The sequence below is a fragment of the Sorex araneus genome, chromosome X, assembly GCF_027595985.1.
Source record: "Sorex araneus isolate mSorAra2 chromosome X, mSorAra2.pri, whole genome shotgun sequence".
NCBI lineage: Eukaryota > Metazoa > Chordata > Mammalia > Eulipotyphla > Soricidae > Sorex > Sorex araneus.
In genome coordinates this window covers 312431688-312575866 of record NC_073313.1, presented here as the reverse complement: position 1 = coordinate 312575866, position 144179 = coordinate 312431688, and the positions used below count along the sequence as shown (strand labels likewise).

Sequence of the window (144179 nt, the reverse complement as noted above, 5' to 3'; positions counted from 1 at the left end):
CCCAGAGGAATCATATTCTCGAATGGATAATACAAACTTCCAAAATAGCAAGTTGAAGAGGTAACATGCTTGCATAATGCACTTCCCTGGAGCCAGTGGATCGATAAGAATTAATTTAACATTCACAACTATAGTTAGCATACACATTAAGGATTAGAATTTATTACCTGCTCTTTGGAAACTTCCCACTACTTAAAAAGACAATGTTACCCATCAGATAAACATAGTCATAGCGGTGATTACAAATCGTAGTCATGTTTTCTGCATGCAAAATAATTCAAGGAAGAAAATCTTGAGAAATAAAGAGAAAGAGGTTTATATTCTCCATCTCAGAACTCACTAATAAACAGTTAAGCATAGAGCTCTTAGTGTGTTTTTCTATTAGTTTTTTCCAAATTCTATAGAAACTAAAAACTAAAACACTTCTTAACCTACTTGTCACACCAGAGTAATATGTTTTTAAATTTGATCTTACTCTCTTGTTAAGTGAAATCTGTTCTCACACTCTCAGATACGTCATCAGGTGGATAAGGGATAAACTGCCATGAGAGATTAACGGGTCCTTGACCCTATTATCTCTTTCCCTCTGCCCACTTTCACCAAAGACCCTGAAAATGAACCTCAGACACCAGCAGGAAATAAGATACGCAACTAAGAATTCACTCCTACACCTGATAGCATGTACAACCCAGACTGACCCTGCTGAGTTAACATTGCATTGTCCCTTCATTGGCCCCTCACTGATCCTCCATGCTCGGGATTGCTATCTGGATGGGGAGGTCTCTGCTTACGTGTGGCCCTCAGTCTTATTCAGTGCCCCCAATAGTTGGTAGCTCTCATTGAGAGAAACAGTCTGTCCCACAGCCAGCACTGGCTCTCTGGAAGCTCAGTCTCAGCCCCCCTCAATTTTCTTTAAATAATGGATTTGTATGCAATCAGTGGAGTAGGAATGATCCTGAGTTTATGTTCTGTCACCTCTTCAACAATGTTGCCAAGATTTGATTTTTTAAATTTTTTAAAATTTTTAGTTTTTAATGAATCACCATGAGGTACAGTTACCGACTTACAAATTTTGGTGCTTACATTTCAGTCATACAATGATCAAGTACCCATCCCTCCACCAGTGCCCATTCTCCACCACTAATGTTCCCAGTATCCCTCCCACCACCCCCACCCCATCCCCTCACCCAAGATCCGATTTTTTGATCTAACGTTTGCTCACACCTCTCATGACAGTTTTTCTAAGTCACGTGGGAAGATGCCATGGAGAGTCAAAAGTGCTCCCGACATCCTAGATTCACTCTCCTTCTGATTAGACAGAAGAAACAGTAGTACAAAATCTCTAATTTTGTGTTTTCCTCTGATTCCTCCTATAGACACTGTGGGGAGGCTGCCTGTCAGATGTGCCTTACTCAGGTATTTGGCTCTCACCTCTCCCCTAATGCTGACCGTAACTCACCGTTGCTCACAGCATCAAATATTGTTCAGAGGACAGCAGCAGGTTGTGTTGACTTAGAAAGACAGGAAGGAAATGGCTGTTCTCTTTTACAAAATCTAGACCCTGGGCTGGAGCGATAGCACAGTGGGTAGGGTGTTTGCCTTGCATGCATGCAGTCAACCCAGGTTCGGTTCCCAGCATCTCATATGGTCTCCCAAGCACCGTCAGGACTAATTCCTGAGTGCATGAGCCAGGAATAATCTCTGTGCATCACCGGGTGTGACCCAAAAAGAAAAAAAAAACCATCTAGACCCTATCTGTTGGTCCAAGGAAGCAGGATTTCTATTGAAAATCAAGGAAACAGTCTCTACTAAGAACAAAATTCGGCATGCAAAGCTTTCAATATCCAGGAGCGAATGTTTATTTTATTGTAGAAGACTTGAGACTAGAAATGTTTAAGGTTGTTTGTGTAGGTTTGCTCAAGGGTCATATTGAAATAGATTAGCATTAATTTAGCTGTAATATATGTTAGAAGGCACATGCAAGAATGCATCAGTTTGAAAATATTTAGGGAATAGAGAGAAAGCTTGAAAGGCAGGGGTGCATGCTTTATGTTTCAAAGGCCACATAATCTCCAAGCACTGTATATACTGTGTATAGCAGATAGGGTACTTTCCTTGAATGTACCTGACTCCTATTTGATTCCCAGTACCCGATATAGTCCCATGAGCCCTGCCAGGAGTGATCCTTAAGTGCAGAGCCAGGAGTAAGTCATGAGAACTGCAGGATGTGACCAGCATGCAAAGCAAGCTACCTACCGACTGTACTATCACTCTGACCCTTGGGATAATTTCTTTAATCTATAAAACAATTATTTTTGGCAAGAACTATGATCAGTTCTATTTAAAATAGGAGGAAGTCTTGACTCCAAGAATGAGGGCTACCTCATTTTCATTCTAGTCTGTTTCCCTGAGCTAATTTACATGTTACATGCATAATTTTGACATCATTACATTCAGCTGTGTATCATTCCGTTTCCATCTCTGAATATTCACTATATCTCCATTTCAAATTTTTATATGTCTCCTGAAATTTTCACACAGGTTCATGCATTACATTTTTTTGTTCTGCTTCTTGTTGTTATGTTGTTTTATGGGCCACACCCAATGATAGTGAAGGGTTACCCGGGGCTCTGAACTCAGGAACTATTCCCAGTGGCTCTCAGGGTACCACACGGAATGCTGGCAATCGAACCTGGGTTGACCACTTGCAAGGCAGGCACCCTACCCTCTGTGCTATCGCTCCAGCCCCACGAGCTTCAAATTTAATGTATATAAGTCAATGGGTCACAAAATCACTATTTGTACAATGCTAATGTCTGCTATTTTTATTTGGGGGAATGGAGGAGGGTTACACCCAGCAGTACTCAGACACTATACCTAGCTCCCTGGTGCTTAGAGGTATCTCCCAGATGTGCTCAAGGGATGGTCTTTTTTAAAAAAATTTACTTATTTATTGAATCACCATGAGAACAGTTACAGGGCTTTCAGGAATAAGTCTCAGTCATACAATGATCAAACACCCATCCGTCCACCAGTGCACATGTTCCACCACCAAGAACCCCAGCATAACCCCCCTTTTGCTTCCCCCCTGCCTGTGTGGCAGATGATTTTCGTTTTACTCTCTTCTTACTTTGATTACATTCAATTTTCGACAGAAAACCCACTACTATTATTTGGAGTCCCCCCCCCCAACAATCAGACCTGTCAAAATGGCATCGTTGGATCTTATGTTTTTTATTGCTGATAATGAAGAGCATATGATGTTGCATGGCCGCAAAAGTGGCCACGCAGTTTTGGAATTCTGGTATTTTAGTAATAAAGTCCAGAGGTATTTCTGCCAGCAGCCGCTGCATTCCTAGATTGGTTTGTGTGCCTCTGGGATCATGGCTGTTCAGGAGCGGAGGAGCTGTTCGTGGGAAGCCGCTCAGGGTCTCATTTGGGCGGGGAGAAGGGCCGATTTGGCCCCCCCCCCCACATTGAGAGATTCACAGGGGATGGTCTTGTGCTAGAGATTGACTGCAGGCCTCCTGTATCAAAGTAACATTACAATTCCTTTGTTCTCCCCACCCCTGTTCCATTGTGTTTAGCTTTTATTTCTTTTGTAGTTGAGGTGTTATTTACTCTTATTTTTTAGAGTTAGTATCTTAGGGAAATTATAGATAAAAGTAGAGGCTGCTGATATGAGAGAAGGAACTCATTTTTTCTCATAAATAAAATAGATTACAATAAAATAACAGAATAAAATTAAGTTGGTATGTCTTACCCCTTTGGTAACTCCTATAGTTTCTTTTTAAATTTGATGTCTTGCTGTTTCTCTGATAGGAGTGCCTTGATACAAACTTTAACTTATAGGCACCTGTTTTTACATAAGAACACATTACATTTTCAGTTTTGAAAAACGGTGAAACACTAGTTCTTCATACACTCTCTTGCCCATTTCTCTCTATTCCCTTTTTGTATAACTCTCAGAGTCATAGGTCAGATCTTCTGATTGTTCATTACATGTTATATTTTCTAATTCATATTTGCTATACTCTTGTATTATATTTTTATATTCTCATCTCTAGATCTCATTGAACTAAAATCAATGTGCACTGGTGGCCCAATTCAGTCAGCTTAATCAATGGCTGAACAAATACCAGTACTCCTACATTTTTTTTGCTTTTTTGGGAATCAATGAGCTTTTAAAAATTATATCAGGCTGGAGGGAAAGTACAACGGGTTTGCCTTATAAGCAGCTGACCCAGGTTCAACCCCTGGCATCCCATATGGTTCCCCAAGCACCACCAGGAGTAATTCCTAAGTGCTGAGCCAAGAGTAACCCCTGAACACCGCTGAGTATGACCCAAAAAAACAAAAAATATTGAAATTTATATCTTCAAGATTTTTTTATTTATAAAATATTTATACTGGGAAAGGGATCAATCAGCACCATTTGTTGATAAAAATCCTAATTTAAAAAAATCCTAATCTTGTTTTCTGTTTCATTTTAACTTATATATTCCATTTCTGCCTAGGCTTCTCAGTAACAATTTTTTGTAATTCTTTCAGGGGAATTTCTCCTTTTTCATCCCAATCATGCAACTCTGTGTGTGTGTGTGTGTGTGTGTGTGTGTGTGTGTGTGTGGTGGGGGGTGGGGGGTGCAGGAGGGGACATTCAACATTATTGTCCTTGGGTTATATTTTGAATATAGAATTGGCATGTATCTCAAGCCAATCCAATCATAATTATTAATCCTGTTGGCCACAATAGTTTGTTCAGAGACAGATTCATGAAGAAAGCTTGGTCAATTCTTGGCTTTTCTAAAAGGAGCCACAGGTTAATGTTTCTATTATTTTTGAACAGGATTTGGCAAAGATTTTTATTTTTTAAAAAATTAGATAGCAGTGTTCTTCATTCTGGGTCTTCCTGTGTCCTGTGTCCAAGGTCAGGGTGAATAATTTTTCTTCACTTATTTTTTTTTTCTGTTTTTGTCTGGTGGGCACACCTGTTTATGTTCATGACTTACTCCTGGCTCTGCACTCAGTCAAGAATCACTCCTTGCAGGGATCAGGGAACCATATGAGGGATCAAACATAGGTCAGTCAAATGCAAGACTCTGTGCAATGCCTAACTCACTGACTGTACTATCTATCTAGCCCGAACATAATTTCTCTTCTTTATAGGACTCTTCTATCTCTTCTCTGTCTCTGTCTCTACACAATCTCTCTCTCTCTCTTTCTCTCTTGCTAAGATTTTTAAAACACTGTAGTATGAACTGGAAAATATCTTCTGCAAATATGTGAGTACTAGAGATATTTCATATTTTAACTTTTAACAGTATGAGAAATGTCTGAAGCAGCTCTGTGAAATAGAAACACTGCTGTGAGCACTCGGTCTGGTAATGTCACCCTCTGTGCTGTTCATTTAGCACAGGCATGGTGCCATTGCATATCAATACAATGCTTGAATTGTGCTGCTTTTTTTTCCTTTTTGGGTCACACCCAGCGATGCACAGGAGTTACTCCTGGCTCATGCACTCAGGAATTACTCCCGGTGGAGCTCATGGCTGACCCAGGTTTGATTCCTCCGTCCCTCTCCGAAAGCCCGGCAAACTACCGAGAGTATTCCACCCGCATGGCAGAGCCTGGCAAGCTACCCATGGCATATTTGATAATACAAAAAAACAGTAACAACAAGCCTCACAATGGTGCCTGCTTGAGCAAATCGATGATGAACAATGGTTCTCCGGGGACCATATGGGATGCTGGGAATGGAACCCAGGTCGATCATGTGCAAGGCAAAGCCCTACCTACTGTGCTATTGCTCCAGCCCCTGAATTGTGCTTCTTTTATCCAATAAAATATGTACTGTACTGGGGCACGTACTTCATAATCCACTCTTGCCTTTTCATGCTTTTTTCTTATTTTGATAACAGTGAATATGCACTCATAACAAAAAAGTCACATGTGAGTGATTTGAGCTGTGTCACTGCTGGGGAACAATGGAAAGTAGTAAAAGTATCATATGTGATGATCTCATTTTGGACTGTTCAACTCTGTCTCCAGAGCAGCAGAAGAATTAATGCATTTGTGTTCCAGTAAGACTCATGAATAACTATCATATCCCACAAAATAACATTTTAAAAAATATATGTTAAGCTATTTCAAATATCCCAGTAGGCCATGCAAATGCAAGAAGTAATCTGACTGTAGCTCCTTCACTTTGTACTTGGGACCATGTTCCAGGCTTCTGGGGGGATAGTTTTGGGTGACAGTAATAGTTAGGGGGCAGAGTAATTGCGCTAGTTCTAGTTCCTAAATTCCCAATCTGGTGTTTTTTTCCTTTAATTTTATGTGTTATTTCAACCTTTCTTTTGGGTCAGATGCGGCTTGCAAAGAATTTTTTCTTCATTTCTCCATCTAATTTCCTCACTAACAAAGAGAGTTCTCTGCATGCTTCAATGTGACAATTCCTGTTTCTGAAAATTAAAAAATCATGGAGAAAAATATTCAAAAGTTTTAGTGAGTTGACAAATTAGTATATGAGTGATCTTACAGATATTAACCAAAACTGCTCTTTTCTAGTTGTTGATTATTTATTCAATCAGCATTAAATTGTATTGAAAAAGCACTTTGACTTTTTTTTTTAATTTTAAGATTTAGTTAGGGCTGGAGACATATCTTAATGGGTTGAGATCACACTTTGCAGTGTGCAAGAGGCCAGGTCTGATCCCTGGCACTGCATCTAAGATGAGAGTAATCCAGAGCCAGGAATTGCCACTGAGTCCTAACAGATTTGGCCCTCACCCCCAAAAAGAACCAGATATTCTGAGCAAAATAACAATAATAGTAATAACAATAATGATAAAAAATAATGCTGAGTATAGTCCAAATGACATCTGCACTTATATGTTCATCGCAGCACTGTTTACAATAGCCAGAATCTGGAAAAAACCCGAGTGCCCTAGAACAGATGACTGGTTGAAGAAACTCTGGTACATCTATACAATGGAATACTATGCAGCTGTTAGAAAAAATGAGGTCATGACGTTTGCATATAAGTGGATCAGCATGGAAAGTATTATGCTAAGTGAAATGAGTCAGAAAGAGAGAGACAGACATAGGAAGATTGCGCTCATCTGTGGACTATAGAATAATAGACTATAAGACTAACACCCAAGAATAGTATAAATAAGTACCAGGAGGTTGTCTCCATGGCTTGGAGGCTGGTCTCTCATTCTGGGCAACTCAGAGAAGGGAGCACCAAGTAAAATGTGATTGGAGGTCATGTGGGGGAAAGATGATGCGGGCCCAATATAGACTAGAGACTGAACACAATGGTCACTCAACACCTTTATTGCAAACCACAACACCTAATCAGAAAGAGAGAACAAAAGGGAATACCCTGCCATAGTGGCAGTGTGGGGTGGGGGGAGACAGGACTGGGGAGGGGGGGAGGGATGTTGGGTTTACTGGTGGTGGAGAATGGGCACTGGTGAAGGTATGGGTTATCAAACTTTGTAAGGGAGAAACATGAGCACAAAAATGTATAAATCTGTAACTGTACCCTCACGTTGACTCACTAATTAAAAATAAACTATTAAATTAAAAAAATTTAAAAAAATAATGCTGATACTGTTGAGACTAGCTCTTTTTTGAGTTTTTGAGTGCCATTCTGTGACATCCAGTGTATTGTTTTTTCACATTATCTCTAATCCTCAAACCAGCGCTTAAAGTAGCATTCAGTCCATTTTTGGGTGGATGTACAAAGATGTTACATGTCCAAAGTGACATCTACAGTGGCAGGAAAGATAGTACAGTGAGTAGGGCTCTTGCCCTGCACACAGCTGACTCAGGTTCATCCACAGCACCCCATATAGTCCTGGAACACCACCAGGAGTAATTCCTGAGTGCAGAGCCAGAAGAATCGCATGAGCATTACCAGGCATTGGACAAACAACCATCTCCCTCTTTCCTCCCACAAAAAAGAAGCTATGTCTACAGTAGGGCCCGAGTTGGATTCCATAGTCATTTAACACACAGGGTTCTTTTCTTCTTCTCCCAAATGTGTCACTGACTGTTAATTGTCAGGGGAAGCAGAGGTCTCCATCTTTGTTACAGAGTTTTGAAACAGAGTTTAAATTTATTCCTGGGTGGAGGAGAAGAGAAGGTCAGGCCATGTTGCAGTAACTACTCCTGGCTCTGTGCTCAGGAGGAACATCTGGTGGTGCTCAGGAGACCAATTGTGATGCCAGAGATTCAAACCAGAATCACAAGTGCTGTAGTCACATGCAAGGGAAATGTCATTCTTTTTCTCTCATATCTCTCTGACACCCCCCGCCCATGTTAAGTTTCTTAAGAAGGACTAACATTCTTTTTCAACCTAGTATGCATAAATACATCTCTCTTTTCAACAGAAGACTACAAAAGAGTTGGGTATCAGAAAAAAAAACTGGAGTGTTACCAATTGTCATAAAGACTAAATTGGAGTCAGGACAAAAGCATAAATCTCAGTTACTTGTCTTATTTTCTCCTTTTCAAAGTTAGATGACAAATAGGTCTGATGTGTAATCTTTCAAAACAGTGGATAAATGTTAAGTATACATATATGCCTTCACATAATTTGTAGCTTCAGAGCAGTTATAATAAAAATTAGAAATGATCATTTTTATTATAGTAAAACATACATGACATAAAATTTTATTTCGAGGTGGTCAGGACCTCACCTCGCAGTGCTCAGTACTTGCTTCTGTCTTTGTGCTCAAGGCTCACTCCTGGCAGTTCTGCGGAACCATCCGTGATGCCAGAGATGTTGTGGGGTTCAGCCATGAGCAAGTCAAGCACTTTATTGCTGCACTATTTCTGCCCAACCTAGAAGTTTAACAACTTTTTCAGTGTACGTTTGGCAACACAAGCATCTTCATGTTGCTGTGCAGCTTACTCCAGACTGTCCCCTCTTCCCCAAAGGCCCCGCATCCCTGTTCACTCTTCCTCATTCATTGCTACCTCCTCAGCTCCGGGCAACCCCCATTCCATTTCTATCTCTAGAAATTGAACTGCTCCAAGCAACTCTCATCAGTGAAATTATATTATTTTACTGAACTGTGACCTCATAGTTTATTCATCTTGTAGCGCTTTTGAGACTTTCTTTTTTAAGATGGAGTAAAAATTCATTATATAGAAGAACCACATTTTGTTCACCCTTTCACTTGAGATTTGTTGTTAGGTGGTGCTACTGTGTTTTAGTATTATCTAGAAATCTATTAAGAAATTTCACTTTTTATTTATTTATTTTTATTAGTGAATCACCGTGAGATACAGTTACAGACTTACAAACTTTCATGCTTGCATTTCATTCATACAATGATCAAGTACCCATCCCTCAACCAGTGCCCATTTTCCACCACCAATGATCCCAGTATCCCTCCCACCACCCCACTCCAACCCTCCCCCTCAGCCCACCTCTTTGGCAGGGTATTCCCATTTGTTCTCTCTTTCCTTTGGGGTGTTGTAGTTTGCAAGAGGCATTGCCTGGCCATTGTGTTTTATCTATAGTCTACATTTGGAATGAATCTCCCAACCCAAATGGGTCCTCCAAACACCCTTTAGTTGGTGTTCCCTTCTCTATCTGAGCTGCCTTTTCCCCTAGCATTTGAGGCTGGATTCCAAGCCATGAAGTAAACCTCCTGGTCCTTATCTCCATATATTCTTGGGTGTTAGTCTCCCATCTGAAACTTTATATTCCACAGATGAGTGCAACTTTCTCTGTCTGACCCTCTCTTTCTGACTCATTTCACTTAACATGATACTCTCCATGCTGATCCACTTATATGCAAATTTCATGACTTCATCTTTTCTTTTCTTTTTTTTCTTTTTAAATTTTTTAAAAAATTTTCTTAGTGAATCACCATGGGGGTACCGTTACACATTTACAAACTTTTGTGCTTGTGTTTCAGTCATACAATGATCGAGTGCTCATCCTTCCATCAGTGCCCATTTGCTACTACCAATGGTCCCTGCATCCCTCCCACCACCTCCACCCCGTTACCCTACCCCCACACCACCCTGCCTCTGGTGGCAGGGCATTCCCTTTTGTTTGCTCTCTTCTTTTGGGTGTTGTGGTTTGCAGTAGAGGTATTAAGTGGCCATCATGTTCGGTCTATAGTCTACTTTCAGCCCGCCTTCCCATCCTGAGCGGGCCCCCCTAGAACCATTTATTTGGTGGTCCCTTCTCTATCTGAGCTGCCTTTTCCCCCTACATGCGAGGCTGGCTTCTAAGCTGTGGAGTAATCCTCCTGGTACTTATCTCTGCTATTCTTGGGTGTTAGTCTCCCATTCTGTTACTTTGCATTTCACAAATGAGTGCAATCTTTCTATGTCTGTCCCTCTCTTTCTGACTCATTTCCTTTAACATGATACTTTCCATGTTGCTCCACCTATATGCAAATTTCATGAATTCATCTTTTCTGATGGCTGCATAGTATAGCCAAGGTTTCTTTAATTAGTCATCTGTTCTCGGGTACTAGGGTTTTTTCCAGATTCTGGCTATTGTAAACAGTGGTGCAATGAACGTGTAAGTGCAGATGTCATTTCTACTATACTTTTTTTGCATCTCTGGGATATATTCCCAGAAGTCCTATTGCTCACTCCTTTTGGAAAATAGTATGGACGCTTCTCAAAAAATTAGAAATTGAGCTCCTATTTGACTTCATCCTTTCTAAAAGCTGCATAGAATTCCATTGTGTAGATGTACCAGAGTTTCTTTCTTTTTTTTTTATTCTTTTATTGAATCACCATGTGGAAAGTTACAAAGCTTTCAGGTTTAAGTCTCAGTTATACAATGCTCAAACACCCATCCCTTCACCAGTGCACATATTCCACCACCAAGAATCACAGTATACCTTCCCCCTTCACCCCATCTCCCCAGCCCCTCACCCTGCATGTGTAACTGGTAAATTTCACTTTACTTTCACTTTACTTTGATTACATTCAATATTTCAACAAAAAATTCACTAGTCGACCTGCTGAAAAGAAAGCATTTGGTAATTTGTTTTCCATTGCTGAGAATGAAGAGATATGAGGTCAGGAGGCCGCACTAGCAGCCGCACAGTTTTGGATTTCTGTATTTTAGTATTTTAGTAACTAAGTCCAGAGAAATATCTGCCAGAAATCGCAACATTGTAAGCTTGTACCTCTCAGCTACTTTATATTCCACATATGAGTGCAATCTTTCTATGTCTGTCTCTTTCTTTCTGACTCATTTCACTCAGCATGATACTTTCCATGTTGATCCACTTATATGCAAATTTCATGACTTCATGTTTTCTGACAGCTATGTAGTATTCCATTGTGTAGATATACCAGAGTTTCTTTAGCCAATCATTTGTTTTCGGGCACTCTGGTTTTTTCCATATTGTGGCTATTGTAAGCAGAGCGGCAATGAACATGGAAATGCAGATGTCATCTCTACTATACCTTTTTGCCTCTCTGAGATATATTCCCAGGAGTGGTATTGCTGGGTCAAATGGGAGCTCAATTTCTAACTTTTTGAGAATTGTCCATATTGTTTTCCAAAAGGGCTGAACCAGTCGGCATTCCCACCAGCAGTGAAGGAGAGTTCCTTTCTCCCCACATCCAGGCCAACACCAGCTGCTTTTGTTTTTTGGGATGTTGGCCAGTCTCTATGGTGTGAGATGATATCTCATTGTTGTTTTGATCTGCATCTCCCTGATGATTAGTGACGTTGAACATTTTCTCATGTGCCTATCTGAGTTTCTTTAACCAGTCATCTGTTCTTGGGCATTTGGGTTTTTTTCAGATTTTGGCTATTGAAAAACAGTGCAGCAATGAATATACAAGTGCAGATGTCATTTCTACTATACTTTTTTGCCTCTCCAGGATATATTTCCAGAAGTAGTATTGCTGGCTGGCTCAATTTCTAATTTTTTTTTTTTTTTGCTTTTTAGGTCACACCCGGAGATGCACAGAGGTCACTCCTGGCTCTGCACTCAGGAATTACCCCTGGCAGTGGTCAGGTAACCATATGGGATGCTGGGAATCGAACCCGGATTGGTTGCATGCAAGGCAAATGCCCTACCCGCTGTGCTATCGCTCTAGCCCCTCAATTTCTAATTTTTTGAGAATTGTCTATACTGTTTTCCAAAAGGGCTGAACCAGTCAGCATTTCCATCAGCAGTGAAGGAGAGTCCCTTTCTCCCCACATCCATGCCAACACCAGTTGATTTTGTTCTTCTAGATGTGAGCCAGTTTTTGTTGTGTGAGATGATATCTCATTGTTGTTTTGATCTGCATCTCCCTGATGATTAGTGATGAAGAGCATTTTTCCATTCTGATATCTTCTTTGAGAAAGTTTCTGTCCATTTCACCCTCCCCCCCATTTCTGATGGAATTGAATGTCCTCTTTTTGCAGAGTTCAACCAGTGCATGTATATCCTTGATATCAAGCCTTTATCCGATGGGTATTAGGTAAATATCCTTTCCCATTCTGTAGACTGACTTTGTATTTTGGTCACTGTTTCTTTGGAGGTGCAGAAGCTTCTTAGTTTAAGATAGTCCCATTTGTTTATCTGTGTTTCTACTTGCTTGGCCAGTGGCATGTCATTTTTGAAGATACCTTTAGCTTCAATGTCATGGAGGGTTTTGCCAACCTTGTCTTCAATGTATTTTATGGATTGTGGTCTGATGTTGAGGACTTTAATCCATTTTGATCTGATTTTTGTACATGCTGTTATGTAGAGATATGAGCCCTTTTTTTTTTTTGCATATAGCTGTCCATTTTTTTTCCAGCACCATTTGTTAAAGAGGCTTTCCTTGCTCCACTTCATATTTCTTATCATGCTCCCTTATCAAAGATTAGATGATCATATATTTGAGGATGTGTGTCAGGATATCCCACCCTGTTCCATTGGTTTGAAGCTCTGCCTTAGTTCCAGTACCATGATGTTTTAATTATTACTGCTTTGTAGTAGAGTTTGAGGTTGGGGAAGGTGATGCCTCCCATCTTCTTTTTCCCAAGGATTGCTTTAGCTATTCGTGAGGGCTTATTTTTCCATATGAATTTCAGAATTTCTTGATCAGTTTCTTTGAAGAATGTCATGGGTATCCATATAGGATCACATTGAATCTGTACAATGCTTTGGGGAGTATTGTCATTTTGACAATATTAATTCTCCCAGTCCATGAGCAGGGGGTATCTTTCCATTTCCTTGTGTCCTCCTTTCTTTCGTGAAGCAGAGTTTTGTAGTTTTCTTTGTATAGGTGCTTTACTTCTTTAGTAAAGCTGATTCTGAGGAACTTGATTTTCTGAGGTATGATTGTGAAGGGGATTGCTTTTTTCATATCACTTTCTTCTCTCTCACTATTTGCATATAGGAAAGCCGTGGGCTTTTGGGTATTGATTTTATAGCCTGCAACTTTACTGTACAAGTCAATTTTTTAGGAGTTTCTTGGTCGAGGCGTTACAGTTCTCTAAATACAGTATCATATCATCTGTGAATAGTGACAGTTTGATTTCTTCCTTTTCTACTTGAATGCCCTTAATATCTTTTTCTTGCCTAATCGCTATTGCAAGTACTTCCAGTACTATATTGAACAGAAGTGGTGAGAGTGGGCATTTTTGTCTTGTCCCTGGTCTTAGAGGGAAGACTCTTAGTTTTTCCCCATTAAGGATGATGCTTGCCGTAGGCTTGTAGATGGCTATGTGGTAGATGGCTTTGACTATATTGGGAATTTCAGTTTTGAAATGAGACTTTTCCAATGAAAATATGTTTTAAGCAAATCCAGCATTCAGGACTAGCTTATTCTGGTATGTGAATGAAGAAAGGCTTTGGGCTTTCTTGGGATGCTATTTCATCAATATATTGTCTTGAATTTATTTATCAAGCAAAATTTATCTTTAATTTCTAAACTGACAGCACTTTGCAGGAATCTTATGTCCTTTTATTTCTTCCCACCCCCTGTTGTCCCATTAACATTTTAAAAATCCCTTACAGAGGAGAGATAACTAAAAGGGCAGGATTGTGTGTTTTGCATGAGGGAGACACCATGTGTTATCCTGAGCGCTAAAGTGAGCAGTCTCCAGCACTGAGCTGGGATTAGTACTTGAGCACTCTGGGTCTCCCCACCAAATCATCCTTGCTTTATAATGGCAATTTGCCAGTACCACAAGATCTGTTTTCCCGTATTTTGTAACATAAATGCAGACTTAATACTGCATATAAAGTATGACTAAAGGTTTTTCACATGTCTAAATGTATTGCCATTAAAAATAATCAGCTTCACGAAGTATCTGTTGAATTATCTTCAGAGCTGCCTAATCCATTTAATTATTTTCAGTAATAGGATACTTTTATTGCTGATCACCTTCTTTCTTGCCTGACTTAATGTGATTGCATCCTAGCGTCCTCTGCCACAGTTCTTGGTTATGGCTTGGGAGAGCAAAGTGAAAGTCGAAAACATTGTAATGTAACCAAGTTTTTGAAAGTATTCTCATGTGTCAACACTTGCCTGTTTCAAGTGCTTTGGTAAGTAATAATTGGTTGTACACCAGAAAGTATGCCACTATAACAAGTGTAATTTTTATAGTTCTTCTTGCTGTCTCTCTTCTTATGTTTTCACTACATCTTGACATTCCATTGTCATTCCTAGTTATATATACTAGGTTTCGTGTAGGATGTACACTGATGAAAAAGGCACATTATCAAAGAAAATGGATACAGTGCATGTATAAAAGTAGGGTAGACTTGCGAAAAGGTCATATGGCCCAGGAACACTTCTGAAGATCCCCTGCATGTGAGAGCTTATGATACATGTGCACACACACAATATTTTCCTCTTAACTAATCTTTGTGCCAAAAATATGTGATTTTAAGGGTTTTTTTCCTACATCCGAACTGTAAAACAACTTAGTAGTACCTAATGCCTGCTCCACTAACCTAACTATGTTCCTACTGCCATAACAAACAATGTGCAGAGCAAACTCAGCCATGATTTCCAGGCTCCTTTCCAGTCCCTGTTACTTCATTTCGGAGCTCAGGGTTGATCTTAGAGTAGACAAAAAAGAACACAGCCTTATTTGTCTAAGTGGTGTGCAGCGGAGGTGAAGCTGGGCTCCTCAGAGATCTCCTCTAATGGTAATTTTCAGCAAGCACTTAAATTCCTGAGCTGGAAGGCAACTCCAAGATAGAATGTTGATACCAAAAATTACAAGTCCCAGCCCCGTCCTACCGTCTCCAACCAGGCAGGTATTAACATCATTAGAATGTGCTTCATCCTACATCTAGATGCAGGATTTTTTTTCCTTAGTTGGACTTTCAGGCCACTTCCGAATTTCTACTTGAGTAAATTTGCATTTAATACCTCTTTCCCAACTTGAATTTTAGTCCAGCAGTCTCAGTAAAATGGAAATACTTGAAAAAAGACTCTGGCTCACAGCTCGGAAAGGGCAGTCCCTGTGGCATGGCACAGAGAGTTCTGCTTATCCAATCTCTCTCCCCTGGGATCTCTGCAGTCGACAGGAATTTCAACAAGAACTTCTGTGGTTCTATTTGACTGCATCTTCAAATTTATATGCCCTTTCTACAATAGTTGTTACCACTTAAAAATGAAAAGATGGAAAAAAAAATCTGTGAATGCTCAAACGCCTTAAAAAAATTACCCTGACAACAGAGAAGAAGCCGGGCATTCCGATGGAGCCCCGGCAACAATGAGCAGCAACTAACACGGCTCCGGGATGCGGGACTGGGACAGCTCTGGACCGCGGGGGGGGGCACTGGAGTGGGGTGGCACCAGCCCAGCTTCCAGGTTGCCCCGGCCGCCGGAAGTCACGCCCTCGACCCACCCTCGGTGCCATCTTGCCACATTCAAAGAGAAGAAGCCTGGCGTTCCAGTAAGCAACGCGGCCAGAGAATGCTCCAGACCTGAGACCTGGCCGGCAACACCGGGGATCCAGACTGAGGAGGTACAGCCGGCACACCTTCTCCAGATGGAGCCCTGGCTACAATGAGCAGCAACTAACACAGCTCCGGGATGTGGGACTGGGACAGCTCCGAACTGCGCGGCCACTAATGCTAATGCGGCCACGCAACCTTTTCTGAAAAATGAAAACATACAATCTTTTGATGCCATCCAACATGTCTGACTGTTAGAGGAAAACCTCCAAATAATGATAGTGAGATCCCTGTTGAAAATTGAATGTAATCAAAGTAAGGGAAGAGTAAAGTGAAAAATATCTGCCACACAGGCAGAGGGGGAGTGGGAGGGGGGTATGCAGGGGTTTGGTGGTGGATCAAATATGAAAACTTTGTAACTGTATCTCAGTGATTCAATAAAAAATAAAATTAAAAAAATACCCTGAAATATATAACTATCCTACCACATGCAGTCATGTGCCCCATATCAATGTTTTTAGTTAATGACTGACTAAATTGACAGGATGTATAGTGATGGTTATTCTAAACATCCAATTGTCTAGTGATGTCATAATCATTTTACCAACCTAATAGTTTAGTGGCATCTTCGTGTGTGTGTGTGTGTGTGGTTTTGGGGGCACACTTGCAATGCTTAGGGTTACTCCTGGCTCTGCACTCAGGAGTTACTCCTGGTAGTGCTTGGCAGACCGTAGGGGGTGCCAGGGATCTAACCTGGGTTGGCCAAGTGCAAGGCAAATGCCCTACCCATTGTACTACCTATCTAGCCTCTCATATACTCTTTTTCTTGCTGTATTCTAAGATTCTTTATGTGACAGAAGCCCAGACACAGAGGATTAATCTCTCTACACTATAATCAGCAAATCAAAAGAAATGTGAATTGAGAGAAAAGGCTAAACTAAACTATGATACTAATTTGGGTGAACTCTGAATGTTTAAATGATTCACAAATAATTATTAATTACATAATGTGAATTTAAGTGATATGTCTGTGAGTGCTCATAAAAAGACAAAAAAAATGGAAGACTTTAGACTAGCTGATTAGTGAGAAATATACTTGACAGAGAAAAATCTTCAATATAGATGAAGCATCTCTAATCTAGAAGTGAAATGCCTGAAAGAACTTACATTCAGAATTTTATAGAGAACTTTCATTTAAAAACCCAAGTCAATGACAGAATTTAAGCCATTAAGGATGTGGAAACAGTCTTCCTTAGCAGCAATGCAATATGTTATAAATCAAAACTCTTTGCGATCTGGCCAGTGAGACACCTAAGGCCCTCAAGCATATCAATAAGCCACCATTATTAGTATGAGGCAGGAGCAATCAGAAGTCAATAATGGCCCAGCTCCTCTTTCTGGGTGCCCTCCTGAGTTGTTAACAGGAAATGGAAGCACTGTTTAGACAACAGCATGTGTTCTGATATTGTACTAATTCTTCAGAGTTAATGTTTCCACAACTCCTCCTTGGGTAACTTTTACCCAAACAGTAAACTGATGTTTCTCCTAACTGTCCATGTGTCAGTCACCTATCTCTTTGACCTAATCAGTGGATGAAAAACTAGAGCAGTTTCTAAAGGCCACTGGAGGAGGAGGACCTTTTCCCAGACTGTTGCTGCAGACACTGGCAAGAGTCTGCTACAGTCTTCCATTTCTAAAGGATCACAATGTCTTTGACGGCAGCACAAACTTTGGTCTTGGGGTAATGACATCAAAGAAAATATGCAAGACACCTAAAAGAAGATGTTCCAGAGATTTGTCCAGGACTTCAAAGGATTTGCCAAGGTAGAGTCCATGAAAGTCAACACGGCTGTGGTAGAGACGGCAAGCAACTTGCACTGCGTGTGAATAAGGAAAGCGTTGAGCAGATCCTAGATGCAGTTTCTAAGGAACTGACCAGCAAGAACTTGATAAAACTAACAACATGCAACTGAGGAAGAGGCAAGAGAAGAGAAATGTGTAGGCAAAGAAAGCAATGAGAAGAATACCAAAGGACAGTTTCAGGGAATGGGTTAGCTTTGCAGACCTCTGCATGTTCCTTGAAAAGTCTGAAAGCACGCACACTAAAAGTCTGAAAAACATGTACATGAAGACATTTAAAGATTATCAATAATAGAAAAGAATAAACATTGTGCATTGTCTGCCAATGGGCAAGTCTATGGTGAAAAAGTAAGGAAAGAGGCTGGAGAAATAATACAGCAGGCAGGGTCCTTGTGTCGTTGCAAGTGGTCAACTTAGGTTTGAACTCCAGCACCCCACATGGTCCTCTGAGCACTGTCAGAAGTGATCCCTGAGCACAGAGTGAGGAGTAAGCCCTGAAAATCACCAGATGTGGCCCCAAAGCCAAAAGATAGAAAAAAGAAAGCTTTAAGAATGTCTGGGGATGCGGCTCAGCAGTTGAGCACTTGCTTTGCATATGTGAGGTACTGGTTTTCATCCCTGGAATCACCAAAAAAAAAAGAAAAGGAAAAGGAAAAGAGGATGGAAAGAAGGAATGAGGGAAAGAAGGAAGGAGTGAAGGAAGAAAGGAGGGAGGCAGGGAGAAGGAAAGGAAGAAAGAAAGAAGTAAAAATAAACAAAGGAGACATAAGGTGACAATCATATTTTGTAAAAGCCTAAGGTGCTCTAGACGATATTCCAGGAGGAGTTAAATTGCTATAGGCATCACTATCACTAGGAGATGACAGCTGCATGCTAGTTATTTTGCCTGAAGAAATTTCAGAGGCTGAGATGGAAGACAGTGATATTGATGTGTCCACCCCTGACTAATGCGTGTTTGTAACTTAGCTTTTAGCAAAAAGAAGTTTAACATAAGAAAAATCTTAAAAGTGTTTCAGTTAGATAAAAGCTAACAATGTAAGGAGATCAAGAAGTAGTAGTCTTTTGTAAAGCTGGACAACATTTAGAGCTAAGAGGGTTTTTTTTTTGAAAAAAGGAATCAAATTATTTTAAAAATTAACGCTTGGAAAAATTAAATGTTTTAAATTTCTAAAAGCAATTAAGAGATTTAATTTAGAAATTTAAAAAACAATTTAGAAATTTAAATTTAGGGGCTGGAACGATAGTCTTGCATGCACCCAACCTGGGTTCGATTCCCAGCATCCCATATGGTCCCCTGAGCACCATCAGGAGTAATTCCTGAGTGCATGAGCCAGGAATAACCCCTGTGCATTGCAAGATGTGACACAGAAAGCAAAAAAAAAAAAAGAGAGAGAGAGAGAGAGAAAGAAAGAAAGAAAGAAAAAGAAAAAATTTAATTTAATTTAATTTAAAAAACAATTTGGAAATTTAAATTTCGAAATTTGAAAAACAATTTAGAAATTTTTTTTTAAAAAAAGGTTTACATACACACAGGCATTGTGTTACAATCTGCCTTTATTACTTAATACACATACAGATTTGTAACCTGAGAGCAAAAGGTCACACTATATAGCTTAGGTGTGGAGCAGGATATACCGACTTGCATTTGGTATGGTTTATGATGCTGCCAGGACAGCTAACATTATTAAGAATATATCCCTATCCCTTCTCTCTGTCAAGCAATTCAGGACCTCTATTAAATCATCTCTAAATTACTAAACTGCCTGATGCATGGTCTATACTATATGAATAGTAGTTGCACTCTATTTTTGGGGGAATATTGACAAGAGTCTACACATACTTAGTACATGCATAACTATCATAGGCCAAACTGGGCAGTAGATAGTTTCCATCACAGTAGCCTTAATCCGGGGATACAGAGCTGCAGTGTGGAACAGTGTCTTCCCGTGCTCATCCACTTCTTTCCTTCAGGTCTTCTACCCTCCTTGGAACACACCCTACTTCTTACTCCTTAAGCAGCTAATTGAGCTGCAAATCAGGCTCCTGGGCCACCAGAAGCTTCTGGTTTGTAGTAATGACAGTAGCAGCCACTTGAACTGCCCCTGCTGATGGAATAAGCACGCCCTGAATTACTGATGGAACTTCCATGCACTGAATTCAACAGGGCAGAAGAAGTTGGAGACTGCATCAGTAAAAATTTCCAACTAGAAATTCTGGGTTTCAAGCAATTTTATGTAGAAATAGAACATATTTTACCATTTCTAACCCACTTGAATTGATATATACCGACCAACTAAGTCCTGCCTGCACCCCACGTGCTGGAGATCTTGCTGACAGTTTCATTGTGATTTTGCCACTAGAGTGTGTCCACAAAATCTGCTCTCCCTTTACTGATCCTCACCTTTTGTCTCAAAATCATGAGTCTACGAGCTCAGATACTTCTAGAATACTGAATACTTCTCTACAAAACAAAATCATCAATCTATGCCAACCCCAAAAGATAAATGATGAATAGAGTCAGACAAAAAGAGATTCCTTCCCCGCCACTGTGTTCCAGAGGCTCTGTTGCTTTGTGACTCTGTCCTTCAGCCCTGTGGGGTCTCTGTTTCTAAAGGAAGAATCCTCTGATAGCCCCTGTGGTAGTGTTCTGGGGAGACAGGAGATGTGCTTGAAAGGAGGCAGCAATCGAGGGAAGTAGCCATCTATCTCCTTCCAACAGCAGTTCAGCAAGTTTCCTCCCCACTAGATGATTCTCAGTGAGCTAACAGAAGTTGCCTGGAAAGTTGAGTCACAGCAGGTGTGCTGTATAGTTGAAAGAGGTAGCATACTTTTATTTATTGCCAGTTGTAGTGTCTCTTTTTGCCGTGTAGGTTTCTCATAACACTAAAGGAAGGTATTATCTCCAAATTTAGCTTAAAGGGCTAAACTTCTTGGAGGTCAGAGACGCCACTATTTAGCTGGATTTGTCTGGAACTGAAGAATTCCAGTTTGCAGCTCCAGACTTTTCCAGGCTCCTCTTGACATCATCATCATCATCATCATCATCATCATCATCATCATCATCATCATCATCATCATCATCATCATCATCCCATTGATTGTTGATTTTCTCGAGCAGTCTCAGTAATGTCTCCATTCGGCCTAGCCCTGAGATTTTAGAAGCCTCTCTTTACTCGTCCTTCCCAACAGTGCCGTGTTGGAGGCTCTTTCAGGGTCAGGGGAATGAGACCCATCATTGTTACTGGCTTGGCATATGAATACGCCATGGGGAGTTTGTGAGGCTCTCCTATGAGGGCAGGAAACTCTTGGTAGCTTGCCAGGTTCTCCCAGAGGGAGAACTAGGCTATAAAATGTCCAGGAGCTTGGTTTTATAGTCTCTGGATGTTGGCTGTTGATGGGATTACACAGTGCCAGGGGCAGTTTCTGGACGTAACCATCTACTACTGGAAAACATGGGATCTGGGCAGAAGAGGCCCAGTCTCGATCCGAGCAGGCTTGAAGATCTCAGCCCCGGGTCCCACACACATGAGTTCCTCTGCCAGTTCCTTCATGTGTGAGGCTCAACCGAACATGTGGAGAGGGACCTTGAGCATGTCTGTGGCTGGGTTCTGGAGGTCTTCGGCTGCAGGGGCTCTGCTTGGGGTGGGGAGGTAAACTCAACCCACCCCCTCTGAGTGGCCCCGGTGAAGACAGCCAGGTGCCAGGGCAAGAGATTCTTGACATCACATCACAGATTTGTGGGGACTGTCTTTTCTTCTCTATAGAAACAGCGTTCTATGGATCACATAATGACCTTTGCATATGTGTATTCTGTGAAGTCTCTTTGTGCTTGTAGTGGATTTTCAGTAAACACTTATCAAAGAGAGTCAAGCCACACATATGCAACCGGTACACAATTAATACATGAATATACTAAACATATGCATCAGCAATAATACTAAAATAAAAACATAACATGTTTACTGTTTTTCTTCAAGCAGAGATATGGTGGGATTTCATCCTTTGCTTCTGTCTTTAGTTTGAATTGATAGCATTAGCATTACTTTTTAAAGAGCTTTTTAGAATTTAGAAATTTCTCACCGGTGCATTGTTTCCCCCACTCTTTTAAGTTTTATTTTTATTTGAAGCTCCATGATGTACAATACCATTAGTGATATGGTTTCGTGCATACAACTTTCCAACACTGCCTAGTCCACCAGAGGGTCTGTTTTTTTCTTCACCTTTGTCTCCTCTTTCCCTTGATGAGCCCAGTTCTATAAATCAGTTCTTAAGTTCTATTGTTTTAGCATTACTTTAAAAAAAAATCTTGTCTTCCGGAAGAGAGCAACATAGACCATCCAGGCTCCACCTCAGGCTGTCTTCACCTGGGCAACTCAGAGAGGTTAGGGGGCAGGTGAGTTTCCCTCCCCGCCCCAACAGAGCTCTAGCAGCCCCAATCCTCCAGAACTCAACACCCGCCATGCTCATGGCCACTTCCCACAGGCTTGGATGAACCTCACCAATAAGCAAATCTGCTGTAAAATCATTCTAAATTTTATTTATTTATTTATTTTAATTTTTTTATCGAATCACCGTGAGATACAGTTACAAAGCTTTCATGTTTGAGTCTCAGTCATACAATGATTGAATACCCATCCTTCCACCAGTGCACATCTTCCACCACCAATGTCCCAGTATCTCCATCCCAATTCCAACTCTTCCCCCTGTATATATGGCAGACAATTTCCCCCATACTCTCTCTCTATTTGGGGGCATTATGGTTTGCAGTACAGATACTGAGAGGCTATCACGTTTGGTCCTTTCAGCACACATCTCCCATCCCGAACAATCCCTCCAACTGTCACTTACTTAGTATCCCTTCTCTATTCCAGCTGCCTTCTCCCCTAGCTCATGAGATAGGCTTTCAATTATGGAGCAATATTCCTGGCCCTTGTCTCTACTGTCCTTGGGTGTCTGTCCCATATTATGTCATTTTATATTCTACAAATTAGTGCAGTCATTCTGCCTGTCCCTCTCTGATTCATTTCACTTAGCATGATAGTCTCCATGTCTATCCACTTATAAGCAAATTTCATGACTTCATCTTTCCTAACAGCTGCATAGTATTCCATTGTATAGATGTACCAAAGTTTCTTTTCTTTAACCAGCTGTCTGTTCTCAGGCACTCTGGTTGTTTCCAGATTCTGGCTATTGTGAACAGTGCTGCAATGAACATACAGGTGCAGATGTGTTTTTTTTGCACCCTCCGGATATATTCCCCGAGATGGTATTGCTGGGTCATATGGAAGCTCAATTTCTAGCTTTATAAGGAATGCCCATACTGTTTTCCAAAAAGGGAATGATCGGCATTCCCACCAATAATGAAAGAGAGTTCCTTTCTCCCCACATCTGTGCCAGCACTGGTTGTTCTTGTTCTTTTTGATGTGTGCCAGTCTCTGTGGTGTGGCTCCAGGATGAAATACAACAATCTTCACTCATTTTCCTCAAGGAAACTTTATTGGATCACTTTCAGCAGAGTATTCATAATTAGTAATAAAAAATTATTTTGGGTCTGCTTTGGGGGGTGGGGGTGGGGGGAGGCGTGGTTTGGGATTTGGGGTGGAAACATTCAAAATATGGTAGTAGAAAGATGCAGTGGTGGTGGTGGTGTTCGAATGTTAAATGTAATGAATTATTCTGAACCATTTCATAAAAATAAAATCAAGTTAGGAAAATAAAGCTTGTGTTTTGAGTCACACCCTAGAAACACTGGTGCATGTGTTGGGGGAGTGGGCTGCTCCCTGCAGATGGTGGGAGTTGTGCTGGGGAACCGTGTGGTGCAAGGGATGGAATCTGCTTTTTGGGAAACTATGCAATGCTGGGATTAGAACCTGGGCCTCCCATGGGCAAAGCCTGCTCACTAACCCTGTGAACTATCTCCCGGGACTCCAGTAGCTAAGCTTTGAAAGAAAGACATCCCGGCCCTTGAAGGAAGCGGAACATCTTTCACTTTCATTGAAGCTGACGCTGCTGTCACTAGTCATTGTTAACAGAAACCAGGTCCCCTCTAGGGGAAGTGGAGCGCGCCCGCTGGCGCTTGTCGGTGTGTGTTAAAAAAATAAAATCAACAACCTTGGGGCGCGCATGCGCACACCCTCCCGCGCCCTCCCCACCGCATTCTTGGGGAAACGCGGTGCCCGCGCGGGCAGTTGCGCCTCCCGGCCAGGCCGGCAGAAAGGCGGGGCCTCGGCAGAGCGAGGGAGGGGGCGGGGGCGGGGGCGGGGGCGCGCGTGCGCATCGGCGGCGACAGCAGGAAACCGGCGCGCGGGGCGGGGCCTCTCGGGGCCGGGGGCGGGGCTCCCGCGAACGGCTGCAGCGGCCTCCGCGCATTGTGCAGCTGGCGGGCCGCCGCGCTGCAAGGCCCTGGACCCGCGTGGCGCCTGGGGATGGTCAGCAAGGCGCTAGTGCGCCTCGTCTCCGTGGTCAATCGCAGAAGGATGAAGCTGCTGCTGGGCATCGTGCTGCTCGCCTATGTCGCCTGTGAGTGCGTGCCCGGGTCGGCAGGGGAGTCCCATTCATCCCGGGCGCCGCGCCGGGACTGGGGCGGGGTGGGGTGTGTGTGTGTGGGGGGGGGGTGGTGCGGCGGGGGGTGTGCGGCTTCCCCGCAGTCCTGCCGCCCGCCTCCCTCCCCGCCGGGTGGGGAGCTGCGCTTCCTGCCGCGGCCGCCGCGCTCTGGGATGGTGCGCCCTCGCCCTCCCCGCCCTCGTGGGCACCGACCCTCGGCCAGCTAGGCCCTGGCGGTGGCGAGCCGGCGGCGGGCGCAGGGGCCCCAGATGCCGAGCGAGCTGGCCGCGCGGTCGAGGAGTCGCCGTCCTGGGCTGACCCCGCGCGGCGGGGCTCCAGCCACCACCCGGGCCCCGTTGCCCGGCGCGCCGAGCTGCGCCCACGTCTCCCCAGGCGTTTCAGGGATTGCGCCGCGCCGGGACAGTCTGGGAACTCGCGTCGCCGCATCGGTTCCAAAAGGATAAAAATACTGTCGCGGCTGGCGGAGCCCGTCCCGGGTGTTTGCTCCGCAGGAAGATTACTCAGCGTTTGGCTCCGCGGGGTCCCAGGGCGGCAGTGCCTCTGTCCTTGCACGTGGGCGCGGGGTGTTCCAGGCGCTCCTCTCCAGCCTGGCTGTGGTCGCCGCCAGAGGCGGGGCGGGGCTGATGTTTCCCCGCACATGCTGGAGTCTTATCAGCTGCAGAACGGAATCCCAGCAAACCCTTTTTAAGTGAAAACCTTCCTGTAAGAGATCTGTGCAGTTGGGCGCGGTGGAGTGGGGTTGGGGGGGGGGGGTGTGCGTCTGTTGCAATTACTCTTGCTAATACTTGACCGACCCAGTGCCCCCACTAGAACGGCAGGAGCGTTTGTCTCCTGACAACCAGAAATGTAGCCAGCTGCTAACTGTGGGAGTTCCCGAGGTCGTTTTCCTAGGCAAAGGAGAGTGTAGTTGAGCTCTAGAAAGACAGGTGTCATGTCCCAGTGGACAGATACGCTCACGCAGAACTCCCCGTTGCTAGGCAAGGGTTCAGGCCAGGAAAAGGTGTTAAGATGTGGGTGGTTTGCCAGGGTTCAGTTTTGCGTAAAATGCGGAGACCCAAGGGGTCACTTAAACATGCAGTTTTCTCAAGACTATAGTAATCATACAGGCACCCTGCAGAGTGCTTCTCATTCTCGCCTTTTAGTTGTGTCAGTCCTAGGAAATAAAGCACCTAATGACTCCTATTTTAGAAGTGAGTCAATTAAGCTAAAAGAAAATTGGGAAGTGCAGTTGCCCAAGTACAAAAAAAAAATAGTACAGAACAGAAGATAGTACAAGAAGAGATCGTGCTGGGCTTAAGGCGCTTGCCTTGTGTGATGTCCACCTGGGTTTGAATCTGGCACCTCATATGGTCCCCAGGCACAACCCAGGAGTGATCCCTGAGCACTACCCGGCTTGGCCCACAGCACTCTGCACCTCCCAATAGAAGAGGAAGATTGGGAGCATTTATGGATGGGTGGATGTTCACAGAAAAGCCACGAAGAGCAGAGATTTGGGCAGCATGAGAGGAAGGAGTTGGAGCTCCAGACTCAGCCCTCTGCTCCACTCTTATCCTCTGTTGATAAAGCATCCAGCTGCTTTACCAGGGGGTCACGGAACTGAATGTGGGGGTCCTGGTAAAGTTGTTCATAGTAAAGCTTCTGGGTGTGTCAAGACTGAACATTAATTCAAAACCTAATGTGTGATGAACCTAAGGCTGTCTGGCAGCTTGCACAAAAAAGGGCTGGTGAGTGGAGGAAGTTGAGGATGGCCTGGATTTAAAGGGCTTGTAAAGTTATGCTGGGCGGGCCCTTCAGAACAGAATGCTCTGTTCATCAGGGAGTGCAGTTAATTCCCTACCTGGGTTTTACTAGGAAATTCCCACAAGTCACTCCTGGCTGCTGTTTGCTGCCATCTTGGACCCCAGGGCATAGGAGGGTCTGCAAATAGCAGTGCCTTAGGCTGTCCATCTCACGTGGTTAATATACAAAGTGACGTGAAGGGCAGAGATGAGTGAGTTAGAGCAAGCTGGGACTTCTGTTGCTTCAAGAAATTGAGCAAGCTGCATTGCATTGTGTGGCAGGTAACGGAGAAGGAACGTGGACCAGCAGGGACAGCATGGGTGAATTCCTGGGGTCGCCAAGGGTGGGAGTATTTCTGGGATTCAAGAGAAGTGTTGTCCTGGTAGTGACCAAGATGGTGTGGTCTGGAGGCACAGGGAGGAGCAGGGGATTTTCCCTCTGAGGTTTTAAGACCAGGGGTGGAAGCTGTGATGCTGCTGCACAGGAATGAGACACTTTTGGGGGGTGAAATGACAGGTCTTTGGTAGTTCTGAGACAGTGGAGATGTAAATCAACAAGTAAGCCTGTGTTTCTAGTCTTTACGTTTTTTTTTTTTTATTTTGCTTTTTAGGTCACACCCGGCGATGCACAGGGGTTACTCCTGGCTTTGCACTCAGGAATTACTCCTGGTGATGCTCAAGGGATCATATGGGATGCTGGGAATTGAACCCGGGTCGTCCAGGGCAAGGCAAACACCCTCCCCGCTGTACTATCACTCCAGCCCTAGACTTTACTTTTTAATAATCTTGCCCTCCTCCCTCTTGCTTTGAGTAGAGTCTCACCTTTGTTCAAAAAGTGTCTGTATTCCCACATTACACATAGTTTCACTGTGTGTAGACATGATTTCTATGTTCTTTCTTGCTTTGCAAGTTTCTACTTTCTTTCATTTTCTTTTTGTTCTACCTGGTGGATCTGGGCCCTCTCAGGGGCTCCTTAGGAGGGGCAGGGAAGGGGCTGGAGTGATGATAGTATAGCGGGTAGGGTGTTTGCCTTGCATGCAGTGACCCGGGTTCGATTCCCAGCATCCCATATGGTTCCCCAAGCACCTCCATGAGTAATTCCTGAGTGCAGAGCCAGAGTAACCCCTGAGCATTGCCGGGTATGACCCAAAGAAAAGAAATAAAAAAGAGGGGCAAGGAAGCACTGTAGCTCATGCCTTCAGTGTTGTTATGGGTGCATATTGCTTCCAGCTGGGGGATTAAAACTAGGCTCTGGATTATACTATTTTTCCCCATTCTGCCTTTTAATATTTGGTTTCTTTTTTTCTTTGCTCCTTACTGTTTTCAGTCTCTACTTATTAGTCTTGCCCACTTCCCACTGGCAAAGAGTAGTATCTCTTTCTTTTTTACCAGGTAAGTCTGCGCCTTCTCAGGGAACTCAGTGCCAGCTTGCATTGCCCTCGGCTTCTTTCCCGTGGGTGTGTTGTCTTTTTAAGAAAATTCTGCATCTTTCAGGACAAGAATTGTGTCTTCAGGGTTTCAGATTTAAAACACTCAAAGCAGTACAATTAGGAAGAGCTCAAAGGTGTGACTGAGAATCATGCCAGCCTACTAGATAGCTCCCTAGGTGGACTCAGCTCCAATTCTCTGTAGTATTTTTTTTTTTTTAATTGGCAGGTAGGTGTACGTGGGATTTGTTGAACAGAACGTCTTCCCCTGCTCTTTCATCATACCCAGAGGCAAACTCTTACCTTCTTGTTCCTGGGTTTTTTTTTTTTTTTGACAGTTGGTTTTGTGCTGCAGATCATATGCTTCGTGAGTCTTCACTTGTTGATGTTACCCTGATATTTTTCTTTAGAAGATTCCTGTATATCCTCTTTCCTCTTCTCCCTGCACGCACTCACTCTGCTCCACATAGATACAGTAGAGTTTTGAGGACGTCGACATTGGTATTTATGTGTGTGACCAAGTTTCCTAGTGAGCCACAGCAGGCATTCCTGGAACTTATAAATAGTTGTATTACATGTGGTCGCCTGAGCACTGCTCAGGGGCAGGGAGAAGTGCTGGCGCACTGCCAGGTGTGGCCAAAGAACCTTTCTCAGAAGTGATGTAGAATCTCGGGGCCGGGGATGTGGCTTTGTGGCAGAATAGCACCTCCCTTGTTTCATGCGATCTGAGTTCGATTTCCACCACATACTATAGGTTTAGACTTCAGGGTTATGTCGCCAGCTTGACATGATTTCCTTCATTTGTTCTCCGAAGAATTTTCAGTTTTGTAGCACACCAGGAAGGGCGTTTGCCTTGCACGCGGCCAACCCGGGTTTGATTTCTCTGTCCCTCTCGGAGAGCCTGGCAAGCTACTGAGAGTATCCCGCCCGCACGGCAGAGCCTGGTAAGCTACCTGTGGCGTATTCGATATGACAGAAACAGTAACAAGTCTCACAATGGAGATGTTACTGGTGCCCGCTCGAGCAAATCGATGAACAACAAGATAACAGTGCTGCAGTGCTACTTTGCCATTCTATTAGTGAGTCAACTTCAAATGCTTTATTAATGGTTCCCAAAGTTATTTGTTCCTTTTCAGAAAGAAAGAAAAAAAAAAAACCTACTCATATCCCCCTCCTCCCCAGAGTGAACCTTCTAGGCCACACCTGGAGGTGCTCAGGGTTTATACTCCGGCTCTGTGTTCAGGGGTCAGTTCAGGCAGTGCTCAGGAGACCAAAAAGGAGATTAGAACCTGGGTCTAACACATGCAAGCACCTTAGGCCCGCACTGTGTCTTCACCCCAAACATGTTCCTTCTTTATGGGAACAGAACATACCTCCCAGTTTTCACCACCCACCATCATTCTAGTGCTTCCTGGGACACAGTGTTAGCTGGTTGCGTCCTTCCCCATGATGCCGAGAAGCAGCCGGTCCTCTTGGGGCATACTTCTGAGTCTTTAGACTACGACCTGGGCAGGCTCCAGTCTTCCACTGGTGCCTCATCACTCAGCTGTCCATCACCCGTCTTCTGTTCCCAGGCTTCCTCTTAATGTCACTCCTTGGGCTCAGATTCGAAGACTTTCTATGTGTCCTTTCTGACTTCTCACTTACGTGTTAAATTGAAGCATAGAATTCTGGGGACAAGCAAACAAACAAGAACATCCTTCAGAGTTTCCCAGGCTCTGTTTCCTTCCTGTCTGGTATCTTCCTGCTGCGACTGAGGAGGAGGCTTCATCCTCTTGGATGGGGCCTAGTGTTTTCTTTCTGGAAGAGCCAGGCTCCTTCGGGCAGTTGGAAGTATGTGATGCACACACTATTCCAGCTCTGCCTGCCCCAGTCCTTGCTCCTCCCCAAGACTGTTTCTTGTGTCACTAGGATGGATGGGGAGGCTAACTTTTGCATTCAGCATTTAGCTGCACATCACGTTACTTTTCCTTCGGCTTGATAAGTAGGCAGGGTTCAAGATGCTGACGCTCAGCATGCAAGATCCCAACACTCCCTTAGAGTGAAGAAAAGGCACGACACTTCCTTGTTGCCAGAAGCCTTCGAGGGGCCTGGGGTTGCTTGTTAGCGCAGCTGAGAAAAGCTGGGCCCAACATGCCTTGGGTGCATTTGCCTCTTGACTGTTGGGTGCTCGAGTGCCTGCAACTCAGACTCTCTCTTGAGCTCTGGGCATTTTCCTGCATGAGTTATAGATTATTTCCTTTCCTTCCTTTCCCCCTTTTTCTCTTTCCTGGAAATCTGCTATGCTCATGTAGCATGTCCCAGCCTGGTTCTTTTCCTTACTGTATTTCCCCCCTTTTAAAAGTTTGACTTCTAGCTCTTGCCAGTGCCCTCATCATTGTAGTCTAATTCTTTTCAAAACAAATGTAAAAATTTCTCTCGGTTTTCGAGCCACACCTGGTGATGATCAGGGGTTATTCCTGGCTCTGCAGTAGGGATCACTCCTGGCAATGCTCGACTGACCACGTGGGGCACTGAGTATCTACCCCTATTTGGCTGCATGCAAAGCAAGTGCCTACCCCCTATGCTATATCTCCAGCCCCTGCAGTATAATTCTTGTCATCATCATCATCATCATCCCGTTGATCGTCGATTTTTCTCGAGCAGGCTCAGTAATGTCTCCATTCGTCCTAGCCCTGAGATTTCAGAAACCTCTCTTTACTTGTCCTTCCCAACGGTGCCGCATTGGAGGCTCTTTCTGGGTCAGGGGAATGAGACCCATCATTGTTACTGGTTTTGGCATATGAATACACTATGGGGAGCTTGCCAGGCTCTCCTATGTGGTCAGGATACTCTTAGTAGCCTTCTGGTTCTCCGGGAGAACTAGGCTATAAGATGTCGTGTGGCTGCAAAGAATTGTCAGAACAATTCTTGTAATATCTTAAAAAATTAAATTAGTTGCAGTTTTCTGATAAATTTTTTTTTAAATTTATTTATTTTTAATTAGAGAATCACCGTGAGGGTACAGTTACAGATTTATACACTTTTGTGCTTATACTTCTGATAAATTTTTAAATGATTTTTTTCTGAATACTTACAAGACAAAAATAAAAAACACAGTGTGGTCTTTGTTTCATTTCTTATTTTTATTTTCCTGCTAAGGGTTTTATTGTTTCTCATTACTGTCCCTGAAGAATCCGAGCCTCCCTTCCCTGTTTGTCATCCCTTTTCCTGTCTGCTGTGGTGTCTGGAAGACTCAGGAGAGTCCCGAGGCTCTGCACGTCCATTCTGTATTTAACCTTGCTGTGCCACATGACGAGGTCCCTGGGCCCCGTGTACCAGAAGCACCCACCTTCACTTTGGACCACAGTGGGCCCAGAGGTACAGATCTGAGCAGTGCCTGGACCATACCAGGTGGGCAGAGAATCCACAGTCTAGGACCTCCACTGGACCCCATTCCAGAGACACGCCCATCATCTGCAGAAGCAGCAGTGGCACTGCTTTTGGTGTTTTTGGAGGTGGTGGGGGATGGAGCCACACCTGGCAATGACCAGGCATTACTGCTGGCTCGGCACTCAGTAATTAACCCCTTTTGGTGCTCGGGGGACCATATGAAATGCCTGGGGATCGAACTGGGTCAGCTGCATGCAAGGTAAAATGCCTGACCCACTATACTGTCCCTCCGGCTCTGCTCTTCACATAGAGGTGACCATTCTCCTAGTTTGGGCCCTTCTCTTCGGTGCATCAGGCCTGGCCACTCTCAGCCCTTCCTGTGTGTGACCCAGGCCTTTCTGCATTTCCCCTTCAGTTTCTTCTTACTTTTTGGTAATACTTATACTTTCTCTCCGTCTTCCCTGTTCACGCAGTCTCATACTTCGGCTGCGTGAAAGGAGAAATAATTTGTTACCTGAAGATTCAGGGCCTTTACCATTTACTCTGCAGTCCGTACTTGAATTTTCCTCAGTGTATTATAAATCTCATCATAGCCTTTCTGTTTGTGTGGGCCCTTTGTGTGTGTGTTGGGGGGGGTGGGCGGGGGGCGATGCCCAAGGGATCCTGTGGTGTTGAGGAATGAGCCTGGTGCCCAGCATGCAAAGTTTATGCTCTGCCCTATGACCCATCACTCCTATTTTGTATTTCATTGCTTTTTCTTCTTGGTGGTGCCAGGGATTTAATCCAGGGCCCCACACTTACAAGGCAAATGCTGTACTGCTGAACTATTTGCCCTGCCTTTATGGATTGTTGCTATTGGTGTTGTTGTTGTTGTGTGTGTGTGTGTCTTGTCCAGAATCCTGTCAAGGTTTACATATTGCAGTGGACTATTAGAGCGCTAGTGTTTGGGTGAGTGTCTTATGGCATTTTGGCTTCTTAGGACTTTAGCACTTCTTTTAAAAAATGAAGGCCAGTTGTCTTATAAAGTGTTCTGCCTTCTGGATATTTTTGGATTGTTTCCTTTTGATTAAAGTGAGTTAAGCATAATCTTTTAAGTGCTATGGTTTATGTGGTGTCAGGGTTGCTCTACTCTGCTGGCAAGGCTGATGTCTGCAGGGTATAATCATCATCTCACTTGATTTTAAACGTGTATTATTCAAGTCCACACTTCCAGGTTAAGTCTAGGAGAATGTAGACATTGTTCCCTAATTGCTGCATGTAGCACCCATTGACAGTTTTTCCCTTGGTCACTTTTGATACTAGGAATGCTAAATGTCAGTACTCTGTCAGTAAGTAATTGGCACCCTTTTAACCTTTCCTCCCCCCCCCCCGTTTTTTTTTTTTTCTGTTATTCTCTATATTAATTTCCCCTGGCTCTAACCAGTTGTCACCAAAAACTAGAAACCTTTTTCTAAGAAAAGAAATTTATTCTCAAGAAGTCTGAAATTGAGGTGTTGGGCGGAATCATGCTCAGAAGACCAGGTGCTTGGTGTGTGTGTGTGTGTGTGTGTGTGTTTGTGTGTGTGTGTGTCCGCATGGCTGGTTGGCTGGCTTCAGTCACTGCTTCTGTGGCTGGTTCCACTGCTGCCTCCTCAGGTCCCTGGGTACCCTTGACACAGGCACGGTGCCAGGTGTAAGCCTCTGCTGATGCATTGAGGGTAATCTTTTGGTCTCCAGATCTTTACCCCTTTCCCCAGTACCGCAATACTTCTCACATATTCTAGGGATTAGGGTGCGGACCTCTTGGGGTAATTAACACGCAGGCTCATCTTTCCCTCTCCCTACTCCCACTTGGAGCTGCCTCTCCAAGGAGCCCGGAAACCATGGTCTGAGCACCACTTATGTCTGTTGCTATGGAGGCGTGATTGCTTCCAGCCCTTTCAGTGGAGACAGAGACAGACAAAGAGGGGGGAAGAGAGAGTATGTGTGTGCCATGTATATATAGCTAGTTTTCAGCCATAAGTTTATGCCAGTGCCAGTTTAAATTATAACAGGTTTCCTCCACCCCATATTGCTTCCCCCCACGTGGGAATTACTTCATCATTCATGCATTTATTAATTTTAATTTGTGCTATCCTATTTTAAAAGCAAAAATAATACTAGGATGACTGTCACTGTCATCCCGTTGCTCATCGATTTGCTCGAGCGGGCACCAGTAACGTCTTCATTGTGAGACTTGTCGTTACTGTTTTTGGCATATTGAATACACCACGGGTAGCTTGCCAGGCTCTGCTGTGCGGGCGAGATACTCTTGGTAGCTTGCCGGGCTCTCTGAGAGGGGCAGAGGAATCAAACCTGGGTCAGCAGCATACAAGGCGAATGCCCTACCCGCTGCGTTATTGCTCCAGCCCACTAGAATGACTACATCAACATAATTATTAACAAAAAAATTTTAAAATTCATGATTTTGGGGGAGGCTGTTAATAATAATTGAGTCTTTTATTTTCAGAAGTTACTCAAAGCAATTTTTTACCAAGTCTGATACTCTTAGGTTCATGGTCTTTCTCTGTCAGATCGAAGATTTGTTTCAATCTTTGTTTCAAGCATGTAAAACAATTTCCATGGTCCAAAAATGAAACTGTGTCAGATGCCTCTTGCTGCATTTTCTAGCATTTCCACCGTATTCTCAAACTTTCAATTCATTTTACTCCTTTTATGTTTTATGTTTTTTTTTTTTTTTCAAATAAAGGTATTTAACTGTGGGTGCAGGCACATGCTGGAGATAATGTAGGTTTCTTTTTTCAGAACAACAAGGCAAATACAAAGTAGTATGTGTATTTGTAACAAAATAATCACACAAACTGTTTTTGGTCTCTAGGTACATAAAAAAGTTACTTTACATTTCAGGCAATGTAACATAAAAAGTGAACTGGAGCAATAGCACAGTGGGTAGGGCGTTGGCTTTGCACACAGCTGACCCAGGCTCGATTCCTTCCTCCATCTCGCAGAGCCCGGCAAGCTACTGAGAGTATCCCGCCCATACTGCAGAATCTGGCAAGCTCCCTGTGGCGTATTCAACATGCCAAAAATAGTAACAAGTCTCACAACGGAGACGTTACTGGTGCCCTCTCGAACAAATCGATGAACAACGGGACGACCGTGCTAACATAAAAAGTATTGTCACTCTGCCATAGATAATACCAGAAGCCTGGGCAGCCAGGGCCATTGCGCCACCCCACCCCTCCTAGTATGGCTTTGTGGGGCTCTGGTGGTCCCCAGCACCTGACCAGACCGAGCAGTACCACATCATCAGACGTGGTTGGCCAGTGAATGCTGGGCGTGGCTCCTGCCCAAAACATAAACAACCCTTTGGACAAAAAAAATGTTGATCATCATCTGAGTCTTGAGGAAGTTTGAGTCCTTTGTCCGTGGTGAGCTGAGGTGGGTGTAGCTCATGGATCGGGATCAGGGGTCCTCCCTGAGTGGGCGTGGCCACAGAGATTGCTTACATCCAGGGATCAGTGGTACTTGTCTCAGCGGTCTCCTGCTTTCACTGGAACATCGTCGGGTCCTCATGTGGCCTAGTTTGAATGCTCTTAGGTTTTGACGATGAGGATGACGACGATGACAACGAGGAAGTGTGAGAAGAAGAATGGGGTGTGGGGGCGCCGGTCTGTGAACATGTCCCGGTTCCAACACACTCAAGTGCTGTTGCTGAAGTTTGTTGCCTTATCCAGGCCTGGCCTGTGGAACCGTCGTATCCTGACTCACAGGTGACCGGAACTCACAGAATAGCAAGGGGAAGGTTTGAGAGATTGGGAGACTGACCCAGGCTGGCTCCCCAGGCTCAGTGAATGCAGGTTTGGGTGGGGGGGAGGGGGTGGCCCTTGCAGTGCAGACTTCCGGGGTTGGGGCAGCGGTGCCTTAGATTTGCAGGCACAGCCAGTGAGGGGCGTCTGTGCAAACACGCAGCCTTACTGTTTTCCCCGGAGTCCTCAGACTGATGACTTGTTCTTGCTTTTCTTTCCTGAGTGCCTGAGAGTGCTCACACCCACGGCGTTGCGCTCCTGCTGCCTGGGGCTTGGCAGCTTTGCACGCCACCGTTTCCCTCCGTCCCTGAGCTGATTTCAGCTGCTGGCTATTGGAAATCCTGGTGCCTGCTGAGGGCTGCTCTCACCTGGCTGTTCCTCTCCTGTGACAACCCTGCCCCCTTCCTGGGGTGCTTTGTGAACTGTCACCAGTGGGAAGAGGGGTTTTTCCTCTTTGAATGTGCACCCCAGTGATCACGAGTGGTAGTAAAACACCTCTTCAGACAGGCTCAGCAGCAGGTTTTCTACGGCTGCTCATTTTTCTGTTTTTAACCTTATTTTTCTGTTGGGATTTTGATCTTTTTCTTCCCTTCAGAATAGCCTATGAACTCTCTTTTGTGAAGCAAGTTGCCTTGCTGTGGTCTCACACCAAATTCTATGTGGTCTTGGTCTCCAGTTCTTAAAACCCACGGAGTTGCCTATGCAGCCATGCCTGGAAAAGGCAGCAGACGTCACCAGCAGCAGTGAGTGGAGGTGTTCAGTGGTTTGGAAGGCCCCTTTCCATGCAGTTACTTGGCTCTTTTTCATTTTGGCTGGGTGTCCGCCAGGGTGATACTTGACCAGCTGTGTGGGTCTCGTTGTTCCATGCCTGGTGCTGCGAGAGTCACGCACAGAGGTGCTCGGTGGCCCCTGGTACCAGGGGTCATACTTAGGGTCCTGTGCCTGCCAGGCATCCCCAGCCCCAAGAGCCTAACTTTGTTCACTGGAGTTTCTGTCGGAGGCGTGGTTCAGGGCGGGGCCGGGATGGCATGGTGGGGTGAGGGGTGGGGGAGCAGCGTATTGGCTCTAGACCTGTGGGCTTGGACGAGCCCCTGTGTGTGAGTGGGAGTGTTCTGAGAGGGGCACCCTGGGATGCTCCAGTTCTGGACTTGACCCTGTTTTGTCTCTCTGCATTTGCATTTCTTTCAGCCGTTCTGGTCATTCAGCCACCCCAGGGGGGGGGGGTGCTTGTAAGAACCCCAATGTCCATCTTCAGCATGGGTGGGAAGGGCGTGGGAGGGACTGCCCGTTACCTGCTGGACTGATAGTGAATTGCATTGTGGGATGCCCCGAGGTGCCCTGACCAGCGATGACTGGTATGAACAGAACAGACCCTCTTGGCCTCAGGAGTGTTCTGAGGGCAGACATAGATCTTAGGAGCTCAGAAGTCCCCCCGTCCCCCGCCCCCCGAAATGGTTTAGTGTTTCTCAGCCTAGTCCTGAGGAGGGAGAAATGTTGGGTTCCTGAGGGGATTGGGGGTGGTCTCAAGCCTGGACATCTGCAGTTTGACACAGAAGTTTGGGCAGAGGTGCCTTACCTGGAACATGGGCACGAAGGGGCCAGGGCCTAGGAATCCTCTACACCCATAAGGGTAGAACTTAGCATTTAGCATCTGGCCTAGGTTTGACCCGGTCAGTTGGGTGACTGGTGCCTGCAGGAGAATTTGCAGGCTTTTCCCCCTTGCTTACATCTTACCAGTGATCGGGGTCTGAGGCATCTCACAAAACACTGGTTTCACTTGCTCTGGTTCAGCTCATCTACTAAGTAGCTTTGTCCTATTGTCTCACGGACACTGGAAGCCCCGGACTCTCTGCCACCTTGCTGAAATCATCTGAAATGATTGATTTCTAAGAAGTCACTATGGGAAATGGAAGGGAAAACGCTTCGGGGATGTTGAGACTGGACCTCAGAGTAGGCAACAGAAAGCTACACCCCAGTGTGAGCATCCCAAGATAACTCTGGATGGGGGGAGGGGGCCCTCCTAGGTTGGGAGGCACAGGAACAGGGACGGGGGTGGGGGACCCAAAGACTCCTCAGACTTCCCATCAAAATAGCGAAGCGTGCTTTTCTAGTTAAACCACCATTTCTGTTTACTTATTCTCTTTCTGGCTAAGTCTCTTCAAATCATTCCAAATGAAGTAATGTATAAAGTGAAGCAGAAGAAACCTTTGGAAGGACTTTGTAGTTGACATTTGTAGACATTGTCGGAATGTCCTAGAAGATGGAAACAGTTTTGGTCAGGTGAGGGCTCTATTTTGTGTGTGTGTCTTTGAGCATGTTTATAGTATTTCCAGAGATGCAAAACTTCTAAGTTAGAGTTAGAGTTAGAGTTCAGTCAGCACCTAGCACATCGGGCATGTGGTTTTCATTGATTTATTTTTGAAGAGCTGAGCTGTGTCAGTGGGAGGAGATGGGGGTGTGGGGATGAAGTTGGGATCAAGTACAGGAAACACATTGATCTCCCTGTTGAAAGGCCAGGAACAGCTTTCACTGCGAGTAACAAGAGGGCCTCATGGACATTCTCAGCAGGACAGGAAGGCCAAGTCAGGGTCCTGCTTCTCTCTTTTTCTGAGTTTCTTCTAGGGATGTGTTGGGTTTAATTCTAACTCTCAGGTCCTCTCACTCCTGGTGCACCTTAATTATTCAGAAGGATAAGTTCCCGTGTCAGATAATTGTCACCTTAATTCCCCTGCTTCCCACACCTGCCACAATCTGGCCGTGTTTCCAGGTGTGATGTCAGCACAGAGTGTGATGTGAGGCTGGTCCCATCTTCCTTTCAGCTTGTGTGAATCCCAGGGCAATGGAGATGGGCACCTTGGGTGCCCTCTACGGAGAGAGCATCAGACTCAGTGGCTATGTGAGGATTTTGCTGTAGGCCTGGGGGATAGGCCCTGCTCTGGGTGTACCCTGTCCAGCACACGAGAGCCGGTGCGGAGTATATACCCTTAGCAGCATCCAGCTTCATTTGGGCGTCTCCTATGCATGCACACTGGCTCAGTCACCACAATTCATGCTGCAAGAGGGGTCTACAGAGGGGACTAGCAGCGAGCCCCAGTTGCTAGGGATCTTTGTGTTTAGTACATTCTGTTTAGGTTTCATATAGTCGGTCTTGTCAATTATCTTAGTCATCCTCTCCTCTTCCTGCCTAGGTAACAGGTTGGTCTGGCTCCTTCAGTTCTGTTCTAAATCATACCTTATGTTTTATGGTCCATTCGTCTAGGCCCATTTCCCATATATGGGTCACTCAGAGGTCATGCACCCTAGTTACCTGCTTAGCAACCTGTTTATGCCTCTAACCTTCCCACTGCGCTCACAGGGTGGGGATTTAGATCAGCGGTGCATCAGGGTGGAACATTCCCTGAGCAAAAAGTAACATCATTTAGAGAGTACACGAAGATCAAAACTGCAGTTTTCATTTTTCCTGTATCAAGGTGGCATGGGAGATGTTTGCTGGTGGCCTGTGGGTGGGAGGAGGGAACCTGGGTTGGAGCCTGTTGTGGAGGGGAGTGTCCCGTGCGGGGTCCCTTTCACTTTGTTCATTCTGCGTTTTAACACACAGGAGGTATATCCCATGAGAGTTTGAGCAAGGGACCAGCAGAGGTGGACTGTTACTCCTGGGGCTTTGGGTCCCACATGAGCAGCCTACTGCACTCCCTAAAACCTACGCGTAAGCCTCAGCCCTGTGCCTCAACCCTCTGGAAGCCGTGTGCTGGGACTCCAGCACGGCATGCCTGCTGCCCCGGGCCCCACAGTGTGCTAGAGACTCCCGGACAGGCAGCCCTTTGTCCTGACCCCTCCCAAGGCTTCCTGGAGCCAAGAGCTTCGTAGGAGGTCTTTGAAGGTGGGCGGGAGGCTGCCTGGAGTGCCGGGGCCAGTGAGAAGTCTCCAGTGTCAGGCTTTTCCAATGAATTGGCTTGGGGAGACTCAGGTCACTCTGTGCTTCGTGAGCCATGAGGTGACGGGGTCTGAACAGAATGCAGCCATCATCCTGTGGAACAGAACCTCAGAGGGGTCTTTCACTCTGCACTTTCCCTCCTGCCCTTCCCAGGCATCTGCAAATAAATTCACGTGCTTGTAGTTGTTTTAAAGAGCGGAACTTTGATTCCAGTACATGGTCTTAGTTGTTCTCACTTAATGTTGTCCTTTTTATTGGTAAAGATTTTATCTGCCAAGTTCAGATTCTCACTGCTTTTATTTCTCCCTCCCCCCTTTGCTAAAGGAAGGGAACTTCTTGGGATGCCCCATGTTTTTGTTGTTGTTGTTGTTTGTTTGTTTAGCTTTTTGGCAATGCGCAGAGGTTATTCCTGGCTCATGCACTCAGGAGTTACTCCTGGCAGTGCTCGGGGGACCATATGGGATGCTGGGAATTGAACCTGGGTCAGCCAAGTTCGCTGACTTGGCAAGCAAGGCAAATGCCCTACCTGCTGTGCTATCGCTCCAGGCCCGGGATGCCCTGTTTTTCCCGGGGAAAGTATGGATGGGAGTCTGGCTGTGTTAGAGTTCCCCCCGTCCCATCTTTCAGGCTGAGGACGGAGATAGAAAGGACAGTTGTGGCTGCTTGTGGGTCTCTTTCTCCTGCAGTCTGGCCTGGCTGCCCCATGGCAGGGAACTCTGAGAAGCAGAAGCTTTTGCTGGGGCATCTATCCCAGAGCACTCTTTTTGTCCAGTGAGGACACACACGGGGGCCTGGCTTCCTGGGCAGGTTCCAGGTTTGTGGCTGTGCTGCTTGGGGTCGGTGCTCATACTAACTGGCCTCAGTGCCTCTTCCTGTAACGGGGAAGCCAGGGAGCACCCTCACTTATGCACCTCTTCCCCCCACCCCATTTTTTACGGGCAGACTTTAAACCAATTTCTTCTACTTTGAACCTTCTTATCAGTCCAGATATCTTTTCCTTCGGGGGTCGGGGCATGGGGAGGGAGTTTGGGCCATATCTGGTGGTGCTCAGGGCTCTGTGCTCAGGGAATCACTTCTGGCAGGAGTTGGGCTGGACATCGAGCCTGGGTCTTCCATGTGTAAGACAAGCGCCATAACCCCTGTCCCAGCTCCCCAGCCTTCAGACAACTCTTTCAATATCTGTTTTCTACCCTGGATTTGAAATACAAAGGCACATTCCAATTGGGTTACTTCCAGCTTTCTCCAAGGTGAGTCAGACTTTTTCCAAAACTAGAATTATGTCAAGGACGCATGTATCTGTATGCGTTTCATGCTGTGTGCAGCCAAGGGGTGGATGGTAGATTTTTCTTGCCTCCCCACTTTAGCTTTAACCCCGAACTTTTTATTTATTTATTTTTTATTGTATGAGGTAGTTCACAATGTTTGATTACACTTAATATTCAGACACCAATCTCACCACCATTACACCTTCCCACCACCATATTTGGGATGTTTCCATCCCAAGCCCCAAGCCCTGTCCTGAAGCAGAACCGAAATAGTATATTTTATATTGTTTGCTAGGAAAATCCGCTGAAGATGCTACAAAAAAGTATCCACAGAGGAAAGAGTGTGAAGATTTTGGCAGGGGCTTTTAAGACCTTCTTTATGCTATCACTAACATGTTGTTAAATAACCCCGGGCTCTAGACCCAGGCCCTTGGTGTGAGCAGGGTGACTGGGCGCAGGGAGGTGTGCAGTGGGGAAGGATTGAGTGTAGTCCCCTGAGTGAATCAAGGCCTGCTCTGGGGGCAGCAGTAGATGGGGGGAAGGGGTAGGGCTGTCCCAGCAGTGCTCTGCTGCTGGCACATATACAGGCTCTTTCAAGACTTGAGTGCAGAGCCAGCAGGGATCATTTTTCTCACACTCAGAGGCTCTGTGGGTCACTATGGAAACAGGCTTGCTGTTGTGCTGGGGACTTATTTCAGGGGGTGGCTCAGGGACTAGGCTGGAGCACTGAGTCCTGGCAGCTTCTTTTTGGCCAGGACAGCCCCTGGGTAATGCTCCGCCCAGCCAGCAGTGGCGGTGTCTGCAGGTGACCTGCCTAGCTTTGGGGTGGCCCATTCTCACCGGCATCCGCCTGCCCATTCTGCATGCCAGTGTCCCTGGAGACGCAAACACAGTGCCAGTGCCTGGCACGCTCACACAGAAGAGTCGTTCCCCGTTCCCCGCAGGGGAAGATTTGAGGAGGCCCGGGGACACAAACTTCCCTCTTGACTGGAGCCTTTTCAGGCAGCTTCCAGAAGTATCCCTGGGATCTGTGAGGAGGAGCTGGAGCTCAGACACAGGCTTTGCTGGAGCCCCCAGCCAGGCTCAGGGAGCCAGGAAAGAGGCCGTGAACAGTCGCAGTGGAATGCATGCCATGCTTCAGCCCTTGGCATTGCCGGAACTTCTCTGCAAACAGGACTCACTTCTCTGGAGCCCAGGGTGCCCTGACCTTCCCTGGGGTTTCCTCTTTGAAATTCTCCGGCGTGTCCAAGTGTTCTTGGCCAGGGCTTGGCAGGATTATCAGATATGCCATTCACAGATCCTGACACTGGAGAGTCTCTTCCACACTCGGATAGATTCTGTGGCTGTCCCCCCACATGCCTCAGGGTGGCGTCATTACTGGAGACTAGAGAATGGTGACCGCATGACTCGGGTGCAGCCCACACCTCAGTGTGCAGGCCGCCTTGGGTGAGGCACCTCTCCTTAAAGACCTCTCAGTTGCCAGGCTGCTTTCAGGCTTCGCTAAAGGAGTGCTCTCGCCTCTCTAGGAAGAGGCCTGCATGTCTGCAGGGGCTGCTCGCCTCTCTGCTTCTGTTTGCACACAGGCCACGTTCATCCGTGTGAACTCGAAAACCAGGAACTCACTGCGCCACCTTTCTTGAAGGAAGTGGTGCCAGCCAGTCCAGCTGGTGAGGCTTGCTTCCTTGGAGGGCTTCTCCTCTCCCTTGGGCTCAGGTTGCCTCCTTGGAGTGTGAAGTTGGGTGCAGGCACTTGTCTCTGGTGCTTTTCTCTTGCAAAGGAGATGTCCTAGTGGAAGGCACCTAAGGAGACTGAAAGCCTGTGACTTTAAAATGTCATACATATGAATTGGACAGACCACTTGTGAAGATAGAAAGTTCTGCAGGGATGGTGTGCTGAGCAAGCAGCCACAGTGAACTGGAAGACCCCTTCTTCACTAAGATGCCCACATGAGCACCGAGGCCAGAGGGCATTCCTGCGGTTTTAGAAGTGTGCCGAAAGTAGAACTCTAACCTACGACCTGCGCCAACGCAGTCCCCTCCCCCACAGCCTGACTATCCCAAACACATTAGGCCAGCAGTACGCTAGCCTACTCTAATCAAAATACTCCCAAGTTCACCAAAATAATGGTGAACACAAGAATCTGAACAAGCCCAATGTAAAAGAACACACCCCCTGAAACTGCACTAGAGTCCCCCATATAAGTCGCACAGGAGCACCAAAGAGGAAGTTAGTATTCTTGAAGGGGAAAAAGGAGACCAGCATTGACCAAGCTCATCTAGAATCCTCCCTTGCAGCAAGAGAAGGACACTGATTGCAAACCAGAGGGATTCACCTCCACTACCACTACAGCAACATGAAGAAACAGCACAGATCCCCACCATGCGGAATGGCTAAAGAAAAGATCCCAGAAACCTCAACAGAGAGTACTCACATACAGTCTCTCTAATAAGAATTCAGAAATGAAGTGTTGAGGATGTTCAGTGAGCTCAAAGAAATGGTGGAATGGACATCCAGTAAATTAAAGGAAGATATAAAAGAAACATTGAAATGGATAGTCAGTAAAATACAGGAAGAAATGAGAGCAGAAATAAGAAAGCTACAAACAAGTTTCACTAATAAAGAATTCAGTAGATGAAATTTAAAACTCAGTGGGTGCCCTCAACATTAGAATGACAACAGCCAAAGACAGTGAGCTTGAAGATGAGCTGCAGAAAGCATAAAGGCAACAACAAACCATGGAAAAAGACCTCAAAATAGCTCAAGGGCGAATAAGGACTTGGGGGGATGCATTCAGAAGGAACAACAAAAGAATCATCAGAGTACCAGAAGGACAGGGAAGCAACCCCAGTGAAGTAGTAACAGTTAAAGATATCATTGCTGAGAAGTTCCCCAAACTGGGGAATGCAGGCATCCAGATCCAAGAAGCCCGAAGGATACTAGCCAAAGGAGACCCTAATAAAGACTCCAAGACATAATCAGAATGGAGTATACCACAGATAGAGACACAGTACTGCAAGCAGCAAGGTCAAAGAAGGAAGTCATATGCAAAGGAGCATTCCTTAGATTTACAGCAGACTTATCAGAGGAAACCATTTGAGCCTGAAGACAGTGGTGGGATATAGTGATTAAACTCAGTGAAACAGGGACTGGAGCAATAGCACAGCGGGTAGGATGTTTACTTTGCACGCGGCTGACCCGGGTTCAATCCCCAGTATCTCATATGGTCCCCTGAGCACCGCCAGGAGTAATTTCTGAGTGCATGAGCCAGAAGTAACCCCTGTACATCACCGGATGTGACAAAAAGCAACAACAACAACAAAAAACAAAACTCAATGATAATAAATGCCTCACCAAGAATACTTTATCCAGCTAGACTGTCACTCAGACTTGAAGGAACCATACATTATTTCAATAATAGATAAACAGCAGCTCAGAAACTTCATAGACTAAACCCAACCTTAAAAGAAAGAATTAAGGGGCTGTTGTAAAACAAGACAAACCCCTACAAGCACAACAAACCTTTATAGAAAGATAGCACAAAACCCCATGATAATAATCTCTCTCAATGTCACTAAATGCACCAATTAAGAGACACAGAGTGTCAAAATGTATTAAAAAACATGCTGCCTACGGAGAAACACATATAAACAGTCCGAGCAAATACAGACTCAAAGGGTGGAAAACAATCCTTCAAGCAAACAACTCCCTCAGAAAAGCCGGGGTGGCCATATTAGTATCTGACAACATAAATTTCAGGCTGAAAAAGATTAGAAGGGATAATGAAGGCCATTTTTTAATAATCAAGAGATGTTTGCATCAGGAAGAAATTACACTCCTAAACATATACGCACCCAATGAGGGGCCAGCAAAATACATAAAAAAAAACTGCTAATAGACTTCAAGGAGTACATTGGTAGTAGTAGTCAGAGACTCCAACACCGCCTTTATCACCTCTTGCTAGAACAACAAGACTAAAATTCAGCAAGGTAGTACTAGCTCTCTATGAATAAATGGAAGAAAGAGGGCTAATAGTTGTATACAGGGATTTTCATCCCCCCCCCAACCGAATACACATTCTTTTCCAGTGCACATGGAACATTTTCGAGGATTGACCGTATGCTGGGCTACAAAATGTACCTCAAGCAAATCAGTAAGATAGAAATTGTATCAGCTATCTTTTCAGACCATGATGCACTAGAGTTAGAAATTAGTTACACAAACTGAGAAGCAAATCAAACACCTGAAAATTAAATAGCTCAATGTTGAACAACCATTGGATTAAAGAGGAAATCAAGAAAGAAATAAAAAGATTCCTGGAAACAAGTGAGAATGAAAACACGAGCTACTAGAACTTGTGGGCACAAGCAGTTTTAAGGGGAAAGTTATAGCTCTGCAAGCATTTATCAGGAAGAAAGAAAGGGCCAACATAAATAACTTGACTTCACAAATTAAGATCTTAGAAAATGACCAACAAAAGGAACTCAAACCAGGCAGGAGGAAGGAAATAATAAAAATTGGAACAAATCAACAAGCTGGATTCCCAGAAAACAGTCCAAAAGATCAATGAAACCAAGAGCTGGTTCTTTGAAAAAATAAACAAGATTGATAAACCACTAGCAAGACTCACAAAGAAAGAGAAAGAACCCTAATAAACTGAGTCAGAAATGAAAAGGGGGAAATCTAGCAGAAACCAAGGAAATTTAAAAGATACCAGAGATTACTTTGAAAGTCTGTATGTCACATAACAAGAGAACCTAGAAGAAATGAAAAATTCCTGGATTCCTATAAGCTCTCAAGGCTGAATCAAGAAGATTTGGAACATCTAATAGACCTATCACTATCAAGGAAATGGAAACAGTAATCAAAATGTCTTTCCAAAAGTAAAAGCCAAGGTCCAGATGGATTCCTAGTGAATTCTTTCAGGCATATGAAGAGGACCTATTGCCAGTCCTTTTCTAACTTTTTCAGAAAATTGAAGAAACAGAAGCACTACCAAACACTTTTTGTGAGGCATATTACACCCTAATACCAAATGGAGACAGAGACACTACAGAAAGAAAAGAAAGAAAGAACGAAAGAAAGAAAGAAAGAGAGAGAGAAAGAGAGAAAAGAAAAAAGGAAGAAAGAAAGAAAGAAAGAAAGAAAGAAAGAAAGAAAGAAAGAAAGAAAGAAAGGAAAAAAGGAAGAAAGAGAGAAAGGAAGAGAGGAAGAAAGAAAGAGATAAAGAAAAAGGAAGGAAGGAAGGAAGGAAGGAAGGAAGGAAGGAAGGAAGGAAGGAAGGAAGGAAGGAAGGAAGAGAAAGAGAGAAAGGAAGAGAGAAAGAAAGAAAGAAAGGAAGGAAGGAAGAGGAAGGAAGGAAGGAAGGAAGCAAGGAAGAAAGAAAGAAAAAGAAGGAGAGAGAGAGAGAAAGAGGAAGGAAGGAAGGAAGGAAGGAAGGAAGGAAGGAAGGAAGGAAGGAAGGAAGCAAGGAAGGAAGGAAGGGAAGGAAGGAAGAAAGGAAGAAGAGGGCGATATCTCTGATGCATACAGATGCAAAAATCCTCAACAAAAAATTAGCAAAGAGAATCCAATGACTCATCAAAGAGATCATATACCATGACCAAGTGGTATCATTCTGGGGATGCAAGGGTGGTGACATTTGTGGGTCAATTAATGTATTTCATCGTATCAATAAAAGAAATGATGAAAACCATATGATCATATCAATGGATGTATAGAAAGCATTTGATAAGATCTAGCACCAGTTTATGATGCAAACTCTCAGCAAAATGGGAATTGAAGGAACATTCCTCAGTATAGTCAAAGCCATTTGTCACAAGCCCACAGCAAGCATTATTTTCAATGGGGGAAAAGTAAAAACCTTTCCTCTAAGATCAGGGCCAAGACAGGGATGCTCACTCTCACTGCTTCTATTCAATATAGTACTGTAAGTACTCGCCATAGCAGTTAGGGAAGGAGAAGATATTAAGGGCATCCAGATAGGAAAGGAAGAAATCAAGGTCTCACTATTTGCAGATGACATGATACTATACTTAGAGAACCCTAAAGCCTCTATCAAGAACCTCCTAGAAACAATAGATTTGTGTACTAAAGTCATAGGCTCTAAAATCAGTACCCAAAAGTCCATGGCTTTCCTTTATGCAGATAATGAGAGAGAAGAAAGTTATATGAAAAAACAATCCCATTCACAATCATGCCTCAGAAAATCGGTACCTCGGAATCAGCTTAACTAAGGAGGTAAAGAGCATTTACAAAAATAACTACAAAACACTACTTTAGGAAACAAAAGAGGACACAGGGAAATGGAAATACATCTCTGGCTTATGGATTGGGAGAATTAACATTGTCAGAATGGCAGTACTCCCCAAAGCATTATATAGATTCAGTGTGATCTCTCTAAGGATACCCACGATATTCTTCAAAGAAATGGATCAAAAACTTATGAAATTCATATGGAACAACAAGCAGTCATGAATAACTAAAGCAATTCTTGGGGGGGAAGTGGGAGGCATTACCTTCCCCAACTTTAAACTGTACTACAAAGCAGTAATAATTAAAACCAAAAACCATTCTTGGTATTGGAATAAAGACAGATCTGCAGACCAGTGAACTAGAGTTGAATATCCTTACACACTCTCTCAAATACAATCATTTAATGTTTGATAACAGAGGATGAAATATGAAATGGAGCAAGGAAAGCCTCTTTAACAAGTGGTGCTTGCAAAATGGTATGGATATATGGAAAGAAAAAAATAATGGGCTCAGACCTTTACCTAACACTAAACACAAAAGTCAGATTAAAATGAATTAAAGACCTCAACATTGGGCCATAACCCATAATACAATTGAAGAAAAAGGTCGGCAGATCCCTCCACAATATTGAAGCTAAAGGAATCTTCAAAGCTGAAATGCCAGTGACCAGGCAAGTGAAAGCAAAGATAAACAAATGGGACTCTCTTAAACTAAGGAGCTTCTGCACCTCAAAAGAAACAGTGACCAGGGTTCAAATACAGCCTACGGAATGGGAAAGGATATTCACCCAATACCCTTCTGATAAGGGGTTAGTATCAAGAATATACAAGGCATTGGTTGAATTCTATAAGAAAAAAACATCCAGGGGCTGGAGCAATAGCACAGCAGGTAGGGCGTTTGCCTTGCACGTGGCCAACCCGGGTTCAATTCCCAGCATCCCATATGGTCCCCTGAGCACTGCCAGGAGTAACTCCTGATTGCAAAGCCAGGAGGTAACCCTTGTGCATTGCCAGGTGTGACCCAAAAAGCAAAAAAAAAAAAAAAAAAAATCCAGCCCCACCAGAAAATGGGGCTATGAAATGAACAGAAACTTTCTCAGAGAAGAAATTGGAATGGCCAAAAGGCACATGAAAAAATGCTTTTCATCACTAATCAGGGAGATGCAGATCAAAACAACAATGAGATATCGTCTCACACCAGAGGCTGGTACACATCCAAAAGACTGAAAGCAACCAGTGTTGGCATGAATGTGGGGAGAAAGGGACTCAAATTCGTTGTTGTTAGGAATACTGTCTGGTCCAGCCTTTTTGGAAAACAATATGGACATTTTTCAGACAACTAGAAAGTGAGCTCACCTTTGACCCAGCAATACCACTTCTGGATATATACCCTGGGGGCCCAAAAACACAGCAGAAACGCCATCTTCATTTCTATGTTTATTGGAGCACTATTGACCATAGCCAGAATCTGGAAACAACCTGAGTGCCCAAGAACAGATGAATGGCACTTCTATACAATGGAATACTATGCAGCTCTTAGGAAAAATGAAGTCATGAAGTTTACCTATAACTGGATGGACATGGAGAGTATCATGCTGAATGAAGTGAGTCAGAAGGAGAGGGACAGATATAGAATGACTTCATTCATTTGTGGCATATAAGTAATACATAATAGAAGACTAACATCCATGGCCAGGGAAAACAGGTGTTAGGAACTAACCACAAGTTTGTTTGGGGCTGATGTAGGTAAGATGGAGAAGAGACCAGTTTGACCATAATAGTTGGGAATGATCATGCGGACAAGATCTGAGGGTTAAAAGTAGGTAAAGGGATTTTCTTGATAACCTTTCATTATCAATATTGCAAACCAGAATGCCCAAAAGTAGAAGGAGGAAGGGAGGGAGGAGGGAGGGAGGGAGGGAGGGAGAGAGGAAGAGAGAGAAAAAAAAGTAAGTTGCTTGCCTCTATGGGGATGGAGAGTGGGAGGTGATGGAAGGGAACCTGGGGACATCGATGCTGGGAAATGTACACTGATAGAGGAATGGGCGTTGGAATGACAGAAATCCAACTGTGGACAACTTTGTAAGGTGGCAGTGCTCAGGAAGACCCCCACGGCCCTACCCATGTTCCTCAGCCAACCTGGCTGCTGGTTCCATGCGACAAGCTGAGTGGGGCTGCTGTATTTTTAAAAAATTTTTAATATTTTTATTGTGAATTATTTCATTTGTTATTCATGAATCATCAGAATGAAAAGAGAGATAAACATAGTTTAAATGATTCATTTGTCCACTCTAAAGCTATTACATAATGTTCATTTAAAAAAATTTTTAATTTATTTTTATAAAGCTGTTCACAATAATTGATTACATTAGATATCCGAACACCAATCCCACCACCGTTACACCTTCTCACCACCACATTTCTAATGTTTCTGCCCCAAACCCCAAATTCTGCCCCCAAAGCAGAACCTAAGTAATTTATCTTATGTTGCTTATTAGGAAAAATTCTCTAAAAGTGTTCCAAAGCATTTTTCATAGAGGAAAGTGTGTGAAGACTGTTGTATTTCACCCAGGAGCCATTAAGCCTTTCTATAAGCCATTAGTAACGTGTTATTAAAGGTTGAGCCCTGTGTTCGTATATATGTGTATGTGTGTGTGTATATATACATATATATATACATATCAATGTGTATGTGTATATATATATGTCTATATATTATACATATATATACACACACACACACATACACACACATATGTACTTACGTATATGTATCATGGCAGAGTCTTTTGCCCACATGCCTGGCTGTCTTCCCCGGGGCCCCTCAGAGGGGATGGACTCCAGCTTCCCTCCCCACCCTGAGCAGAGCTCCCGGCGGCCGAAGACCACCGGAACCTAGCCACAGCCGTGCTCGAGGCCCCTCTCCACACGTTCGGGCTGTACGCATGAAGGTACCGGCAGAGGAACCCAGATGTGTGTAATTCCATCAACGGCCAACATCCAGAGACTTAAAAGCAAGCTCCCAGAAGATATCTTGTAGCCTACTTCTCCCTCTGGGAGAAACTGACAAGCTTCTGAGAGTTTCCTGCCCACATGGGACAGCCTTGCAAGCTTCCCATGGTGTATTCATATGCTAAATCCAGTAACAAGCTGGATCCCATTCCCCTGACCCTGAAAGAGCCTCCAGTGCAACATTATTGGGAGGGCTGAGTCGAGAGAGACTTCTAAGATCTCCGGGAAAGGACGAATGGAGAGGTTACTGAGCCCCCTCGAGAAATTGATGATTAATGGGATTTCGTGATCGTGATCGTGATCATGGTAGAGCTTGGCAAGCTACCAGTGGTGTGTTCAATATGCCACAAACAGTAACAACAAGTCTCACAATGGAGACATTACTGGTGCCTGCTCGAGCAAAAATTGATGAACAATGGGATGACAGTAATACATGTTTTGCACCTACGATTGGTTGCCTTCTATTTTAAACGCCATCAAATGTGGTGTGCTCCTCTTGGTATACCAGTGGTGTAAAGTGTGAGGTGTTGTGCTGCTGCAAATGCGGCTGCATGGTCCAGGAACAGATTCACTCATGGGTGAGGCTCATCCTAGCTGTGGAGAGTGACCCAGAGCATGACTGATTTCTGGAAGTTTTTTCCTGCCAGGGCTGGCTCCACTGAGGCAGGAAGGAGAACCCGCTTCCCTCCAGGTTGCCCTGAATGAAACAGCCTAGCACGGGGTCTGGAGGCATCTCTGGCATATTGTCCTGTGCTCTCTTCTGAGAGATTGATTGTTGGGTCTCTGGATCGTGACTGTTCATGAGATTATATGGCACCAGCCGTGGTTTGTGGGTGTGACTACCAAGCTGCCGGAAGCGGAGGGACATGGTGGGGAGGTCACCCATTCCTGGCTCCTTTGAGCCTGAAGTTTTCAGTCACAAGTCCCGCATACCTTGGTTTTTCTGCAGATTCATTTGTGGGTGAGGCTTGTCCGAGCATGTGGAGAGCGGCCATGAGCATGGCCGTGATTGAGTTCTGGAGGATTTGGCTGCAGGGGCTTGTGACTGAAGCTCACCTTGGGTCAGGGAGGGAAACTCACCTGACCCCTCTGGGTTGCTCCAAATGAAACAGCCTGGTGTGGGGTTTGGAGGCATCTCTGTGGCATTTCTGCTGTATTTATTGCTCCAGACCCCCTCAGCCTGTGGTGTTAGGGATGTCAGGACTGTACCCAGTCATGTTTAAGGTGTTGAGGATCTGGCCTGGGTCACCTGAATACAAGGCACGTACATTAGCCTCTTGACTTTTCTCCAGCCGCCTTTCTTGCCATGCTCAGTTTTTTGTTGCTGGGTTTATTTTTTCTTTTGTTCTCCCTTTTCTTTTCTCCTGCTCTCTTCTTGGTTCGAGTTTGGGGCCCTCACACGAATGGCCTGAGCTTTCCCGCAGAGCTGTGTTCTAGCCCTGGATCACTATCTTCTCTGTCATTGTTCTTCTCCCTCCCTCCTGTGAGAGTGGGAATTTCACACTTGGGGGGGGGGGCGATAATGGACACTAAGTTATTTCGTTATGTACCTTAACCCAGGGCACTGTGTCAGAGGATGGCAAAGAGCAGATGGCCAGGAGCAGATCCTACTTCCAAGGCTCAGAGATATGCCAGCAGCGGGGTAGGGAGGTGGGCTCTGCTATGCATCTCTTCTTGCCCCGCATCCCAAGCCTTTGAGAGCGCCTGGCTCCATGGTGGCCCAGGCAGTGGGACACAGTGGCTAGCTCAGAGCCGAGTCCAGAGCATTTGCCCCCCTCCCTCATGGTGCGGTGTCTGGTTAGAGACGGGCTCAACCCCTGGTGGCCTCTGGTCCTGTGCACAGGAGCTTGGGGCTCCTCTGTGGTCAGGTCGCCTTGCTACAGCCACACTGAAGGCTCCCAAGAATCCGTCTTGCTTCCTGTCGGCAGGGGACACACTGGGAGTCGCAGGAGCAAGTGCCAAGAAGGGATGGATTTCCGGTGGGAATGAAGTCACATTAGGACCTGATTGAACCTCTCTGGCTTTGTTTTGCTGATAGCGAGAGAAAGAGGTTGCACTGGCCGCTGGGGTCTCTTCAGGGCTTTGGTCCTTTGATTCTGCCTCAGAGAATGGGTACACACGGCTTGTGAAAACACAGCTGAGCGCCAGACCACTTTTGAGAATCTCCAGAATCCAAAAAGGATAGAGGATTGTTTTCTTTCTTTTTTTCTTTTCGTTTCTTTCTTTTCTTTTTGGTGGAATTTAATACTTTGGAAAGCAACACATGTTTCCTTCCTGTTGTCTACATGGACTAGAATTGAAATGTTCTTTATGTTAGTATTAATTGCAAGTTAAAGTGGGATTGTTTGGAATCCTTACTGTTGCAAACTTAGTGATTTAATTTTCTCTTTTCTCTTACAGCTGTTTGGGGCAACTTCGTTAACATGAGGTAAGTGATTTTCTGTGACTTGGAAATTGTGGCTGGGTTTTCATAGACATTTCGTTTGTCACAGGTACACCACTGAGGATGAGAATTAGTTGAGGAATAGGTATATGTGTATATACATGTATACACATTTTTAAGATTTGGGGGAGATTTTGGGGCTACACATGGCAGTATTTATGGCCTACTCCTAGCCACATGCTCAGGGATCACTCCTAGCAGTGCATAGGGAAGGATGTGGTCTGGGGAATAGAGTTGGGGTTGACTGACTGCAAGGCAAGTGCTTTAACCCTTGTGCTTTCTCTCTCTCTCTGGCCCAAGAACATGATGAACTTTTTTTTTGGTTGATACATTTGGCTCTTCCATCCTATGGAAATTCGGTAGGTAGACTGGAAGGTTTACCCAGATGTGATGCTAACCTGGACATAGCATGTCAGAATCCTGGCATAACCCGTGCAGGCACCTATCTCCCTTCCTGTACGTTGAGAGGGGGTTGCCTTTACCTGTCATCCCACTAAAATGTCAGTCACATATTTGTCCTGACTTAAGTTAGATAGAGCAAAAGGGGCATGTTTTTGGAGGCTTTTTGAGAAGGGAGCTGTCCTCGGCCCCAGCTGGCCTGGACCCCAGGATCAAGAGCAGAGGTGACTGAGACCAGCTGTTTACCTTAGAATTGGGGCGGAGGAGGCTTCTGATCTTGGTACTTCTTGTCCGGATAGAAGAAAAAGAAAAAGTTGCTAAAGTACAATCCTTGGGTTATTGTTCTAAAAGCGAAAGCAAAAAGTTAGATTCTGTCTTCAGTTTTTGGAAAAAAAAATATATATATACATATATGCATATATATATATATATAAGTTTAGAGCTATGTCACGCTTAAAGAAAAATCTACTCCATTTGGCATTTCTTGGCAATGAAAATGTAAAACCAGCAACGGTGAGTGATGATTTTGCGGCCATTCAGTTGGTTAGAAATGGCAGTGCTGCCACAGGAGGCATGCTGCAGGCTTTCATCGGGACTTGGTTCTGCAAGGTTGGTCACACACCTATGGCTTAGAGAAACTCTGCTATTTTACTCTGAAAGGTTACTTCCCCCTACACACACACCTTCACTAAATCTCCAGGAAGGTACAGCAGACTTGTTCTTCTGCAAACACTCTTCCTGCTTCTAATGTAAAAACCCCATGCTGAGGATAATGTGAAAGTGAGATTTTTCTTTTTTTTTTTTAATTTACCAGAAACAGCCCCAGAAACAGTGGTGCTGAGCATGTTCTGGGATGTCTTTCATAGGATTTCCTTACTCCACTTGTCTTGTTTTTCTCTGATGTATCTTCTTCTGGAGGGAACTGGTACATTGCTCCATACTTAGGAAGGAGAGGGAAACGGTCTACAGCCTTTGGTTTGTGTTCAAATACTTTGTTTAGAAATCAATTTGCAATAAATAAGTTCAGTAAATCAATAAATAGAATTCAGTTTCAAATACATTTTCCATGGATCTCAGTCTTGTAGCTTTCTGCTCAACAGGTCTCTCCAAGAGAACGGTGAACTAAAAATCGAAAGCAAGATTGAAGAGGTTAGTCTCTTTGTTGTATTCTTTGTCCCTGACCCTCATGTGTGCTTCTGTGTACGTTGTGCCAGGCTGATGGCGCTCTGTGTGGCTCAAAGTGTTGCCTTGTGTAAGATGAGACTTTCTAGGTCTCTGTCAGCATTTGTGCATTTTGTAAAGGTGTGATGTAGTGAAGCAGATCCGACATTAAAGCGGCTTGGATTGTAAACCTTTATGTAAATTTTCTCTGGTGTGCCTTTCTCGAATCCCTTAGAGGAAATGATCATCTTAACCCGCTCAGAGGCGAGCACCAGCACTGATTCTCCTGAGTACATGTGAAAAAGAGAAACAGCCTCACCCCCAGACCCCACTAGGCCAGGCACACGCATCTCCCTTGAAAGCTTGATTTCGTACCTTCTGCATACAAATAATTAATTGCATTTGTTCCAGCAGATGAAAGGAGATACAGGGACCAGAGAGATAGGACAGCGGGTAGGGCCTTTGCCTATATGTGGGTTCGATTCCAAGCATCCCATTTGGTTCCCCGAGTACTACCAGGAAAGATTCCTGAGTGCAGAGCAGCACTACCCCCTGGGCATCACCGGGTGTGACCCCCCAAAAAAGAAGAAGAAAGTAGATACAGACTGTGGAAACATGGCCTAGGGTGGGGAGGAGGAATTATTCATTTGTGGTGTGGGGGTAATGCCAGAGACCTGGGGAATCCCTTGGACTGCCCCCTACTCTCCCTCCTACCCTCCCTCCCCTCTCTCCTCTCTCTTTCTTTCCCTCCCACCCTCCCTCTCCTCTCTCTCTCCCTTTCTCTCCCCTCTCTCTCTCTCTCTCTCTCTCTCTCTCTCTCTCTCCCCCTCTCTTTCTCTGTTTCCCCTTCTTTTTCTCCCCCTCTCTCTCCCTCTCTTTCTCCCCCCCCTCTGTTTCCCCTTCTTTTTCTCCCCCTCTTTCTCTCCTCTCTCACTCTTTCACATGGATCTAGACTGTGCCCAGAGTGTGCAGTTCATGTGCTGGATCCAACTGATGTGGATATAGTTCCAACAACAAGATGACCCCCCCCCCACACACACACACTGTGTGTGTGTGTGTGTGTGTGTGTGTGTGTGTGTGTGTGTGTGTGTGTGTGGGCAGCACTCAGAATCTTCAGTTCCTGCAAAATGAGTGGGTGTTTGAGGCTTCTGGGTTTTGTGAGCCTAAACCACTTTTAGTGTTATTGTGGGCTGGGGGTGTGGCTCTATTTTAGAGCATCTGTCTTGCATGTGTGAGGCCCTGGGTTTGATTCCCAGTACCACCTAGTCCCCTGGTCCACTGAGCACAACCAGGAGTGAGCCCGTGACTGGTAAACTGCCACTTGCCCTGAAGTATAGCCAGGTTGGGCCCCAAAAATCCCAAAGTAAATAAATAAAACCATTGCTCCTATCAAGGTAAGCACAAAGATAAATCTTGTAAGATGTGTTTGGATAAGAGTTCCAGCAGGAAATTTATCATCAAAACTCTGGGATTGTGCTTTCAGTGGATATATTTTCATTTCAAATGGGAAGTGAATTGTAGGAAAAAATTGCTGTTTTTGTATTTTGCCAGGCCCCTTGGAAACATTGATGGTAGCAGACTGTATCCTTGTTTAAAATGGATTTTGTTTATTTTTGTTTTAGATAGTTGAACCTCTAAGAGAGAAAATCAGAGATTTGGAAAAAAGGTATGTATATATGTATTTTTTATTTTGCAGTTAAGAAAAATGTATCTTTCTTGACTATTGATCTTAGAAGTAAATAACCAATATGAGTTCATCTGAAATGAATAATTCTGTAATATGAATACTTTTAAGACAAGAAGTTTTCCATGAGAAGGTAGAAATTTAAATGCAGTATTTATGTTTGTTTTTTGTTTTTGTGCCACACCCAGCTGCTCTCAGGGCTTCTAGCTCTGCACGCAAGATCAGTCTTTTTTTTTTTCTTTTGGGGTCAGACCCAGTGATGCACAGGGGTTACTCCTGGCTCTACACTCAGGAATAACTCCTGGCAGTGCTCAGAAGACCATATGGGATGCTGGGAATCAAACCGGGTCGGCCGCATGCAAGGCAAATGCCCTACCCGCTGTGCTATTGCTCCAGCCCCTCAGGATCACTCTTGGTGGGCTCAGGGAACCGTATGGGGTACCAGGGATTGAACCTGGGTCTGCCACGTGCAAGGCAAGCATCCTACCCACTGTAGTCTCACTCCAGCCCCTGTATGCAGTACTTTTAAACCTCTCAGTTAGTTTCACTTTGGTTTGGGAGCCCTTGTGTGGCAGTGCTTGGGGGCTATTCCCAGCTCAGTGCTCTGGGGCATCTCCTCATCTGTGGGATGCGACAGCACCAAGGACAGAGCTCCCATCTGCAGGGCACACACTCAGCCCATCCCCAGCTCCTGGTTTGATTGAAAGCTCTGAGTTCACTTTAGGAACAACAACAACAAAAGCTAGGTTAATTGATTTAAATAATTTTTTTCAGAGTCTAAAGTCCAGCCATGGTTCTCAGGTTAAAAGTTCACAAACTCTGGGATCTAAATAAATGTCCACATAAGTATTCTGCCTCCTACTGTCACCTCTATGAGTATCGCACACAATGACCATTTAGCGTGGGCATGGAGTCGGGGCAGGAGAAGAGGATCTAGGTGTGTTGAAATCTTGCCTGTGAATTTCTCAGTTCCTGCAAATTCAGAACATACAAATTGTGGTCATATAATTTTAACTGTTGGTCATCTTTTTTTTAGCTGTCACTGGTTAACCTAAGAGAGTTATCTCCAAAATAAAAAGTATCGGGGGCTGGAGCAATAGCACATCGGGTAGGGCATTTGCCTTGCACGCGGCCGACCGGGTTCGATTCCCAGTATCTCATATGGTCCCCTGAGCACTATCAAGGGTAATTCCTGAGTGCAGAGCCAGGAGTAATCCCTGTGAATCACCAGGTGTGACCCAAAAAAGAAAAAAAAAAAAGTATCATTTGGAGCATATGAAACCTAGTCACATTTGTAAAAATAACATAAAAATTATGGGTTGGCCTGTAAGATGTCAGGGTTTGGTTGTTTATTTAATTTTTTCACCAGACTATCAGGAAGTTTCCAGAACTGAATCCAGGTGGTTGGCATCACCGTATCACTGTCATCCCATTGTTTACCTATTTACTGGAGCGTGTGCCAGTAATGTCTCCATTCACCCCAGCCCCGAGATTTTAGCAGCCTCTCCTTACTCGTCTTTCCCAATGATTGGAGGCTCTTTCAGGGTCAGGGGAATGAGACCTGTTATTGTTACTGTTTTTGGCATCTTGAATGCGCCATGGGGAGCTTGCCAGGCTCTGCCATGTGGGCGGGATAGTTGGTAAGAAATTATAGTGTAGGAGAAAGTTTCTGTTTTATTTTGTATATTATGGGCCACACCAAGGGGTACCCCGTGCTTTCTTCTGGCTCCGTGCTCAGGGTTCACTCCTGCAGTGCTCTGGGGGCATTTGCAAGGCTGGGGCTGGAACCCACGTTGGCCTTGTCCAAGGTAACCTGCAGTACTCTGGCGAAAACTTGAAATTGAATCAGATTCCAAATCACCTCTCACCCTTTGTTTGGGAAATTCACTCTCCACCTCCACCCCTGGCTCCTGGTTATACATTCCCTCTCTTCAGAGAAAAACTTTAACCAGAGGCACTGGACCATTCTCCTTGAGTGTGTTCAGAAAACTCTGTGTGTCTTCATACCCTGAGCCCTGCCAAGAGTGATTGCTGCGTGTCGAGCCAGGAGTAAGCTTTGAGCAAGAGCCATCTGTGGCCAAAAAAACAAAAGAAGGACAAAAGAAATGGTATGTGTGATGTCACAATTGTGTCTTACACATTTTTAAAAAAGAAAAGTGAAAATCGTGTCTTAAAATTTGTGTCCTGTCATGGAGCGGGCATAGGCCGTCCCTCCCCATCTCTCCACCCAGCAAGTGTCCTGGCTGTCGTGGATATTAGGAGCATCTATACTATTCACAGCAAGCAATATAAAATAAGTTATTTAGCATCTGCCTGTGGGACAAGCTTTAGTGGTGCGAGAAAATTCGAAATAATGGTGGAGGGAAGGGGTAATGGTGGTGGATTGGTGTTGAAGCATTGAATGTAATCAATTACTGTGAACCACTTTATGAAAATAAAATTGAAGAAATAAGTAAAGTTTGTGTCCTGCTTATTTTCTTGGGATGTTTTGAAACTATGTGTCAACCTTGTATATGCCTTTCATTCTAGAATTAAAAGAGCAGTTCTTTTCCTCTGCTTTGGATGTTTTTTTATTAAACGATAAAGAGTCACACACTCAAGCAATTTGCTTTGGAAGACTTACTGGAGTCAAGCTGTTCTTTTTTTAACAGTCACTTAATCACTAAAGTCATTTGTGCTTAAAGGTTTTTGGGGGAGGGGTGTGCTTTTGAGTTCAAATTTGGCATTTCATTGCATGGTGCCTAGAAACTTTTGAGAGGTTGTAATGGAAGCTTCTTAAAAGCTAGTTTGTTTAAGGTAAGAAATAAACCACCACTTGTCTTTCGCTTTCCAAGTGGTGCTCAGGAGGTCTGGGGGCCCCAGTGGTGATTCTCGGCCAGCCAGCCAGGCAGTTAAATGCAAGGGCCTGAGATTGGTGTGGCCATCCCAGTGTCATTGAAGCCCCATTGTTACTTGGGAATGTGTGCTTCAGATGCACTCTAACCATTGTACAACCTGGCCCCTACAGATTTTTTTTTTAAATTTTATATGAATTTTAGAAAAACAATCTGCCCTCGGGTCATTCTTTTCTTCTTTTTGTTGCCCCCCCCCCCAAAATCCTACAACACCCGGTATTCCCAGGTGGTCTCCCATCCAAGTACTAACCAGGCCCAACCCTGCTTAGCTTCTGGATCAGATCGGGCACGTTCAGGGTGATATGACATAGATTCTTTTCTTAAGAGAATAAAATTTATGAAAAGTGAATCAGATAACTTTCCCATAACACAAATGACTTAGACACAAGGCCTCAGAGTTACAAAGTCATTCGCGATTGAGTTTCAGGGGTACAATGTTTGAGCAGCCTTCCCTTCCCCCGTGTCCCCTTCCTCCCACCAGTGCCCCCAGTTTCCCTCCCACCCCCAGCCTGCCTCTATGGCGGGTACTCTTTCCTTCCCCCACTATGACTGAAGGAGTATCATGTTTACCTCCTTTCAGGACCCAGTTCTCGCCTAGAGTGACCATACCCTTCTGTCATTGTCATAGTGCGCCCTTCCCTAGTCTGTATTCTCCTTCCCACACTGTGGCAAATTTCCTGCTAGGGTCTGGTTCTCCTGCCCTTTCTGTTGTTTATGAGCATTACTCTCCCTCTGTGTTTCTTTATAGTCTACAAATAAGTGCAACCGTTCTGTATCTGTCTCACTCTGACTCATTTCACGCAGCATGATACTCTCCAGATCCATCCATGTATCAGCAGATCGCATGACTTCATCTTTTCTCACTACTGTGTAGTTTTCCATTGTGTATTTGTACGGTAGCTTCCTTATTCATTCTTGAGCACCTGGAGTATTTCCTGGTGTTTTTTTTTGTTTGTTTGTTTGTTTGTTTTTGCTTTTTGGGTCACACCTGGCAATGCGCAGGAGTAACTCCTGGCTCTGCACTCAGGAATTACCCCTGGCGGTGCTCAGAGGACCATATGGGATACTGGGAATCAAACCTGAGTCTGCCTCATGCAAGGCAAATGCCCTACCCGCTGTGCTCCAGCCCTCTTGATGTTGACTGTTGTGAATAGTCTACAACAGCCCCGGAGTGCAAATGTCTATTCTGCATTGTGGTTTTGGGCCCTTGAGATTTATTCCCAAGAGTGTAATGGCCTATTCAGATGAAAACTCAATTTCTAGTTTTTTTGAGGAATGTCTCTGTCATCTTCCAAAGAGGCTAGACTAGTGGACATTCACACCAGCAGTTATAAGGGTCCCTTTTTTCCAAATTCAAGCCAACACTGGTTATTGTTTTTTTTTGTTTGTTTTCTTTTTTGTTTTTGATGAGTGCCAGTCTCTATAGTGTTTGGTGATATCTCAGTGTTGTTTTGATTTGCATTTTCCTCGTGATCAGTGTGCTTTGTGCCTGCTCAACAGGCGAGAGAATGGTGGGTGGTTCTGGTTTTCAAGCATTTACTAGGAGCTCATTCTGGCCAGTTTGTGCTGAGTGCCAAGCAAGTGCATGAAATGAGGTTCTCATTCTAAAGTGGTTCTGGTCTTCAGGTGGGGGAGCGGGGCAGGGGATAGATGAGCCCAATCACTGTCTCAGTTAGAACGTGAAGTGAGGATGTGGCTTTACCGTGGAAATGCATGGCTCTCTGCCTGGTCTCATTTCCCTGAGTGAGTATATGTTAAAAATCATCACACTGCCCAGATCAGCACCAGATTAGAAGTACAGTGCCTTGATGTGCTTGTCATGTGAGCAACGAGGCTTCCAGAAAGGATGATTTTGAAAGGTGGATTCATACCAGGAATGAATTGAGCAAAGTGTCATTTGAGAAGCTTTAGAATTACATGGACTTTTTCTCTTCATTTTCACACGCCCATTTCTTTGTAAATAAATAAATAAATAAATACTGTGTCTTTTGCTATCTTTTTTCTATTTTCGGGACTGTGGTTTACATTGTGATAATGGTTCGGCTTCATACACCCAGTGTCCTGACCCCAGACCCTCCCCTCCACTGGTGCCCCTGTTTTCCTTGGCCCATCCCCTTAGATGCTAAGCTCAGTTCTGTAGAGGGTCCTTAATACATTGCTTTCATGGTACATTAATTCATGCTCATTCCATCACTTGCTATCTACTCAAAGTGTTCTTCAGTTTCTCAGTTTCTTTCTCTTAGAAGATGGTTACCTTAGTAGATGGTTCCCTAGAGTCTAGATGACTTAAAACTATCAGCAAAGGACTAATTCAGGGGTGAAAAAAATATCTCACTCCACCCTTTCCTGCCCCATTGCCTGCTTCTCAGAAATGCAGAGCACAGATTGTTCCAGGTGGGTAGGACCTTACCTCCTGCTTTGACGCTATTTCCTCAGCATACGGTCCAGTGACTCTGCACACGCTGAGTAGGATTTTATGCTGGGAATAATGGTAGGCTGGATAAGACTTTAACCTGTCTTCAACCTTAGAGGCTTGATTCTCTCCCTGTCTTCTGTGCTTGGGGAATGCAGGAGGAGCTTGGAGGGTGCTGAGTTGGAGAGCCTTTCACTTGTCCCTCTCTTTAGAGCCACACAGTGGCGGGGCTCTGTTGTCCACACTACAGGCAGCAGGCAGTGGGAAGTGCTGGCTCAGGTCTGAGCCCTGCCCCCACTCGCTCCCATTCACAGCTGTATATGCCTGACTTCTCGGAGGAAGAAAGGGTCCCAGTTGGTTCTTCTGTTTTTTGTTTTTTTTTTTTCTGGTCTCAAGTCTTATTTGAAGTCTTAACTTGTTCCCGCATTTCCAACCCCAAATTTGTAGAGATAAATAAAACAAAAATGTCATTTAGGGCTTCCTTCCTGGCTCTGTACTCAGGGATCACTCCTGGTGGTACTCAGGGGACCCTGTGTAGTGCTGGAGATTGAGCCCAGGCTGGCCACGTGAACATGCGCCCTGTCCTAATACGACTTCTCTGTCTTCCCTTTCTGGGTTTTCAGAAGAGGCATATCTGAAGTATATTTTATATCCACCCGAAACATGTCATTGTCAGGCAGTTGTGATTTTGCATCAAATTTCTTTCTTTGAAGTATGTTTTTGGTAAGGAGACAGTTTGTTATTCTCTTCCCGGTATAAGTAGCACATCAGATTTTCACGCTAGGCTTTTAGGCAGGTACTGCTCTGGGTGCAGACCTTAGCTGCATTTTCTTATTCCTGGGGCGCCCACCTCTCAGTTCTGAGTCTCTGGTCCCTGACTCCCTCTGGTTACCGTTGTTCACCAGTCACCCTTCTGCCATGTCATGCTCTTAAGATCATGCTGGTGGTGGGGGAGCAGACCACCATCCTGGGGCCAGAGATAGAGACAGCAAATTCTGTGTCAGCCTGCAGAACTCAACTGGGGCAGCAGTGGGAAGGTTTGGGTGGAGGGCTGAAAGGAAACCCAAAGGCTGCTGAATTGCACCTGGAACTGGATATTGATGCCGGAGTGGTCCTCCAAGTGGGGAATTGGAAAAGAGAGCTGACATTTGGGACAGGAGCACAGCAGAGCTAAGGGTTGCTCTGTGTGCCCCCGCGGAGCCATTGAGGACCTGTTCTGCGGGACACAAGGATTGGTTTGCGAACAGGGCATCTGCCCCTGTACCTACCTTCAGGGCCCCCAGTTTAGAACTTCCCCTTGATCCCATCCTCTTCACTGAGCACACATCTTGCAGAGCAGTTGCTCCCCTTGGCTCTGAGGACACCACACTCTTGAGGGCCTTACTGCAAGGTCGCAGAGCTGACCTGGGTGCAGTGGGGTGCTTGGCTGCCTGCTCTCAAACCCTGCCACCAGTGTCCTGCTTGTGTTGTGGACAGGGAGAACTGGGCCTTTTGAGAATCAGAGAAGTAATCTGCCCTGTGTGTCCACCTCCAAGTTGTCTTTCTGCGTCCTAGATGCATCTGTCTCATGGTCTTCCTTTTAACAGCCCTCCAGGAAATGCCCTCTGTCTCCCAGACCTGGCATAGGAGCAGGCTGGGGACTGTGTGTCTGGAAGGGATGCGATAGTGCCCCCAGCCAGCCAGCTGTTGTGTTAAAATTATAACCGCAAAGCTGCTTTCCCTCCACCCCCGAATCTGCCTTTATTCCTAATGGAGCTGTTTTCAGGATGGCCACTTCAAATCTGTTCTTACTGACTCTCACCTGGTGTGTACAACATGGAAACATCAGTGTGGATAGGGACCTGTGTCACCTCTCCCCTGGGGGAAGAGTCAAGGAGACAGCAGGTTACACCTAGTTTCAGAGTGGCCCTTGAGAGAAAGTGCTGGTCTCCGGTTATTTTGTCCAGATCATTGGGCTGGGAGGAGTGCTGGCATTGGGTACCCAAGGCACAGGGAAGTGGGTTTAATTAATGTCTTTTCTGAACCTTGTAAGACATGGACTCCTGCATTGCTCTGTGTTCTCGTGGCTGAATTCTTCCTCCTGAGTTCCAACAGAGCATTGTTAGGAAATGGTGTCACAGATGATGTCACAGTACAGACTGACTGCCCTCATTTACTTTGTGGCACTCTGGGTGCCAAGGGAGCTCTGTATGTGTGTGTGTCCTTAAACTTCTCCCTTCTTAGGGACATAATCTCACGTCCTTCGGGTGCTTCTGGACAAGGAACTGATTAGACATTTCTCAGACTCTAATTGGTCAGTGATTGCTTGGCTTTCACAACTCGCAGTAACAATTGCAAAATCAGGTACTTTTATTTTGTGGATGGCAGGTGAAGAAATAACTCACCTTAGATGTTTGTTTGACTTTTTTTTTTTTTTTTCAATTTCTCTGTGTATCTAGTTTCACCCAGAAATACCCGCCTGTCAAATTTTTATCAGAAAAGGATCGGAAAAGAATTTTGGTAAGTTGGCACAGGTCTGGTTTATATTTTTAATAGTAAGTAAAAGGGGCAGTGATTTTTAAGTCAAGGTGCAATTCATGTTCTATGAAAATAAACCTTATAAAGGATATAGTGTGGTGTACTGGTTTATGACATATCACAAATGGCGTCCAGTGTCACCTCTAATTCCCAGAGGTTTTTATCACCTGTAAACAAACCCTTCAGCAATCATTTCTCATTCCCATTAGCCCCAGATTCTGACAATCATGAAACTTCCTTGTTTCTGTGGATTTTACTGTTTCAGACCTTTCATGCATATGCCTCAAGTGTTATCTCTTGAGTTCTTTCTTATCTAACTTCTCAAGCTAGAATTGTTTCCAAGGCCTATTCATGCTGTAGCAAGAATTACTACATCATTTATCTTTATGGGGAAGGACAATTCTGTTGTACAAAGAACCAAGTGTGGTGTGCTTATTTCTCAGTTGGGCATTTTGGGACTGTTCTATTTTGAGGCTATTAAAAATTAGGCTGCCATGGAATAAAATTACTGGGTTATTTGGTAACCCTCTATATAACTTCTTGAGGAAATAAAAGACTTTCCCAGGGTAGTTTTTGGTTTTAGGGTTTTTGTTTTTGGGTCACACCTGGTAGCATTCAAGGATTATTCCTGTCTGTTCTCAGTCTGTTCTCAGGGACCACTACTGGTGCTGCTCATGGGACTGTATAGGATACTGAAGATTGAACCCTACCCACTGTACTATCATTCTGGCCCCTCCAGTGCTGTGATTTTTTTTTTAAATTAAACCACCATGGGATACATAGTTATAAAGTTGTTCATGATTCGGTTTCGATTAGTAATGTTCCAACACCTGGCCCTTCACTAGTGTACATTTTTCACCACAAATGTCCCCCCAGTCTGCTGTTTCTCCTTCTTCTCCTCCTCTTCCTCTTCCTCCTCTGCCTCCTCCTCCTCTTCCTCCTTCTCCTCCTTCTCTCCCCTCTTTTCCTCTCTCCCCTGCTCTTTTTCTCCTCCTCGTGCCTGTCCTCCTCTTCCTCCCCTCCCTTGCTCCCTCCCTTTGGGGCATTAAGGTTTGCAGTATGGATACTAAAGGTTATCATATATTCCTTTACCGATTTTTAGCACTCAGTTCTTGTTCAGAGCAGTCATTTCTAACTGTCATTGTCATAGTGACCCCTTCTCTATTCTAACTGCCCTTTCACCCCCAGTGGTGGCAAGTTTCCAGCCCTGGACCAGTCTTCCTGTCCCTTGTTTCTACTGTCCTTGGGTAATAGTCTCAGCTATGCTTCTTATGAGTGCTGTCATTCATCCTCCTGACTCACTTCACTTAGCATGATACTCTCAGTGTCCATTCACTTATAAGCAGATTTCATGACTTCATTTTTTCCTGGTGGCTGCAAAGTATTCCATTGTGTAGATATACCACAGTTTCTTCATCCAGTCATCTTTTCTTGGGGACTTGGGTCATTTCCAGATTTTGGCTATTGTGAATAGTGCTATAATGAACATAGCATATGGCATTGCAGAGAGCAGTGATTTAATGGGGCCTTCATTGACTAGTAGTCTCCATGTCATCAATCAGTCTTCATTGAAATCCCTTTTGAACTCTTTTGTCTAAAGACAGTGGCAGCTTTTTATTTTTTCTAAGTAAGAACTTTCTCGAGCTAATTTGTATACTGTATCCATAACTGTTTAAAATGTACAGTTCACTTCTTTTTAGTATGTTCAGAGTTGTGAAACTGATACTGATCATTTTGTTTGTTGGTGTGTGTGTGTGGGGCGCATTACCTGGTCCTGCTCAGGACTTACTCCTGGCTTTGCACTCAGGGATCTCTCCTGGTGGGCTTGAGGGACCATATGGGGCTTTGTCATCATGGTAATAAATAATTGCTTTATAGCATAAGAAAAATGTTCAGTCTTTGATTTTGGGAGTTGAGGGAGGCACATTGAATGTTACCGCTCAGCTTTCTTCATTATTTGTTGAAAGCATCAGCTATGATAGTATCTTCGTAGGATTTTTCTATAGACCTGCCCTGACAGTTATCACATGTGTGTTATCCCTTCAGCTTCTGGGGGCTGGAAGTAGAAAGTCAGTGTGTTGCCATGATTTAGGAGAATATCTGTCCACTGGGGAATGTCTGACCCAGAGTCGGCCTAAGGCCTCAAAAGTCTTGGAGTCTTGGTGTGTAATGTGACAGACACGCCAGCTGGCTGGCTGCCTGGGGCCCCTCTCCGTATTCCAGGGCTTGTGAATGATGTAATAAATATCCAGATGACCCTTGGCACAGAAAAGGTTCCCCGCCCCTGCACTAAAGGCTCTAAGGGGAAATATGTTCTATGCCTTAGCTTCTGTGCAGGGAGTCATCTTTGAGTCTTCTGGCTTGTGGACATACCGCTCCAGTCTTTGCCTCCACCACTCTCCACAGTTCTCCCTGTGAGTCCTGCTGGATTCAGTGTCTAGCCAATGCTAGTATGGCCTTTGACTTTACTAGTAATGGCCTGCTTTCTGAACAAGGCTGCTGGCTGAGGTACTCGGTATTTTACTGAGCAGTATTCAGCCTACTTTCTCTGGCTTTCTGTTCAGTTCCCTGCCTTGTTCTCATACCGACTGTGGGGCTTCAGAGCTTGCTGGTTGACTGGTCTGTTGTGTGCGGCTCTATTGTGTGCACAAGGCTAGGTCATGACTTGTTCTCCGGTCTGAACCATTAAGTCCCCACTCCCCACCCCCGCCCCTTTGCAGAAGTAGATACTTAGGCCACCCTTTTAGGGGTTTGTCCTGACCACTGGGAGACTCCTCGGTCTCTGCTCAGTTAACTGCTCTTTGATTGTTTCCATAGAGCTACCTACTCTTTTTTTCTGCATTGCTGCCTAAGATCTCCATGGTTTTGAGGAAGCTTTGACCCATTCTTCAGTGCTCTCACTTTCTCCTTTGGGGAGAGCAGGAGAGCTCTGTCCTTGAGGGAATATTTAAAGCCCTGCGTAAAGCTGGGGGCATCATTCTAACTCTTCATCTGACCTTACCTCTCAGCGTGGAATTTGTACCCTTGGAGCAAGCTGGGTCCAAGGTGACCCATTTATGCCTGCCTTACATTTGGGATCTGGGTGGAGGAAGGCAGCTCTGCACGCCTTGGTAAGCTACCCAGGAGTGAACCTCTTGCCGGGTGGCAAGAAATGCCCTTTCCTGGGAGATGCCTTGCTTTCGGCCACACCTTTATCCTCACTTATTCTGAGCTGTGAGGTGAGAGAGGGGAGGTTTTCAATGATTTTCATCTCTTACTGTTTTTGCTGGGAAATAGGTCTGAGGGGCATTTTACACCTCTTTTTCCTCAAGAAATGCCTGTGGAACTCCGGGGGAGTTTTGTTTGTTTTTGTTTGGGAATCACACCTGAGAGTGCTCAGGGACTATTCCCTTATATGTGCTCAAGAGAGATCATAAGCATGACCAGGCAAGAGCCTCGCCTCCTGTACTCTCTCTCTCTGGCCCTCAAGAATGTTTTTTGCTCCTTTAAACCTGTGACCTTGATACATGAATGCTTTATACATAGAGCGTCTTTTGTTCTGTTATCATCTTGGCTATTCGGATTATGTATCCCAAGCACTCAGGTAATGCTCTTGAATCAACTTTATAGCTGTTTTCCTCACATAATCTTCTTTATCGGCTACATGTTATGGAGAGCTCCTGCCTTTTGGAGATAATATACATAAATCTTTCCCTGAGCAGACTCTACTGTCCATCTTTGGGGATTATTTTCATCATTAAAACTATGCCTGCATTTAAGCATGAATTAAGGCATAAATCAATGTGTTTAGCAGATCTGGTGTTCTATACAAGTTTTGAAGCCTAGGAGTCATTATTTTTTTTTAATTTATTTTTTAAAAGATTTTATTAGCAGTATTTTGCTTGGGGGGGGGGTCACACCTAGTGATGCTCAGGGTAGTTATGCCTGGCTTTGCACTCAGGAATTAGTCCTGGCATTGCTCAGGGAACCATATGGGATACCGAGGATTGAACCCAGGTTGGCTGTATGCAAGGCAAACGCCCTACCTGCTGTACTATCCCCAGGAGTCTTTTTTTAAAAAATTAGTTTTTATTAAAAACACTGTGATTCACAGTTGTTCTTTATACAGTTGCTTCAAGCATTTAGCGTTCCAACACCACCAGTGTGACCTCTTCACCCATATTGCCAGTTTTCTTCCCAGTCCCAAACTGTCCCCTTAGGCACATAACAAATTTATATTATTTATTCCAACAAAAGTTTGAGAACTGGCAAATTGAATGATCTGAAAATAAATCAGTAAAAGCCAATTTGTGATAACTGTATGATTTTGACCTATGTAAATAAGAAAATTAAAACCATTTAATACAATATGATAAAATACCTGTTCTCATTAACCTACATATGCTTTCTACCTGGAATCTAATTATATTACATTAACTTGTATTTTATACTTGAATCTCATTATGAATAACCATGCCTTATCTGTCATTAATAAATATTTTAAAGCAGTTCTGTGTTAATACATTTTGGAGTCTACATGGAATAGGTAAGGCCTATATATGTAAATTTTCCCTGTACACTTTATATACCTATTGTGGTTTACAAACTTGTTCGTGATGATTTGTTATAGGCATTCAATTTTCCAACACCAGTCTCACAACCGTTACATTTTCCTGCCACCATTGGCTCAGGTTTACTGAACCACCCCGTAAACCTGCCCCCATCGCAGGCCCTCAATACGTTATATTGCTTGTTATCGATGATTTGCTAACAGAATGATCCAAAAATGGTTCCTTAGATGAAACTTAGTATAAATTGCATCTCTCCATGGAGATATTGTCTTTATATAAGAGATTATGTCCTTGTATAAGAGACTTACAGGTTTTGCCTTCTGTGTTTTATGTTTTGTCGATTGAGATTGGATCCCTTCTCCAGTTACATCCCACCCAATCTGGTATGCTACTACTAGTTTATCAGTGTTGTAAAGTTTCAGCTATTGCTTCAGGGGGTCCAGATCTTTTAACAGGGTGGTACAGTCGGAGTTATATTTTTAACTGGGTGGCAGCCTTGGGGTGTGTGAGTGACGGGAGCTGGCGGGAGGTAGCCCATCCCAACTGTGCAAAAGCCTGGAGATTTCAGTCACAAAACCTGCAAACCTGAAATTTTCAGCTGATCAATTTCTGGGTGAGGCTTGGTGCCCAGACAGGGGAGCCCGGCCCTGGGCACGGCAGCAGTCTCAGAGTGTGGGAGCAAGGGCTGCAGGGGCTCTCTTCTGGGTAGGTCAGCCCAGAGTCACTATTATTGTTGTGTGTGATACTCAGTTCCTGTCGATGCTGAGTATTAGGGAATTTATTTCACTGCATCCATAGTCACAGCCAGTGAACTTAGTATTTCACTCATCTGCCGTCTCCTAAGGCAAGCCACATGTCAGTCATTCAGAGCCCGATCTGGCACGGTGTTGCCGAAACTTTAGGCCCTCCCAGGAACCACTCAAGGAAGAGGCTTGTCAGAAAAGAGAACCTTGTGGCTGTGTTGCAATTCAGTATGGTTGTGAATGCTGACCTTGACCGACCTCCCATCACTGCCTGTCAGTCCCATGGGAGCAAAGGTACAAGCACATAGAGAGGCGCAGAGGAGCTGCGAAGCCAGACAGAGCAGAGCCCTGTAAGGTTTCATCGGTTTTCAGTTCAAGAGGACACAGGCCTGTTTCCTCCTGCTGCCTCTTTGTTATTCAGAAAGTATCTTAGTTTGATGACTAGTTTTTCCATGGAAGCTTCTCTGGGGTCAAGAGGCCCTCCCTTTTGCCGCTATTTGGAATGCTTGCCTTACAGTCTGACAGTTGATCAGGAGAAGCATTTTAGGAATCATCCAGCTCTGTGACCTAAAACTTGATGTATTTTTTCAAGACCGAAGCTTTGAATTTAATGGTTTTCAAGTCATTTAATGAACTGCTAAGATGAGTGAAACGTTGGAGGGGATCGTGTCTGATTTAATACTTTGCCTTTCTGCTGCTTGTACTTCCCTTTTTCATTTTGATACAGAGATAAAGTTAGCATGCTCCAGAATATCTTCTTTTGGAAAGAAACTTTGTATGTTATATAGTTACTTTGCATATATATACTTATTTTGACAGGTTACTTTGAAATACTTTCATTTAAGAACTGTGCAGAACTTGGGAAAATGCAGAAAAATGAAAATAAACAACAATAAAATCTTTATCACGTGTTTAATTTAAGCACTAATGGCAACCAGCTTTGGAATTCAGTTATTTTATTAGAAGATTCCTTTTTAAAATACTGTTCAGGGGCTGGAGCGATAGCACAGCGGGGAGGGCATTTGCCTTGCACGTGGCCAACCCGGGTTTGATTCCTAGCATCACACATGGTCCCCTGAGCACCGCCAGGAGTGATTCCTGAGTGCAGAGCCAGGAGTTAACCCCTGTGCATCGCTGGGTGTGACCCAAAAAAAGACAAAAATAAACAAATAAATAAAATACTGTTCAGATGTGCAGGTACAATGTAGGATAAAACGTGATAAAGCATGAGGATAAGATAAAGCATAGAGCAGATAAGTGGGGAGACAGGTGAGGAGAATGTGTCAGCTGGAGAGCTGGGGCTTCAGTGCTCATTGTGGGGGTTTTGTCTGAAAGAAGGCCGGCCCAGGTGCTGGTTTTCATGTTCCCAACACAGAGGATGTTTTGAGAACACTCTTCTTACCAGTGAATATATGTGGGCAACTGAAAGATGTCAAACATCTGGACTTTTCTCCTGTTCAAACATCTGGACTTTTCACCTGGACCAAGGTGCTTGTTCTGCCATCGGGGCAGTGATTGACAGATGTTCTTCTCTTATTAGAGGTCTTTTCTTACCCCTGCCCCCCACCAGTCTACATTCTGACCTGGGACCATATAGTTCTTATCTGTGCTTAACACTAGAATTCGGTGTCAGATTATATTTGAACAGAGGCCTTGCTGACAGATGAGCTGCTATAAGACCCCCCAGAGTTTATGAGTATTTTTTTTTGATGAAATGAATTGCTGTTTTCCTTCTGTTTTTTTTCATTAGGTCTAGAACAAGAGGTAGAATGAGAATTGTGAGGAAGGAAAAGGCTGAGAAGAAAATCAAATAGAATGGGGCAGAGACTACATTTGCATTGCTTGTCAGTTTTCTGAGTTCACTCTTTTTGCTCCTCCCTTCCAGTTGTTAGTTCTGCCTTGATCTAGAGCCCCCCACTTAACACCGTTTAGTTTCAATAGTCTTTTTCAGTGTTTAAGATGAGTTTTTTTAAAAAACATACGTGGCTTTTCACTTTTGTTGTGACTTCAGTGTTAGGAACTCATTGTTGTGGTCTCTTCCCCGTTACAGTCTCGTGGTAGAGCATCATTTTCACATTCCTGCCCAGCCTTCATTCATCACAGCAGTGGGACTTAACCACTTAGGGCTTTGGTTTGCCAGCAGCATCTGTTACTAGTTGATGGGTTCTTAAGTGGAAAGATGCCGCATGTATGTGAGGGATTGTAGTGATACTTAAGGATCTGTGCTGGCTTTCTTTACACTTAACAGATGTCTGTATTTTGCTAATCCCTTTATAAGCAAAAAGTGGTCCTAAAAATGTTTCAGACTTTCAAGAACCTTTCAATAATATAAAATTTTCTGTCAAAGAAGATATTGTGAAACTTATGACTGCTATCTTTCTGTATTTTTCTGGGTAGTAGTTTAGTGTTTTAGACTGCGTAGAAGTTCACGTAAAGTAATAGTTTCTTGCTCTAGGCTAAACGTAAAGAAGTCACTCTAAAGCCCAAGTTTTAATGTGTGACAGCACCAGCGACATGCTTCCTCGAAGTTGGTCGTCATCATGTTCTCTTTTGCCTTTTCTGCGGATGTTTTATGCACTGTCCTGATGCAGATAACCGGTGGAGCAGGATTTGTGGGTTCCCATCTCACGGACAAACTCATGATGGATGGCCACGAGGTGACTGTGGTGGACAACTTCTTCACAGGCAGGAAGAGAAATGTGGAGCACTGGATTGGCCATGAAAACTTTGAATTAATTAACCACGATGTGGTAGAGCCCCTCTATATTGAAGGTGAGTGAGACTGTGTGATTGTCTCTTGAGCCTGGTGAGTGGTCTCACTGGCATCCCTAAAAAGTAAGCAGTATGATCCAACCACATGGGATTTAAGAAGTCTTTTTATGGATCGTAGGGCTAGGGTTCAAACCCAGGCCTCACACATGCAAGGCCTGAGATCTGCTCCTGAGCCATATCCCTGTCTTCAAATTGTCAAACCGTTGAAATGTCCTTGCCATGTATTAGGCAGTGGCCTACTTACTGTTAATAAATGCTGGCAGGGCATTGAGAGAGATAGTACAATGGGTAGGGTGCTTGCCTTGCACACAGTCAACCCAGGTTTTATCCCTATCATCCCATATGGTTCCCCGAACACCACCAGGAGTAATTTCTGAGTGCAGAACCAGGAGCACTTTCAGGTGTGACCCAACCCATGCCATACACACTCTCTCCCCCTTCCCCCTCCCCCCCCACCAAATGCTGAAAGATGTGAGTGTCTCTGTCTTCACTGTTGCATGGTATGCCTGGTTTTGAACTCTGGTCTACTGAAGAAGGATTCATGTCATGTATGTCTATTCTTTTTACCCAGTATAAGCCTGCTTCCTGCCTTGCATGCATGAAATTACTTCTAGTTACTTGTCTTTCAAAAAAAAGTTTTTTTAAATTATAGTTAGGTAATAAACTTATAATTTTGATCAAGTTTGTAGTATTAAGATGTGGAGCCACTGCACCACCACCACCACCACCATACCATCTGGGACCCTCTGCCACTGTCTTACGTCACTCTGTTCTTCGCTGTCCCTCATTGTATGTCTAGCTTCTATGGGAAGTTAGTTGACCAGGAATGCTGAATTTGTAATGAAATTCCTCATAGAAGAGTGTAAAGCCCCCCAGTAGCTTTAAAGGAATTGTGGTGTGGGGGACTATGACCTTCTGTGCAAATAGGATCTTTGCAGATGGAACTAGGACAAGGATCACTGGGGGATGGGGAAGCTGGATTCTGGGGTTGGCTGTCATCCCATTGACAGTTGTCTTTAAGAGATAGCGTGGACTCGTGGGGAAAAGAAGAGACAGCCCTGTGAATATGGAGGTAGAGACATGTGTTAGAAGTCTTAGGAGACCTGGGAGCGGCCTGGGGACATTGTCCCCAAGAGCCTCGGGGGAAGCGCCTGCTCCCTCGCCAGCACCCTGTTTTCTGATCTGGCTTCTGCAGATGTGGGAGCTTTCATTTCTCTGGTTTCAACCCATCTCACTCTGTGCTATCTAAGTTCTCGCAGCCACGGAAGGCTAAGGGGCCTTCTGTAGATGTTGGAGTTTGAAGTATTCTGATGAAAATGTCTTTTAGTTCTCGATTAACAGTGTGAATATCACATCCATTAGTCATCCTGAGAGCAAGTCTTGGCTTTCCCACTTACATGTAAGAGAAACTAGAATCAAGGTAGTACCAGCCCAGAGTTCTAAGGCTCTCAAGCAGCCACACCAGAATCCAGTCTTGGGTTGTTGACTCCAGAGCGTACACAGTCAACTGCACCTGCTCTGGCTTCTATGCTAGAGAGACAGTATAAGGGTTAAGGGACTTGCCTAGCACGCAGCTGACCCCAATTCAGCCACTGGTACACATTACCCACCAAGAACCTCTAGGAGTTGGCCCTGCTGAGCACTACCGAGTATGGTCCAAAATCAAACAAAAACCCTGCTCCTGAACTCTGCCTTTCCCATTACATGTCTTATTTGTGTATTAAACGCTTTCTTAAAAAATGACTAACAAGTATTTTGCTGACTTGATAGAAAACCCATGGTTCAGTACCTGTTTCTGTGATTAATGGGAAAGTTACTCGGTGTAGTATGCATGGGGTAGAGGTGGCCACATTGAGCAGTGACCAGGCTAGAGGTACTCGGGGAACCATATGGCACCAAGAATCTAACTTAGGATTTCCATATGCAAAGCAAAAGAAGTCTAGGTTATTTCTTGAAAATAATTTGGCTCTTAGTATGAGCCTTCACAATAGCTAAGTTAATCATTTGGTATATATTATCATCCATCAGATTGCTTTTTAATCTTTTAATTTCATTTTCATTTTTTCATTTCCTCATTGCTGTGAGGTTTTGTTTTTTAGTTTCTTTTGTGCTGTCACTGTCACTATCATCCCGTTGATCGTCGATTTGCTCGAGCGGGCCCAGTAACGTCTCCATTCATTGTAGCCCTGAGATTTCAGCAGCCTCTCTTTATTCGTCCTTCCCAAACGGTGCCTCATTAGAGGTTCTTTCAGGGTCAGGAGAATGAGACCCACCATTGTTACTGTATTTGGCATATAAATACACCACAGGGAGCTTGCTAGGCTCTCCTGTATGGGCAGGAAGCTCTCAGTAGCTTGCCAGTTTCTCTGAGAGGGAGAACTAGGTTATAAGATGTCTCATGGCTGCAAAGCGCTTCTGGGAGCTTGATTTTATAGTCTCTGGATGTTGGCCATTGATGGGATTACCCGGGCGCCAGGGGCAGTTTCTGGGTGTGACTGCCTAGCTACTGGGAAATGGGGGGTCTGGGTAGAAAAAGCCCAGTCCCGATTTGAGCAGGCTTGGAGATCTCAGCCCTAGGTCCCACACACCTGGGTTCCTCTGCTGGTTCCTTCATGCGTGAGGCTCATCCAAGCATGTGGTGTATCCATCATAAGATTAAATAGTTAGCCATGGTTTGTTGCTTCATTTAAAAGTATTTCTCTATTGTGTTTTTTTATGACGAGAAACTGATGATCTGGACAACAGATAAGTTGGCTTGCATTCCACTTGAATTTTATGAAGTTGCTGGGAGTGTTAATTGAGAGGACAATATGGCTTGTGATGGGCTTCTCTAGGCTCAGACCTGAACTCTCTCTGCCTCCATCCCCAAACAGTCCCTCAGTCAGAGCCAGTCAGGTTTATCAGTCAGCTGACCCTGAGACATGACGAGGACCCTGGGTGATCTGGGTGGCCCACACCATCATAGGGTCCCTTAAGAGTTGTGTAAGATGGTAGAAGAGCCGTCAGATGCAGGAGGGGCGACTTTGGAGCAACCAACAGGAGAAACGTTAGTGATTCCAGATGTCAGGAGGACTCGACCTGGGGCTGTGGTCTTGGGAGGGGCTGTGAGCCAGGGCATGCAGGCAGCTTCTGAAAGTGCAGCCTGGCACCAGCAAGGAGACCTTGGCGATGCAGGCTTATGGCACAGTGTTTTCAGTAGCCAGTGGTAGCATGAGAGCAGCAGTTCCTGAGAGTAAGCCTGCAGAGCCTGTCAGACCTGAGAGGTTCCACGTGGGTGTGTTTAAGCCCTTTAAACGGGGTTATGGGCAGCCATAGAAAACTCCATGGGCCTAGCACTGAGACCAGCCTGTAGTAACCCCAATTGCACATGTCAGTAGACATTGCAAAGTCAATCAATAACATAATTTTAGCATTACCAAGAACCCCACACTTTCAAAAACTGACATACTGGTAAGTAAATTGTCTGCTTTAATTCTGAGCTTGCTGACAAAACTATTGCTACTGGCAGTAGAATATCAGGACTCTCTCTCTCTCTCTCTCTCTCTCTCTCTCTCTCTCTCTCTCTCTCTCCCCTCCTCCCCCCTTCCTCCCCCACCATGGAGTCCTATAAATGACTAAGACTTTGTCCTTGGCTCTGATTAGTACTTTTTCTCAAATGACACATTGAGAGAGCATAAAACAGTTCTCCACTTCTGTAGTCTAGAGCCTGTATTCTACTTTCTCTTTCAGGACGTTCACTGCCTTCTAGATTTTACTTCTCTGGACTGGAGCTATAGCACAGTGGGTAGGGCATTTGCCTTTCAAGATGCCGACCCTGGCTCAATTCCTCTGTCCATCTCAGAGATCTTGTTGGGATACCGAGAGTATCCCACCCGCACGGCAGAGCCTGGCAAGCTACCCGTGGCTTATTCAGTATGCCAAAAACAGTAACAACAAGTCTCACAATGGAGACGTTACTGGTGCCCACTCGAGCAAATCGATGATCAGTGGGACAACAGTGCTACAGTACCCCCTTCCCATCCCCCTTCTCTTTATTTGTTCTTCCCTGGCAGTACCCACTGGACTTTGTAGTCCATATGTGAAGCCATGCATCATTTGAATCCCCTAAGTGGATATTTTTCAAATCAGACTCTTCATGAATCATCATGAAGTGCATCAGCCAGTTGCACTTAGTGTGATGGACTCCCTCCTCCTTTCTATTTTCCTTTGTCATGACATAGATCCTCCTTCACTGGTGTTACTAGGGTGCCTGTCCACTTTTAACACTTCATGGGAATGTCCCTCTGATAAAGTATTACAGCCTGTGCTTATCCTCAGTGGGATTCCCGCTGCGTGTTGTATGCCGGCCAGTCATTTGACAGAAGTGAGCACACAAACCTGAGCTGTTGATGTGACAAATTATTTTCCCCCTTTGCCTAATACTTTGTCACAAGAAACTATGTACACCCAGTGTTTAGTGCATAACTCTCTCCTTTAGTTTAAAAGGGAATAGGGTTGTGTCCTAAAAAAAAAAAGACATTTTAGTTGATATGAGGAACGTTGTAAAATTGGTTCTTTGGCCTTCAAAGGTATTTTGTGGGATTTATTTTGTTTGATTTTTTTTCTGGGACTGTTTGGATTAATGTGCTAATAGTGGTGGCACTTAATTTTACAGTGTCATAGCAGTGCCCTGGTAATTTTCCTTAGCCCAGATTACTTCCCTTATTATGCTATCATTATTATATCATTGAAACTATTAATTTATAGGGTCACCACTAAACAGTTTAATATAACTGTTTTGGAACAAAAGTTCCAGCTGTGCTTTCCAGTTTTACATTCACTAGGCTGGAGCAATAGCATAGTGGGTAGGGCGTTTGCTTTGCACGCGGCTGACCCGGGTTTGATTCTTCTGCCCCTCTCAGAGAGCCCAGCAAGCTACTGAGAGTATCCCGCCCGCATGGCAGGGCCTGGCAAGCTCCCTATGGTTTATTCGATATGCCAGAAACAGTAACAAAAAGTCTCACAATGGAGACATTGCACCCACTTGAGAAAATCTATCAGCAACGGGATGACTGATACATTCACTAGGGAAGGATAGCTGTTGTTTTTGTAGTGGTTTAATTAGAACAGGAGACTGTGATTTCCTTATACTGAGAATTAGGATTGAGAAGGTGGCATTCTATAGAATTCAGAGACATGTGGTAGTGACTTGAAAAGGACTGAGACAAGAGGTATTAGTGTCAGGGGGGTTATCTGAGACACCTCTTGGTTATCTGATGAGGTTGCAATGTATCATAACAGTGCAAGGAAATATACCTACATGTTGAAATAACTGAAATTGATTTTATGTTGCCTTAAGACTAGATTTTCTCAGCCAAGAATATGTTACAGATTTGAATGCAAAATTTTTTGCCTTTTGATGGAATCAAGTTAATTTTCTTTCAATTCGGTATTTTTTCAGGGTGCTAGAAGTTCCTGAGACTTCAAGGGTCAGGCGTAGCAGGATGCAGTTGGGTCTTATGAGGAACATACCAGGCCAGTAAGGCCATAAAAGCAGAACCATGTTGGGGTAGCTCTTTGTTCCTACCTGGAGGGCTGGGTGGGGCGAGGTATGAACCATGGAAGTAGATTAGCTCTGTAGATTAGAGAGGGTATCAGAGAGACCACATATGTGCTTGGAGGTGGTCCACCTGCCACTCAGCATAACTTTCTAGGGTTTTTTTGAAATGGCAAGATGCCACTGAAGGGAGGCAGAAGTTCCTGTGCAGTAAGAAGAATATAAAGAAGGAAGGACTTTATGGGGGAAGTAGGAAGTTAAGTTTGTGAACTGTCAAAGGAACTCGAAATGAGTAGCTCTCATCCGCAAACATCTTTTAAGGAAGCTCTTTAGAGTGTTTAAAAATGATCCTGGTTGTAAATTCACAGTTCCAAAAAGGAAGAATATGAGAGAAGGGATAAATGAAAATAAAATTTAAATTCTTGTGTTTCTTACTACATGGCAGAGTCTGGCAAGCTACCTGTGGCGTATTTGATATGCCAAAAACAGTAACAACAAGTCTCACAATGGAGATGTTGCTGATGCCCGCTAGAGCAATTTGATGAACAATGGGATGACAGTGCTACAGTGATTGTGTTTTGGACTATCCCCAGACTTACTTCCAGCATTGCTCAAGGGATCAGATGAGGTTCTGTGGGTCAAACCTGGTTTGGCCATGTGCTAGGCAAACTTCCTATCTGCTGTACTGTCTCTTTAGATACATTTTTCTTACTTCTAATCTAACAGATTAGAATTGTTGACTTTACAGTGGTTTAAAAGAATAACAAGTTTCAACTCTTTTATACAAAACAATCTTTCACTTTATATATAAAGACAGATTAAAAGTAAAGGGTTGGAGGGAGATATGCATGTGATACTAATTTTAAAAAAGTGGGAATAGCCAGTAATCCAGTGTAATCTAGACTTAAGAACAAGGAGAGTTTGTAAAAATAAAGTGACATTGAGTACTGACAAACAGCTTTTCATGAAGACCTAACAGTCTTTTATGGTATGTTTTCAAATAAGAGTGACAAAATACCAGAAAGGACTACTGATATAACTGATAGAGAAATGGATTCTTCATTAGTTGGAGACTTCAGGACCTCTGAACTGATCTAGCAGACGGATTAAACAAAAAAATCAGTAAGAACATAGTTGAATGCAAGTACCGATAGCCAAGTGAACATTAATTGAATACTTCACCCAGGAATAGCAACATCACGTTCTTCTCAAGATCACTGTCCACAGGCTCTGTGACGGCTTCTTGCAGATGGCAGAATAGAGAGTGGCAAGCAAAACCACCATCAAAGTAAAACCAAAAATCAACTGTATATTACAAAAGAAGCCCCAGATGTTCACAGACCGAGACTATTTGAAGGTGCCTGATTGTGGTGTAGAAAAGACTTGGAGAGGCTAGATCAGTCTGTGAAGACCTCCTACATGGTCCTGCCCTGCCATGGCTAAGACAATGTAAATACCATTTTGCCTTTCAGTCAGTGATCCAGAGAATGGTACTGGCACTCAAGCGCTGAGGCAGAAAGCAAAATCAAATGTTGGTGTTATCCCTTAGTGGCAGGCAGATTCCCCCTTGGGGGCTGGGAGTGGAGTAGTTATCAGTCTCTTGCAGCCCAAGGCAGAAAGTAAGGTGAACCTTAGGGACTGGAGTGACCACAAAAGCCAGGGGTAGTGTGATGTTCCCCACCCAAGAAATTGAAGGTAAAAATCACAGCAATGACTCAGACGGGAGAGGAAAAAGAAGTGACATAGGGGGAAAAATATGAAGAAAGTCTCTGAGAAAGAACAGGTTCCACTGGAAAGATAAGCAACTGAGTTAGGGGAGTACCAGACGATAGAGAGGAGGGAAGGGAGCAGAGACCGTATTCGTGGAAATAATAGCTGTCGTAGTCCAAGGGAAGAACTAACACTAGAGATAGAGGAATCCCGGAGAACACCCAAGTTGTTGAGGCGTAAACTCCAGCAAGACCTCGTGGCAGTGGCATTGTTATCCAGAGTCAGTGGTGAAGAAAGATAAGACAGTGAGACGCCAGGAAAAAGTAGCACACAGTTGTGTAAGGCTTTCATTGGTCTGCTCAGCCGAAACCCCACAAGTCTGGAAGAGAGTGGAATGACACATCCTCACCACTGAAAAATGAAAAAAATATGCCAACCGAGAATAATTTATGGGCAGATTTATCATTCAGATAGGATGGAGAAATAAAGACTTTTTCTGAACAGGAATAAAATTGGCCAGACCTGCTCTACAGGAAATGTTGAAAGGATTTCTTCCAGACAAAAAAACGATGAGACCAGAGGTAAAATCATGAGCAAGGGGCTTAAATAGGAACAAACAGAAAGACTAGTGATATGGGATGACAACAACAAAAACAAAGAAAAGAAGAAGAAAAGGGCGTAACTGGCCCAGTCAAATGGTAAGAAGCCAGTGCCAGCATACAAGGAAATCTGTAGATATAGAAAATATGTTGCAACCACTGTGGTAGTCACAAATCAAAAATCTGGAACAGAAGGACTTGCTTCTTTTCCAGGCCACTAAGCAGCACTCGGGTCACTCCCAGGAGTTCTGTCACGTGGGCTGGGTCCGTGAGTGGTCCCGGGGATGCAGTGCCACTTCCTAAGGCTACACCCTACAGTACTCAGGAGCCTCCAGGGCTATACTGAGCAGTGCTTCTGGGGCCATGTGGTGCTGGAAAGATAACCAGGATCAGACCTATATACTTAACCCTCTGTGCTGTCTTCCTAGTCCTAGAGCAGAGACTTCATTAAAAGAGAAAAACTGAAAACCTAGAGAGAATCACAGTCCACATCTTGTAAACCACGATATGAAAAGACAAACATATGGAAACAAAAGGGAGGAAAACAGAAATATAAAACAGCCAGAATATAAAAGATAGAATGACAGTAAACTTCTATATGTATTCACTCTAAATGGAAATGTCCCGAACTCAGGAATCAAAAGACCCAGAGTGCTGCGTGAATGAAAAAACAGGACCCATCCTTACTAGTCAAACAAGAGTATCAGCCACTTCAGGTAATAGAGAAAACAAGTTCCAAGTGAAAGGCTGGAAGAAGGTAGTCAGTTCAAGTCACTGAGACAGAGGAAGGACAGGGATTGCTTTTCTCAGCTCTGAGAGAATACACTTTCAAAAAAGACAAACTTATTTATTGGCCAAAGGGTCAGTCCAGCATGAGTGCAGTATTGTTAGATGCAGACAACAGAAGGATCATTCCAATATGTGAAATAGTAAATAACATATATTGGTAGTAACACAGTGGCCGTATGTATCTCAATACTTCGTTTATTTACAGCAATGCTCAGATTATCCCCCCCCCAAAAAAAATTAACAAGGAAATAAAGGCACTAAGTAAATTGAAGAGATACTCTGAATAGATGTATACAGAAATTTTCCTTTCTCAAGAAAAATGAATAAGCATCCTTAGTGCACAAGGAATATTTTCAAGGATATATCACATGTTAGGACACAAAAAAAGCGTTTCAGAATTTTGCAGATTGAAATCATATCAGCCACCTTTGCCAACTGCAATGATAGGACACTGAATTGCCAGCAACAACCAAACAAAAAGAATAGGAACAACCTTATAGATGTTTCGTTTAAGTAACATGCTCTGACTCTTGGATCAGTGAAATCAAAGGGAAAATAAATAGCCTGATGAAAAATGAAGAGATGAATTATCGGGCTGTATGGGACATAGCCCCGACACCATTAAGAGGTCAGTTCATGGAAACCTGAAACATGATAATCAATGAAGGTAAGACTGGTTTTGTGAAAAAGATCAATAGAATTGTGCACCCCTTGCTAGACTCTCCAAAGGAAAGGAATCTTTATAAAGAGAATGAAAAATGAAAAAGGAAGTTCCTACTAAGCAGCAAAAAAAGGATTGTGAAAGACTACTATGAACATCTATATGCAGATGAATTGAATGGTGAAGATGATGGTCAAATTCCTTCCAAGAGAGAACCAAAGAGAGAGAAAGTTTGAACAGACCAATTGCAAGTGTAGCTCTGTAAACGGTAATCAGAGGTCTTTCATGGAATGAAAGCCCAGGACCACAAGACTTCATCGGTTCATTCTAAACAACATTGAACGAAGAAACAAGTGTCTGTGCTGCTCAGATTCTTCAAAAAAAAGTGAAGTAGTGGACCACTCTATGTTCCAAACACATTTTATGGGGCGAATCTTAGAATTCTAATTCCAAGACAGAAAACGATAGTGCATCCTCACATGCACGCACATGCATGCGCACACATATACACACACTGTACAGAGCAATATCTGATGAACATAGATGCAAAAATTCTCAACAAAATCTTGGTATATCCAATCCAGTGACATGTCTAGAGTTGGTCATAGTGGTCAAGCAGGATATAAGAATGTGTGGATATACACAGATAAATTAGTATAATGTATCAGCAAAAAGGAAGATAAGAATGAAACAATCATCGGTAGATGTTTTATTTATTTATTTTTTGGCTTTTTAGGTCCCGCCTGGAGATGCTAGGGCTGATTTTTGGTTCTGCACTCAGGAATTACTTCTGACAGTCCTCGGGGGACCATATGGGATGCTGGGAATAGAATCCAGGTTAGCCACATGCAAGGCAAACGCCCTACCTGCTGTACTATTGCTCTGGCCCCAGTCATCTGTAGATACTATAAAAGAAAATTTAAAATATGTTTATGATAAAAATTGCTTAGTATGTTGAGAATGGAAGGAACATATCTCAGAATAAAGGAATCCACAGTTAATATTATATTGAGTGGTAAATAACCAGATGTTTTTTCCTTAAGATCAGGAGCTCAGCAAAGATACCCAGTCATTTTTATTTGTTTGTTTTTGGTGCCACACCAGGACTAACAAACTGTATTGGTCATATGCAAGGCAGAAGCCCTGCCTGCTGTTCTGTCTCTCCAGTTCCGGGAACATCTGTCCTTACCACAACTCTATGGAATTGGCTTGGAAGTCCTATGCAGAGTAGTAAGGCAAGAGAGAGATATGAAAGGAATTCCAGCTGGAAAAAAAGCTCTTGATAATTGCAGATGATGTGATGATACACATAGAAAACCTTAAACACTCCATAGAAAGCTACTAGAAATGAGATCGGAGTAGTGGTTGTACACTGAATCAGTGAATCAACAGTGCACGTGCTCTGATTGCTGCCTTTTGGTATGCAAACAGTGAGTTGGAGGAAAGAATCTAAGGCAGCAGTCTCATTTACAGCTACAGCCAAAAAGCCAAATAAAAATTAAGATATGTGGGAGTGAACTGAAGTGGTATAAGACTTTTGCACGGAAAACTAGGAGACACGATTATGAAAAGCATCACTTGGTTTTCAACAGCAAGAGTGTATATGTGGAAATGGCTGTGCAACAGAAGTCATCCTCAGATTCAGTGAGATTCCTATCAAAATGCAGTGACATTTTTCTTTCAAGAAGATAACTGACATTTGTATGGAATTAGGGAGGGTCTTATATAGCAAAGGTAGTTCTGAAAGAAAAGGAAAATAGAGGCGTCGGCGCTTCTGATTTCAAAGGGTTTTTACAAAGTAAAGCTGTGGGAAATGTGGCTCTCGGACAAGAACAGCCACAGATTAGTGCAGTAGGATAGAGAGCTGAGAAATAAGCCCATACTGATTTGTACAGCTAATCTATGCTAAAGGAGTAAAGTCTATGAAATAGAGAGAAGAAAGCCTTTCAATCAATTGGGTTGGGGAATGGTGGGAAGGGATTGAACTGTCACTTGCGAGATGGTGAAATTTCAGTCACACTCAAAACCAAAAAAAATAAAACATAGAAGAAAACAGTGGTTGGAACCTCAACATGAGCTGTATCCCAAGGCTGAATTCTATTTGCAATGGAAATAAAAATAAGCAAATGGGGCTACATTAAATCAAAATCTTCTTAGACATTTTACACATTGCTAGGTTGCCTCCACGTAACCTAGCAATTGGGAGACGATATTCATAAACCGTATTTATCAGTATTCGAAATAAGTAGGGACCTCACACAACTGTACTGTAAAAAAATAAAAAAGGAAAAAAACGTTTTAAGTGGAAGGAAAATAAAACAGGTACAGGCAAAGAACCTGAATAGACTCTTCTCCAAAGAATACATACAATGGGCCACAGACATATGAAAATTGTTCAGTGTCACATTACAGAAATGCAAATTAATAGCATAATGAAATAGCACCTCACTCTGGATGATATAAAAAAGATTATTAATAAGTGTTGGTAAAGGGTGGAGAAAAAGGTACCCTGCTATAGTGATAAGGATATAGTAAATCAGTATAACTGATAGGAAAAACAATATCCTTCACATGTAAAATTACAAATTCCAGGACTGGAGATGGGACAGTGTGTAGGGCATTTGACATGCATGCAACTGACCCAGGTTTAGTCTTCTCTGGAGCCCCTCCAGGAGTGATCACTGAGCACAGAACTAGGTGTAAGTCCTGAGCACTGCCAGGTATAGTCCCAAAACCCAAATTAAAGGTGAAAGCTTTGTATGACTCAGTGCATTTAATACAAAAGGATAGTTACATTCCTTGTTCATGGGAGCATTTACAGTAACCAGCATGTGGAATTAACTCAAGTACACATGAAGAGGTGACTGGATACAACAGTGCTGGTCCATGTACTTATTCAAATACTAGTGGAACTGGCAAGAAACAACTAATTTACAGACTCAGTGGAAAGCCTGGTGGCTTCCAAAGGGAAGGGAAAGGAGAGCTGTGAGGAATCGGGGAAGGGCCTTTTTGGTGGTACTCTGGTAGCAATTATACATACAGAGGTTTAATGCTAAGGCACTAAAATCTAATATTGTAAATGGATGATTATCAAAGATAAAAATTAAGCTTAATAGAAATATATCAATAAAAAATTGCAACATCTGGAGATGAATCAGCATGCTTATAAATAGCAAGTGTTCGTCAAGACTTTGTATACTCAGAAATATTTTGTAGGGGCTGGAGCAATAGCACAGCAGGTAGGGCGTTTGGCTTGCAAGTGGCTGACCCAGGTTCAATTCCCAGCATCCCATATGGTCCTCTGAGCACTGCCAGGGGTAATTAACTCCCGTGCATCGCTGGGTGTGACACACACCCACCAAAAGAAGTATTTTGTAGAATTTCCCAACTCAGTGTTTCTTTGTTTATAAATTTGATAAAGATTTAGGGGAATGAAATTTCCCCCCTTCCAGTGAAGTCTTTCTTGATGACTAAATCATGCATGTAAAAAGGATCCATTTAAAAAAAATATTATTCATGTAAAAGAAATTTTGAAAATTACAAAAAATAAAATAAAAAATTGTCTATAGTTCATCAATCCAAATTTCTTTATATTAACATCTGCTTATTTCCCCATGTGAGACTTTTTTCAATTAAAAAAAATGTTTAAAAGGCAATGGGGATAGAAAGCTTTTATAATTAAAAGAGAAGTTTGTGGACCAGAGGAAGCAGAGAGAGCATTTGCGGGTGGTCCACCAGGTTCTATCCCTGGCATCAATTATGGCTACCCTGAGTACTGACTGGAGTAATTTCTGAGTGTAAACCCTTGATCGCTGCTCAGGGCTCAAAACAAGAAACAAAAGATGAATTTCTTTGTATTCATATGAAGTTTCAATGTGTGATCTATTAATGTAAAAAAAGATGCTCTTTTCTCTACCTTATTTTTGTAGAGAGATTAGCATATTTTATAATACTGGTGATTTCTTTTTATCATGCACTACCTTTTTTTGTTGGATGGTTATGCCAGACCTCTTTGCAAAGACGTTTTTTCTTCACATTACTATATTCACATTTCTTCTCCATATTGGTGTAATATGGTTTCATTATTCCTGTGTTTTTGGATCCGTAAATACTCCCTGTCACTCAAGCAAGTTAATGATCTGGGCCATCATTAACGTGCTTGAGTGACAGGAAGTATTTATGGCTAAGCAGCTAATTGCTTTATAAGCCTACTATCCTGATGGCGTGTGACCTCCCCTGAAAGCTGTCCCAGTGTACTTGTCCCCTGTCTTGCGTAAAGAGGAATCTTTCATTTTTATAAAGTTGTTCACAGTATTTGATTACATTTAATATTCGAACACCAATCCCACCACCGTTACACCTTCCCACAACCATATTTCCATTCTAAATCCCAAACCCTGTCCCCAAAGCAGAACCGGAATAATTTATTTTGTATTGCTTGTTATAAATAATCCAGTAAAAATGAGACAAAAAAGATTTCTTAGAGGAAAGTGTGTGAAGATTGTTGAATTTCACCCAGGAGGCATTCAACCCTTCTATAAGAGATTAGTAACATGTTATTAAAGGTTGAGCCTTATGTGTGTATATCTATATCTGTATAAGTATATTTCCTCTAGGATTGGTTGCTTCTACTTTAATCCCAGTCAGATGTGGTGATACTCTTGGTATATTGGTGGTTAAAATCCGAGATGTCTTGACACAAGGAAAGTGTGAAGATTGTTGATGTTGTTAAAGTTTGAGCCTTGTGTGCTTTTATATGTACATATATGTATGTGTGTGTGTGTGTGTGTGTGTGTGTGTGTAAAAATAATTTCCCTCCAAGATTGGTTGCCTCCTACTTTGAACCCTGTCAAATGTGGTGCAGTACTCTTGGAGTATGGGTAGGATATATCTTATGAAGTGTTGTGTGGGGCCATATGGTCCAGGAATAGGTTCACTCCTGGGTGAGACTCGGCCCAAACGTGTAGAGAGCGGCCTTGAGCATGGTAGTGGTTGAGTTCTGGAGGTTTTCGGCTGCCAGGTCTGGATCTATTGGGGTGGGAAGGGGTCTCACCCACCCCGTTTTGGGGCGGCCCCAGTGAAACAGCCTGGTGATGGCGAGAGAAGGACATGCAATCTGGATGGTGGCTGGTGACGAGATTATCTGGCGCCAGCCAGAGGTGGCTTATGGGCGTGACTGCTGAGTGGCTGGAGACCGGAATACAGGCAGACGATCTCTGTTCCCAGTCCTGTTGAACCCAGAGTTCTCAGTCACAAAGTCCTGCATACCTGAGTTTTCTGGAGATTCACTCGGGGTGTGGCTTGGCCCAAGAGTGTCGAGAGAGGGCATGAGCATGATGGCGGTTGAGTTCTGATGGTTTTCAGCTGCCGAGACTGGGGTCCTTTGGGGCGGGGAGCGGCCTCACCCACTCCCCTCCAGTTGCCCAGAATGAAACAGCCTGGCGTGGGTTCTGTCGGCATTGCTAGGGCATATCGTTGTATGTTCTCCCAGGAGACTTATGAACAGGAATCTTGAGACCAACATTTAGGTAAGGAGAAGAAAAGGGCAGAAATGGTCGTTGTGTCCTGAGCACTGTCGCCTGGACCCTGGGCTCCCTGTCCAGAAGAACACAAGCATGCACTGGCAAAAACCAACGCCTAGTGAGCAAGACTCTCCTTGGCATGATTCTGATCCTTGAGGATAACAAGGAATTTGGTGTTTTCAACACAGGGAGAGATCACCCACTTGCTTTTGTACGTGGGGGAAATCTCTCTTCCTCCTGCCTCATACCCAATACAGAATCTTTGGCCAGCCAGGCTAGGCCATGGGACCGGTGCCTAGAGACCGAGAGAGGGAGACACAGGGAGAGATCTCCTTCACTCCTGGACTCGGCCTTAGGAAGGCGATAAAGAAGCAGTGTTTGCCAGGCTCGCCCGGAACCATTTACATAGGCATTTGATAAGTGTGTCTTATCCGACTGTTTTTGTTGACTGTAGCGATTTCTTCCTCACTCTCAGTGCGTGCTAAAAGCCCAGGGAGTGTGATATCAGTGCCTTCTCAGCTTCGCTCAGAGACGGAGAGGATTCCTACAAAGATGTCTGGGATCCGTTGATGCTTTGTCAGGTGCTGGCATCACCTGGGCCCCATTAGTGCTTGGAGCTGACTTGGGGAGTGCAGCAGGGACTTAACAAGCAATAGCAGTAACGGCGATTGACAGCTTTGGATCTCATCCCAGGCCAGGCATCTGGCCGAGGTGGTCTTCTCTTTGTGTCAAGTCTGTGTTCTTTGATGTGGAATCCTTTGTTCCAGGTATAATTTGGGTGCTTGCAGTGGATAAAGTTCTGTCACTATTTAAGTCTTACTTTTACCCTAAGTGCTGCTATTGGTCAACAAAGGTTAGTCCAGGCTACAAGGCAGTGATGAGTATTGAGTATTGACGTATTGAGTATTGCAGTATTGAGGCCCTGGGCTGTGGGAAGAGAGATATGACCAATGATAGGGTTTTATTCTATGCACTGAATAATCTTTCAGGTTCCTTGAAGGACCCAAACCTTCATTTGTTATTTCCTTTTTCCCAAAGGCTTCAATTTGAAGGTGCAAGTATTTACTTTAGTTCAGAGGAAGATGACCGTGCAGCTAGGAGTTTTACCACATGCTAAGCTAGGACTGACACTAAACAGAAATCAGGGCCAGGTGATAGTAGAGCCATTAGGATGCACCCTAGCATGTGCCCATTGTGGGGTGGACTTTGCCTGGTCTTCTGAGCATCTCCAGGTACAGAACTGGAGGCCCCCAAGCACTCCTGGGTTGGCCCCTGGCATCCCTAGCACCACAGAACCCGAGCAACATTGCATCCTGAGGCCTTTTCATTGAACTTTGGTGCTGGTTAGCTAAGAATCACCAGTGGGGCTTGTGAGCTCTCTGAGCACTGCTTAAAATGACACCCCTCCCCATACACACACACATTTGGAAGATAGAAACCTGTTTTAGGCGGGGGGTGGGGGAGAAAGAGGGGAGAGAGAGAGAGAGAGAGAGAGAGAGAGAGAGAGAGAGAGAGAGAGAGAGAGAGAGAGAGAGAGAGAGAGAGAATATGTGTGTGTGTGTGTGTGTGTGTGTGTGTGTATGTATTTCCTCTTTGGTAGGAGATAATAGTTGATTTTGTTCAGATAAATTCTAAGCAATAATTTTGTATTATCCTAGCAGTTGGGCAGCTTTCATTCATCTACGTATATATATATATATATATATATATATATATGTATATATATATGTGTGTGTGTGTGTGTGTGTGTGTGTATACTTAGACGTAAATCATCAATGTAAATTTTAAATGCATTGAAATTCCTGTAGAAACTTAAAGAAAATTCCTCTGTGGTTAGTCTAGTTGGCTTTTCAAAATTCACAGGAGAGCACAGCAAGCCTAAACTACCCAGTAACTTGCCCGATCTCTTCCCAACAAGCAAATAATGTGCCTGTATGCCCAAAATATTAGAGAGAGAGAGAGAGAGAGAGAGAGAGAGAGAGAGAGAGAGAGAGAGAGAGTTAAAAGGAAAGTGCCTGCCATAGAGGCAGGGGTGGGGTGAGGTGGGGGTGGGTGGAGGGATACTGGGAACACTGGTGGCTTTGGTGGTGGAAAATGTACACTGGTGGAGGGATGGGAGTTCGATCATGATATGACTGGAACTCAATCATGAAAGCTTTGTAACTATATCTCATGGTGATTCAATAAAAATAGTTAAAAAGAAAACAGAAAATAATACGCCTGCCTCAATGGTGCTGTTCTGAGTCTGAGGGAAATCATATGAATGCAAAGGGAATAACTTGCTCTACTATTTGTCTTTCCCTTTCTTCATCATTAGTTAGGGTTTTTTGTTTTTTTGACTTGTTCTTCAGACTTCTAGTTTCCTAGCTGTTACTGAAGTTCATGGCCCTTGAAAATGAGACATGATTATGTGCTGGGGATTTGTCTGCATTCAGCAAGTTTACAAACCCGCCTTTCTATCCCCTTCATGTGCCTCTCTCAGTTCGGGACTCAGATTTTATGGAGGGTCCGAGGGAGTGGGTGCACACCTGGCAATGCTGAAGGCTTACTCCTGGCTCTGTGCTCAGGAATCACTTATAGTGGGCTCACAGGACCATATGGGGTCCCAGGAGTCAATCCCAGTTGTCCGTATGCAAAACAGTTTCCTTCCCCACTGTACTATCAATTGGGCCCCTTAGTTTTTTTTATTTTTTATGTGGGATTGTTGTTCAGTGAGTAAAGAGCCTTTGTTTTGCGAGATTACATAGGAGTGATTACCAGGAGTGATCCGTGAGCACAGAGCCAGGAGTAAACCCTGAGCACCACCAAGTGTGGACAAAAAAAATAATAAAGGTAAAAAAATTAAATGAGTTAGGCTTTGGCTACTGAATCATTTTAAAATTTTATTTCTTTTGAATTTTAGTTGGTTTTTTGTTTGTTTTTGAGAATCATTCTTGAAGGGGAAAAAATTCTTTAAAAGACTGTTATAGCCTGTCCATATGCAAATGTATTGACAGAATTGATTAAAAATGAAGAAAATTCTGTGGCTACTGTCCAGCCTCCATAAATGTATGATTGACAGAGTACTGAAAATTAAAAAGCAAAGAAAACCACTCGGGCAAACTGAGTTAACAAGAAGGCTCTCACTCCGTCCCCCCATTCTGTGGCACTGCTCTCTATTCCAGGGCTGAGCCTGCATTAGTTTCTGCACAGGGGACCTAAGACATCAGCCGCCACCCTTCCTGCTTCCTCGCCTCACCCCGCCCCCGACAACACCCTCCACCTCACCCCACCCCCAACCTGCTGCTCACACTGGGACTGTATTAGCTTCAAAATTTGACCTGGTCAGATCTTCAGCATGGAAAAACCCTGCTGAACAGGACACCTGAACCAGCTCCTTTCTTTCTCCCTGCCTGATTTCCAAGTCTAGAACTTGTGCAGACACCGGTGGGGCTGTTCAGGAGAGACTGTGTGTGTTCCTGGTATCACATGTAGACATGAACTCTACCCCATTTCCTCAGCCATTGACACATGGGCTTTCTCCTTTCAGGCTCTCTGGGGGGCAGTCAGTGTGAGAAGACTTGCTGCTGTGGCTGGTCAGAAAGAATCACTCTTACTGCCCACCAGCGGCTGTCCTGTGAGTTCACAGCGACTTACCCTGGCCTTGTCACTTGCTCCATACACACGTTTGTCATGAAGCTCCTCTGACTAGCTCCTGAAGCACACGCACCAAGCCCTTTCTTCCTCCTGACATGCACACAGCTTGGGTCTCTGCAGGAGAGGCAGACCGCACAGCCAGTGAGGTACCCCTAAGGCAGATTCCTGCGCGCGTCCCGTGCATTCAAATGTGTAGGCAGGCCAGGAAATCTGAGATTAAAAACAAATCTTCTAGAGGTCTGTCCATCCAACTACTAATTGCTTAGCCCACCTGCTCTCCCCATTTACCTGACCTGGAAGGCAAAGGCAGGCTTTACAAACTACTTTGTGAGGATTATTTAAGTAGTGATGCTGGTGCACCCTACTTAAGAAGAACCTGAGAATCCTTGGAAAGTCGATACTCTGAACAGCCTCTTTGCCTTGGCAGGTATGTGCTTCCTTTAATATTAACGAGGGTAACTCTTGGTTCCTATCACAGTGAGGGTAGAACACCACAGTCCGCTGGCTAACCTGGTCTGAAATAAGGAAAAGTAGAACAGGGCAGTAGAGTTCACCCTCAGTACAGGAAAAAAAAAAAAAAAAGACCTTCAGTCATGCAGTTTGAAATATTCCATAAAGGAGCACTCGTCTGTTTCTATGACTTTGACTATTTTAGGTACTTCCTTTAAGTGCTGCCCTAGTACCTTTTTTTTGTGAATGGTTTATTCTACCTGCTGTCCTCAACATTTATCCATATTTTAACACTTGACAAGATTTTCTTCCTTTTTAGCCTGTTCCATCATGTGTGTTTGTTCATCCATTAATGGGCACTTGGAGTTCTTTCATCTTATGTTGATTGTAAACAGTGCTGATTGGAATCTGAACTTGTCTCTCCAAGATTCTGCTTTCTGGGGCTGGGGAGATAGTACAGAGTATAGGGCATTTGCCTGGCACACAGCTAACCAGCTTTCAAACCCCAACATCCCACATGGTCCCAGAGTTCAGATTCAGGAGTAAGCTCTGAACATCACTGGGTGTGGCCCCAAAACCAACCAACCAAACGCAACAATTAACACTCTGCTTTCATTTGAGGCTGTACGTGGTACTGGGATTCCTAATCCTATAAGCAATTTTATTTTTCATATTCTTGAAACGTGCAAGGATTCCAATTTCCCCATAATCTCCCCCAAATGTGTTTTGTTTTGTTTTATAGGTCCCCTCCACTTGGTTGTAAGATGATGACCTTATTGTAGTTTTTAATTTAATTTAAATTTCTAATTTTAACCTTAAATTTAACCTTAATTTAAATTTCTCTGATTTTTAGTGATGTCTGGTTGGCCATTTGTATTTTATATTGGGAGAAATGTTTCTTCAAGAGTTTTTGCCATTTTTTAAATCGGGGTATTTGATTTTTTGGTTATTAATTTGTAGAAGTTCTTTACTGGATCTCGTCAGTTTATTACATACATGATTTACAGATTTTTTCCATTCTTTGTTGCCCTTTTGCATTTCTCTCTTTAATAGTGTTTAATGTCCCATTTGTTAATTTTAATTTTTGTGTTTTGCTGTCATAACCAAGAAATCTTTGCGAGGTTCAATGTCCTATTATTTTTATCTTTTATTTTTTTCTAGTTTTATTATTTTACATCCCATGTGTAGGTATTTAATCCATTTGATACAGTTTTGGTACGATGTTAGATGAATTCCAATTCCATTCTTTTTCATGTAGATGGTCAATTTTCACCGCACCATTTGTTAAAGAAACTCTGTTTTCTGTGTTGTGTGATTTGATACCTTTGCTGAAGATCATTTGCTCATATACCACGGCTTATTTCTGGGATCTTTGTATTGTTTCGACACTTCAATAGATTTTGTCTTCGTGGCAGTACTAGAGTTTTGATTGCTGGAGCTTTGTGACATTTTTTTGAAATCAGTAGACATGAACCTCCCAATTTTGTTTTTCTCAGGAATCACCCCTGGCGGTGCTCAGGGGACAATAGGGGATGCTGGAAATCAAACCCGGGTCGGCCGCATGCAAGGCAAATGCCCTTATTGCTCCAGCCCCTGTTGTTATTTCTTATAAAAAAGAAATTACAAGAAAAACAATTATTTTGTTGCTGTAAAAAAGAAAATGTTGTTGAGATTCTGGTAAGGCATGTATTGCTTTGGCATCATATTGAAAATAGTATGACTTCAAAAAATATTAACAGAGAGAATTTGTTGAAATAGTCTTGGCAGACCAAAATGAATCGAAGCCAAAGAGAGTTCAGGGTAGTGATGCTTTGCCTGGGTTCGATTCCCAGCACTGCATGATCCTCCCAACACCACACTCATACCCCCCAATACAGACAGACAGACAGACAAACACACACACCCGCATGCACCCGCGCGCGCGCGCACACACACACACTGAACTAAGCCGGGAGTGAGCCCGGGGAACTATTGGGTATGGTCACAAATCTGAAAACAATACGACAAGTGCCTCCCCAAAAATTATCTAGAAGATCAGACTGTTTTTCACACATTGTTTTTGTACCCTTGTTCCTGTACCTTGATTCTGTCATAGGAAAGACTAAGTTCCATGAACCTGTTTTATTTTTTCTAATTGTATACATTTTCTTTTTTAAAAAGAAATTTCCTTGTTTTGGGGTCACAACCAGCGGCGCTCAGGGGTCATTCTGACTCTGCACTCAGGAATTAACACCTGGTGCTAGTTGGGGGACCATATGGAATGCCAGGGCTTGAACCCAGGTCAGCCATGTGCAAGGCAAATACTCTCCCCGCTGTGCTATCGCTTCAGGCCCAGTTTACTTTCTTCTAGTCACTGCGAAATTTCAAAGTTAGTTACTAGGTTTCAGGCATTCTGTGTTACACCACCAGTCCCCATTCTCTTCAGGTGTCTGTTTCCCGTTTCCCTCCCACCCCATTTGCCTCTCTCCACAGTCCTCTGAGAGGCTCTGTGTGTGTGTGTGTGTGTGTGTGTGTGTGTGTGTGTGTGTGTGTGTGTGTGTAAGTTTTTGCACCATGGTTTACATACAGTACTGGTACTTAAAAGATTTTCTTACATGACACTCTACCACCTTTCAGCACCACCTCCTCCTCCCAGTTGAACGCTTTCCTCCACCCTTTCCTTGCCCCTTTCCTTGTCCCAACCCCCTCAAATGGCATATTTCCCACTGAATACCAGTTTCTTGTGTTCTTCATCTCCATTGCCTTGGGGTATTTGTTATCCCACCACTATGTTTCCTTAAATCCTGAATATGAGAGAGATTGTTCAGTGTCGGTTTCTCTGCTAACTTCACTCAACATGATTTTCTTTGGGTCCCTCTGTGTAGCAGCAGATTTGATGACTTTATCTTTTCTTATGGTTGAGCAATAGCCCCTTACGTGTATACGTACCATAGTTTCTTTATCTATCCATCTATTCTTAGACACTTGGACTTTCCAGATTTTGGCTATTGTGGATAGTGCTGCAAGGAATACAGGGGAGCTAGTGTCTTCCCCGTTTTGTTTTATGGCCCTTGGGGTACCTTCCAAAAAGTGGAGTTGCTGGGTCAAATGGAAGCTCGTCCATATTGTTTTCCAGAAAGGCTGGACCAGTCAATATTCCCCCAACAGTGGATGAGAGTCTCTTTCTCCCAGCATCCATGATAGCCCTGGTTGTTCTTGTTCCTTTTGATGTGTGCCAAGCTCTGGTGTGAGATGATATCTCATTGTTTTGATTTGCATCTTCCTGATGATTAGTGATGCTGAGCATTTTTCATGTGCTTTTTGGCCATTTGTATTTCTTCTTTGAGGAAGTTTCTGTTTATCTCTCTCTCCCCGTTTTTTTGATGGGGTTGGATATTTTATTCTTGTAAAGTTCTACTAGTGCCTAATATATCTTTGATACTAACTCCTTATCAGATGAGCGTTGGGTAAATCATCTCTCCCATTCCATGGGCTGTCTCTGTATCCTGGTCATCATTTCCTTTGAGGTGCAAAATTAAATTCTTAATTTAATGTAGTCCCCTTTGTTTATCTTTGTTTCCACTTGCTTGGTCAGTGGTGGTTCATCTTTGAAGATGCCTTTAGCCTCAGTTCCATGAACCTGTTTTAGATCTAGAATTGCTTCCCATAGATACTGTCTCTAGATTCTCTTCTCTACATTTCGTTTCCCTAGAACCGTCCATCTTTGCCTTCCTGGTCGTAGAGGTGTGTGTGTGCTCATATGTCAGGTGCTCCAGGGGAAGCAGGGGAAGCCCCTGCCTGCAGCCCCTGCACTGTGCTCTCCTGTGGAGCCACCATCTCTGTCCCCTCACTGTCACTGCTGGCAGCCTGTCAGGAGACAGGCCAGGGTCTGTGACACACCAGGGTGACAGACATGCCACCCTAGAGGTGGCAGGAGGTTTCTAAAAGGCCAGCAAGCAGATGTGGGTGGTCCTGTGTTTTCTGGACTCAGGGTGGAGAATTCATCAGCGGGACTGTCTTCGGGATTGCCTCTTAGGTTTTCTATCTCTGGAGTCTAGCTCCTAATGCTCCCTTCCCTCGAAAGACCGTGCAGTTCCTGGATAGGGAAGCCAGGTCCGGCGTGTCAGGAAGGTCCCCGCACGGGGAAGCCCCATTGAAGTGTTGTGTCTTCAGCCCTATGTCTGGTTCTCTTCCCTCGATGTCTTGTGAGCAGTCCTGACATCCTCTCTTTCTTGGGGTCCAGGTGGGGTTGCTGGCATAGACGTAGCTGGAGGAATAGCTCCTCGCGTGCATGTGTGCCTGCTGCTGCCACTTCACAGGGAGCTGTGTCTCCTCTGCTGTGTGGGGCAGGTGACACCTGGGCCTGGGGAACTGGGCTGTGAGTGGCGAGTGGTGTCAGGTTATCCTGTGCCCGGAGTGCCATGTGGACTTTCCTTTGCCATCCTCAGCTTTAAAGCAGTGTTCATTTTGTGTGTGTGGCAAAAAACAGACTTGTTTTTTTTTTCCCAGACTTTTGTAACTTTGCTTTTATGTCAGATTAGTTTTACAAATGAATACCCTTGTTGCCTTTAGCCAGCCATGCTTAATTCTGTCTGAAAAAAAAAAAAATCAGTCTTCTGGTTTGATTGCTTTATCGGGGGTGGATCATTTCAGAAAACACTCAACTTAGTAATCAGCCTGACTCCAATTAAAGGTGAGCAGTCCCTGATAAACCAGCCCAATGTATGTTTTTTGTTCCAGCTAATTAGACTTTCTATTTTTTGTTTAAAGTTCTAGTTTTAAATGTAAGTTAATTTTTATGAAGAATAATACATTAACAACTACAGTCATTAAAAGATACAGAAGCATCGTTTTTTAAAAAAAAATTTTTTTCTCCTTCTTAGGAGTTTAGTATTTTGTGGAAATGACATTGTTGCTTTTTGCCTCCCTCAGTTGACCAGATCTACCATCTGGCCTCTCCAGCCTCCCCTCCGAACTATATGTACAACCCTATCAAGACGCTGAAGACCAATACAATTGGGACATTGAACATGCTGGGTAAGTAGTCCTTTCCTCTGGGTGGGGAGATTTTAGGCCACTCCATGCATTGGTAAAACTGTTTGACTTGTTTGATCTTGGTCTTTATCCCCCTCCTTCCTGCCTTACTCTTACTGTTCAGTATGACTTGATTGGTCTTCAAAAATGTCCTAGAGCAAATACCCATTGTAGTCTGTGTGACCTTAGTTCTGTGGAGTGACGGACAACCTGTTCTTCCAAGAGACTCTAGACTTTCTCCACCTGCCCCTCTGCTAATTGGCCAGTGTGTCCCCATGCTGGGAAGAGGTCCTGTGTCGGGTGCAACAGTGGGTTGGTGTGGATCACCCGGGGAGTTTCAGTGTTGCTCCTGGAATCATCTCCTGGAATCGGTGTTGGGAGAACTCTTCTTGGTGGGGTTGTTGGGTTGTCAGTCCTGAGATGTGGCTCTGGACGGAACTGCAGTGTTCCTCCGAGAAGTGAAAGATGAAGGAGGCGTGGCAGGAACTCGAGACAGGAATATGCCAGCTCATGTCTGTTTCGCAGACGTGCCTTCAGAGTGGTGCTGGGGCTGGCGCACGCAGGTCAGTGCGTGCAGTGAGATCCCTGCTGAAGTCTGGCCTGGGTGTCCGGAGCAAGGGTGTTGATTAGCTGCACGGTGGAAGAAAGGAGCCTGCTTTGAAGTTGTCTTGTGAAGCTGGGTTTAATCATCAGAACACAGAATTAGATTTTCCAGATGGATTTGGGAAATCTCGCAGTAAATTTGAATGGAAAGGGCAGTTGGAGGTTGGATTTTTTCAAGTCTCTCCGGCTAGACATGTTCGGGGCCTCAAGTTGTGCAGGAAGAAAAATGATCCATTCGATGCACAAAGGGCCTTTGTCCTCCTGCCCGTCTGGAGCTATGCTTCTAGGAGGCTCTGTACAATAGAGGCACCTTCCCGTCTAGACTCGGACCTCCAGCCCCCTCCGAATTACCCTTTGTATCTGCATCCCAACTCGGCAAGGAAAGTCCCTGAGCTCGGGCTGTTGGGAAGAGCCTGCTTGCTCCTGATGTTTGTGCGGCCATTGAGGAAGGTCCTCAGATGCGGACTGCTCTGACCTCTGTAGCCAGAGAACTTAGTGCCCCTCCCGGGAGGCGTCTGCCCACCAGCACTGGGGAGTCTAAGAGGGAAGGGAAGGGCCTGGAAGAGGCGGCAGCGATGAAGTGGTTCAGAGTTGGCAGAGGTGGCTTGGGCTTAGTTTGAACCGTAAGTGAGATCGCACCTGTAGATTGTGACGGAAGGAGAAAGCGCCTTGCTCTGTAGATTGTGATGGAAAGGGAAAGGCCCTTTGGGCGATGACAGTGGGCAGACACCAGAGGAGACACGTGCAAGACCTCCATGGAAAATGGTCTTTGGAGCCGGGTGGAATTGTCCGTGGCAGTGTCTTCTGACTTTCCCATGCCCCAGCCGCTGACCTCCCAAGTCCTGCCTGGAGCTTCTCCAAACCTCTACTACACTCAGCTACCCAGGGGAGGTCCCAGCTTCATTGCGGAAGGGGTTCTAGTGGTGACAGACACATCCTGTCTCTGCCCTGTGCCCACACCACTCTCCCGGATGCGATGACATGCTGCGGCTTTTTTTCCTGGGAAGCTGGGTGGTGCGTGTGTGAGATCTCTGTGTTCTTAAGTCTTCCTGCGAACAAATCATGGCCTCGCTCCAAGGGTCCTTTCCCAGGAGCCACTGCAGCATTGTGTCTGTGCGACCTTTGGTATGATGGGGACCCACCTGCCTTGCCTGTGCTGGGGTGGCTTGAGAGGAGGAGCTGGTGGCCTGCAGACCCCATATCCCGCTGTGTCCTCTCTCCGTTATCCGCCCAGGAACTTGGTGGCTTTGGCACAGGTTTTCTCCAGGTCCTTTGCTGAGTGGCTGCCACTGTGCACTCCAGCCCCCAGCCTCCCTCACCGCTGACTCCTGACTCTCAGAGCCTGGGTCCCCGCCTTAGGATCCCCCCTGCCTGCTGTTTCTTGGGCCATCGTTGACCTTTTGTGGAGCTTCTCAAAGCCTCTTCTAAGCTCTTGGACTGTGAGTCTCTGGGAGAGTGCCTGAATCCATCAGCTGCCTGTGTTCTAGTTTATTGTATATGTGATGAGGAATGAGGCCAGGAGTTGAGAGTGGGATGGAATAGGGCAGCGAGGTACTCGGGGGAAATTTCTGTTCTGCCAAACCTAGGAGGGGGCAAGGTGGTTCCCACACACTCTTCAGCTCCCCAGAGCCAGATGTTTCCAGCAAGCATGTGGAAGAAGTGGCAGGCAGGTACTAAAGGAGCAGTAGAAATTAGGGTGTGCGAAGATCCTTGCCTTCCGCCTACCAGGTGGAGTTACCTGATAAAATACTGAGTGACATGTTGGGATAAAGTACTTTTTAGGAAGCATCTTAGACTATGGCATTATCAGACCAGCAGTTCCTACATTATTGAATTCTCCGGCTGGATCCTGTGCTTTTGAGTCTTCTCTTGTGTTTCTACTGCTTCTGTCTTCCCTGCTGTTTCCAAAGCAGCTGAGTGAAGTTACTCTTTGAGAATACAGGACTGACTTGATTTCCTTGTTTCTAAGACACTGAATATGTGACTATAAATGTGTGTGTATGAGGGTACTTTGCAGGCTCCACTGAAGTAGATGATTTTAATCACATCTGTGCTTCCTCTAGGACTGGCCAAACGTGTTGGAGCCCGTCTTCTCCTGGCTTCTACTTCGGAAGTGTATGGAGGTGAGTAGTGAGGTCCAGCCACCGAGTGGGCAGTGTGATCCCCGTGACAGATTGAGAGTGTCTCTGCATCCTTAGAGGGCTCTGCCTGTGCTCAGGAGCCCACGTGCCATCACAGGTTGGGGTGAGCCTGTGTTTGTCCAGCCAAGGCTCATCTCAGGGCACTCTTAGCAGGTCCCCTTGCCAGGAAGGGGACACTAGTGGTGAATTCAGCTCCAAAAGTTTACCAGAAATGAGACACTGTAGGGGTCTTCCACCAGTGAAGAGGGTGTGACGCAGGTCTTGTATGCAGCCACCAGGCACTTGGGGTCAGCCTTTAAAGCTTGCTTGGCAGAGAGCTGCACCAAGACCTTCCCTGCTAAATGACAGTTTCTGGAAAGATTTTAACTAGGTGGTGCCACAAAACTCAGGTACCTCTTATCGCCCTCAATACTCGACTTGTAAAAGATGTGAGACTTAGCAGAGGTGACAGTGGCCGCCTTTCAGTTCCTGGGGGTCTCGGTTCAGCGACACCCCACCCTCCCAGCCAGACCAATTGGTGCAGAAATGTGAAGAACTGTTTGGTTGATGAAGCAGAAACCAGACTCCAATTTGATGGCATTTCTTTATTTCCAATTACTGTTCGGACAGAAGAAATGAGGGCATCTCAGGATAAATGGGAAGAGATGCTCATAAAGAATCAAAATCAGGGGCCGGAGCGATAGCACAGCGGGTAGGGTGTTTGCCTTGCATGCAGCCGACCTGGATTCGATCACCGGCATCCCATATGGTCCCCCAAGCACCGCCAGGAGTAATTCCTGAGTGCAAAGCCAGGAGTAACCCTTGAGCATCGCTGGGTGTGACCCAAAAAAGCAAAAAAAAAAAAAAGAAAGAAAATCAAAATCAAAGAGAAATTTTGTGAGGTGCCATTCTGTCACATGTGACAGGGTCCCTTTCTTTGAGACCTGGGCAGAAGCAACCTCCATCCTTCCTGTTGGCCATTTGCTTTGGAGGGAACTCTGTATCACCTTCTCAGCCTTCTCCATTCTTTGGTCCAATACAGATCAGCATTCCCTACCCCTACCCTTCTTTTTTTGTGGAAAAAGTCTTTAATCTGTGTTTGGAGGACCCACTCAGGTTGGGAGATGCATGTCAATGTAGACTATAGACTATAGATCGAGCACAATGGCCACTCAATGCCTCTATTGCAAACTACAACACCCAAAAGGAAAGAGAGAACAAAAGGGAATGCCCTGCCACAGAGGCTTGGTGGGGTTGGGGGATTGAGGTGGGGGTAGTGGGAGGGATACTGGGATTATTGGTGGTGGAGAATGGGTACTGGTAGAGGGATGGATACTTGGTCATTATATGACTGAAACGCAAGCACGAAAGTTTGTAAGTCTGTAACTGTACCTCACGGTGATTCACTAATTTAAAAAAAAAAGAAAAAGAAAAAGTCTTTAATTTAAGAAAAAATTTTAGTTAACAAAAGTTTTTAACAAGTTTCACTTAGCAAAATACACCATAAATGAGATCAGAGTACAAAGGAAGTCTATGCCTCACCAGTTACCTACAGTATTGGTATTGTGTCTTAATTTTCAAAACTACCTTTTTTAAAAGCTTAAATTTAACCTAAAAGATTTTAAATGAAAATAAACTAAAATGAACAAACATGAGAAATGTTTGAACTAGAGACCTGGCACCTTGAGTTTTCCAAAAGTAAAACCAAAAAAGCACATTTCCCCAATGTTCTTGGCGATGTGGTGTAAAAAATCCACATGGAACATGCTCATATAGTATCACTTTGAAGTACACTACCAAAACATTAGTTGAGAAAAGCTGAAAATAGTTTTAGCTTTTTTTCTGCTTGTATGTGTGGGCAGTCCAGAAACAGCCTTCTGTAAAAGGCCAGCAGACAAAACCTTTTCAGATGTCTGAAGTATCAAAGTTCTCATGTTGATTATCTTTAAGGGCTCTTCTGCTCCTTTGTATGTTTTTTTTTTTTTTTAATGGTGTTGTTAGTTTTGAACTCAGGAATTCCTGTACTGTCTCTGGCCCGCCAATAGCTCTTCCTTATGAAGCAGATTGAGAGGCCAGAATCTGTATGTTGTGACTACCCTCGTCCCCATCTTAGTCCTTGGCAGATCCCCGTTTACCCAGGAACAGAAATAACTTGTCACCTTTCAGATACAGCACAATGATATTTGATCCCAAATAGTGCTTCTGATATAGCCCAGGAGTAGAGCAGTTGCCTTGCAGGTGTGAGGAACTGGATTCCATCTTGAACACGAGCAAAAAAAAAAAAAAAAGCAAATAAAAATCCCTCCCAAACCCCACCCAGTCCCCAAATTAATTTGTAACAGAATTGCTATGCTTTGTCCTGAATTTTGTGGCAAGGTTCTGTAAATTATATACATGGTTATATGAAATTCTGGATGTACCAGATAAATATTCACTCACAGGGCCAGAACTATACTTGTGATAAGCATTTGTTGTACTAGATTTCTTACAAAGCTCCCCTGGTACATCTGAGAGTGCATTGGCTTATACACAGTAACAGGAATCAAGAAATACAAGACACCCTAAGGAATGAACAGCAGCGGGCACGGCCACACCCTGATAGCCCACACGTCTTCCCTTCTCTGCAGAGTCTCAGACTTGTCCCCGAGATATCGCTTCCATCTGCGTGATGTAAATGTGGGCTGTATCGTAGTCACATTTTACAAATGCTTAACTCAGACCTTTATTCTTTTATGGATTATAGCGTGTATAATAATTTACAAGTGAAGTTTCTGGGAAAAGGGGGAGACTTAAAAATTGAGAGACTTTAAGCTTTGAACTCACCTTTTTTTTCCCCCTTGTAAAATCTTACTATTAAATATGGGCAGTAAGAACACCCTGACCGAAGCAACTTGAAAGGGCTTTGGCACACTGGAGCTTTTTATTTGATAGTTAACCTCTCTTGCGAATGTCCTCCTTGGTCTGTCTAAAGTTTCCTTTTGCCTCGTAGATTGTCACTGTTCATAGTGCATGAGCTCAAATAAAGGAAAAAATTTAATCATGGTCTAACTGCCCCTCTCTGCCCCGCCCCCCGACTCCCGCCAGATCCTGAAGTACACCCACAAAGTGAGGATTACTGGGGCCACGTGAATCCCATTGGACCCCGTGCCTGCTATGACGAAGGCAAACGTGTTGCAGAGACCATGTGCTATGCTTACATGAAGCAGGTATGGAGCCAGGCTCTGGGGACCTGGGAGGTACCTCTGCAGAGCACCCCTTCCGGCAGCGGTGCAGAACTCCCAAGGAACGCATTGGCCCTCAGGAGGTGGGGAGGGGACTATTAATGATTGTGCTCTCAACAGCTTTGCCCCGGCCCTTGTTTAAAAGATGAAGTGAGGGGCTGGAGCAATAGCACAGCGGGTAGAGCGTTGGCCTTGCACATGGCTGACCCGGGTTCGAATCCCAGCATCTCATATAGTTCCCGAGCACCGCCAGGAGTAATTCCTGAGTGCAGAGCCAGGAGGAACACCTGTGCATCACCAGGTGTAACCTGAAAAGCAAAAAAAATAAAAATAGAAGATGACACGAGAGTTGAAGTCTCTTCAGCGGAGCTCTGAGCAGCGGTCTCTAGGGCTTTGGGTTGTAGCTACTGTTAGGGGGAAAACGATTATTGCTGCAACTTGAACCCCCTTGAGAATTGTTATTTTATTGCTCTGTGGTTTTTGGTGTTGGTTTTGGTTTGGGGCCCCCACCTGGTTGTGCTCAGATCTTCTCCGGCTCTGCACAGGGATCATTCCGGCAGGACTCCGGGGGTCATATGGGATGCCACGTGCCAGGCAAGCCCCCAGGAGTTGTTACTTTGTTGAGTAGTCGTGATTTTTCATGCCATGCTGCGTGCTCTTCCCCGGGAAGGCTGGATATCAGAGAAGGAGGAGGCCTGTGGCTAAGGGCAGGAGCTGTTGACCAGCTGGCGGTTCATGTCCAGTTGCTCACCCACCTGCTGTACAGGCCCCCATAATTGTGTGAGGCCCACCCCAGTGCTCTGTCCTGGCCTTCCTGGGGGCCCTGGAGAGCTTATGCAGGGGCCCAGAGTGCCCAGCCAAACTCCAGGCTAGCCCACCTGTTCCTCGGTGACTCTTACTATGCTCCCGGAGGTCCACGTGGACATGGCGTGGTTGGAGCAGGGCGTGCAGTGGGGGCAGGAGCTTCTGGGAACAGGCTGTGACAGTCTGGTGACCACATCTAGGACTCAGAGACTCGCGGGCACCCGTCCCTAGAGCAGCCTTCAGGTGGGTCGGCAGCCCTGGGGGCTGCAGGGGTGTGGTCAGGGGCTTATCAGAAGCCTTGCTCCTTACTAGATTCCTAATGAAATAACACAGTGAGCACCCACAGAATCACCTTGTGCTGATAGAAGTTGTGTGTCCTTCACAGTCAGAAACAGCTAATTGCTATTCAAGTTACTTTGGGCAGTTGGTTTACAGTCGCCTTTCATGCGGCCGACCCGTGTTCGATTCCTCCGCTCCTTTCGGAGAGCCCAGCAAGCTACCGAGAGTATCGCACCCGCACGGCAGAGCCTGGCAAGCTACCCATGGCGTATTCAATATGCTAAAAACAGTAACAAGTCTCACAATGGAGACGTTACTGGTGCCTGCTCAAACAAATTGATGAGCCAATGGGATGACAGTGACAGTGACAGTTATCTGTGCGGGTCACTCTCATGACTGATAGGGGATAGGCAGTACTATGATAATCTCACACACTAGGCAGATCTGTGCCATGTGCCACACCCTGGCCCCCTGAGTTCTTGCCAATGAATGGGGTTTCCTGATGTTTCTTAAGCAGAATTTGTTTCTTCAGGAAAATCTTCGGCACATGCACCTTTGGGGGCACATCCCTGTCTCTGAAGATTTCCCTGGAGCATTCTCCTTCAGAGTGGAATGTGGTTAAAAGTTGGCATCAAAGTACTCAGCCATCTCTCATGAAGACTCTGAACTCCTGAAAGGGGGCCGAGTTGCCACCTCATAGTGCTCTGGGTGGTTCTATGAATGTGGGAGCTTGTCTGGTGTGCTGTGGTCTGAGGTTGGTGTACCCTCTGGTCTGTAGAACAGACCACCGTTCATAAAGCCAGGGACTAGCTGAGAAAAAAAAAAATTCAGAAATCATCTAGTCCAGTGGGTTCGAGGGTTATTGTTTAGGTTCCTCTTCTAGCATCAGAAATGCTTGTGGAAAAATCAGCTAGTTGGCTTGTGTGTTCTGACTCAGTTTACAAATCAGCCTGCAGCTGAACCAAGTCTGGTGTGGACTAGGTGAGATTTCACACCACTGGGGTGAAGTCAGGTGACCTGGCTGGAATACACAGGGCTGTTGGCAGAGGCAGCCGGGCCTACCACCGTCTCGTGACCCCCTTTCAGAAAACAAACATTCTCTGTTGCGGTTTAGCCAGGTTGGGAATGGGTGGTTTTCTTTCTGAACGTAGATTGATCCCTTCTGCCTTTAACATGACGAAGAAGTTGGCAGGGTGGAGATGGCAGGTGACTCCCACCCAGGACATCACTCTCCCTCCCACCCCCGCAGTCTCCTGGGTCAAGCGAAGTAGAAACAACTTAGGCCCCGATGCCATCCACAGTGCTGGTGGAGCGGGTGAGAGCGTCAGGCATGATGCAGCTCCTAAGAATGTGCAGCTGTGCTCCTCCTTTCCCAAGACAAAAATGCTCCCGTGCTGTAATCTTTTGTTTTTTTTTCTGTATATCCTATTTAACATTCGTTGGTATTTAAATCCCTACTGAGGGATACATTTGCCCAGAATATTATGTGATAAAGATAGAAAAGAGTAACCAGACCGTGTCTCATTGTGAGAGGGATGTTTGCTTGTGGGATGTGGGGTGGGTGGGTTACAGAGACGGTCACACCCACGCCCCGGCCCTCTTTAGCCCAATCCCAGGATTCCGGAGGCTTTGTGAGATCTGGGACACAGCGGATTTATTTCACACAGTCCCACCATCCCGGATTTCTCTAGAGTGAGCACCTCGGGGAGTCAGAACCACTTGGCACCACTCTAGTTCCGCACAGAACAGCAGAGTGCCCTCCGGCAGGCGCCCAGGGCAAGGACCCTGGCCAGGCCCTGACTCAGTTTACAGCAGAGGCCACAAAGTGAAACCCTTCTCCCCTGATCTTCCCCGCTGCAGGAAGGTGTGGAGGTGAGAGTGGCGCGGATCTTCAACACCTTCGGGCCTCGCATGCACATGAACGACGGGCGCGTTGTCAGCAACTTCATTCTCCAGGCGCTGCAGGGGGAGCCGCTCACGGTGGGTATCACCTGCTGTCTAGGGACTCGAGGAGCACACAGCCTGAGCTGGGGGTGCGGGTCCGGAGCCGCCACTGGTGTCACTGCGCATCCAAGGACCAGGTCCAGTGCGGGCACTCACCGGGGAAAGGAAGGAGTGTGCAGGCCCTGGGCCCTGCTGTTCCTTACGCCCGCAGTGACCTCAGTCCCTAGGCTGTGCCTTCATGTTTGCTGCCCCCTTGCTGGTCTCTGCCACATCCAGTTAGGTTGGGGCCGGGCACGACCCTCTTGGGCAGCCCGAGGTACAGGTGTGTCCAGGCTGGGTCTCAGCAGCCTTCCTTGCAGGCTGAGATGCTCCTTCTCCTGCCACGTAGTCTTGGCCAAGAATGTCTGTGGAGCTCATTAGCGGGCCAGGGTCCCGTCACAGCAGGGTCCTGGCTCCCCTGTGGGGGTCTGCACAGATTCTTCTCTCCCGTGGCCCATCTCACTTCTCTCCCCTCGCTTTGTGGTGGGGCCGTGGGCAGTGTGTGTGCTGGGATTTCCTTGGTTTTACGCCCGTGCTCTCCATCTTTCTTCTCTCCCTGCTTCCTTCCGCTCCTTCCCTCTGCTGCTTGTCAGCCTGCTGGCTTCTGTGGCCCTTGAACACACCTCCTCTGGCTCTTTAGTTCAACCGTGTCCAGGTGGATGCCGCCAGTGGTAGGTGCCCACGTCAGTGTGCCGGACTCAGTATCTGTGTGTGCAGAGCAGGTCAGCGCCCAGTTTGTCTGACAGTTCTACGGGGTGGTTTGCTTATCACCTGAATATGCTCCGGGGGAACCATAGAGCTGTGTGTACATACAGTCGCTTTGTTGTTGTTTGGTTTTGGTGTTTTGGACCACACCCAGTGATGCTCTGTGCTCAGGGGTCACGTGGGACAGCTCAGGTCCTGAGGATTGAACTCAGGTTGACCACAAGGAGGCAAGTCCCTCCTGTTGTACTACCACTCTGGTCTACATTTAATCTTTTTTTTTTCTCTTTTATCTACTTCTATTTTTTTTTTCTCTTTTATCTACTTCTATTTATCTACTTCCATAACTCACTCTCTGGGTGTCTATCCATAGAGAGCTTTTACTGGTTTATTTTCTGTCACCATTGCATCTTGTACCTAATGTTGCACTCACAACCTGCGTATGGGGCATGCATTTTGTTCTTAGCTCCATTTTCCAGATTGGTTCTGCACTCAGGAATTACTCTTCGCAGTGCTCGGGGCCAAAGCTTGGGGTTTCGGTGAGGCCACCCAGCAGTGGTCCATATTTGAGCCCAGAAACTCTGCTGACAGTTCGGTGCGGTGCATGCACAGGCCCCGGTGCAGTACACTGATGGGGATGCCAATGCTGTTTTGCCTCTTCCCTCTGAATGGTGCAGTTTGCCGACAAGGGCACAGTTTCCTGGACTGAATTTGCCCTGAGCAGCCCAGGGGTGGTCCAGATGAGGCTGGAAGCCTTCTGATTTTAAAATCCGGTATTTATCGGAAAGGAAATGTTGGGGGGGCGGGGAATCATACTCCGGCTCTTGGCTGGAGCCCACATTTTATTTATATTTATTTGTTCTTTGTTCCACCACTGTGGAGTGCTAGAAGATTTCCTTTGCTCTGAGAGAGGCTCCCACCAGCATCTGAGACACATTCAGTCGTGTGTGTGTGTGTGTGTGTGTGTGTGTGTGTGTGTAGGGGGTGGGGAGCGGCCACACAGTCCCCATACCCACATGCTGCCTGGCCATGACAGTCCCCATGTCACCGTGTTTGTTGGCCCTTCCCAGCGGGGTCCCTGAGGCAGCTTTAGCTTCTGTCTGCAGCACCTTTTCTGGGCTTAGAGTCTATAACTCTGAACTAGTGTTGCAGGCGGGGGAACTTCCCAGGCTGTGCTCAGGGGCCCCGGCAGCAAGCCCAGCAGTGCTTGGCCTGGCTCTGCAGATTCTGTCCCAGCCATGCTGGGATCCCACCAGGCGGGGGACCTGAGAGCTGGGCCTCAGTGTGTCTCTGGCCTCTCTTCCGGGCCACACCTTCCCTAGCAGAACTGCTGTGTGTCTCCACCCTTGTTCCTGCGCCCGCTCGTCAAGGCCGAGGTGCCTCGGGCTTCTCCGTTTCCGACTCACCCAGCACCTGGGGTCCTGGATTGAGCTCTGGTTGCCAGGGTCATCCTCACGGGACTGAAGACCAAACCCACCACGCTCCTCCTTTTCTCAGTACCTCTCCTTCCTGTCCTCCTTTGTGGACCTGCAGGGATGAGCCCCGGGAATCAGGGGCCGCAAGGCTGTGGGCAACAGCGCCGACGCCACTTGACTTGCCATCATGCCGCCATCGTCACAGTGGCTCCCGGGAACCCGGCTCTCCCGGAGACAGGAGCCTCCTCCAGCAGGGCAGCAAGCGAGAGAGCGGGTGGGAGCCGGGGATCCTTCCCTCGTGGCTGTGAGCTGAGCGGGCCCTTGGGGCAGCCTGGTTCTATGGGAACGGTGGGAAGCGCATCCTCACAGGCTGCTCTGCGTTGCTCCCGGGCCCTGCGTGGCACCAGGAGGAGCAGACGAGCTGGGTGCTGCCCTCCGCAAGGGGGCCACGGAGCACAGTCCCAGAGGGAGGGTGGGACGTGCTGGTCTTGAGCCGGTGCCCGAGAGACGACAGCAGCTGGTGGGTCGGGGTGGGTAGGCCTGGGGGCCTGGGGACCTGCAGCAGGTCCAGATGGAGCCGCCGGCCCCCACTGCCCCACTCCGCTCTGGCCCGAGCACCCTGGGGGCTTCTCAGCCTTGAGCGTCACATGAGCGTGGCGGGAGCCATCAGTTATCAGGATTGTGAGTGCCACTGGAAAGAGGCAGTGAGCGTTGGGGGTGGCTGTCACCTCTATACCCTCCGAGAGGCAGACTCCAGACCCTCCCGTGCCCAGGCTCCACCTAGGCAGAGTCCCTTGAGTCTCTGTGGAAGAAGGCGGCCCAGACACGCACGCCTGCATCTCGTCTCTGCCTCCTGCTCATCAGGGCGCATTTCAGAGGTGCCTGGTGTGACTTATATTGTCCCTGCCCAGTGGTACAGCTCAGAAGGTGGTCCCTGTAAGGAGGAAACCGTTTTCAGGTCATGGGGTGCTTGATTTTTTTTTTCCAACAAGTCTAATTACTTGTTTCCTCCTAGGTATATGGATCCGGGTCCCAGACAAGGGCGTTCCAGTATGTCAGGTAAGGGTGTCGCCCATCCCAGGAGCAGGCCTGGGCTGCAGTGCCAGGCTGGTGGGGAGACTCAGAACCTGTGCGACATGCCACTCACCCCACAACCTAGCAGCCTGGGTTGTCTCCCCGTTGGTCAGGTCTCTGGTAGTTGAAGCTCTCCAAACGTGGCAGTGCCTCCGAGATGCTCAGGTGCCTGCTTCTTGCTGCCACCTAGTGTTTCCTGGCCAGACCTGCCTGGTTCTTTCACACCAGGCCAGTGTCAGCCGTTACCATTCCCCAAACCAAAATCCAACCCCACTCTTAAAAAGTGGGACTTTCCAAGGTGGCAAAGTCTGTAGTCACTTCGGGGTAAAAAGAAGACAGAAGCTATCCTAACACTGACTATTGTACTGAAAATGAAATGCGAATAAGTCAAATAATTTGGTTGGATCAACTCCCATGGTAATGATTCTTGTTTTCGTGGGCAGTCAGTTGGGTTGGCGACATCGGTGAAAATGCAGTCTGGCTTCTGAGAGATGACTTACCGTGTAACCAGTTACATAGACTAATCTGGGCTCAGCTCAGGACAGTTCCTGAGAATTCCATGTGCCTTTCCGCTGCCTTCAGTCTTTGTGAAATTACCACTTCTGAGACTTGGTCCCATAAAAGTACCTTCTTTTCGATGCAGACACCAGAAGTTTTTGTGCTGTCCCTATAATCTTGAGGTCATCACTGGAGCACTTGTAGGGGTGACTTGGAAATTGGGATACAGGTCTGAGTAGCCCCTCACCCCTGCTCAGACAGAGCAAGTAACTAGGCTTACCTGATTATGTGAGGTCTTAGGTAGAAGTTCCTTTGGGCAATGAAACTTCTAGGGATGGGTGGGGGACTGGACCAATAGTCCAGCTGATGGGGCGCTTGCCTTGCATGTGGCCATCCAGGGTTCAGTCCCTGGCATCCCATAAAGTTCCCCAAATCCCACCAGGAGTGATCTCTGAGTGTAGGGCCAGGCTTAAGCACTGAGCACCACCATCTGTGGCCCAAAATCAAAAAGAAAACAAAACTTGTGGCTAGGGTGGTAGGGGTGGGGGGAGGGTGAAGGAAAGAGAAACCTAAGAAACTAGAACTGTAGGTTTTTTCTGAAAGGTTTTGTGAATTTAGTGTAAAAACAGTGTATAAACCTCTGTTAGGGTCAGCGTTCTCCTTCCTGTTTTCCTCCCCACTCGTTGCTGTCTTGCCTAGCAGAGCCCAAAGCCTTGGTCCTTTGGTTGTCCCAGTTTTCTAAGGAAGGTGTTGACCCGGAGTTCACAGCTGCCCTCTTCTCTTCCTGAACATTCATCCAGGCACATACTACTCAGAGAAAACGCTTGGCACCTTTCTGTTAGGGGACTGTGTTCATTGACTCCTGTGTATTGAGTACCGTCTTCTCAGGAAGATGTGTTCTCATCCCACTCTCCCTCAGCCACCTGCCTGCCCCCCAGGCACTTTCTCAGGGAAGCCCTCAAATCTCCCCTTACGTCACGTTCGTAGTTCGTAAACCCCATACTTTCCCAGTGCAGAATTAGCCATTAGTGAGACTGCAAAAAGAAGGAAATTGCTTTGACCTGTTCCTTCTACTGTTTTCCTTATTTTGGTGTCATCAGACTTTTTTTTTTTTAGTCACCCTATGTGACACAGCGATAGTACAGGAGACAGGGCACTGGCCTTACATATGGCCTACCGAGGTTCAGGCCCCAGCACCCAGATGGTGCCCCAAGCACACCACACGTGTTCCCGGAGAATGGAGCCAGGAGTAATCCCTGCGCACAGAGCTAGGAGTGATCTAAGCCCAGCCAGGTGAAAACCCAAAGACCAAAAGTGAGAGTTTTCTAAAAATCGTCTTGTAAAAATCTGCAGGTAGTTTTGGGGGCATTTTAAGAAGTCAGCTGGTGCTGCTGTCACGTGCGTCCCCCCGACTGCCTGGCTGCTCTGAAGCTCAGTGCCCACGTGCTGGAGTAGGGGGTCCTGTCAGATGCTGGCAAGGGTCTGACAAAGGTGACGTCAGTGGCTTCACTGGCAGTGTTGGCTATTGCATTCACCACATACTCCCCAGCCCTGAGGGGCTTCCCCTGAGTCTCTGTCGGAACCTGGGGCTGCTGTCATGTGGGGGAAGAACTTCCTCCACCTCTTGGTCCTTGAGCTCAGCGGAGGTGGTTGGCCTACCAGAGTTTTGCTGTTTTATGTAAGCTTGCTTTAGGGACTTTTTATTTCATCATTAAAAACACACACAGTCGCACAGCCTGAATCTCTAGTCCCCGAGCTCCATCAAAAGGGTTCCCGGACCTTGACCGCCCAGAGGCAGCCTGCGTCTTAGGATTTCTGGTCTTGGTGATCATACATTGGCATCTTGGCATGACTGTCTGGTATACCTTTCCATGGTCAGGTTCTGTCCTCATCCACATAACAAAGGCATGCTCTATTTTTCTTTCAAAGTCACTTTGTCAAAATGACACTTTTGAAGAGCTTCAGGTTAAAGTAAGCGTGACCTATGCAATTTTGACCTTAAAAGTTGCCAGATTGTTTCATAAAAGATGCAGTCCCTGCCCTGTACTGCCACTCGGGGCACCCGTCTGAGAATTGTCCTCCAGCTTAATATGGGCCCCCGACATACACATATACTTCAGTACTGAAAACAATTGTGGATGCTACTCGAATGGCAGCTTTTAATGTCTTTTATGAATATGCGGAGGCTTATGCCATGAGAATATGTGTTGTGATGTAGTCATTACTGCCATAGTGATGAAGTGACTTTCTGCCAGTTTCTAGAAAGGAGGAACCATCCAAAGTCATCAGTAATTTGCCTCAGTGCCTGATCTGTGAGCATAGGATGGTCTTTAGCCACGTGCATACACAGCCCTCATTTGTTATGAAGCCAAACTCAGGAAATCATTTGTTTACTAAATACCCCACCCCTCAAAAAAATTTTTTTAATGAAAAGGAAAACAAAACTAGCTTTTCTTTTGTAAGTTAACCAGTTTAACCTGCTCCTTATGGTAAATAATGGAGGAAGAGGAGGAGGGAGAGGTTTCGAAATAGATTGATTTGGATCACCAGAACAGAACTTTGACAGTCTTCTCAGACACGGAGCCAGTGAAAATAAGCTTAGAAAAATTACTTGTGTCTAGCAGTGAGGTGTCATTTTTACGAAGTAACTTTTTTTTAACAGAGCCACACTTTAAAGCTTCTGAAACTAAGAACCAAACCTTGGTAAGCGAAAGTTTGCTTACTTCTCTTCACCTTCATGGCCGAGTCGATCACGAACCATTTGAAGCATCCCGACACCCCCGAACGTTCCATGCGAGGTGTATTGGGGCCGGGTAGTGGGGGGTGAGCTGACGGTGGAGGGAACAGGGAGCTTTGTTCTGGTAGGTTGCAACACTCAGTATCGTTTAAATTCACCTGTGATTTGCCAGTATGAGGATTACATACTGGAGCGCTTCCATTTTCGTGGCTCTTTTATTTTGATTCATATGGATAGGCCAGTTCCCTGGGTTCAGTGAACACAGACTTTTCATCAGGAACTTGTGGATACTCCCATCATTTGGGAGGGGTGGGGATGTGCTTATTTTTATTTTCTTTAATTGTTAAGAGACTATAGATACATCCAAAAAAAAAAAAAGGAAAAAAGTAGAGCAGCTTCCATCCTGTGTTTGATCATCTCTGCCACCACTGAGTACAAATCCCAGCCATCCTGCCATCTCATCCCCACGCATGTCGGCATCCGCAAGCCCTCCGATCTGCAGGATTTTATTTTGACATCCTATGTTCCATCTGGGATTTGGTCTTACTCTGGGAGGGGGTTCGTCTCCGATGGTCCGCACAGTGTCCCTCCGTGGCTTCCCTCACCGGGCCCTCCCTTCTTTCCTAGTGACCTCGTCAACGGCCTGGTGATGCTTATGAACAGCAATGTCAGCAGCCCCGTCAACCTGGTGAGTGCCCCCCGCATCCCCGAGCTCCAGCCCCTCACAGGTCAAGGCCCCCAGAGCCACCGGCGTGATCTGCTTGCCACCAGCCCACCCAGGATTTGCCCGCCCGTTGCTGGCTGCCTGCTACAGAAGAACCCCCAGGCCCCAAGTGAGGCCTCTAAGGGAGGGACGAAGGACCTGAGGAGGAGCACTGGACTATTCCCGTGCACCCAAAGGCCTGGCCCTGGAGAGCCGCAGTTTTGATCTGGGAGTAGATGGACTTTTGCTCAGGGTTCATCTCCTTCTTCGTGTAGTATACCTATGGCCTGGCTTAGTTGTAAGTGACCTGTCATCATTGGGGATCATGGAGACAGTCGGACAGTTATTTCTTGTCCAATGTCTGTGATTCTGCTGCACGGCCTCTCCGGTTGCTTCTTCCTTCATAGCTTTCTGCCATCCCGGAACCTCTGCGCGGAGTAAGGAGATTGTCAGGATGTGTCTGGTGGAGGTACTCACCCAGCTCGTAACACTTCATGCCGGGGGAACGTGCTTCTCCCCAGATTTTGTTCCGTGTCTCTCTAATTCCTACTCATAAAAAGACTTTCCTTGCACAAGGAGCTAAAATCTTGGTGCAGCTCCCCACTAGTGTGCCTTGTCCTCCTGGGGCCGTTTCTCGCCCCTCTAGAGCCACTGAGGCCGGAGAAGTGCTGGCCTGCCCTGGGCCTTCTGCTCTCTTTCCCCTTTGGCCGTGACTCCTGAGGAGACTCATTTCACCACCGTGGAAATGTGGGCAGCTAGGGGAGACTGTTAGTATTCAGGCGCTCAGCTTCCCTGTCCCGAGACAGCCTTTGTCCGCTGAGCACCAACTCCCTGCCGTCTCCCCATGTCAGAACTGCGGCCTCTTATTGGAGCTTCTCCCAGACCCGTTTCCTGCTGTGTGATCAGGTTCACAGGCCCTGCCTTTCCTGCCTAGCGTCTAGCCAGCACCTGACTCTGAACCTGTCCCTGTAACTGTCTCTGTGACCTGAGGTCTGTTCCACGGAATCTGTTTCCACAAAGCTGGAAGAGTTTCTAGCAAGCGGGGAAGGTCAGTCCCTGGAGCCATTACTCCCCCTGGACAGTTGACACACCCATGGGGACAGGTAGCTGTCATGTCAGCACCCATCCAGAGCTGGTCTCGTGCACTTTGGAGAAAAACAAATCCCTTTAAAGCAGAATAACTTGCATCCTGTGAACCTTGATGTATTTTCAGCATTTTCTTCTCTGATATATTTAGGAAGGCCAGTAACTTGTACTTTTTGCTGCATATTCTTCAAATGGGTAGAGACACTTGCATTGCATGCAGTCAACCCGTTTTTTCACCCCCAACACCCCATAGATCCCTGAGCCATGCCAGGAGCAAGCCCTAAGCCAGGTATGGCCCCTAAACCAGAAAAAAAAAAATTTGTTGTCGTTGATCTCTCCCAGACAACCCTTCTCTTTTTCCTTAGGTACCTATACTTTTTTCTGTTGTTATGTGGCAGTGGGGAATGGGGGATACGTTTCTCACAGAAGCTCTTCTTCCCTGGATCTGATAACTCTGTCTCCCAGGTCCCCTGATAAAGGTGGAGCCACTTTCTCCCCGATCCCATCGACTGCGCCACTCAGGTTGACCTCATCTTCAGGCTGATCATCATCAGGCCCGTCCTGCCTTTTAGCTTCTCGCTTCACCCTCAGCTAGATCATAGGAATGAAAAAGGGGTTGGAAGCCATCCAGCCCCCATGTTTTACGGTGTCCCTCACAGGGATTGGAGGGAGCACAGCAGAAAGGGGAAGGGCAAAGGGACGGTGATTGTTGTGATGTGCTCTGGGAGGAAGGAAGGGGGAAGTGGTTTTCCTTAAACCCTCCCAGAAAGTTAGCTCCCCTGCAGGCTGCATCGGGCTATCTTCCCGGCTTCCCCAGAACTCCGTTGTAGGTGTTGTTTCATCCCTGCCACAGCTTCCTGGCCTGGTTTTGCAGTCCTCTGCCATGTGAGTTGTCATTGCAGATGCTCAGAGGGAAATAGGATGTCCAGGCAATCTCATTTTGCACAATTGAACTTAATTGGTTTTTTTTTTTTTCCCTCCTTGTAGGGGCAGGGGTGTAGGGGAGGGTGCCGGCAATGCCAGGGAACAATCCCAGGGACTCACATGTATGAGGGATGTGCTCTGGTCTTTGAAATAGGACCAGACTTTTGTGCAGAATGATATGAGTTTCAGCAGTATCAGATACAGAAATTTCCGTGGCGCCTTTTGCCAGCGACTGTGCCCCTGGTAGATGATCTTGGTCTACCCGGAGGCCATCCTTGTGAATAGATGGGAAAGATAAATCGACACAGGTTTCCCCTCTACCAAAATGTGGACATCCCTCTTTGGTACATTTCTGGGTCTGAGAATGCTGGAAAGCCCTTCCCTATAAATTGGTGGTCAGAACCTTCTGCACCTTTGCCCGACAGGGAAAACTGGTCCAGCTTCGTGCTTTGCCGTGTTGACTTATCAGCCCCTCAATTAGCGCCCCCTGAGACGAGATGAACAGGATCCTGGAATGTCAGGCTAGCCCGGGATCTTCTCAGAAGGCATGCGTGGGGTCTGGGTGGGACTAAGTAGGCCTGAGGTGGTCTCACTCATAACCAGAAACCATTTCTTCCTCAGGGGAACCCGGAGGAGCACACGATCCTAGAGTTTGCTCAGTTAATTAAAAGCCTCGTTGGTAAGTGCAACAAGCACCTTTTCTAGTGAATCACAATTGCCTTGGGAGTGGAGCATCAACATGAGCCAGTTAAATCAGACCCAGAGCAGTTCTTTCTCAAGTATCTTTTTCCTGAATCCCTTGCTCAGGTCCCAGGAAGAGATTGGGTATTGTCACCATTGGCGTTCACAGTAGTGGTGTGGGTCCGTGGGGTGTGGGAAGAGCGGATCTGTTCCCCACAGCTCAGGCACAGAGGCAGCTCCTGTTGGCTTTCCAGGCACGGGTATTCGGGGAGAAGAGCAGTGTCTGTTGGCCCGTTCCAGTCTGGACACCCTTGTCGTGAAATGTGGGAGGAGTGTTGGCCCTGGGACCCCAGTTTAGGCTGTGTTCTTAATCCAGAAGATTGTGTGTTCTCAGCCCACCTTTGGGTTGCAGATGCGTGTTCAGTGAGCCCTTAGTTCAACCGGCAGGCCAGGCAACTCTCCAGAGTTGCTGGAATTGGAGCTCAGACACAGCCTGGACGTGTGGCCACTGGTGCCCATAATTCTACTCCCAGCAGCTCTGGGCCCACAGGGCTTGCTCTGATTCTTCTGTGTGTGTTGGGGGGGGGGGGGACTGCGGGGGAAGGGGCCCTGCAGGACCATGAGGCCCTTTCCTGCTGGCTCAGGACTGACTCCAGGGGAGCCCTGTTGTCTGCCACACACCCCTCTGGAGCTGGTTCCTGTGTGCCCCGGCATCTTGTTAGACCAGGTGAAGATTGGTGCATTTCTGCCAGCGGGTTCTTGCTAGGTTGAAACCTGAGGAGTGGCCTCAGTGGTGCTTCCAGGTCACAGTGATCCGACCTCGAAGTGACCTCATTGACTTTAGAGACCTACTTGTATGTGCAGGGGGCCCACCCGTCCCCTTCCCAGGCTGCTGGGGGACCGGAAGTCCCCGCCTGGTGTGAGTGAGGTGGTCGGCCGTGGCCCCGGTGAGTGGACTCTGTCTGTAGTGGAACGCCACGCCCCTCTCAGTGCATGACTCTCTCTCCGCTCCTCTTGGACATCTCAGGGAGTGGAAGTGAGATCCAGTTTCTCTCGGAAGCCCAGGATGACCCCCAGAAGAGGAAGCCGGACATCAAAAAGGCGAAGCTGATGCTGGGCTGGGAGCCCGTGGTAAGTGGCGGGTGCCGTGCACGCAGCCTGCTGGGATCGGATGGCCACCTGCCGCCACACGTGTCCTCACAGCGCTCATCTGGACAGACCGGGCGACAGCGCTTCTCCAGGCCAACACACAATCCTCCTACCGTGGATGTCATCCTCTGTCCTGTGTCCACTCTTTGCTGCCCCTTGGCTCCTGCTCCCAGCACAGCCTGAAAGGTCAGGGGTCCAGTGCTGGCACCGAGCAGGGATCTGAGCAGCTCAGGACCAGACCAGCTTAGGGGCAGCCCTTTAGGGTCACCTAATGCTTAGCCAGGTCACACGTGGAGAGCAGTGGGCCCTACTCAAGGACCGTTCCCTTCTAAAATGTCCCTAATCCTGGGTTCAATCCCTGGCACCCCCTAGAGTCCCCTAAATCCCACCAGGAGGGTTCCTTGAACACAGAGCTAGGAGTAAGTCCTGAGCACCAGCAGGTGTGGTTCAAAAAGAAGAAGGAAAAAAAATTTTTTTAAGTCAAATAAAAATGCCCAGAGCAGTGGGCCTAGCCAAAAAAAGTTCCCTCTGCCCTCTGAGTGCTTTGTTCAGAGCCCTGTAATAAGACAGAGTGACAGAGTAATGAGACTCAGAGAAGCAGGGAGTTTATTAACATGGACACGGGGGACCAGGAAGATTCAGAGAGTTTGGCTCTCTGTGGGGGGCAGTGGAGGGAGTCATAGGCCCCCTTCAGGGCACATACATACTAAGCAGAAGAATGAAAAGTTAAATGGGCTCTTGGACAGCAGATTGTGACCCAGTTGTTTTGTGACCAGAAATGCCCATTGTTCCCTCTTCTCTGGGACTGTCTGTCTGTCTTCCTGACTGATCCATCAGAAATTCTCTCCCCCAGCTGAGAATTTTTGGTCATGGTGTTTCTTCTGGAGATTTTCTATCTAAAGGTAGATAAGGGGGGATTCAGAAAAAGCTTCTCTCCAAACTTAATGAATTTTTCAGGTGTCTTCAGTTCAAAATAACCAATATACCAGAGCAGCAGATGGGGGTGGCATATCCTGAATCCCTGCGTCACATATCGGGGTGGCATATTCCACTTCAGGAGCTCAGCATTTCAGAGACCTACAGAACTAAACTCGCTGAGCTGTGAGTAGCCTTTCCACCTGTTGCCTGACCCTGCCGTCAGCAAGTTACGCCATCTGGTAACAGCTCCAGAAATGTGTGGAATGCAGTAGAGACGGTCAGATTGGTCATGGTCAGATTGAACAAAATCTGTAAATAAAAACTCCACCATCCAAAGCAAGTCATGGCATGCACAGTCTTAGTTTTGAGGAGTTTGTCTTTGTTTTAAATGAAATATCTTGAGCACATTCACTGCATGTTAGCAATTGTTTCTACATTATGTGAAGTATGTATACAGTGGGTCTTTCTAATTTGACTGGAGTTTAAGTTACAATGGTCTATCAGTCTCTTCCTGGCTACTCTTCTGTTACTATTTTTATACTGTTTTTCTATTAGGACTGATAGTTTAGTTTTCAAAGATAGATTTTTTAACTTTTATTTGCACCTTGAATTACAATATTGCTAATGATCATACCTTCCACCAGTGTCCACTTCCCTACACTGTAAGCTCACGGCCCCTCCCATTCCCACACACTGTCTGCCCCCGTCACTCTTGGTAAGTTCAGTTCTCTAGACCTGTTCTCAGGGTCTCTTGCCGTTTGCCGTTTGTTACCCCCACCTGTGCTTCTTTGTATCTTCCAAGGACAGAGATGGTTCTGCATGTCCCTCACCTTCAGGCTGACTTCACTCAGCATGATACCCTCGAGTTCCCTGCACATAGCAGCAGATTGTCTGACTTCACCTGTTCTTACAGCCAAGTACTATTTCACTGTAGACGTGTACCAACTACTTCTTTACCCAGTCACCTGTCCTTGGACACCTGGCTTGTTTTCAAACTGTGGCTATTATGAATAGTACAGCATTGAACGACTATAGGAGCATAAATTTCTTTTCAGAATACTCTTTCTGTACCCCTAGGGTAGATGCCGAGAAGTGGAATTGCTAAGTCATATGCAAGGTCAATTCTTAAATTTTTTTTTTCAGAGGGTCCATACTGGCTTTCAGAGTTGAGCCAGTAAGCATTTCCGCCAGCAGTGGTTGAAGGTTCCTTTTTTTTCCCCCATATCCATAACCCACCCTGGTTATTTTTGTTCCTTTTTTTATGTGCTCCGGTCTCACAGGTATGAGATGGTTTTGATTTGGGTACAGAAGCATTGTTGTTTTCATTTGCATACAGAAGAAAAGATTAAAATGGCAGGTGAATCTGCATCACAAAAGAAACGATAATCAGAATAAAAAGATAGGCCACAGATGGGGAGGAAATATTTGCTCGCCACTCCTCTGGCAAAGAGGTCTGGTATATATGAAGTCACTTGTAAAGCTCAAAACAAAAAGAAAACATCAGAAATGGGAAAGAAGCAACTTCCTCCAAGATGCCATATAGAGGGCCAGTGCGCATATGAAAAGATGCTCTGTGTCACTTAAATGTACCGTTTGGGTTGACATACTTTTAAGTTTTGACATACTTTTATACACATGAAATCATCACCCTGGCCATGACACAGACCGTTTTCCTAGTCTGTGGCACCTTATACTGTGTTTCACCAGAGAATTTACGCCTTGAATTGGCAGCAGCTAACTTGATTTCTACTTCCTGTTGGCTGCAGGACAACTCTCAACCCCAGGCTTCAGATTGCACTTTGTGTTAGTGTCCTGGGTCCCTCTTGGGTTCAGCTTCTCGGACTCAGGTCAATGGGGTGGAAATGCACAGGGCACATGTCATGTCAGAGAATGAAGCAGTGAAATACAGACTGCCTTCTCCGCACACCTGCCCGCCACCCATGGTAGACTTCTAAAACATATGTATGCTCATTGTTTAAAAAAAAAAAAAAAAGTGTTGGGGCTGGAGAGATAGCACAGCGGGTAGGGTGTTTGCCTTGCACGTGGCCGACCCGGGTTCAAATCCCAGCATCCCATATGGTCCCCTGAGCACGGCCGGGGGTAATTCCTGAGTGCAGAGCCAGAAGTAACCCCTGTGCATCACCAGGTGTGACCCAAAAAAGAAAAAAAAAAAGTGATGTGTGTGTGTGTGTGTATGTGTGTGTGTTTGAGTCAAACTGGCATAGACACCAATCAGCAAGAGGTAGTGTAGGTTCCTGGGATGGTATGGAGCTTTTTTTTTACTCATCCACTGTCACTGTATCACTGTCATCCTGTCGTTCACTGATTTACTCAAGCGGGCACCAGTAACGTCTCCATTCATCCCAGCCTGAGATTTCAGCAGCTTCTCCTTACTCGTTTTTCCCAAAGATTGGAGGCTCTTTTCAGGGTCAGAGGAATGAGACTGTTATTGTTACTGTATTTGGCATATTGAATACACCACGGAGAGCTTGCCAGGCTCTGCCATGGATAATTGTTGTTAATATAAAAAATTGGAAGATTGTCGAGTTCTCCAGTACTTTTTCACCTAAAGGAGTAAAGGTTGTCTCCTTTACTCAACTACACTTTCTCTTTTTTACAGGTCCCACTGGAAGAAGGTTTAAACAAAGCAATTCACTACTTCCGTAAGGAACTCGAGTACCAGGCAAATAATCAGTACATCCCCAAACCAAAGCCCGCAAGAATAAAGAAAGGACGGACACGCCATAGCTGAGAAGCTCACTTCCAGGATAGGAGATGCCCTGGTTCACACTTGATGAGATATATTTTTTATTCTTTTCAGGTTTTTGTGTTTTTTTTTTAAAAAAAAAAGACTTCAAAAGGTGTTATGAAGAACAAACTGGAATTTTATTCTGAAGCTTGCTTTAAAGAAATGGATGTGCCTAAAACCACCCCCTTGAAAAACTGCAAATTTTGCCTTGCACTTTTTAAATCTGTGTTTTTATGTAAAATAGTGTAGATGCATCTCTGCATCCTTCCAATTTTTTATCTTGCTGTGAAAGCTGATGTGACTGTCATTGACAGTTTTATTTACTGGTTTCTTTGTGAAGCTGAAAAGGAACATTAAATGGGATGAAAAATGCTGATTTTATTTATAAAAGTGGGTACTTCTAAATGAGACATTATTCCATGTATAAAGGACAACACGCACACACACACACACACACACACACATACATATACACACACACACACAAATCACAGACCTAGCAGTATTGTCAAGTGGGTAGCGTCACCAACATTTATTCTGTGGGTTGCTGAAAGAGTTGTGCGGGAGAGCTTTATGTTTCTTTAATTCAGAATTTATCCAGGTCTAGTTTTTAGTTGCCAACTTGACTTTTGAAATACTTCTGTTGTCACAATCAAGGATATTTGAAATCACTACTGTGTTTTGCTGCATATGCGGGGGGTGGGTGGGAGCAAAGTTAACATATTCTCGGTTAACTGGTTAAATATGCTATTTTAATTATTTTAATAAAATATTGAAATTCACTTTCAGTTTCTTTGTTATGTGTTTGGTTTTTTTTACAAAGCTGTTCATGATTGGGTTTCAGTTATACAACATTCCGAAACCCATCTTTCCACCAGTGTCACTTCCCAGTACTGGTGTCCCCAGTTTCATTTTCATACACCCAAGCCCCCCACCGGGCCTCTATGGTAGGCATCTTCTCCTCTCTCTCTCTCTCTCTCTCTCTCTCTCTCTCTCTCTCTCTCTCTCTCTCTCTCTCACGCTCTCTCTCTCTCGCTCTCTCGCGCGCGCTCTCTCTCTCACGCTCGCTCTCTCTCTCCCTTCTCTCCCTCTCCCCCCTCTCTCTCATTTTAGGCATTATGCTTTGCGATACAGATGCTGAAAGGTTATCACGAATATCCCTTTACCTTCTTTCAACACTCAGTTTCTGTCCAGAGTATTCATTTCCAAGAAATTCACTTTCAGTTCTAAAGGTTGGTTTGGTTTGGGACATTCTTGGACTGCTAAAGGAACTGTTGGAGAACTTAATGTGAAAGAAGACTTAGGCATACAGAACTCTCTTGTCTGTAATTTGAGTCAATGTGAAAAGCATCTGCCCAGATCTGTATGTCTTGTATGTCGGCTGCAGAGTCGGGAGATTTGGCCCAGGAGTCGGATGATTGTGTGTCCTTCCCTGGCCACACAGGCTGGGTGAAGAGAGGGTCTAGGTGATCTGGAACTGCAGTGATGCATGTAGTGACAGCTTGGAGAACTTTCTAACTTCATCACACTTCTTTTTAATTTTATTTTTATAAATTTTTTCACAATTATTACATTTAATATTCAAACACCAATTCCACCACCATCACACCTTCCCACCACCATATTTTGAATGTTTCCACCCCAAACCCTGCCCCCAAGGCAGAACTGAAATTTATTTTGTATTGTTTGTTATGAATAATCTGCTAAAAATGATCCAAAAAAGTTTACTAGAGGAAAGTATATGAAGATTATTGTATTTAACCCTGGAGCCATTAAGCCCTTCTATAAGAGGTTGATTTTTAAAGGTGCATATATATATATATATATACACACCTTTATATATATGTATATATATACATATATGCACCTTTAAGAACATATATATAAATTATATATGTGTATATATATATATATATGTATTTCCCCTGAGATTGGTTGCCTTCTACTTTAAACTCCATCAAACGTGGGGCGCATTCGCAGCCACGTGCTCCAGAAATTCCAAAATTTAAAATACAGTTATACAGCATATTCCCTCATGGGTACGGCTCGGCCGAGCCTGTGGAGAGTGGCTGTGAACATGGTGGTGATTGAGTTCTGGAAAATGGGCTGCCAGGGGTGGGGAGGGGAAGTCACCCACCTCTTCTGGAGTGCCCTGAGTGAGACAGCCTGGAGGCATCTCTGCAGCGTGTCATTCCATGTTGCTGTCTTCTAAAAGCTTTATTTCTGAGGGAACGGAGCGATAGCACAGCGGGTAGGGCATTTGCTTTGCACGCAGCCGACCCGGGTTCGATCCCCTGCATCCCATATGGTCCCCAAGCACTGCCAGGAGTAATTCCTGAGTGCAAAGCCAGGAGTAACCCCTGAGCATCGCTGGGTGTGACCCAAAAAAGAAAAAGAAAAACTATTTCTGAGTCTCTGGATCATGGCTGGTAATAAGATTATATGGCACCAGAGGCAGTTCGTGGGCATTACTGCCAGGCTACCAGAAACACGGAAGATATGGGGAGGTTGCCCATTCCTGACTCCGTGCGAGCCTGAAGGTACCAGTCACAAGTCCTGCATACCTGGGCTTTTGCACAGGTTCACTCGTGAAGCTTTTCTGAGCCTGTGGGAAACGGCCATGAGAATGGTGGCAATTGGGTTCTGCGGATTTTTGGCTGCAGGGCTCTGTTGTGGCCGGGAGGGGAACTCATCCACCCACTTTGGGTTGCCCAGATGAGACAGCCTGGCACAGGGTCTGGAGGCATTTCTGCAGCCTGTTCTATGTTGCTCTTCTCCAAGAGCTTTATTTCTCTCATCACAGTTCTTTCAAGAAAGATTTAGTATTAAGATTTTGTTTCCCCCTTCATGACAAATGAAGGGACAACATAGCTAAAGCAACACACGCATTTTCCAGGAAAACCGGTTTTAAATGGCCTTGAAGAAACATCAAGGGATTAAAGCATCCATTAGATGATATTTTTTTTTAACAATCAAGGTCATGTGTATTTGCTTGTCTTTCAAATTCACCATGGTCTTGTTTGGGTGTTTTTCCCCAACGACATTTTTCCAGTCTGAATCTCTGGACCAAGAAGAATGCTGTGGCTCTGTTTGGGGTTTGGGGTTTTGGGTTTTTAAAAAAAAAAAAAAGTTTTTGTTTGTTTTGTTTTTGCTGAATTACCCAAAAGACTCTAAAATCAGGGCAATAGTGCCTGTGGGTTGGTAGTGCTAGATTGGACACAACATGTGAAAGAGAATACTGAGCGATTATTTTTTTTTTAACTTTAAAAAGAACCGTGAAGAAGGCCAGATAGAGAGTACAGGTGGAAGGCATGTGTGTTGTGTGATGCTAACCCTGGCTCCCAGCACTGTATGTTTGCCCCAAAGGACCATCCAGCTACTGCTATGCCAAACCACCCCACCCACCTCCACCAAAAGAGAAATGTGAATTGTGCTTTTGAAGTTATATTTTATTGATTAACATTTGGTTTATAATACTATGGAATTTCAGGTGGTCAGCTTCACTCAGGGCACCCACCACCAAGATTCTAGTGCTAATGTGCTATCAAAGTGCCCTGTCTTCATTCTTCTCACCCACCATTTTGTTCAGCCTAAGATTTTCTTTTGTTTTGGGCAGTTTATTGGCAAAAACAACAAATATTCTACCTCACATTGCAACCGTCTGCTTCCTGACTTACTTCACTTAGTATATTTAATCACCTCACATTCCATCCATACTGTCATGAACGTCATAAATCTTATTATTTTAAATATCTGAGGGGAGCTCCATTGACTATGCAAATCAGACCTTCTTAATGCAGTCATTTGCTGGTCAGCATTTAGGCTGATTCCAATTTTTTTATTTTATTTTAATTTTTCTTATGTAGGAGCACTGCTATTTATTCAGCCATTGATTAAGCTGGTTGAATTGGGCATGAACTCCATTAATTCCAAATTTTAGCTAATATGGATAGTCAGGCCAATGGTGGAACATAGTTCTCAAAGGTGGATTCTTCTCTTTAATTGCCATTCTTTTGGCCAGAACTAAGTGACTAGCAGTTTACTAAGCGGGGTGGAACTGGGGTGAGATGTTGTTTGGAACTGTAAAAGGCAACCCCTGATTCTGAGGAAAGAAACTTGACACAGGAAGTTCAGTGAAACAGTGTAGTTCCAGAATACCCAAAAGCCTCAAGGCCCAGATTATTCATAAAATGTTTCCAGGAAACAATAGAAGATCGAGTATCTAATTTACTCTGAATAAGGTAATCCTGACTTGGTGAGGTGGCAGAGGTACCTCTACTTACCCTGTTCCACGTGCAGCCCCGTGTGCTGGGGGGTGGCCCTGGGGAGCCCTGATCACCACACCCTCCAGCCCTAGCATTGACCCATTCACCCTGGCCGGCCAAGTATCAAAAAAAAAACAACAAAACCCTTAGCCCTCCATTCCTCAAACAAGAAAGAGACGATGCATCCTGGAAAGAGAAACCTTTTGAGTAAAGCTCTTGGGGAAAGAGCCCAGAGAGAGATGGGGTAGTAGGCAGACGAGGGTGACCTTGCAGTTGGATTGGCACCTAATCCAGGGCTCATGTCTGTTGCATGCAATAAGACCAAGCACAGCTGTCTCGGGCACAGTGATCTTGAACTTCACACACCCTTCCCCAAGGGCGTGCATTTTTCAGCCTGGCCCACTCTGGGCCCTGCTAGAGTCTTCACCTGCTGTTACATGAGCAGATGCTTTAATTAGTGGTTGCTGTTTATGTGTGAGCCAGACCTTCTCAGCCTTGTGTGTTTTCCGTGAATGCTGATCTCACTGTGACAGGTACACTGAGTTCTCCTGAGACAGAGGAATGTGGGAATCATTCATAGTCTCCTGAGTTAGTTACTTGCTTGCTAGTTGCTTGCTAGTTAGTTACTTGTGTACTGTATGTACCTGAGTACTTGTTCCCCTTGAATACAGAATTGAAAAACAAGAGTTGTCAAGCATCAGAGATGAGGCTTAAGTGGTAGAACTACATTCCTTGCGTAACCTGGGTTTGATCCCTGGCACCATATAGGCCCTTGAGAACAGTTGAGTGTATCCCTGGCCCCAAAACATCTTCCTACAGAACAAAAATGGAAAATGTTGCACTGTCAAGCCCCACCACCACTGTATTCAGAGTTCGGAAGGGCACATGGCATCAGGGTATCAGCGATAGAGGACCATCTTCAGAGTGGTCCTCTGAAGATGGACACCCTTGTTTCCTGTGCACTAAGAAGTTTTTGGCTTTGTCCTGTCTAAATGAGGGTCGTTCTCCAGAGGGGGGCGGGTGAGTCCCTTCTCCACCCCATGGGACCCAGCGCTGGCAGCTGGACACCTCCAGAAATCAACCACCACCATGCTCATGGCCACTCTCCACACACTCGGGCTGAGCCTTTCCCACGAGTGAACCCCTAGAAAACCCAGGTATGCAGGACTTTGTGACTGAGAACTCTGGATTCAATGGGACTGGGAACGAAGATCCTCTGCCCATATACCAGGCCCCCAACCCCCTCTTTCCCCCCACCATCTCCAGTAGCTCAGCAGTCACGCCCGTAAGTCGAGTCTAACTGGTGCCAGATAATCTTGTTGATGACCATCATCCAGATTGCATGTCCTTCTCTCCCAGAAGGGAGCATAATAGGCCGCTCACCGTAACCATGCCACCAAACTCCATGCCAGCAGTCTGGGGCCCACTTGGGGCCCCAAAGGAAGGCGGGTGAGACCCCCCCTCCTCTCCCCAAGGGACCCAGCCCCAGCAACCAAAAACCTCCAGAACTCAACCGCTGCCATATTCACGGCCACTTTCCACACACTTGGGTGGAGACTCACCCATGAGTGGACCGTTTCTTGGACCGCACAGCCCTATTTGCCTTCACTTCATGGTACATACCTTACCCACACTCCAGGAGCATCACACTACATTTGATGGGATTCGAAGTACGAGGCAGCCAACCTTAGAGTGAAATATTATTTCGGTTCTGCTTTGGGGCATGGATGGGGGTACGGGATGGAAACACCCGAAATATGGTGATGGAAAAGTGTATGGTGGTGGGACTGGTGTTTGAATTTTAAATGTAATCAAATATCATGAACTACTTTATTTTTTATTTTATTTTATTTTATTTTTTGCTGATTAGTTACAATTTATTCAATCTTTGTCTCACACACTCTTCCTCCTCATTCCTCCATCCCCCCTCTCTGGATTCTCCTCCTTCACTCAGCATCTCCTCCTACTTGTCTCTCCAACCTTGCCCTCTAGGCTACACTTAGTCAGCAAGCAAAATCAACATAAGAAAGCCCTTCCTGAGGGCCAGGCATTCCAAAGCCCTTCCGGACTGCCAGCGGGTAAAATACCTTTTAAGATTTTTCTCCTTTCCTTAGTCCAAGAACTTATTCACATCTTAATACTAGTTATTTTTGTATGGACATAGCAAGAGATACATTGAGGCTTGCAAGGCAGCTCTCCTAGCAACATCTTGCCACAGACTCAGACTACAGCACCCAGGCCAGATTAATCATTCCTAAACCTAGCAGGGTCCAAATCTAGTTATTACTTTTTTTTTTAATTAGTGAATCACCATGAGGGTACAGTTACAGATTTATACATTTTTGTGCTCATGTTTCCCCCATACAAAGTTTGAGAACCCATCCCTTCACCAGTGCCCATTCTCCCCCACCGGTACACCCAACATCCCTCCTACCCTCCCCAATCCCATCTCCCCCCACCCCACCCTGCCACTGTGGCAGGGCATTCCCTTCTGTTCTCTCTCTTTCATTAGGTGTTGTGGTTCACAGTAGAGGTGTTGAGTGGCCACTGTGTTCAGTCTCTAGTCCACATTCAGCCCGCATCATCCTTCCCCCGCATGGCCTCCAACCGAATTATACTTGGTGATCCCTTCTCTGAGTTGCCCTCTCCCCAGAATGTGAGGCCAGCTTCCAAGCCCTGGAGTCAACCTCCTGGTATTTATTTCTACTGTTCTTCTATTCTTAGGTGTTAGTCTCCTACTCTGTTATTCTATATTCCACAGATGAGTGCAATCTTTCTATGTCTGTCTCTCTCTTTCTGACTCATTTCAATTAGCATGATACTTTCCATGCCGATCCACTTATACGCAAAATTCATGACCTCCTTTTTTCTAACAGCTGCCTAGTATTCCATTGTGTAGATGTACCAAAGTTTCTTCAACCAGTCATCTGTTCTAGGGCACTCGGGTTTTTTCCAGATTCTGGCTATTGTAAACAGTGCTGCAATGAACATATAAGTGCAGATGTCATTTTGACTATACTTTTTAGCTTCTCTGGGATATATTCCCAGCAATGGTATTTCTGGGTCAAATGGGAGCTCAATATATAATTTTTTGAGAATCGTCCATATTGTTTTCCAAAAGGGCTAAACCAGTTGGCATTCCCACCAGCAGTGTAGAAGGGTCCCTTTCTCCCCACATCCTCTCCAACAGCGGTTGCTTTTGTTCTTTTGGATGTGTGCTAGTCTCTGTGGTGTGAAGTGGTATCTCATGGTTGTTTTGATCTGCATCTCCCTGATGATTAGTGATATGGAGCACTTTTTCATGTGCCTTTTGGCCATCATGAACTACTTCATTAAATAAAAAATAAATACTGGCTATTGTGATTAATGCTGCAATGAACATAAAGGGTTGCAGATGGACTTTCTGCTGTGTGCCTTTGGGCCCCCAGAGTATATTCACAAAAGTAGTATTGCTGGGTCAAATGGGAACTCAATTTCTATTTTTTTGAGGAATGTTCATATTGTTTTCCAAAAAGACTGGACCAGTGGGCATTCCCACCAACAGTGAAGGAGAGTTCCTTTCTCCCCACATCTGCACCAGCACTGGTTGCTCTTATTCTTTTAGATATTTTTAAAATATTTTTAATTGTATTGAATCACCGTGAGATAGTTACAAGCTTTCATGTTTGGGTTACAATCTCACAATGATCAAGCACCCAGTGAACATTCCCCACCACAGATATCGCAGGTATACCCCTGCTTTCACACCCTCCCCCTGCCTCCATGGCAGACAATATTCCCCATACTCTCTCTCTACTTTTGGGCATTATGGCTTGCAACACAGACACTGAGAGGTCATCATGTTTGGTCCATTATCTGATTTTGGCATGCATCTCCCATCCCAGCTGGTTCCTCCAGCCATCATTTTCTTAGTGCTCCCTTCTCTATTCTATCTGACTTCTCCCCTCTGCTCATGAAGCAGGCTTCCAGCTATGGGGCAATCCCCCTGGCCCTTGTATCTACTGTTCTTGGGTGTCAGCCTCATGTGATGTTATTTTATACTCCACAAATGAGTGCAGTCCTTCTATGCCTGGGTGCCCAAGATCAGATAATGGATGGATAAAGAAACTATGGCATATCTACACAATGGAATACTATGGAGCTGTTAAGAAAAATGAAGTCATGAAATTTGTCTATAAAAGAATAGACAGGCAGAGTATCATGCTGAGTGAAATGAGTCAGAAAGAGAGGGACAGAAAAAGAAAGATTGCATTAATTTGTGGTATATAATATATAATATATGTATATGGTAGAAGACTAATATTCATAGCCAGGGAAAACATGGGGTAGGAGAACTAGTCAATGGTTGGAATCAACCACCGTGTGTGTGGGATGGTGGATAGGCAATATAGAGAAGGGACCAATGCGACAATAATAGCTGGAAATGAGCTGGACGGGATATACTCTGGACAAAAACTGAGTGTTAAAAGTAGGTAAAGGGATATACTTGATAACCTTTTAATATCTGTATGCAAACCACAATATCCAATAGGAGAGAGGGCAAAGAAGGCAGGGGGGGGGGGAGAGAGAGACAGAGACAGAGAGAGAAGACAAATTCCTCCCATAGAGGCAGACTTGTGGTGGGGGAGGGGTGATAGGAGGGAAACTGAGGACTGGGAACAATGGTGCTGGGAAATGGACACTGGTGGAGGGATGGGTGTTGGAACACTGTATGACTGAAACCTAATCATGAACAGCTTTGTAAGGATGTATCTCACTGTGATTCAATTAAAAAAATCTTTTAAAAAATAACAAATATGTCCTGGCGCCATCTTGCCACACTCAGTAGTGAAGAAACCCGGCAGGCACCACAACACTGGAGAATTCCCCAGGCCCCCCACTGAGCCGATATCTCCGGGACCCCCAGATGGAGCAGCTGCAGTCTCCCCGTATTCTCCAGATGGAATCCCGGCAACCATGAGCTTCTACAAGTATGGCTCCAGTATGTGGTTACAGAACTATTCCTCCAAACCACGCAACCCTTCCTGATATGCAAAGTGAGCAATGGAAAATAAATGATCTAGCGTCTGCCCCTGCCCAAGACTAGAGAGAGAGTGGCGACACGCAGGGCTTCATGTGATGGGGGGGTGGAACCGGCCCCTCTTCCCACCCCAATGAACCCCCAATTGCCACCCATGAATGGCTCCTAGCTCCTGAATGGCCATGATCCCAGAAGCACGCAAAACAATCTCGGAACCCAGCAGCTTTCGGCAGAAATCCCTCCAGACTCATTACTAAAATATCAGAAATCCAAAATGCTCTTCATATCAGCAATAGAAAACAAATTATCTACTGATGCCTTTTCAGCAGGTCTGAATGTTGAGAAAAATTCCAAATAATAACGGTGGATCTTTTGTCAAAATATTGAATGTGATCAAAGCGGAGCGAGAGTAAGGTGGAAATCATCTGCCACATAGGCAGGGAGGTTGAGATGGGGAGGGTGTGCACTAGTGAGGTGATGGCTGTCTGATCATTGTATGATGGAGACTTAGATGGAAAGCTTTGTAACTGTTCTCACAGTGATTTAATAAAAAATTAAATAAAAATAAATTAAATAAAAATAAATAAATAAATACATGAGGTTCATTCTCGAGTACAGCTGTGCTATGGAAAAGAGGAAAGTTGGATTTTAGGATTAGATTAATTGTTTACTTCTTCCCTCAGCAGGGACAGGATGTGTAATTCTTTGTTACCACTTCCTGCAGGTCAGTTCAGCCCATGTTAACTAACTGCACCTGGTTTAGAAGAACAGTGCTCAGAGGGATTTGCAGCACTTCCTGTTCCTGCTTCAATGTCTGCAACATCAGGAGAGGCTTCTCTGGTCTCAGCTGTGGGATGCAGCTTGAGTTCCTGAGACAGCATAAAATTGTGAGGTCTCACAGTGACTCATTGGCCCTGGATTTCTTTCATTCAGACTCATTCTCACCACACCTACAGCAACTCACCACTTACAGTTTTAATTTCCAAGTATTGGGTCCTAAGGAGGTTGCCACGGTGACAGGCTTGTTTTTCTGAATCAGGATCCATGCACTCACTTCTCAAATGGATCTAAGAACTGTTCATTTCTAAGATTGTTTTACTTTTTTGCAATTAGGATGGCGGGAAGACTTAAGTCCTTACATGTTGGTTTTTATAAAATGTGCTTATCTTATTTGAAGTAAAACTAATGAATTGTGGAATACAAACCCAGCATGCAGGAGTTAAACATGTGGCTCCACTATTTACCAGCCATGGGAGGCTCACTTTGAAAGAAAGATAAGAAAGTCTATTTTTGGACTGGAGAGATAGGATAGTGGGTTAGGTGCTTGCCTTGTACACCAATGAACTGTATGTTCTCCTGTGCCCCACCAGGAGTGATTCTTCTGGTAAGGTTTTTTTATTTTCTTCAGGATGTGGCAGAAAAAAATAGTTACTTCCATTTTGAAGAAGATGGAGTAGACATACTTTTCTTATTCCCAGTTAAGTAAAATTTAAAATCTTCAACATTATATGTAAACAGTCTGGAAGTGGTTAGAAAAAGGCTGACTCTGTTCAAAATGAGGTTTCTGGGATTGGCCCTGACTCAATCAGTCCATTTCTTGTAAGGAGAAAATTTGGGCAGCATATGTATACAAGTGCAGAGGAAAGAGCGTAGTAGGAAGCGCAGACGCCATCAGGAGAAACCAGCCCTGCATGTACCAAGTGTTGGGTCCTGAGGAGGTTGCCACGGCAACAGGTTTGGACTTTCTGAATGGTAGAGAAGAGATTTCTGTGCTCCAGCCACCCAGGCACCCATTTTTTGTTAAGGCAGCCCAGCAAACAAAGATAGAAACTAAGTTCCTTGCATTTCCTTTTTATACCCCAGACTTGTAGCTAGAGAAGTTGCAATTCAGAAATGCCAATGGGCATTGTCTGAAGGAACCCCAGTAAAAAACTGTTCACCACATGAATATTGACATATTGTCAACTAATGTGACCTCAATAAATGAAGGGTTGTCATGTTTTCATGGCGAAATAACATGATTTCTGATCAAAGCATTCATTTCATCTGTTTTATAAATAAAGGATTTCATGTTTTTAACCTCTTTAAAAAATGCCTGTTCATTCTAACCTACTTACCAGAAAAATGGTAGGCTGGGAGAGCAGTGTAGGAAAAATAATGGTTCTACTCCAGCTTTTTTCATATAAGGAAAAAAATTCTGCTCCCTTTGCACCAACATGGGCCACAAGGACACAGGATTCCACCTTTGCCTGGTGATGAACAGAACATCCGTACCAAGTCAGTCACTCCCCACCCACCTCCCATGGCAGCCTCCCAGAAGGCCTGATGGGAGCTGAGGGTGGGAAGGCTGGAATTAGGGTGCACCTTAAGTGGGTGCCTATGACCTGCAACTCCGAGGTTCAAGGAATCCTACCTGGGGGAGCCAGATTGCCACCCCCACTGGCAATACTGCAGGGGAGGGTTTTGTCCCCATGGGGCAGATGAGAGTAGGCCTACAGAAGAGTAGATCTTCTGGCTCTTCCTGGTAACATGAATCAGTCACCTAGAAGCCATGTGGGCACTGGTCAGCTGGGGAGAATCACTACTCGGAGTGGTGTCAGGAAAGACCTGCAGTAGCTCAAGGTAAACTAACACTAGTGTTTACCAGAATGCTCAAAGTAACAGATTTCCAAAACCTCAATCATTACACCAAGCTCCAAGAAAAACTCAATCGTTGGTAGGTACGATAGAGAAGAGACCAGTGTGACAGTAATAGTTGGAAATGATCACGGTGGACAAGAACTGAGTGTTGAAAGTAGATAAAGGGATATACATGATAATCTTTCATTATCTGTATTGCAAACCACAATGTCCAAAAGGAAGGAAGGAGAGAGATAGAGATAGTTAGTTAGATAGATAGATAGATAGATAGATAGATAGATAGAGAGAGAGAGAGAGAGAGAGAGAGAGAGAGAGAGAGAGAGAGAGAGAGAGAGAGAGATGTCTGCCATAGAGGCAGGCTTGGGTGGGGGCAGGTGCTGGGAAATGCACACTGGTGGAGGGATGGGTGTTGGAACACTGTGATTGAAATCTAGTCATAGACAGCTTTGTAAGGGGCTATCTCACAGTGATTCGATTTTTTAAAAATTTTTTAAAAACTCAGATGAGAAAAGCCACTATGTTGATGTTGAGTGGCATGGATGTTAGAGTTACTTGACAACTACTTTAAAACCATAAAAATGCCTCAGAGAGGAGCCTGAGATAGGGATAAAATATTAGATTTGTACATGGCTGACCCAGATTGAATCCTGGGCACACATGTGGTCCATGGACCTCTGCCAAGAGTAATCCCTGAGCACTGCCATGTGTGACACAAACAGCAAAATGCTTCAGTGAGCAAATGCAAACATGCATGAAACAGGAAAAAAGTAAAAAATCCCAGCAAAAATAAGATACAAAGAACTAAGCGGAATGCTTAAAGTTGAAGAGCTCTTTGGATAAACTCAACATTTCTGAGAGTGACCCTATTAAGGGAAGGGGAGTAAATCTTAAAAATCATGTTATTGGAGCTCTAGGAGATAAAGCAGGTAGAATTAGAAAATATTATTCCAAGAAAAAGGATGAAAACTTTCCAAAAAACCACATAAACTAGTAGATTCAGACTCAGATTCAATTCAGATTAAAAATACTGAGTGAATCTCCTAAAAAGACACACCCAAAGAAATCCATGCCAAGACACATACAAGATTGGAAATTAAAATCAGAGGAAAAACTCTGAAAAGTAACCAGAGGTAAATGACAAATTGCTTCTCAGGGCAATATGATTAGAGTAATAGCAGTTAGGGCCAGGGAGGGCTAGAGCGATAGCACAGCGGGTAGGGTGTTCGCCTTGCACTCGGCCAACCCCGGTTCGATTCCTCCACCCCTCTCGGAGAGACTGGCAAGCTACCGAGAGTATCTCGCCTGCATGGCAGAGCCTGGCAAGCTATCCATGGCATATTCGATATGCCAAAAACAGTAACAACAAGTCTCACAATGGAGACGTTACTGGTGCCCACTCGAGCAAATCAATGAGCAATGGGATGACAGTGACAGTGATAGGGCCAGAGAGAGAAAGAGCGGAAAGGGCTGAAGCACATTCCAGGCATGTGGGGCCCCAAGTTCACTCCCCAGCACTGCATGGTACCCTGATGGGCACCATCGTGAATGCTCCACTGGGCCCCAGTGTTCAACTTACTAGCCCACACAGTGAGGCTAAGTTTCTCTGGAATGTTCCCCCATCTCCTGAGCACTGCTTGGGTGCAACCCTCTCTCTCAGATAAAAGGAATAGTAGTAGCAAATTTCTCATTAGAAACCAGAAATAAGTAGCACACTTTCCAAGTGCGGCAAGAAAAGCCAAAATTATATATTCAGTGAAAACATCTTTCAGAAGTGCAGCAAAAAGCAAGACTTCCTCATAGGGAGGAAAGCTCAAGTTTCCACCAGAAGAGATATGCTTATGGGCTAAATTTTTTAAAACCCCAGAACTGACAAAAGATGGTGCCTTAGGATAGTAGGAAGAAATAAAGAACATAGAAAGAGCAAAAGTGGGGATAGATTTTAAGCTTTTTCTCTCGTGCGTTATGAATTATATTTGATAGTTAAAGCAAAAGTTATGACATTGGTTTTCAATGTCTGTACAAAAATAAGGCAGTGTTTTGTAAATGTTATAATTAAAAGAGAGAGTTTTCCTCAGCTGAATGTATGGGACAGAACAGTGAAACTGGGCGAAGTTCTCCAGATACTTCAGGTAATACCTATTTAGTCTTTGTAAGAGTTTAACAAATAAATCTAGGTTTTCTATATACATGTAAAATAGCAATGTTTCTATAATTGGCCCAAACTCAGTAAGGTTGACCACCAGTGAATTTTGATGTTATGTGTTGATATCATGTAATTCCAAGAACAATCACTTGAAAAACTATATATAATATACTCAAATACACAAATGTAAGAAATGTAACAGAAGGTATAAAAAAGGCAAAGCAAATATAAAGCAAAAGTGAAAATGACAGATTTGTTTTAACATAAAAATAATTAAGTGTAAATGACTTTAGAAAACCAACTAGAAGTTTGGCAAAGCTTTCTGGGGTTTTGGGCTTTTTTTTCTCTTTTTGGGGTCACACCTGGTGATGGCAGGTAGGGTGCTTGCCTTGCATGTGGCCACCCTGGGTTCCATCCTTAACACCCCAGATGATGATTCCCAGAGCCCACCAAGAGTGCTCTTTGAGGTAAAACCCAGAAGTAAACCCTGGCCACCACCAAATGTGGCTTATAAACAAACAAACAAACAAACAAACAAACAAACAAAAGAATCTCAAGGCTTCAATGTTACTAGAGAATTCGACCAGCAGAAGAATTTAGGTAAATTCTATAAATCTTTTTTTTTTTTTTTTTTTTTTTGCTTTTTGGGTCACACCGGGTGATGCACAGAAGTTACTCCTGGCTCTGCACTCAGGAATCACCCCTGGCAGTGCTCAGGGGACCATATGTGATGCTAGGAATCGAACCCGGGTTGGCTGCATGCAAGGCAAACACCCTACCCGCTGTGCTATCTCTCCAGCCCCCAATTCTACAAATCTCTTAGAGAAACTAAGAGGAATACTTTTCAATTTATGAAAATCATATATCTCATCCAAACCAAAGATGGTACAAAAAGGAAAATAGACCTTATGTAATAAGCATAAACATTTCAAATGAAATTGTACCAAATGGAATTCAACAATATATAAAAAAAATACTGTGTATCCCGACCGAGAAGAGTTCATCCCAGAGTTACAAGGCTGATTCAATATTTTAAAATCTTGATCAATATAATCTATCAATAACTGGGCCTGAGTCAGAGGGGGAATAAATATCAAACCTTAAAAATTAAATCAATCTAAGTTTTCTAGCTAGAGCATAGCACTGTAGCACTGTTGGTCATCCCATTGTTCATCGATTTGCTCGAGTGGGCACCAGTAATGTTTCCATTGTCAGACTTGTTGTTACTCATTTTGGCATTTCAAATATGCCACAGGTATCTTGCCATGCTCCGCCGTGAGAGCGGGATACTCTCGGTAGCTTGCCGGGCTCTCTGAGAGGGACGGAGGAATCGAACCCAGGTCAGCTGCGTGCAAGAAAAAGGCCCTACACACTGTCTATTGCTCCAGCCCAGCTAAAGCATATAACCTATATTTTATGCCCTCTGTATCTTTCTCGGGCTGGAGCGATAGCACAGCAGGTGGGGCGTTTGCCTTACACGCGGCCGACCTGGGCTCAATACCTCCGTCCCTCTCAGAGTGCCTGGCAAGCTACCGAGAGTATCCCACCCGCATGGCAGAGCCCCTGGCAAGCTACCTGTGGCATATTTGATATACCAAAAACAGTAACAAGTCTCACAATGGAGACATTACTGGTACCCACTCGAGCAAATCGATGAGCAACGGGATGACAGTGATACAGTGACAGTATATTTCTCACAAAACTTAAATTTGATTTGTTTGGGGGCAGGAGTATATGCAGTGATGTTCAGGGATTATTCCTGGCTCTGTGCTGAGCATTACTCCTGGCAGGCTTGGAAGACCATACAGAGTGCTGGGGATCAAACTTGGTTTGGCTGCGTGTAAGCACTTTACCTGATGTACTATCATTCTGGCCCTCAAAAAAACTTTAATTCGAAGGACTTTTTCTTTTTCTATTATTTCTCTTTGGGAGGGGGAGGAAAAACAGTGCTCAGGGATTACTTCTAGATCTGTTCTCATGGATCATTTCTGGGGGTGTTTAGGGGACTGTAGGTGGAGGCAGGGATCAACCAGGGTCAGTCATGTGCAAACAAAACACTCTACTATCTCTCCAGCCCTGAAATGTTATTTTTTTGGAGGGGCGTGAGTGAGCAGGGAATGTGCAACCATACCTGGAGGTGCAGAACTTCCTCCTGGCTCTGTGCTGATGATCTCTCCTGGCAGATCAGGGAGCCATATGTGGCCCTGGAAAGAGAATACCAGTTGTGTTCAAGCAAACACAACTGTGTCAACTCCTGAGCTATCTCTCTGGCCCCTGAAAGATTGTTTCTAAAGCAATTGAGAAAAAATTAACAGGCATTTCAAGGACTTTGCAGGAATAATCACTGAAAATGAACTTCATTAAATATTAATGAATTAACTTGTTACTGAAAATATAATAAAGGTTGGGCAAAGGTGAAGGTTGCAGTTATTTTAATATACAAATGATGAGAAATTGATGATAATGTGTCATTACTTTCCAGAACAGACTGTCAGGGTCAGTTGGTCTACTAAGAAGGTCATGGATGGATAGTGAATCAAATTCTTACCACGTTCCCTTCACATTGTGAGGATTGCACTGTCTTCTCGTTGTTCATCAATTTGTTCGAGTGGGCACCAGTAAGGTCTCCATTGTGAGACTTATTGTTACTGTTTTTGTCATATCAAATATGCCACGAGGAGCTTGCTAGGCTCTGCCGTGCGGGCGGGATACTCTTGGTAGCTTGCCGGGCTCTGTGAGGATTATTTTTGTGAAATGAAAAACAAAAAGACAAGGAGCTAGAAATGAGGAAGAATGGAATAAGAGAATGGAGTTCAATTAAAAAGTCCCCCTGGTTCCCAGGGCCAGAATAATAGTACAATGTATAGGGTACTTGCCTTGCACTGTCCAACCTGGGTTCAATCCATGGTAGTCCATTTGGTTTCCCCTAGCACCACCAGAAGTAATCCCTGGATGCTGAGCCAGAAGTGATCCCTGAGCATTACTCAATATGGCCCAAATCCTTCCCTCCCAAAATGCCACCGACCTCCCTGAATTAGACGCGTCTGCCACAATCTGTTTGACACTTTGTTATAGTGCCTGCCTGTCTGATGCAGGCTGCTACTTGCTCTTAATTTAATCCTGGTGGTGACAGCAGCATCACATGACGTCTGATCTGCCCTCTTCAGAGACTGTCTTGTATTAGGCATGTTCAATATTCATAAAAGACAGAGACGTTAAATCCTGTTCCCTGGGAAATTTAATGTCTTCTTTCTCATTGCTGTAGGACAGACACCGGTTCAATCATTCAGCCGACATATTGGGATTGTAAACCAGACTGTTTGATCTTTCATTTGCTGGTCTGTAGCCCAAGGTGGGACAGCAAATCCCTCTGATATTTCGAACGCTCCTAGTGTCCAGTCTTGCCTGCCCTCCTTTTGCACCGCACTCTATTTTTTCAAAGAGAGAGTTTCAGAGGACTTCAGAAGAGTCACGTGCTTGGTGTCTCCACAGAGGCTCACCAGTGTTGGAGAGTGGGCTGTGTTGTGAGCAGAGCCATTGGGTGCCACATGCTCCTGTGTGGATTCAACACTTCTACAAACAACCTTGGCCAATGTTCACTCCCCCTGCTCGAAGCAGCTCATTCCATTACTAGAGATTTGAGCTAAAACCAGCTTCCTTAAGCCACTATTGGGTTCTGGTTGTGCTCTTGGGGTTCTCCAAGGACCAAACAAAGACTACTTTCTTCCCCCAGCCCTTTCAGTGTTTGAAAAGGAGCACGTAGATAACTCTGCATTGACATCCCCAGCATCAACTCACCCAGGGACCTGACTGGTCTCCGGAGCCCAGATGTCACCAGATGTCATCCACTGATCTTTGAAAAGATGGGCGTGTGGGTAGCAATGTCTGGGCTCAGGCTACTTCCCACTTCCCATTTTCAAGTCTTGGACAGTCTCTTTCCACAGTAGGATTTTTTGTCCTTTGGTAAAGAATCAGCTTTATATGAAAATGGTGGGTTTATGAAAGCCATGGAGAGTAATTCTTATTCACAGAGCTTTGCAGTGTTTCTTGACTGGGGGGGAGGGAACACTCAGAGCAGTAGATTAGGTGGTCTAGTTTGGAAAGTGCTTGTCCAAGGGTCACTAACCAAGCTTGGCGTAGATTCCCATGGGGGGCCTGTCCTAGAATTCCCACCCTGGGTCGAGGTGGGTTAATGCTTAGAAGGCAGCTAGTAGCAGCTTTTGTCTCTGGGAGAAAATTTGACTGTATTGTGTCCAGGCTCAGCACAGTTGCAGGAAACTAAGAAACAGGAGAGAGGAGAGGGCCTTGCTATTGGGGAGATAGGGAGCATGCAGGAGCTGAAGCAGAGCCATGCTTGTCCCAGGAAGCTGGAGAATGTCCCACAGTCACTGGAGAGATAGTACAGTATATGCAAGTACAAGTATGTTTGCCTTGCATGCAGCCTGACGTGGTTTCATCTTCAGCACCACAGCTGGTTCCCCAAGCACCCACAAGAAGATCACTGAGACAAGATCCAGGAGTAAGTCCTGAGTCAGGCCCAAACCCCATCTCCAAATAAATAAATGATTAAAAACTTAAAAATAAATCTGACATGTAATTTCTACTCTGTTCTCATGCATTTTGTATGCTAGAAGGTATGTCATCCAGTTCCTCCAGCCATTTTCTGCCCATAGAAAAATGAAACAAAAGTCATTTTTCTCTTTCTAATGTGGTCTAGGGGATGGAGCAACAGCACAGCGGTAGGACATTTACCTTGCACGCAACCGACCCCTGGGTTTGATTCCTCTGCCCCTCTCGGAGAGCCCAGCAAGCTACTGAGAGTATCTCGACCACACGGGTATAGCCTGGCAAGCTATGCGTGGTGTATTCGATATGCAGAAAAAAAAAACAGTAATGGGGGCTGGAGCGATAGCACAGCGGGTAGGGCGTTTGCCTTGCATGCAGCTGACCCGGGTTCTAATCCCAGCATCCCATATGGTTCCCTGAGCACCGCCAGGAGTAATTCCTGAGTGAAGAGCCAGGAGTAACCCCTGTGCATCGCCGGGTGTGACCCAAAAAAAACCAAAAAAAAAAAAAACAGTAACAAGTCTCACAATGGAGACGTTACTGGTGCCTGCTCAAGCAAATCGATGAGCAGTGGGATGACATTGATGATGACAGTGATGATGTGGTCAGGCTATATCCAGCATGGATGACATGGCTCCACCTCTGACAAGGTCTGTGCTTGGCTCTGCGATTTTCATCCAGCAGGAAACAGTGTGATCCTTGTTTCGGGGAGTACAGTTGGACCAAAAGAAAGCGGTCATTTAATAATTATTCACATGATAACTTTTTTCTCTCCCTTTTTGAATTCAGAAAATATCTAAGAGAATTGAATACAGGGAAGAAAGTTAAGAAAGTAGCCCAGATCATAGTAGAGGTCTGCTTAAACAGGGTTCCCAGCCCATGGCAATTTTTTTCAGGAAGGGGCTAGGTCACAGGCTGTATCAGAACCTGCAGTGCCAGGTGTGGCCCTGGTGGTCCCCAGCGGGTAATAATGTTAGCATCATTACCTTGATGCTAACAAGATGCACCACTGGCTGTAGCTTCTAGTTGCTGGCCCTGTTGATTGAGTATCACCAATTAAGATCTTGGGAATGGCTCTCAGGACTCCTTAGTACATTTTTTGGAGGAATCAAAAATTTTTTTAATTAAAAATAATAACAAAATTAAAGAGAAACTTGATTATTTTAGCAGCAGGGAACAATTTAAGCACATTTGGAAAAGAAAGAAGAAATAAGTTGAAATGTATGCACTTGAATTCCACAAAGAGAATGAGGAAGAAGCTTCATTCAAAGAATAATGTTTAGAATTTTCCACATGTGGTCAAAAGATGCCAGCCCTCCCACTAGAAAGCCCAAATGTCTGAATACACATTGATATAGATTATAATGGATCTACATGATCATTGCCTCTGTGTTTTATTTTCCCCATCATATAGACACAGCTTTATAGAACTGTACATAATGGTTGCACCTCACATATTGAATTCCCAAAAAGGAAAAAAAAACCCTATAATGATTATGTGGAAAAATATGGTGTAGAGATAACAAAGATGAGTACAGACAGCTGGAAAAGGCCCTGAATCTCAGAAAGGAATGACAAATGAGTAGTGAATTCTTAACATTGGAACATTCCTAAGTGGAACCATAAGACAGTATGTGGGTTTTTTCAAGGTGTTGATTAAATAACGCAACAAAAATTCTGTGCCAGGCAAAAATAAGGGGATGTGCCTAACTTGAGAGTTAACTCCAAGTGTCCTGCACTAAACAGTATTGCAGGATGTAATTCAAACAGGAAAATGCCCTCAGATGCCTGGTGTGAGTTACAAAGATGTAGACAAGACAGACTGGTAATAATTTAAGCAAGTTAATGACCATGAAACCGAGATCCTTAGGCTAGATTTGAAATATCAGCTCATAAATTGGGAGAGGAGGTTGGAGACTAACATATTGCTAGATCTTTGTATTGTTCACATGATAAATATGACTGTTAATGATCTATAACTACAGTTGCTTATATATTAAATATGTAAACACTTATAGAATAGACCCAACATATACCTTCAAGGGAAGTAATGCATAAAAGAATTAATAGTTAAATAAATAAAATTACCCTAATAAAACAAGAAGAAAAGAAAGGGGGTGGAGGGTGGAAACAAGGAAAGAAGGGAAAATTCAGGTTAAAAATGTGATGTCAGAATGAAAACCAAATTGCTAATCCCAGTAAGTCTCACTGAACTAAGTTGTCCCATCATAATGTAATTATTTATACCAAGCAGAAGTCACCTTTTACCTGTGTTTTGCTTTCTGTAGTTTCAGTTACGTATAGACAATGACCTGAAAGCATTCTATACAATAATATATTTCTAAATAAAGATCAGATGCATATAACTTCATTGCTGTATATTGTCAATGTACTACCTACTACTACTGTTGTTAATCTCTTACTATTGTTAAGTGATGATGTGGTCAGGCTTCATCCAGCATGGATGACATGGCTCCACCTCTGACAAGGTCTGTGCTTGGCTCTGATATGCACTCCTCCAGTGCATCCATAGAGTAGATGCTAAATAAAGATCACGTGGATTAAAACCACCATTAAAACCACTTGAAACTAGTTAGTTCTTGAGTGGGTCCTTGAGTTAGTGTATATAAAATTAGCATACAAAACTCATGTGCTTATGAAGTTTTAGCTCTTTATGTAACAGCTTCATAAGGTAGTTCTAAGTCCCCTGATGTCCTCCAGGCCTCACACTGGTGTCTTACTGGGTCTTAGGTGACCATCCTTGGCCTACACTAACCCCTCACTGGTTCTCATGTGACTGTTCTCTCACCAGGACTGTCCCCAGTGTCTGGGTGCATTGTCCTCTGATGTACTGGTGTGAGGTCTCAGGCCCTATAATTTGTCACTGGGCACTCAGACCTGCCAGTCCAGGCTTGTTGCCAGTTGTTTGTTTTTCATCCCTTTGACTCACTTTTATTTTCCTACCACATGCATGGACGAGAATTTCTGTCTCTGCAATGATATTGTGAGATTTTAATGTTGCATGCGGCCAACCAAGGTTCCATTCTCAGCATCCCACATGGTCCCTGAGCATTTCCAGGTTAATTTCTAAATGCAGAACCAGGAGTAACTCCTGAGCATTGAGGGTGTGATGCCCTCATAAGAATTAAAAATAAGTCTCAAAATATAGCTAAGATCTAATATAAATCAAAGGCCCTCAGACATAGGAAGAAATGAATAGAAATTTATGAAGCAGAGAAACATAAAAAAAGAAGAGATAGCAAAACTCAGTTTTCTTATGGGTTTCCTATTTTTGCGTTTAGTGTGGACTAATTTTCACATCCTGAAAAGTCCCGTTCAGTCCTAGCACTTTCCTGAACTAGGTAGTTCGACTATTTGGGTGACAGTGGAAAGAGGTTTCTCAGATGATGCTCCAACTTCAGAAGTGTCCAGGGAGTGAAAGTGCAGCAGTTTAATTGCATCCAAATAAATGTTGAGACCTTTCTTTTTAACAAAATGCTTTTATTGTTATTTTTAAATGGCATGCATTGTTGGGTTCCTGCATGGAATATCCAAAGGTACTTGTATTTTTTAACTCTTCCTTTCTGGTTACAGAAAGTAGGTAGAAAAGAGTGGCTGGAATGAAACAAACAGAAACCACTTGGTACAAGGCTTAAAGCAGAGGATTTCCGTGATTCTCATAGGCACTGTGGTAGTTGATGGCTAGTAGTCATCATAGTTGACGCTGGCTCCATGCCGAAAGCTGTGGGGATTCCGGGGGCCAATGGCAGCATCTTCATCATAGTGACGCTGGTAGTGATCATAGTAGTCACGTCCATTATGGCCACGGTGTTGCCAATAGGCCACATCTTCTTCAAATCTCTACCGGAGAAAGATGACAGAGAATTATCTTTGAAGGACACAATACACTCTCCCCACTCCCCTACCTCACACCTTATCTGTTACTTGTTTCTGTGAATTGTCTTTAAAGATTAGCACCCTGGGGTGCTAATCTTAACTACAAGATTGCTGTGCTCAGAAACCAATCCAGCCAGTTAAACAATAAAAATCAAAGCTATTTTCTCCAAAAGGAGTACAATGCACTCTGTGGCTGGAAAACTTCTGTCATGTGAGTTCTAAACAGAAACTCAGATTAAATTTCTTGTCCTGTTCTGTATGGGGTCCACTCCAGTGCATCCATAGAGTAGATGCTAAATAAAGATCACGTGGATTAAAACCACCACTTAAAAGGCTTATTTCGGCCGTGGAGACTTCTGTGTTGTTGCTTAGTGTTCCACAAACACTCAAAACAGAGCCAGGCCTGCAGCTGGGCACTGGGTGGACTCAGCAAACACATCAGATTCCTTGCCTTGAGAAACCTGGAGTTTCCAAAAGACACGATGAGATCAGATAGTCACTTCTACTGAAAGGGAGGGAGGAGAAAGACGGAAGGTGAAAAGTGAGTAGAGAATGACTAAAGTTTGTTTAGGTTTACAGCTCTGGCAGTTGGTCTGTTACAGCCAGTCACGCATCACTTAATGATGGAGAAAGTGCTGAGAAATATGTCACTAGGTGACACACTCATCATTGTGTGAACATCGAAGTGTGTATTTTCACACACCTAGATGAGGCAGCCTGTACAGACCTACACTTTCTGGAGGAACTGCCATTGTCTCTGTGCCTCTGCTTTGACTCGTGCGACAGAAACCACTTTTAAAGGAGAATCTCATTTTCTCTTGTTGGGTGAAGAAGGTACAGGAATAGTTGCATCAGGACTCATGCAGGTCAATCATTCAGCATGTGATTTAATGTGAGGATAAAAAGGGGAGCAGAGAAAGATGCCTGCAGAGCTTGGAACAAGTCCCAAAGCTTGAGTTTCAGAACTGGTTTTCTCAAAATATGGCCTGAATACCTCTCCAGCACACACCCCCACCCCGACCCCGCCACGGAAATCACTAGAGGCTCTGAAAAGCAGATTCTGGGCACTACTCCACACATCCTAGAGAAACGTCCTGGGTCACAGGAGCTGTATTTTTTTATTGTCAGAAGGATGCCAGTGGACACTAACATCTGAGAACCACAAGACTAGTCTCGCTCAGTGATGTTTCTGTCACTTTAAGGACAAAGAGCAGGTCTGCCCTGGCTTCAGAGAAGGGGTGCTTTGCTTCCTGACCCAATTTGCTCAGTCTGGGGGTTGGTCATTTTCTGTGTCCTCCTAAGGTCTCAGTCTTGGATTTTCTCAAATTACTGCATTGTTTTCCCAGAATGCAAAAATTTTCTTCCTTGGTTTCCTCATTTTATAATATTGCTTATAATCTTGTTTTAAATTTTGGCCTAAATATATTTTTATGTAAATTTTAAAGTTTTATGACTACAGAAATAATGCAGATTCAGGTTGGAGAGATAGTATAGCTGGTAGGAAGCTTGTCTTGCATGTGGCAACACCCAGCACTCCATATGGTCTCCCAAGTCTGCCTGGAATGATTCCTAAATGTAGAACCAGGAGTAAACCCTGAGTGCCACTGGATGTGAACCAAAAACCAAGAAAGAAAGAAGGAGAGAAAGGAAAGGAAGAAAGGAAGAAAGAAAGAAAGAAAGAAAGAAAGAAAGAAAGAAAGAAAGAAAGAAAGAAAGAAAGAAAGAAAGAAAGAAAGAAAGAAAGAGAGAGAGAGAGGAAGGGAGGGAGGGAGGGAGGGAAGGAGGAAGGGAGAAAGGGAGGAAGGAAGGAAGGAAGGAAGGAAGGAAGGAAGGAAGGAAGGGAGGGAAGGAAAGAAAGAAAAGGAAAGGAAGAAAGAAAGAAAGAAAGAAAGAAGAAGAGAGAGAGAGAGAGAGAAAGAAAGAAAGAAAGAAAGAAAGAAAGAAAGAAAGAAAGAAAGAAAGAAAGAAAGAAAGAAAGAAAGAAAGAAAGAAAGAAAGAAAGAAAGAAAGGAAGGAAGGAAGGGGAGAAAGAAAGAGAAGGAAGGAAGGAAGGGAGGAAGGAAGGAAGGAGAGAAAGAAAGAGAAGAAAGGAAGGAAGGAGGGAGGGAGGAGGAAGGAAGGAAAGAAAAAGGAAGAAAGAAAGAAAGAACAAAAGAAAGAAAGAACAAAAGAAAGAAAGAAAGAAAGAAAGAAAGAAAGAAAGAAAGAAAGAAAGAAAGAAAGAAAGAAAGAAAGAAAGAAAGAAAGAAAGAAAGAAAGAAAGAAAGAAAGAAAGAAAGAAGAAGGGAGAGAGGGAGGGAAGGAGGGGGGAGGGAAGGAGGAAGGGAGGAAGGAAGGGAGGAAGGAAGGAGAGAAAGAAAGAGAAGGAAGGAAGGAAGGAAGGAAGGAAGGAAGGAAGGAAGGAAGGAAGGAAGGGAGGGAGGGAGGGAGGGAGGGAGGGAGGAAGGAGAGAAAGAAAGAGAAGAAAGGAAGGAAGGAGGGAGGGAGGGAGGGAGGAGGGAAGGAAGGAAAGAAAGAAAAAGGAAGAAAGAAAGAAAGAAAGAAAGAAAGAAAGAAAGAAAGAAAGAAGAAAGAAAGAAAGAAAGAAAGAAAGAAAGAAAGAAAGAAAGAAAGAAAGAAAGAAAGAAGAAGGGAGAGAGGGAGGGAAGGAGGGGGGAGGGAAGGAGGAAGGGAGGAAGGAAGGGAGGAAGGAAGGAGAGAAAGAAAGAGAAGGAAGGAAGGAAGGAAGGAAGGAAGGAAGGAAGGAAGGAAGGAAGGAAGGAAGGAAGGAAGGAAGGAAGGAAGGGAGGAAGGGAGGGAGGGAGGGAGGGAGGGAGGGAGGGAGGGAGAAAAAGAAAGGAAGAAAGAAAGGAAGGAAGGAAGGAAGGAAGGAAGAAAGAAAGGAAGAGAAAGAAGAAAGAGAAAGAAGAAAGAAAAAGAAAGAAAGAAAGAAAGAAAGAAAGAAAGAAAGAAAGAAAGAAAGAAAGAAAGAAAGAAAGAAAGAAAGAGAAAGAAAGAGGTAAGAGGCATAAAGGAAGGAAGGGAAGGAGGGAAATAATGCAGATTTTAATTTAAAAAACTATATGTATGAAGGGTACAAAGAAAAGTAGGTCATAATTCTATACCAAAGATAAACACTACTTATGTTTTGATGTACTTCCTTCTAGGATTTTCAATGGCTATTTTTTATAGTCTTATTGGATGCATTATTTTATTTTTAACACCAGGCATTATTGCAGCTATTTTCCATAATTAATACTTTACACCCATTTTCATGAACTCTAATTACTGGCTATAAAATAAATGCAGATTATTAAAGGTTAACAGAATACTTTCATCTATCATTTTAAGTATTAATGAGAATGGTAGATGCTTGCTGGCATGAACATT

General features: G+C 44.9%; 2 protein-coding genes across 4 annotated transcripts in view; one reads left to right on the top strand and one right to left on the bottom strand.

Annotated features, from left to right (window-relative positions):
* Window positions 1-24068: 24068 nt before the first annotated feature.
* On the top strand, window positions 24069-118995 carry UXS1 (UDP-glucuronate decarboxylase 1). 3 transcript variants are annotated; one of them, XM_055121757.1, is made up of 15 exons: window positions 24069-24269; window positions 51542-51569; window positions 53084-53132; window positions 54767-54810; window positions 62574-62634; window positions 70537-70717; window positions 94532-94636; window positions 97300-97359; window positions 100441-100562; window positions 103521-103640; window positions 106776-106819; window positions 110697-110757; window positions 113404-113461; window positions 114491-114594; window positions 118151-118995. In XM_055121757.1, exons 1-15 carry the CDS (start codon window positions 24176-24178, stop codon window positions 118280-118282), a joined length of 1263 nt encoding a protein of 420 aa, XP_054977732.1. In that variant the 5' UTR covers window positions 24069-24175; the 3' UTR covers window positions 118283-118995. The 3 variants fall into 3 exon arrangements, with proteins under 3 accessions (XP_054977732.1, XP_054977731.1, XP_054977733.1); XM_055121756.1 differs by having other exon boundaries at window positions 53069-53132; XM_055121758.1 differs by lacking the exons at window positions 24069-24269; window positions 51542-51569; window positions 53084-53132; window positions 54767-54810; window positions 70537-70717.
* A 21521-nt stretch (window positions 118996-140516) lies between these two features.
* ECRG4 (ECRG4 augurin precursor) overlaps window positions 140517-144179 on the bottom strand; it is a 15779-nt gene continuing 12116 nt past the window's right edge. Inside the window, exon 4 of the mRNA XM_055123335.1 lies at window positions 140517-140774. Within this exon, the coding sequence (XP_054979310.1) occupies window positions 140616-140774 (159 nt within the window). The 3' untranslated portion in view covers window positions 140517-140615. The remainder of the gene's footprint in view (window positions 140775-144179) is intronic.

What these genes read in the sequence shown, in the direction of transcription:
- UXS1 (XM_055121756.1), top strand. Translation starts at nt 24,176, where the DNA reads ATGGTCAGCAAGGCGCTAGTGCGCCTCGTCTCCGTGGTCAATCGCAGA. An exon ending in TCGAAAGCAAGATTGAAGAG is followed by an intron (nt 53,133 to 54,766) that starts GTTAGTCTCTTT and finishes TTTTTGTTTTAG; the next exon opens with ATAGTTGAACCTCTAAGAGA. An exon ending in GTTAATTAAAAGCCTCGTTG is followed by an intron (nt 113,462 to 114,490) that starts GTAAGTGCAACA and finishes TGGACATCTCAG; the next exon opens with GGAGTGGAAGTGAGATCCAG.